The 144,179-nt window shown below is 41.6% G+C and overlaps 1 long non-coding RNA gene, 34 other non-coding genes and 5 pseudogenes across 36 annotated transcripts; all 40 read right to left on the bottom strand.

Annotated features, from left to right (window-relative positions):
- Positions 1-45,836: 45,836 nt before the first annotated feature.
- LOC138984331 (uncharacterized) lies at positions 45,837-70,355 on the bottom strand. Of its 2 annotated transcripts, XR_011461564.1 has the most exons (11): positions 70,232-70,355; positions 67,609-67,696; positions 66,647-66,752; positions 65,755-65,804; positions 64,664-64,731; positions 60,118-60,171; positions 59,399-59,484; positions 52,959-53,656; positions 51,597-51,989; positions 50,974-51,117; positions 45,837-50,189 (listed from the first exon to the last, which is right to left on the bottom strand). It is a non-coding gene; the product is annotated as an uncharacterized lncRNA (long non-coding RNA). The 2 variants fall into 2 exon arrangements; XR_011461563.1 differs by lacking the exon at positions 50,974-51,117 and having other exon boundaries at positions 51,597-53,656.
- LOC138984510 (small nucleolar RNA SNORD113/SNORD114 family) lies at positions 58,958-59,031 on the bottom strand. Its single transcript, XR_011461799.1, has one exon. It is a non-coding gene; the product is annotated as a small nucleolar RNA SNORD113/SNORD114 family (small nucleolar RNA).
- On the bottom strand, positions 59,890-60,034 carry LOC138984518 (small nucleolar RNA SNORA79). The gene has a single exon (XR_011461807.1). It is a non-coding gene; the product is annotated as a small nucleolar RNA SNORA79 (small nucleolar RNA).
- Positions 61,890-61,964, bottom strand: LOC138984491 (small nucleolar RNA SNORD113/SNORD114 family). The gene has a single exon (XR_011461783.1). It is a non-coding gene; the product is annotated as a small nucleolar RNA SNORD113/SNORD114 family (small nucleolar RNA).
- LOC138984477 (small nucleolar RNA SNORD113/SNORD114 family) lies at positions 62,724-62,795 on the bottom strand. The gene has a single exon (XR_011461771.1). It is a non-coding gene; the product is annotated as a small nucleolar RNA SNORD113/SNORD114 family (small nucleolar RNA).
- Positions 63,941-64,012, bottom strand: LOC138984505 (small nucleolar RNA SNORD113/SNORD114 family). The gene has a single exon (XR_011461794.1). It is a non-coding gene; the product is annotated as a small nucleolar RNA SNORD113/SNORD114 family (small nucleolar RNA).
- On the bottom strand, positions 65,348-65,423 carry LOC138984483 (small nucleolar RNA SNORD113/SNORD114 family; annotated as a pseudogene).
- On the bottom strand, positions 67,219-67,292 carry LOC138984476 (small nucleolar RNA SNORD113/SNORD114 family). The gene has a single exon (XR_011461770.1). It is a non-coding gene; the product is annotated as a small nucleolar RNA SNORD113/SNORD114 family (small nucleolar RNA).
- On the bottom strand, positions 68,477-68,549 carry LOC138984503 (small nucleolar RNA SNORD113/SNORD114 family). The gene has a single exon (XR_011461792.1). It is a non-coding gene; the product is annotated as a small nucleolar RNA SNORD113/SNORD114 family (small nucleolar RNA).
- Positions 69,111-69,186, bottom strand: LOC138984499 (small nucleolar RNA SNORD113/SNORD114 family; annotated as a pseudogene).
- Positions 70,356-71,423: 1,068 nt separating the features above from the next.
- On the bottom strand, positions 71,424-71,495 carry LOC138984494 (small nucleolar RNA SNORD113/SNORD114 family). Its single transcript, XR_011461786.1, has one exon. It is a non-coding gene; the product is annotated as a small nucleolar RNA SNORD113/SNORD114 family (small nucleolar RNA).
- A 213-nt stretch (positions 71,496-71,708) lies between these two features.
- On the bottom strand, positions 71,709-71,780 carry LOC138984492 (small nucleolar RNA SNORD113/SNORD114 family). The gene has a single exon (XR_011461784.1). It is a non-coding gene; the product is annotated as a small nucleolar RNA SNORD113/SNORD114 family (small nucleolar RNA).
- A 1,508-nt stretch (positions 71,781-73,288) lies between these two features.
- On the bottom strand, positions 73,289-73,363 carry LOC138984473 (small nucleolar RNA SNORD113/SNORD114 family). Its single transcript, XR_011461767.1, has one exon. It is a non-coding gene; the product is annotated as a small nucleolar RNA SNORD113/SNORD114 family (small nucleolar RNA).
- A 2,731-nt stretch (positions 73,364-76,094) lies between these two features.
- LOC138984508 (small nucleolar RNA SNORD113/SNORD114 family) lies at positions 76,095-76,164 on the bottom strand. The gene has a single exon (XR_011461797.1). It is a non-coding gene; the product is annotated as a small nucleolar RNA SNORD113/SNORD114 family (small nucleolar RNA).
- A 1,402-nt stretch (positions 76,165-77,566) lies between these two features.
- Positions 77,567-77,638, bottom strand: LOC138984504 (small nucleolar RNA SNORD113/SNORD114 family). Its single transcript, XR_011461793.1, has one exon. It is a non-coding gene; the product is annotated as a small nucleolar RNA SNORD113/SNORD114 family (small nucleolar RNA).
- An 849-nt stretch (positions 77,639-78,487) lies between these two features.
- On the bottom strand, positions 78,488-78,555 carry LOC138984502 (small nucleolar RNA SNORD113/SNORD114 family; annotated as a pseudogene).
- A 1,683-nt stretch (positions 78,556-80,238) lies between these two features.
- Positions 80,239-80,313, bottom strand: LOC138984470 (small nucleolar RNA SNORD113/SNORD114 family). Its single transcript, XR_011461764.1, has one exon. It is a non-coding gene; the product is annotated as a small nucleolar RNA SNORD113/SNORD114 family (small nucleolar RNA).
- A 1,485-nt stretch (positions 80,314-81,798) lies between these two features.
- Positions 81,799-81,870, bottom strand: LOC138984493 (small nucleolar RNA SNORD113/SNORD114 family). Its single transcript, XR_011461785.1, has one exon. It is a non-coding gene; the product is annotated as a small nucleolar RNA SNORD113/SNORD114 family (small nucleolar RNA).
- A 1,181-nt stretch (positions 81,871-83,051) lies between these two features.
- LOC138984469 (small nucleolar RNA SNORD113/SNORD114 family) lies at positions 83,052-83,123 on the bottom strand. Its single transcript, XR_011461763.1, has one exon. It is a non-coding gene; the product is annotated as a small nucleolar RNA SNORD113/SNORD114 family (small nucleolar RNA).
- Positions 83,124-85,606: 2,483 nt separating this feature from the next.
- On the bottom strand, positions 85,607-85,681 carry LOC138984480 (small nucleolar RNA SNORD113/SNORD114 family). The gene has a single exon (XR_011461774.1). It is a non-coding gene; the product is annotated as a small nucleolar RNA SNORD113/SNORD114 family (small nucleolar RNA).
- Positions 85,682-86,573: 892 nt separating this feature from the next.
- On the bottom strand, positions 86,574-86,645 carry LOC138984475 (small nucleolar RNA SNORD113/SNORD114 family). Its single transcript, XR_011461769.1, has one exon. It is a non-coding gene; the product is annotated as a small nucleolar RNA SNORD113/SNORD114 family (small nucleolar RNA).
- Positions 86,646-87,579: 934 nt separating this feature from the next.
- LOC138984496 (small nucleolar RNA SNORD113/SNORD114 family) lies at positions 87,580-87,654 on the bottom strand. Its single transcript, XR_011461787.1, has one exon. It is a non-coding gene; the product is annotated as a small nucleolar RNA SNORD113/SNORD114 family (small nucleolar RNA).
- Positions 87,655-88,142: 488 nt separating this feature from the next.
- Positions 88,143-88,214, bottom strand: LOC138984490 (small nucleolar RNA SNORD113/SNORD114 family). Its single transcript, XR_011461782.1, has one exon. It is a non-coding gene; the product is annotated as a small nucleolar RNA SNORD113/SNORD114 family (small nucleolar RNA).
- Positions 88,215-90,059: 1,845 nt separating this feature from the next.
- Positions 90,060-90,132, bottom strand: LOC138984481 (small nucleolar RNA SNORD113/SNORD114 family). The gene has a single exon (XR_011461775.1). It is a non-coding gene; the product is annotated as a small nucleolar RNA SNORD113/SNORD114 family (small nucleolar RNA).
- A 1,556-nt stretch (positions 90,133-91,688) lies between these two features.
- LOC138984479 (small nucleolar RNA SNORD113/SNORD114 family) lies at positions 91,689-91,762 on the bottom strand. The gene has a single exon (XR_011461773.1). It is a non-coding gene; the product is annotated as a small nucleolar RNA SNORD113/SNORD114 family (small nucleolar RNA).
- Positions 91,763-97,280: 5,518 nt separating this feature from the next.
- LOC138984482 (small nucleolar RNA SNORD113/SNORD114 family) lies at positions 97,281-97,358 on the bottom strand (annotated as a pseudogene).
- A 1,108-nt stretch (positions 97,359-98,466) lies between these two features.
- LOC138984471 (small nucleolar RNA SNORD113/SNORD114 family) lies at positions 98,467-98,541 on the bottom strand. The gene has a single exon (XR_011461765.1). It is a non-coding gene; the product is annotated as a small nucleolar RNA SNORD113/SNORD114 family (small nucleolar RNA).
- A 429-nt stretch (positions 98,542-98,970) lies between these two features.
- LOC138984472 (small nucleolar RNA SNORD113/SNORD114 family) lies at positions 98,971-99,045 on the bottom strand. Its single transcript, XR_011461766.1, has one exon. It is a non-coding gene; the product is annotated as a small nucleolar RNA SNORD113/SNORD114 family (small nucleolar RNA).
- A 1,593-nt stretch (positions 99,046-100,638) lies between these two features.
- On the bottom strand, positions 100,639-100,711 carry LOC138984484 (small nucleolar RNA SNORD113/SNORD114 family). Its single transcript, XR_011461776.1, has one exon. It is a non-coding gene; the product is annotated as a small nucleolar RNA SNORD113/SNORD114 family (small nucleolar RNA).
- Positions 100,712-101,598: 887 nt separating this feature from the next.
- LOC138984495 (small nucleolar RNA SNORD113/SNORD114 family) lies at positions 101,599-101,675 on the bottom strand (annotated as a pseudogene).
- A 1,262-nt stretch (positions 101,676-102,937) lies between these two features.
- Positions 102,938-103,011, bottom strand: LOC138984474 (small nucleolar RNA SNORD113/SNORD114 family). Its single transcript, XR_011461768.1, has one exon. It is a non-coding gene; the product is annotated as a small nucleolar RNA SNORD113/SNORD114 family (small nucleolar RNA).
- Positions 103,012-103,849: 838 nt separating this feature from the next.
- On the bottom strand, positions 103,850-103,923 carry LOC138984501 (small nucleolar RNA SNORD113/SNORD114 family). The gene has a single exon (XR_011461791.1). It is a non-coding gene; the product is annotated as a small nucleolar RNA SNORD113/SNORD114 family (small nucleolar RNA).
- Positions 103,924-107,604: 3,681 nt separating this feature from the next.
- On the bottom strand, positions 107,605-107,677 carry LOC138984487 (small nucleolar RNA SNORD113/SNORD114 family). Its single transcript, XR_011461779.1, has one exon. It is a non-coding gene; the product is annotated as a small nucleolar RNA SNORD113/SNORD114 family (small nucleolar RNA).
- A 1,984-nt stretch (positions 107,678-109,661) lies between these two features.
- LOC138984485 (small nucleolar RNA SNORD113/SNORD114 family) lies at positions 109,662-109,735 on the bottom strand. The gene has a single exon (XR_011461777.1). It is a non-coding gene; the product is annotated as a small nucleolar RNA SNORD113/SNORD114 family (small nucleolar RNA).
- A 2,876-nt stretch (positions 109,736-112,611) lies between these two features.
- Positions 112,612-112,686, bottom strand: LOC138984488 (small nucleolar RNA SNORD113/SNORD114 family). The gene has a single exon (XR_011461780.1). It is a non-coding gene; the product is annotated as a small nucleolar RNA SNORD113/SNORD114 family (small nucleolar RNA).
- A 2,383-nt stretch (positions 112,687-115,069) lies between these two features.
- Positions 115,070-115,144, bottom strand: LOC138984506 (small nucleolar RNA SNORD113/SNORD114 family). The gene has a single exon (XR_011461795.1). It is a non-coding gene; the product is annotated as a small nucleolar RNA SNORD113/SNORD114 family (small nucleolar RNA).
- Positions 115,145-117,828: 2,684 nt separating this feature from the next.
- On the bottom strand, positions 117,829-117,903 carry LOC138984498 (small nucleolar RNA SNORD113/SNORD114 family). Its single transcript, XR_011461789.1, has one exon. It is a non-coding gene; the product is annotated as a small nucleolar RNA SNORD113/SNORD114 family (small nucleolar RNA).
- Positions 117,904-129,571: 11,668 nt separating this feature from the next.
- On the bottom strand, positions 129,572-129,642 carry LOC138984507 (small nucleolar RNA SNORD113/SNORD114 family). Its single transcript, XR_011461796.1, has one exon. It is a non-coding gene; the product is annotated as a small nucleolar RNA SNORD113/SNORD114 family (small nucleolar RNA).
- Positions 129,643-135,533: 5,891 nt separating this feature from the next.
- On the bottom strand, positions 135,534-135,603 carry LOC138984497 (small nucleolar RNA SNORD113/SNORD114 family). Its single transcript, XR_011461788.1, has one exon. It is a non-coding gene; the product is annotated as a small nucleolar RNA SNORD113/SNORD114 family (small nucleolar RNA).
- Positions 135,604-137,948: 2,345 nt separating this feature from the next.
- Positions 137,949-138,020, bottom strand: LOC138984509 (small nucleolar RNA SNORD113/SNORD114 family). Its single transcript, XR_011461798.1, has one exon. It is a non-coding gene; the product is annotated as a small nucleolar RNA SNORD113/SNORD114 family (small nucleolar RNA).
- Positions 138,021-144,179: the final 6,159 nt, after the last annotated feature.

Here is a 144,179-nt window from a genome sequence, read left to right as displayed (position 1 = left end):
CCCAGCATCCTTCAGTGGGTGATTTAAAATGGAGAAACCAGTTGACCCTTTGATTAGCCTCATACACAAATCAAGTGAAACACCAAAGACAAAGGGGAGAAAGAGAGAGAACGGAAACAAGCAGATGAACCACAGATGACTGCTCTTCAAAACAAGGCAACTGTCATCAGAACTGCAGACTTTCCCAGAGTTGAATATGCTCGGAATCCGCCCCCCAGTCATGGGCTGGCCCCTGAGGGTTGGGGAGCAGACGACGTATGCCACAAGCAGAGGCCGGATTCTGTGCCCACCACCCATTTTTTGAACTTTGGAGTGGGACCGACAGCAGAATCCTTTCCCTGACGTTGGCACAATTTCAGAAAACCCCGTGGGTCTTGCTACGGTTGGAGCAAGAGGCCAGCCACACAAGGTCTGTCCTAAAGAGAGAAAACATATTACGGGCAGGTGCCCTTCAGGAGTCACGGATACTGACCTGCACTTCTGAGACTTTCCCAGGGCTGGCACCACCTCCCGGAAGGGCTCACGGGGACCGTCTGGACATTGATGGCTAGCGGGCCAGATGACATACATCAACAGTACCTCCGGGGCATGTCCTGGGGCCGCACCCCTGCACCTACCCGGGAGAGGGCTCCGGCTGCTGGCCACCTCCTGTGGGTAGCATAGCTTCTGCAAATACTCCGAGCTGGGGATTGTTCTGGAAAGAGACCCACCATGCCGTGTTGATCATCTGGGAGGCCTGCCCGCAAAGGACAATCTTTTCTTTCACGTCCCAGGCAGTGGTTTTGACCCCAGAAGCATCAACTCCAGAACCACCTCCCAAATAGGGCTCAGCCTTTGTGACCATGTGGCATTCAGCACCAATGCAGAGCATGTCTGTGGGGCCAGCACGGAGCCCTGAAAGGTGGCCACACCGGGACCCTAGGAAGCACCGCACCCGGGGATGTCGCAGCCCTCCTCTGTGTTCAGCAGTACTGGGTACAGTGGTCCTGAAGGACCAGACCCCACTGACCAAGGAACTTCTCACTTCTAGACTCAGCCTGTCACTCAGAGCCCCACAAGGGGATGGAAGGAGAGCACAAGGGTGACCAGGTGAGATGTGTCCCCACGATGGCACCTACTCTGGGGACAACATGCACCCACTTTACCAGCATGTCACCCCCAAGTCAGCACGTCACTCTGGAAAGCTTTCTGGGCAGATGTGAGAAAGAAAGAAAAGGTGCATAAAGGATGCTGAGATCTGACCCCGTCTTCCTACTGACCCCATTGATTCCCATCCAAATACATGTGAATTTAACCATCTTAATGAGAATTATACCAACATTGATTTCCATAAAAACTTGTTTTTCAGACTGAATTCCATTAAACTAATCCAATTCCCAGTTTAGCTTTCCTGGCTTCGCTGTTGAACTGTTTTCATTTCTTTTATTTCCCTTGTTACATTCTCCAAATCATTTTCATTAGGATCAATTCTTTTCCATTTAAAAATTTGAATGAAGATTTGATTTCCTCAACTTGCTTCTGTCAACGTCAAATCTCACCATCTAGCATGGCTGCCACTATCAATTCATCATGTGGCCGCTGTGTCTACAGGGTTCTGTTTCCCCAGGTCAAATGCGGTAGCTGACACGCGGTCAGGAAAATTGGATTCTGCCAATTTGTAGTCTGTTGAACACGTTCTGCTTTGCTGTGTGCTATTTTGGCTGTTTTTAATTTTATTTTGTGTTGATTACTTTTATTACTCGTTTAATGCAGATGAGATGAAACATTGATAGCCTCTATTAATTTCATAACCCAGGAGAAAATTGAGAACAGTGGTGAGGAGATGGAAAGAGAGAGAGGAAGAAACAGAGGATGAGGAGCTATGGCCTCTAAAATTTCCTGGGGCAAACTTGTGCCTAGTCACAAGATCAGAGTACCTGCAGAGAGGCAGAAGGTCTTTGGGGTCAGCGGTAAGATGTAAAGGAGATCAGAGAGGGTCCGAGGTAAGAACTGAAGCGGATTCAGCACTGACACCCTCCTTCGGGGCCCTGAGTGACCCACATCACCACTGTCTGTTCTTGATCAAGGGAGAGATGTAGACCCTGAGCTTGCCACTGGGTCCCAGAAGCCATGCCAAGCAGGATTTGATACTCAAACAAAAGTTGCCTTTGTGTGATTCAACATAAATAAAGCGAATTCACCAAGGGCAACCTCTGCTCAAGGATCAAACGTCAACAGGGCCAGAGCACCAAGATGCCTCTTCAGAAGAGGCAGCACTGTCTCCAGGGTCTAGCTGTGCATGTCCACCCGGGTGGGCATCTAGCGGGGTACTGATCCCAACTATTCTATCTCTGGAGGCTGGCCCTACATCCAGGGGACCCTTTGCATGTGATCGAAACATACTTGTTTTTGCTTTCTTCCCATATGGGAGGGTATCACGCACCAGCTCTAATGGCACTGTGGGGAGGGATGGGCCCCCGAGCTGGCTTAGGCCAGGCCTGAGTGGTGGATGAGGTCACGAGCTCACAGGTCACGAGTTTGGCCCAGGCTTGGGGCAGCATGTGGTCCCTTACCCTGGAGAGGCGCAGACAGCAAGGTCCTACCAAGGCCAGCATCTCCTCCAAGGGGTCCCTGAGCTGCAACTGAACAGAGAAGGGAGCAGCTGTTTAACATTCTCTGTAAGTGTTGTGACCAAGGCAGGGTCTGTCTAGCGCCAAGCTCACAGGATCCTGACCTAAAGACCAGCGACTTTCCTTCAAGGTGGGCAGGACTGCAAGGGCAAGGAGGCCTTGTCACCAGGAAGACACGGACTCACCACTGTCCTTCTTTCACTCTTCTGCGCAGGAGGCCTCCAGGAGGGCATTTCGTGGAGAAAATATGTCACCTGCCATTGATTCACTCACCCAACACCGCCTTCACTGAGTGCAGCTGGGGACACAGCAGTAGGTAAGCAAAGACTCTGCCTCCAGGAAGCACAGTCTAGTGGGTGAGGGGACAAGAAAGGAAGATCTAAGGTGTAATAACAATATCATAATGTCGGTGATCGTCACAAGAACCAGTGCTTTTTCAGCTTGACTATGTGCCAGACACCGTCTACACCCTTTGCACATGATTGAGTTTTTTACCTACCCTGTGAGTGGGCATTAACCCCATCTTACAGATGAATAAACTGAGGCACAGAGCGGTGACACATCAGGTAACCTCAAGATCACGTAGCTAGCAAACATAAGGTATTAATAAATGTGTTACTGACTCTTATCTTGTGCGAGGAATACATGAATCAAGCCATGGAAACGTATCTTCAGATTCCGTTGATTCTCCCTGTGGAGGAAACCCATCCAACCCCCACAAACACACCACCATCTCCCCATTGCTGGGTTTGATTCCCAGAGGTCACCCTGAGGATAAAGATACGTTAGGGGTAGTAACACATTGCATAAATAAAGTATGCGCCTTCTACTCATTCAGCCTCTTGGGATAATGCAGAAGGCCCTTTCCCTACAAGGTGCGTCATATCCAAGGTGACCTCATACCTAAAAAGAGGTTTATCAAAGATGTTTTATTCACCAGTGAGTCTTCAAGGAAGGCAGGACAACCAAGGTCTCACCTAGAAAGTCAGCATCATTCCTGGGAATTCTGGGCAAAGTGGCATGGGCCACATATCAAGCACTCATCATGGTTAAATGGTTGGCTTCCTTACCCTGGAGAGGCATTTGCTGAAACTTCCCCTTGTGATGTCTTCCCATGAAGAATTTAGTACTGAAAGGAGATTGGCCATGTAATACTCATCATAAATAAAATGAACACACCATGGACAACCTCCATTCGAGTACCCGACTCGGATGCTGGCTTCCGGCGTGTCCTGGACATCGGGCCTGAGGACGGATGGGATACCAACAGTGAAGATGCTGGCAACACACTGTCAAGGAAACAGGCATGGACCCTCCTGCCCCTTCCTTGGAATTAGCACCCTTTCTGGGGAGCCATTCAGGAAGGACACACTGCAACCGAGAGGAGCAAAGCATCATGTTGCACACAAAGACAGCGGCACGGGGATGACTTCCTGTCAGACAGGAAGTAGATCTGCAGTGGAAGTACTGCTTCCTTGGGGAAGTCGGCATTGTGGACCAGCAGTACCCCAGAGGTGGATGACACACGGGAGTGAGCAAACACGGGTGACCCACACGTGGGGCGACACGCACACATTCAGCTCAACCATCCATCCAGGTGTGCGGACATCGACTCTAGTTGCTGGGTGCTTTAGGGCCAGATTTGATACCTAAAAAAAGGTCAACCATGTATGATTCGTCAAAGAATAAAGCGAATGCACCATGGAAGACCTCTCTTCAAGTACCACCAAGCATCTCTGGTAAGAAAAGCCCACTTCTTGCTTCATGTTGGCACCACTTCCAGGCATCTTCCTGTGGATAGTCTCACACATGCACACGATGAGGACCAGGAGACCGCATGCGCTGCCATCCAGCTGTGATCAACAGTCCCTGCACTTACCATGGAGAGGCGCTGACTCCAAGGTCCTGCGCCCTGAAGTGGGGGGGGCTCGGCCCCCAGGAAGCTCTCCCAGGCGCGATTTGGTACTAAAAAATAGGTGAACCGTGTATGATTCGTCACAAGTAAAGCGAAGGCTACACGGATAACCTATCTTCAAGTTCCGCAGATTAGCACTAACCAGGTGCCAGGGTCTCATCTTCAAAGCTGGCCTCCTCCAGCAAGTCCTAAGGACAGAGGGAATACTGAGTGTTAACAAACTGGTAGAAAGGGTCATGAGTGAAACATACCCCCGAGTTCATTCAACCGTCCCATCCTAGACCCTGAAGTAGCCCAGACATCAACACCTTTGCCTGTTTGACAGGATATCTAAGAAGCACTTTCAAGGGTATTGCATGGTGGAGAGACCAAGGGATAAGAGTTCATTTTTTGTCATAGCACGGAACACAGCCTCATTTCACATTTGCATCCAGGCTGACAGCAGTGGTCCTTTTCTCACTTACACCTCGTGTCCAGGAAGCCCTCCAAAGCTGGAGTTCATTCCAAAGAAGCTGAGTTTGCAATACTGCTCATAAAGAAACCAACACCATGGAACACAAACTTTGTTATATACCAAGGTGTATGGCACTGACCTCAGAGTTGTGACCTCATCTCTAAAGGTGGGTTACTTCCAAGAAGTCTCCCTAAGGATAAAATGCATACTTAGGGTTACTAGACCAGCAGGAATATGATGAAAAAAATCCTCCACTGTTAAAATAAATTCACATACCTAGCAAATGGTACTGACTCCATGTACATCCCAGAAGGTGGCGCTACAATGAGGCATCCTGCCAAGGTGGAAGAGGATACTGAGAAGGGGGAATCTGGGTGTAATTCATGTTAAACAGATAAATGCAGAGTGCAAATGACAATAATGAGTCTTCCAAATGAAAAGTGGCAGCATGGGGCCAGATCATAGGTTTTTCCCTTCTCCAGCCGCCAATGAAATAATAAATGACCATTTAACCTAAGACAAGACCAACACACGGAACAGAAAAGTACTTCTAGAAATACTAGAAGAAGACATCCTTGAAATGAAAAAGGAGCTAACTTGACTCATCAAGAAGGGATATGATTCAGAAAAACTGATGAAGAAAGAGAGTGACTGAGTCAGATCCTACAAAAGAGCCAATAGAGAACCCTCTCCTCCACACACAAAAAGAAATGATGGATAAAATGAAATCAAGGCCAAAATCAATTGATAAATGCACAGCTGTAAAGAATAAAAGGGAAACCTGCTGTCAATGAAGAGAGAAATCTGGACCAAGGGATCTAAAGGATGCTGCACTAGAGGCTTAGCGGGTCTTTAGTCTTAATGTCCAAACAGGAACAGGCCATGCGACATAGGGATGGAAAGAGGTGGAGGGCTGGGATGGGAAAGAGAGTCAGAAAATGCTCTCCTGGCCTAGAGAGAGGACAAGAGAGTTTATTTCCAGGCAAGTTGTGGGTAGAATGTGCTCCCCTGTGAGAAGCCAAGCTCCTGGGCCAAGATGTGGCGAGGATTTATACCAGATATAAGGTATGGGGCTCCTGAGGCCAACAAATGAGTCCTGACTGTTGGAAGCCTGATGCCACACAAACCCAAATGCAGAACCACAGTGTTGTCAAGGGAACAACAAACCACACAAACATTAATCCCCCTGATGATAACCTCACAGAAAAGAGTTACAGAACCCGTGAAGGAAAGTATTATTCTGAGTCAACCAACTCACCAAAGACTAGCACTTACACCCTTAAACCTGAGAGAAATGAACTGTAAGTATTGTCAAAATGTCTAAGTGTAAAAAGAACTGAAAAGCATAGAAGAGTATGAAAAAAACAAGCAGATGAGTACAAGTGTAACAGTCATGGTTAGACATTCTCAGAGATGAAGACCTCACAGAAGACAGTGACCCAAAGCCTTTCTAACAAAGTGTATGAAGGTCCACAGGATGTGTATCTAGCTAAGCAAGAGGTGTGTAGAGAATTCATAGTTTAAAAGCTATCATGATACTAAGTGCAGAAGACAATGGAGCAGCATCTACAAAGTTCCGAGGGGAAAAAAAGTAGACTAGGAATGTTATGCCTAGCTAAGTTGTCCCTTGTGTATATAAACAAGAGGCAGGTATCCCCAGACGTGCAAGGACTGAGCAGTGTTAATGAGCCATTCTTGATGAAACAGTTATTCTGATATGAATTAAAATTAAAAGCAATTATTCTGAGATAGGAATTAAAACTTAGGAAGAAAGGTTTAGTTTAAGGGGGGAAAAACACTAATTGTCAGCAATGAATCCATTTAAATATAGAACAATGATTTAACATCTATAAGAATTGTGATTATAGAACACAATGCAAATATTTATAATGAGAAAATTATATTTTACAGTATAGCTTTAAAAAAAGCAGGAGGTAGAGCTGATTTCCTTATCTTTCAGAACCTCGAGTGAAATTAAAACAGTTAAAAAATATGTAATGATCCCAACTATTTCATGTTTTACACAATGATTTTTCTTAATCTTATAGGGATCTTTTAGGAATTAGTACTTCTTTCAGAAGAGCAAGAAATATTTATTAATTCTTCTAATTTTCTTAAGCATATTCTTTGTGTTAAAATGGTGGTTGACGTTTTTAACAAAAAACTTTAGTAAAACTACAGTTAACATTTTAACAAAAATTACATATTGGTAAAATATTTGTGTCTCACTTTGTCTATCTTTCTATTTGGATATATGCTCGGGCAAGTATTTAGAAATTTCTAAAGCCCTGATGGTTACTTCTGGGTTGCAGAGATTGGATATTATCTCCCTTTTTTACTTATATTTTCCCACACTGCTTGAATTTTTACTGTTAAGTATGTGTCATTTTTATGTCCAATTCTTTGCAACCCTTTTTTATATGTATGGTAACAATGTAAAATAATTAGTCATTCTTAAATGAAAAACAAGAAATTGAAACTAGCACTGCCCTCTGCCCTCAAATTTGGTAGGACTTCCAGGTCAACAGATACGATGATTTGTCCCTTCTTAGCCCAGAAAATATACTAATACTGGTTCCCCCGCCGTGACTTTGCCAGCATGGCTCAGAGGTCCTCCACTCCAGGACAAGATATAATACTAAAACAGAAGGGAACTATCCACTGGGTTTTGGTTTGTTTTTCTTTTAGAAAAGCCAGAATCCCCAGAAGCATCATGGACATCCCTATTGCCCCAATCACTTGGGTCTTAAACCTAAATCACATGGTCATCCATGGATTGACTGAATGATAGGGATGCTGGCGGCACCTGTCTGGTAGTTCCAGGGCCAACTGCATGTTCAGGTATACTGGCGTGGAACCCACATGAGTGTGTCTTCCCTGGAGTCCCCATGAACTCTGAGTAGATGCCCGGTGCAATGTGATACCGAAAAGAGATCGACCACGTATTGGGCATCATTAAATAATGCGAACTCACCACGGACAACCTCCCTCCAAGTACCGTGAGGCAGTGCTGCTGGTGGCGTTCCCGCATCCACACGGCCCGGGCAGCCTGGGGGTGGCCACTGGGGCGGACAGGATCCTGAGGGTGAGGATGAGCGGACCAGCTGGGTCAGTCCCAGGTCAAATCCATGCCCCTGCTTCACCAACCCAGGATTCCAGTGGACAGCAATGCCACTTCCCGCACTTGGGTGGCCATGCAAGCAACACGCAGCAGTGCAAAGAGGGCAGCCGCACACGAGACATCGCCAGGGAAGCCAAGAGCTCTCAAAAGACCACGCGTTTGCAAGGACAGGGAAACCACTGCCTCCTTGGTAAACCTGGCCTCACCCTAGAGGAGGTCCCTGGAGGGTGTGAGGCTATAGAGGATTAGGAAACCAGGGGCCACACAGTCTCCTGGTCTCACCTCTATTCTGAGAGCTGACTCATGAAAGATGCTTCTAGGCGCCCCTTCTAGGTTAGCCATGTGTATTGTAATATATATATATATATATATATAATATTTTAAATTAGGGCATTCCTGCAGCCTCGCTTGCTTGTCCTAAAGTTGACAGCACCCCAGGAAGTTGCCTCAGGGTGAGCAGGGGTTAGCGTCAGTAAAGCAGGCATCCTCAGGAAAGCACACGTGGACTCAGCCATCCAGGCACCTACCTTGGAAGCAGCACTGGCCTGGGAAGCCCTCCGAGGCAGAATTTGACACTAAAAGAGAGGAGAGCCGTGTATGACTCGCTTTGATGAATCGAATTCATCACGGCCAGCCTCTCTTCAAGTACCATAAGTGAACACTTGTGAGAAATCCATTGCCTGTCCTGCCAAGGTAGCTGCCTGTAAGGAAGTGGTGGAACAATCTTGGGTAGTGGGCCGAGTGACATGCGAGCACGTTCATTGCATGCTCACCCGAGACGCACTTACCCTAAGCAGGGGTGACTCCCGCTCGTCCTCCTGGACCAGGAGGGCTGCCGTCTCACTGCCGTCGTCACGTCAGCCCATCATGGTAGCCCCTCGAATCCTGTGACGGTTGCACCGTGGCTACTTCCCCACGTGAGCATCACCTCTGTGGACCCTTCTGTGGAGAGATGGGAGGCCAGGAGTTAGAGGATCAGGTACAAGATCTAATCAATAAGTATGTATTCAGGGAACAGTCACACACCCCCAACAGAAGCTGGCCACTGGCTTCTGGTCCCTCAGTGGAAAGCAATGCATTGTCCCAGGAGCACTTCAAGGAGGCTGTGGCAGTGACACGGATGCCACCACCACGACTCATCACTTTTAAGTCCATGTGCCCTCCCTGCCATGGGTGTCCGAATCCACAGAGCAGCCGCCAGCGCACGTCCACCGCTGTCCCCAAAGTCGGCAGGACCTCCTCCGCGTCTCCCAGGCAGGTGGGGCTGGTGCTGAGGGTTGGTGACTAGGTGGCCCAGAGGGTGAACCGAGTGCTGGCCGCTCTGGTCAACCAGTCACACACCCTGAGTGGCGCTGACACCAGGGTCTCCTCGGGAAGATGGCCTGGGGCCCAGGAAGCCGCTCCTCGACATCGCGTGAGGTGACACTGGTGAGAAAACCACAGCTGTTTCCCCAGAGGTGCAGCGGCCCTTGGGAAGGCCTCCTGCAGGAGGACACCCAGGCGAGGGGCCCAGAGGACTTACAGCTTGGACAAGCCCACGGCCCCGGCCAGCCGGCCAGCCAGTCGCGTCTTCCACGAAGAGCACGGAGTCTTCTCTTCCGGAGTGGCCGTCCCATCCGGGGTGGGCATCCTTAGAGGTAGTATTTGGTACTGAAAAAAGTGTTGTCCGTGAATGATTCGTCATAAGTAAAGCGAATCCACCACGAACAACTTCTCTTCAAGTACCACAGAAAGGCAGAGGCAAGACAGAGCAGGGGCCCCTTCCACTCCTCCGAGGGGCGCCGCCTCCGACCGCGGTCCTGCGGGCAGACGGGACACGGAGCGTTAGTGAGGTGGACGACGCGCATCCCGAAAACACACTGGGGTGCTGGCGGCTGGCCACTTACCTCCCCGGAGCGGGGCTGATGCCCTGCCTGCCCCATCCCTGGAGCGGTGATGGCATTCCCGAGTCTTCGGGGGCAGGGCTCAGAAACGAGGAGAGAGGGGCTTCGCAGTGCCAGCTTGTCCCAGCTCAGGACCCTCCGTGTGGGTGTGGACCCTGGGCTTTCAGAATAGGGACCTTGGACATCTCAGCACAGCACACTTGGTTCTCTATCAAGCAATTGAAGCACCAGCCAAGCTCCTTCATGGGACTTGTGGGGTCTACCAGATGAGGGGAGTTCCAGAAGAGCCACCATGGGGGGCTCCTGGAGAGTCTGCCCAGCCCTGGGCCCTGAGGTCCCCTCAGAAGACCCCAGGAGACCCCAACTCCCTTCCCACCCCGCCATCCCACTGCTTGTCTCATCCCGATGAACCACCCAGGAACACAATTCCCAGAAAGCTGGCATCAGAGGTCACCACCTTCCCCCCAACAACCTGAGGCCAGCAGGACTGGGTTCAGTTTCCCAGACTGACCACCCAGTGCCCACACCCCACAGCCCTTCCACATTTGGGACCGTGACTCATCACCAGGTCCTCACTTCTCCGGAGGGATTCACTGTCCACCACCGAGGGCTATCTGCACCCCGCCACCTCCTACACTGGAGGCTCGCAGTAGACAGATGGCCTCCCGGCTCAGCCTCACCTCCAGACCATTCTTCTCCTCTTTTCCTTTTAAAATCTCAGCTCACAGCATTTGCTTCAGACTTCACTGCCCACTACCTGGATCACAGCCACCCAGGTCCTCCTTCTGGTTCACCATCCTCCCCCCGGAACACCTCCCGACCTCCTTCCTGGCAGTGCCCACCCAGTGATGCTGTCCCCAGCTCTCTAGCATTGGCCTGGAGGCTGCCTCACCTCCAGTTACCTCTGCCAACATCCCACCTGACCCTCAAGCCCCATGGTCACTGCCTCCGCTTGGATCTTGGCAATACTGGTAATGATAACTTCTCCCAAAGCTCCTGGGAACCCGCTGACTCACTCCAGAGCCCCAATTCAGCAGTGGTCACATCTGTAGACCCTCGGGTTCATCCCCTGCCCCCACTTTGTCACTCCTGACCCTGGCTGGGCTCATCCAACCCATCCCTGGGTCTGCTGGCTCCACCTGTGGGACCTCCTATGTTCTTCATGTGGAGACTCCCGTTCTCTCCCTAGCTTCCATCAGCAACTCAGATCAATACAATAGCCATCCATGTGGGCTCTCTATCAGCACCCTTGTGGTCAGAGTGACCATTTCAATGCAGACCACACCTCCCTCCCCACTCAGAATCCACCCACAGTTTCCACCACACTCAGAATAAAGTCTGGAGGTGCCCGAGCCTCAGGGGCTGCCTCTTTCACCCACAGGCCAGGCCAGCCCCACCTTCCTTCTGCTGTTCCTCAAAGATGCTGGAGAGCTTTCATGTGCCACAAGCTTCTCCCGAAAATCTGACTCCCAAACCTACTTCATTTCCATTTCCCCTCCCCAGAGAGACTTTCCCAGACCCTGTATTTAACATAAATGTCTATTCTATCTGTGCCTCTTCCTCACAGCTTAGCCTGCTTTCCTTTCCTTCATAACTCTACAGTGGATAGAATGATATCGCTTGGCTTCTATCGTCCATCTCTCCCACCAGATTGTCAAGTTCATGGGAATAAGGACTTTATCGTGCTCACTGCTCTACCCCCAGCTGAGCAGACCCAACTAAGGTCTAGAATCATCTAGAAGATAGTATGCTCGCTCAGGATTTGTGGAATGACATTCCTCATTGATTGATCAACTGATGGAAAATTCATTGGCAAAGTGGTTACAGTCATTACAAGAGAATCTGACAATGCAGAGAAAGAGCCCTGTTGAAAAAGTATCACAGTCCAAGCAGACATCCCTTCCGCAAAGCAATTATCCAAAGGGCTGAGTCTTATGGGAAAGGAAGCCAAGTGCGACCCACCAGAGACAAAAATGAGACTCTGCTCAACTCACTCTCCATGTGTACAGGAAAGATGCCGTGCCAGCACGTCTTCCCGAGGTTGGCACTGCTTCCAGAACGCCTTCCTGGGCAAGAGTGGACCATCACAAAGTCTTTCCTGGAGCAAATACCATAAGGATGACCAGTTAGGTTTTCAGACGGTATCACCCCACATCGTCATAGAGCATGGTCTCCAGGAATTCATTTTATAAAAGGTCTGGTTCTCTTGGGAGAAGACAGTGGCACCCCACTCCAGTACTCTTGCCTGGGAAATCTCATGGATGGAGGAGCCTGGTGGGCTGCAGTCCATGGGGTCGCTAAGAGTTGGACACGACTGAGCAACTTCACTTTCACTTTTGACTTTCATGCACTGGAGAAGGAAATGGCAACCCACTCCAGTGTTCTTGCCTAGAGAATCCCAGGGACGGGAGCCTGGTGGGCTGCTGTCTCTGGGGTCACACAGGGTCGGACACGACTGACGCAACTTAGCAGCAGCAGCAGCTGGTTCTCTTGGGACAGGTGGCAGGTGTTCTGTGTGAACGAGATTCTCGGGTCAATCTTTCAGATGGGTTCGGAATCAATGACAACATGCCTTCCAGAAATCACAGCCCTACTAGGCAGCCACCTCCTGCCTAGGTTAGATTCCAGTCTCGGGGCCAACAGGTGACAAGCATCTTAAAGGATGCGCCTGCACTGTGATCCACCAGCCACGTACATACCTCGGGTGGGCACGAAAACCAAGACCTCCTCCTGGAAGGTGGGATGCTGTCGGGGAAGCCCTCCAGAGCAGTATTTGATACTGAAAAACTGGATGTCCCTGTATGATTCGTCATAAATACAGCGAACACAGCAGGGATAACCACTCTTCAAGTACCAAAGGCTAACGCTGATGAAGTACCTGCAGCTAATCCTCCTAAGGACGAATTGGGGACTGGGGGTTAGGAGGATTGGGTATGGCCCTTTGTAAATAAAGCCAATCGTGCATTCCTGTCCCCTGGGAAGGGGTGGAAGCCAGCAGCTCTTCATAGGAAGCGTTCCAGGCAAGATCAATACTGAGGAACAAACCTTCCCTTAGTGACTTAGCATAAAGAGAGGAGAAGCAAGGAGAAGGTCTTTTCAAGGGACAGGTACTAGCATGGAGGAGAAAGCAGCGCCTCTTCTTCAAGTCTGTCCTGAGAAGTGACTGGATAGGGAGGGACTGTGGATCAGTTGACATACATCATTGACAAAATGTATGTTCTCTGATCAACCATCCACTCCCCTATCACGGACCACGCCCTGCCCTCAGGTTGGAGTCCTGGTGGAGCACCTCTCCAGGTGGGAGCTCGTCCTGCAAAACAGCAGCTCGGATGTGATCAGCCACACAGGCTGTGATGACGTGACTATGAACCCCGCCGATGCTCAGCCCTGGGGGCTAAGCATTTAAGACCTCAAAGCTGGGGGACGGGGTCGGGGGGCTTCATTCTAACAAAGGCCCAGGGTTTGAGACGGGCCATTCTTTCAAGAGTCACGGGAGGTACTTCCTTCCTGAAGGTGGAATCAGGTCCAGGCAGGGTGTAACCAGGCTCTACATTTATGACCGAGCAAGCACTGAAGAGGGACCCTGCCATGGACCGCACCTGATCAGATGTGACGGAGTAGAAGCTCCCCCCCTCTGCCTCCTCCTGTACCCAGACTAAGATGCCAATGGTCAGGGGTCACATTAGTTCTCCCTAGACTCAGGATTGGTACCAAGAGCCATAACCTTTCGCTGGATCAGAAGTGGCCTCCAGGAACTCATCCTGGACAGAGTAGGGATAACCAGAGCTGAAGGAATGGCCAGCCATAAAGACCACACTCCCAGACCGAACTCTCTCTTCGAGGGAGATGGAGTGGACCTGAGTCCCGAAAAGGCCTGGCCCCCCCAAATCCCCTGTGGACGATTGTGTTCTGAGGGCCCAGGGGTCCTCACAGGCCACCTGCGGACCCAGTGAGGGGGCCACCATATATCCCTGCCTGAAGGTGGAGCCCCACAACTCAGTCTTCCGTGGTACCAGAACCTCCACCACAGACGACAGATGAGTGCCCAACAGACCCTGCGCTGACACTGGTGACAGCGTCGGCGTCTGTGTCCCAAGCTTGTGTCGCTCCTGGGCGTCACTGAGGGTGGAAGGCATTCTCGGGTTCATGGATGGGGGCCGTGTCCATCCTCCGGGCACACCCTGGGGGGCAGCTCTGCAGTCACGTACCTGAGGGGTGGACAGCCCTCTTACTGGGAAGCTGGGGTCACCAGTGGGTGCTGGACTGAAGCTGTGAAGGACTCCGCCAGGCTGGCCAGGAAAGCCGCAGAGACCGGAGCACAGGGCTTCTCGGGAGCCCCCAGAGGTCCACATGGTCAAGACTCTGGAGGCGGCGGATCACGGGGGCCCCCATCCTCCACCAAATGAGGGGTCCGGGTCAGCCTCCCGTCCCCATAAGCAGGGGGGATCCAGTCTCAGACAGAGCACTGCGTGCAGGCTGCAGAGGTGGAGAGATGTCGGCCGGGCTGTCCTCCTCCGGAGGGAAGGGGCTGCAGCCCCACCAGCCTCTTCGTGAGCCAAGCAGTAGGACGGGAACTCTGCAGGCTCTGCCAGCAGCGCCTCGGGGAAATCTGCCTGGACAGGAAGTGGACCTGGAGGGTCAGCGCGGCGAGCAGAGGTGGGCCTGCCTTTCACACACCTGGGGAGACAGATGCGACCATGTGTGTCTGGGGAGCCAGCCTGGGTGGGACCTGACCCTTGAAAACAGATGGCCCTCAGAGGAGTCTTCGTGAAGGGAGTGACCTCTCCTGGAAAGTCCCAGGGGAGCAGAAGGCACACAGTCTCCACAGGGGATGGTGTAGCCTCCAGGAAGCTGCCCTGCAAAGGGCCAGTCTGGTCTGGACTGGGGCAAGCTCTCGCTGTGGGCGAAGCTCAGCCGTCAGGCCCCCACCGACCGGCCCTGCAGGAACACGGACTCAGGGCACTGTCTCAGCCCCTCACCCCCAGGCAGGCTGGACTGAAAGCTGGGGCGACCTTGTCCAAATCAGAGAAACACACCAAGTGCACTGCAAACCACTGCAAAGCGAGCCTGGGCCCCTCCCCCAGCCAGCCTCCCTTCCAGGAAGCATGCCTTCCGCATCGCAGCTCGCCCCGGGGTCACAGCTCACACCAGGCACACGCTCTCACGTCTCCTGTGCGGGCAGCCCTCGAGGCAGAGTCTGATATTCAAAGAGAGGTTAACCATGTATTATTCATGATGAGCCAAGCGAACATAACACGGATAACCTCTCCTCAAATATCCCTGAACAGTTCTGAAATGAAAACCATGGCCTCTTCCCCATTGTTGGTTGTCTCTGGCTCCGGAAGGTTCTTCTTAGGAAGACCTGAATCCAAGGCTCAGAGAGCTGGGAACTCAGATCCTGTAAAGAAAGCCCACAGGTGGGCATCAATCATGTGTCCCCCATACCTGGGTCCCAGGGCTTGCACTTGGCCTCGATACCAGAGTCCAAACCCCAGAGCTGGAACCATGCTCAGAGACACTCCCAAAGCACGTTCGGTCCTAAAAACAGCAACAATGGCAACAAACACAGCGACAATGAAGGCCCTTCAGGGACTCCTGAGATGGAATTTGATGCCAAGAGAAACAATGACAACAAACACAATGACAATGAAAGCCCTTCAGGGACTCCTGAGACGGAATTTGATGCCAAGAGAAACCCAAGGAACGTGTGTGACAGGTGATGCGAAGCCGTCGTGATAATACCTTTTCAGATAAAACGAAGCATATCACGGGTCCCCAAGATAGGGGGTCCCCAAAAGATGGCCTCGGCCCCAGGAATGCTGCAATGGATGACTGCAGAAGTTCACAGTCCCAGTCATCAATACTGCTGATGGTCCAGTACCTGATGAGCCTCGACACTGGTGGCCTCTCCCCGGCGAGGGTCTTGTATCCAGGAAGCCCTGGGAGGTGGAATTTGACTCTAAGGGAGAGTCATCTCATGACATTTATGCATAAGAGAACCGGGGGCTGATAACCATTGCGCACGAACAGAAGAGCGGTGTGTTGGCCTGGGAAGTGCCCTCACGATACGGAAGGTGGACGCAGGGGACACACATCACAAAGAAACCACATCCTCTCCAGCCCCGAGCTGTTCCGAGTGTTGTCCACAGGCCAGAAGCATTAGCATCACTTGGGAACTTGCTAAAAATGCAGAATCTTGGTCCCTGAATCAGAATCTGCCTTTTAACAAGATCCCTAGGTGATGAAAATCTGAGAAGCATATTAGAGTTTGAGGAACACCCCTCTAACTGACAGTTCACAGACACACACACACACACACACACGTGCATGCACACATACCCCAGAGGTGCCATTGACCACAATGTCTTATCCCAGGGTCTGTGTTCCCTTGGACTGCAAAGAGATCAAACCAGTCAATCCTAAAGGAATCAACCCTGAATATTCATTGGAAGGACTGATGCTGAAGCGCCAATACTTTGGCCACCTGATGCAAAGGCGGACTCATTGGAAAAGCCCCTGATGCTGGGAAAGAATGAAGGCAAAAGGAGAAGGGGGTGACAGAGGATGAGATGGTTGGACAGCATTGAGCCAACACCAGGAGATAGTGGAAGACAGAGGAACCTGGTGTGCTGCAGTCCGTGGGGTCACAGAGTCAGACACGACTTAGCAACTGAACAGTAACATGTCTCACAGGAGAGTCTCTAAGATGAAGTGGCTCCAATAACAGGCACATAGCCATGCCGTGTCCACCGAGAATAAGATAGACATTCAATAGATAGCTCCTTAGTAGCAGTGGCAGGAAATGGACTGTGATTTCCTTAATTTTGCGTCTTCTCTAGGACATCTTCATGCTCAGATTTATGCCAAAGATCAGGGGGCAGGAGAACCAAATGACACAGTTCATCTTCCAGCTGCCTAGAGAGATGCTTGACAGTGGTCTCTCTTCCAGGAATTCCTCATGGCTAAGATTGAGTAACAAAAAGAGAAAGACAGATGAATAATTACCAGCATCGTCCAAATGGCCCTGAGCACCCGAACTGTATGTCCACCCCAAAACTGGTGTTAGTTCAAGGGGCATCACACTGCAGGCTTGCATTCCCAGGTCACTGAATTAGTTGTCAGAGATCATCAACAAAAACATGCTCCATGGTAAGTTAGGCCCCCGTGTCCTCTTGCTGAAGTCAGCACCATCCTCAAGAAGAACTGTGAAGCACATCTGGACATTTGAATACTATAACAATGGTTGTCCAATATTCAGTTCAGTTCAGTTCAGTCGCTCAGTCGTGTCCGACTCTTTGCGACCCCATGAATCGCAGCACACCAGGCCTCCCTGTCCATCACCAACTCCCAGAGTTCACTCAGACTCACGTCCATCGAGTCAGTGATGCCATCCAGCCATCTCATCCTCTGTCGTCCCCTTCTCCTCCTGCCCCCAATCCCTCCAGCATCAGAGTCTTTTCCAATGAGTCAACTCTTTGCATGAAGTGGCCAAAGTACTGGAGTTTCAGCTTTAGCATCATTCCTTTCAAAGAAATCCCAGGACTTATCTCCTTTAGGATGGACTGGTTGGATCTCCTTGCAGTCCAAGGGGCTCTCAAGAGTCTTCTCCAACACCACAGTTCAAAAGCTTCAATTCTTCCAGAGACCATACTATGGACAACCATTCTTTAAGCATCAATGAACTGTGCCATTCAGAAGAACTTGATGTCCTCTCCAAGGTCAGTGTCCTTTCCAGAAGGTTCTTCTTGGGTGGTCCAAACAATGAGGGTTAGTGGGTCAGTTTCACACAGAGTTGGCCACATGCTCAGCAATTGCTCATGTCCTCAGGCAGGGGACAGGGGAGCCGACAGCAATGACTTGATCCTAAAGTTGGCTTTGTGTCCAAGCAGAGCCTTCAAGAAGCAGGATCTGATGAGCCTTGAATGCTGGGTCACTCATGACACACACCCATGACGAAAGCAGGTCGAGACGGTACCAGGGAGCTTGGTGGCCCCTGGCCAATCTTGGCCCGGCCGCTAGGTTCCTGAAGGTTTGAGCAGTGGTCCCCCAGCATGAGTCCCTGCAAGCTCTCAGCCCCCAGCCAGGCAGGAGCCCCCCAGAGGGTTGACACATGCATCTCTATGGAACTCGTCATGGGGTTCAGCAAGTCCGCTGAGGCAGGATTTGATACTCAGAAAGAAATTGTCCTTGTATGATTCATCCCAAATAAAGCGAACACACCAAGGATAATTTCTCCTCAAGTATGAAATAGCGACGTGGACAGGAACACTGGCACCTCCAGGTCTTCGGTTCAAGAATGGACAGTGACTGCAGCTCAGCAAACCCAAGCGCACACACACACACACATATGTGTGTGCACACACCACACACACACACACACACACACGCGCACGCGCGCGTGCACATGCATCATGGACCATGTGTCTCCAGGTACCGGGGAGGCGGAACTGAACCGCTGCTCGCTCTGCTTGGTGACCATGCCCTGGTGTTCTGCGGAGGGCGGCTCAGGCAGATCGCCAAGGACTGTCCGCCTTCCCTGGGGCCAAGGTTCCGGGTGGCCCTTGGTCACGGCCGAGGGCCCCACTGTACCCTGCTTTTCCAAATGCCGTCAGGAGAAGGGCTTAGTGACTGCACTTCCAAAGCCTTGGCCACCCCCGCTGAACACAGTGGGCTCAAGCATCCACTCTCATACCTGAGGGTGATCTGCTGTCCACATCTCAACACCACTCCAAAATGCCAAGGAGAAATTTCGATAATCGCATCACCATTACCAAGCATTTCCTAGCACACAGTGCCCCAACTGTGACTCTGCTCTAAGCCATGTATGAGTCTTCACGCATCCAGCCCCCCACAGCCCTCCGGCCCCCCTTCCACACGAGACAGCAGGCACGGCATGATGAAATATCCTTGCCCAAGGTTGCCCGGTTAGTAAGTGTCAGAGGCGGGATCCAAACACAGGAAATCGAACTCTACGGTCTGCGCTCTTGATACTGAAAAAGTGGATGACCCTGTACGATTCGACATGAGTAAAACGAACAGGACAGGGATAACCACTCTCCAAGTACCAAAGGTTAGCACGGGAAAGAAAGCCACTGCCTTGGGAGGACGTGGAGCGTCTTCAAGGCACAGTCCTGGGGACAAATTAGACGCTGAGGGTTAGTGCATCAGTTCACAGGCGCCCAGCATACACGTGCAGTGCCGATGCAGCCACCACCCACACCGGGCCCGACCTGGCCGACTCAGGACCCGGGTCCTTCACACGCAGGGCATGCCTCCTGACCGCCCCCGCCCCCGCCCCACACAGAACCGGGAGGTGTCACTCCCCAGGGCCCATCAACTTCTCTAAAGGCAGCCGTGGGCCTGAGATGTCACCTCTGCCAAGTGGTGACCCTGAAGCCATTTGCCACACACCACTGGACACACGGCCATGCACACATACCGAATCCCTTGCTGCGTGTGGACTGGGTCCAAGGTTTGATACTCACAGAGAGCTTGCCCTTGTATATTCTACATCAAAAAACCGAATATACAAAGGGCAACCTCGCTCTGAGTACCAAACGGTAGTAGCATTGGGCAGGTCCATCGCTACTGTTCACAGAGCTGGCCTCGTCTCCCGGGGAACGGCCTAAGGAGGGCGGGGGATGCAGAATCGGCAGACCAGGGGGCAGACACCGCCTGCCAGGTGCATGCCCGCTGGACCGCTCTCCATCCCAGCTTGGGGATGGGCAGAAGCCAGTGCCCCTTCACTGACATCAATATCATTTTCAGGAATCACTCCAAATCAGGGCTTATTCCTGAAAAGATCAACCCCACGGCCTTCCAGAGCATGCCCAGAGCTCAGCTAGCTTCTTGCTTTCTGCAGAATGACGCTGGAGGTGGAACCAGCATGAACAACTCCTCCAGGATGTCCTCCTGACTACGCACCCAGGGTGAGGGGACTGGGTGAATTTACATCACGGATGAAGTCAAGGCCCCGTGGTCACTGTCACACCTCCCACAGGGGCCTCCTCCCCACACTCCCCATTCCCTTCCGGAGGTTGGCATCACACCGGGAAGCCATGCTAGGAGAGTCGACATTGAAAAGGAGTCTAACTCCACGTACCACAGAAAAATGGATTCAGCACAGCACGACCAGCTCCCCACGGCAGCCTCAACGCCAAGGAGGCCCTTCGGAAGGGGTAGAAACAGAAGGCCACGGGCGAGCAGGAAACCCAGCTCCTCCCCCAGGGGAAGGCACCCACCTCTCGCAGACGACACCTGCTCTCCTCGATGGGGCCACGGCAATACGTCTTCCCCGACGCTGGCCTCAGGGTCTGGGGACCCCCACGGTGGTCAGGCTGTCCACCAAGTGGATGGGTACACAGCCCAAGAAACGTCTCCACAAACACAGAGCCAGAGCCCTCGTCTTCTGGCCGTCATCCTAGAGATGAACGGGATGCAGGAAGGTCAGAGGACTGGAGAACACATGTGGAGACAGAAGCACTTCCCTCTGACCTTCAGCATCCACGTACCTGGCCCAGGGCGATGGCTCCCATGCTCCGCCCCAGAGCTGGGTGCTTCCTGTGGAGGACACTGTCTCCAGGCAGGACTGGAACCACGAATCACAAACAGAAAGAGTTCTTACAGATTCATCTTGGGGACCTTGAGCAGGAGGGTGCTGTCCTGAACATCAAAGAGGAGCCTTGGCCAGCAAACCTCAGCCTCTTCCCGTGAGCGAGTGCCACCTCTAGGAAGCCCTCTGGGATGGACTCGCAGGTGTTGGCCCATCCTGCTTGGAACTGTCATAAATAAAGCCTGTGGTCCACCATCACTCATGCGTCTCCTTCAAAAGGGGCTGCATCAAGGTCTCTCTTCTGAGTTAGACGTGGTACCGGGAAGCCTCCTGGGTGGGGCTTGGTAGTGACAAAGGGCAGGTCCACGTGCCTTTAAAAGAGCAAATCGCTGTTAGACTCAGGACAGACAGCCGACAGCATGCACAAAAGGCCACCGCTGTCCCCCACCAGCCTGGCGCGGCCTCTGGGGAGTCCCCCAGAGGAGGACTGGGGCTGACGTCATGGCCAGAACCCACATCTGGGCCTGGGAAGCGAGGACATACCTGTGAGGGGCCGACAACAGGGTCTCCATCCAGAAGGTGGAGCTGGGTCCAAGCGCCTTCCCGGTCAGAGTTTGATACGCAAATAAGAGTCTCCCTCTGTATATTCGCCATTAATAAAGTGAACATACAAAGGGTATCCTCTCTTCAAGTACCAAAGAGCAGCTCCAATGAGGACCACGCCGCAGCCTCCCCAGAGGGGGTTCACCTCCTGCAGGCCCCAAGACCAAGGGGGAGGAGCCGGTGGCGACCCCGCCCCTGCACACTGAGACCCGGCCCTGGGATGGCTGGGCTCCCCAGCATCTCTCCAGGACAGGACTGCCTCCCAAAGCCAGTGCTGTCCTGTAGAACTTGACAGCGAGCGTCAGATGACTGACAGTCCTTCAGAGCCTGCGAAACCGCCCTTCCACCCAAAGTCTTTCCCTCCAGGAATTTCCCCTGGTGACAGGTGGGCTGCTGGGGTTAGAAGACACAATCGCATGCATCACTAAAGAGCAAAAGCAAAAGAAGAAAGCAACACAGTCCATGACCTGCTCCTCACTCACAAATCGTGCAGCAGCGGTAAGGCCAGCATCCTCCCACCTGCAGCTGACACTGTGTCCAGAAAGTCACCCGAGCTGCCACTCAAAAGCACTCATCTACGGCAAGATTCAATAAAGGACAGAGGAATCCCCAGGGGCCAACTCTCCAATGAAACAGATAATGACATCAGACATCCCAGGATCCTCCCATCACAATTATGAGGCCAAGAGAAGGACTATGGACTAAGAGAACACTGGGCTTATGGTCCCAGGGCAAATACCATAAAATATGGCACTCAGGGCTACCCGGTTCCTTTCCTCTAGACTAGCAGCTACACCTACTCCCTTCCCTCAAAAGGACATTAAAGCCCAGAAGTCAGCCCAAGAATAGCCTGGGTGTGTAGAGTAGGTGGGGCTTCCGTGGTAGCTCAGACAGTAAAGAATCTGCCTGCAATGTGGGAGATACAGGAGCAGTGGGTTCAATTGCTGGGTCAGGAAGATCCCCTGGAGAAGAGAATGCAACCCACTCCAATCCTCTTGCCTGGAGAATTCCATGGACAGAAGAGCCTGGTGGGATACAGTCCATGGGGTAGACCAGATGAGTCAAGAATGAGCCAGACCCTGACTTGCTGTTGAGCCTTCTTTCCTCATACTGGGAGACACACTGACTTTGAGGTCTCCTTCCAGAGCCTGGCATCGTAGCTGGGGACACTGGACAGAGTGACAGCTCATGGCAGCTTCAGCATCACACTAAGCAGTCTTCCCAAACTGAACAGAAAACCACCGCATCCTCTACAAAGCCATCATCTCTTCCAGAAAGTTCTTGGGAGGATGCAGGGGATTAAGAGGAGGAGAAACCAGGTCACAGACAGCAAGATAGAGGCGCATACACCGTGGTCAGCATGCATTTGCCTACCCTGTGGTGGTCCTGACCTCTGATTCTCCAAGAAGCCCTCCCAGGCAGGCACTTGCTTCTCAGAGAGATTGCCCTATGCATGTTCATGACAATCAATGCAAACCCAAGAAGGATAATCTCTCTTTGAGCAGCAAACACCACTACTGGCAGGAAAGCCATTTGCATTGTGGCAGAGCTGGCCTCTGCTCCAGGAGTGAGTCTAAGACAGACAGATTGGACAGGCAGGGTTAGTAGGCAGGCAACACGGGGCTGTGGGCAGAGTTCCTGGCCGTGGGTGAATCCCGCATCCCAGAAGTGGTACCTCCACCACGGCCCCCTCCTAACGCTGACCCCCAGGTAATCTCTAAGATTCCTGCAGAAGAGGGGGCTCTGGAAAACGCTATATAAACATGGCAAACACACAGAGAACAAAATTCATTCAGACTCGAAATAATCCCGAGAGCAGTCTCAGGACCGCACGACCAGACCGAGGGCAAGTCAGCTGAACGGCACACCTCACACAGAGCATAGGAGACCCCTGACCACCCACTTCCTTCTTTGACGGCGATGTTGCATCCTCCGAGGTTTCCAAGCAGCATTTGATACTGAAAACGTGGATTTTCCTCTATGATTAATCGTAAATAATGTACTCATAGAAGGAGAATCTACCTTTTAAATACCAAAGAAGGATTCTGTCCAGGAGAACTCCAATCTGTGCTTCAGTCATCAAACATGAAAGTCACGTCGGGCAGACAAGCCTCCACGGATGGACGGACAAGAGACCCACAATGTGCATCTCACCGAGTGGGCTGCTCGGCCAGAGATGGTTCCCGAGTATGGATGAACCCCAGGCGTCCGTCCTTAACTAAGACACGGCATGCCACCCACCCACCAACCTTCCACCTGCCCAGGCCTCGGGGCCTGGCCCTCCAGTCTCTTCCAGAAACATTTCCAGAGTAGAATTTGATACTGAAAACATGGATTTTCCTCTATGATTATCTATGAATCACGTAAACATAGAAGGAATATCCACCTTTTAAATACCAAAGAAAGATGGAGTTCTGGATAAGACTTGCGTGCGTAATTTACCGAACATGGAAGCAAGACGGCCAGGGAAGCTGTGTCCAGTCCTGTGGCAGAGCTGCGGCCACACGCCATGGCCTCCTTGGCTGGTGGGCTCCTCAGCGAGAGGGGGCTTCTAAAGGTGATGGTCAGCAGACATATGACACGAAGGAAGCACATGTTCTGCAGCCCACCACCTTTCCACTAACCCAGGTTGGGGGCTCAGCCCTGCCTCCTGCCCCCACCCGCATGCCAGTCCCAATCACGTCTCCAAAGCAGCATTTGATACCGAAAATGTGGATTTTCCTCTATGATTAATCACCAAACCTGTAATCATAGAAGGAAAATCTACCTTTTAAATACCAAAGAGGATGGATCCCGGGAAGCGTCGCCCTGGGCACGATCCATCTGAAATGAAAGACACATAGCAAAAACTGCTGAGCTGCCCTGGAGAAACCGGGACCCCAGCCTCTCCCCCCGAGTTGGCCACTCGGCGGGAGGGTCTCCCCAAGACAAGCGGGTGGTCCGCAGACATGTGCCAGGAACGGATCACATGTGCTGGGGTCCACCAACTTCCACTTACCCTGGAGGGGCTTAGCCCCACCTGGCTCCCCTGATGGAGATTTCAGTCCGGGAAAGTTTCCAAGCAGCATTTGATACTGAAAACGTGGAATTTCCTCTATGTTTAACCACAAATAACATAAACATAGAAGGAATATCCACCTTTTAAATACCAAAGAAGGATTTAGTCCCGGAAAGCGTGAACCTGAGCACATCCGTCAGAAATAGAGAGAACACAGGACAAGCCCACTAGGCGCGAGCCTCTGGAGCTGGCGGCCGGGAAGGCGCCTGTCCCGTCACTAAGGGGGAAGGAGGCGGAGTACAGGTACTCCCTCCGCGTGTGTGTGTGTGTGTGCGTGTGTGCACGTGTGTGTGGTTGTGTTCCGGGCGACAGTTAACCTTCCTCTTTCTTCAATGAGGGGGCGGATTTTGTGTGCAGAAATGTCTCAAAAGCAACTTTAGATACTTAAAATGTGGATTTTCCTCTATGTTTAGCTGTCAATCCTGTAAACATAGAAGGAATATCCACCTTTTGAATATCAAACATTGAGCAGCCCTGGGAAGCACAAGCCAGAACATGATACAGCTAGAAAAGATGCAACTGCAGGCCATCAAGTCCTTTCTAAACTCCAGGATGGAACTATGACATCAGACCCTGGCCCCTTGGGGTCTGCCTTGCTGTCAGCCCCCCTGCTGAGGGAAACCCTGGTATCTCCACCCCAATCAGGTCTGGAAAAGCAGAATCTCATTCTGGAAAAGTGAACAGGCTTCAAAAAGTCACCATAAATAAAGCAAATACAGTAGGAATAACTATCCTTTCAGTAAGTCCTGAAAATATCATAGTGAAGTCGCTCAGTCGTGTCCGACTCTTTGTGACCCCACGGACTGTAGCCTACCAGGCTCCTCCCTCCGTGGGATTCTCCAGGCAATGTTCCTAAAGTCAAGGTCAATTCCGTGAAGCCCTCCTGAGGCATCCTACAACACCAAGTGCAGGAAAGTGTGCAGGGTCGTCAGGCATCCTTTCTCATACCTTGGAGGGATGAGGACATCAAAGAACCTTCTAGAAAGTGAGATTGTATTTGGAAGGTCCCAAAAGGCAGGACTGGGTAAATCAACAGGATAGGCTGTTGGGGTGCATTAGACAAATACAGTGTCACTTCAAACCCCACTGAGAGGCTTACCAGCCACCCTCCCTCCCAACCAAAAAATTTTACAACTTCCAGAAAAATCACTTTTTAGGTGGACCAGGGGGATACAGAGACTTACCAAAATAGGTGCTGTGAATTCCTGGTAAAGCGTGCTTCCTAAAGTGAAAGCACAAGTGTTACTCACTCAGTTGTGTCCAACTCTGTGTGATCCCATGGACGGTAGCCCACCAGGCTGCTCTGTCCATGGGATTGCCCAGGCAAGGATACTGGAGTGGGTAGCCATTTCCTTCTCCAGGGGGTCTTCCCGACCTAAAGCAAACAACACATCAGCAATAATCCCAGACTCAGTCCCTGTTCTGCACAGCTGCCATCACCTCTGGGAAGTCCTCCTAAACCCAGATTCGATATTGAAGACAAATGAGCCAAAAGGCAGTCTTCAGAAACAAAGCACGTATTCTGTGGTTGACCCTCCGTTCGTATTCCACAGAGAGGCACTGATACGGGTATTGCTTTTCTAAAGTTGGAATTGGTTCAAAAAAACCTTGACCTGGAAAACTAGGGCCTGTCACAAGGGTGGAGGCAGGCACTCTTTCTAGAGATGAATGGACCCCACGGGGAGGGGACCAGGTCACGCCCATCATCTACAGAGCCAGAGCCCCTCCCCTACAGCCTTGGCTTGCTGAGGAAGCAACCTTGAACCCCTGACGTCCCCCAAGCATCATTTATCATAAATGAGGCAAACATACACAGCCCAGCGCTTTCCACAGGCCATTGGGAGCTGTGCCACACCATCCAGGTTGGTGTTTCCTCCATGAAGCCTTGTCCAAAATAAGTGGGCCGTGGATGTTTAGGGGATCAGAGGGTCTAAGTTTGTGACCAACATCGCTCAAGTACCCAGGAGTGAGTCTTACAAGCATGGTCATGCATGAGGAGGACATGCTATTTAAGGAATAATTCCCAGCTGGGCTGTATTTTTTTAAAAATTGAAATGCAGGCAGCCAGTTGAGATTTGGAACAGATGTAGTGACTAGCCATGAAACTCCTCTGCAAGGGTCCTGGGGAATCTATGTCAACTCACCTGTTGTCTCTTCCAAGAAGCAGGCATCATGCCCTGAGTGTCCTGCTGAGGATAACATGCCAGGTGGGCTACCAGGGGTCCATGAGCTGATAACCATGTCTGCTCACTGTTGGGCTTAACCCCCTCCCTCTCCTGTTACCCAGACTTCCCTCTGGAATGGTCTTCCTGGAGAACTCTCCTTGAATAATCCACCTGCCTACAAGTCTTGAGGAACTCTTCTCCAAGTTTAGGATAAAAGTACGTATTAAAAACAGCACTCTCCTCCCCAGCAAAACTACAAAAAGATAAGTCAGAGACAATTAGATGAGATACAGCACAGGGGCCTTTGAGAAGTATGTAAAGACTTTGTAGTCTCTTTCTGTTAAGAACTTTAAAATTGTAACTTTCCCAAGAAGACTGGTATTTTGTCTTAAAAAAGTTATTATGAAAATAAAACAATCTGAAAAATAAGTTTTATACTAAAGCATCAGTACACCTGCCACACAGTCATAACAATTCCCAGGATCATCTCATCTTTATCATTATAATTTGTTCAGTGTATTTCTGGTGGCTCATCTGTTCTTTCAGAGGTTAAGCTTTGGAAACCAAAACACTGGAGGTTTTGGTTCAGGATTCTTCTAAAACTCCAAAAAAAAAAAAAAATGCTAAACAACTTTTTGTTCACATTTATTTGTCAACTGTTTAAAAAAAATTGGTGTTACACAGCCTAATTTTTCACATTGACAGATTTACTGTAAAAAACAGGATGATAGGGTATCATTTAATACATTCTTAATTTGCAAAAGAAGAAATGAAGAAAAACAGAGGAGAACACTAGCCATCTGGTCAACCATCTGTTCCCATGCCCTCAGAGTGGGGCTAACACCTCCCCACTCCCCATGCCAGAACTTGACCCCTCACTTGCAGCGAATCCTTCAAGAAGGCATTTGATGAAGAAAAGAGATCAACCGTGCAATATCTGCCACAAATAAAGCAAATACATCACGGACAACCTCCTTTCGAACATCTCAGACCAGCTTCTGTGACATGTTCCTCTTCTGTCTGCTGGACATCCTCCTGCAAAAGAAATGGATGGTGAGCTCTCACACGCAGAGAACAGATGCCATCAAAGACCTCACGCTCCCTCCGAGCCTTCCTTCGACTTACCTGGTACGCAGGTATAAGTGGCCCTCCCTGACATCAGCTGCAGGATGTGGACAGCCTCCCAGGTGGGAAGGAGGCTCAGTTCTGAAGGCTGTACCTTTCCTGTTTCCTTGGGCATAGGACAGAGGCATCACTGGGCGACTTCACATACCATGGGTGGCTCAGAACCAGAATCCCCCTCCAGGAGGTCCTCAGGGCTGCGGAGACTCTGGGGCTCTGGGGCCAGCTGCCCTCCATCTTGGTTCAGAAAGCCTGGCAGTGTTCCTGCATCTGAGCCTTCCCATCATCCAGGAGGGTGGCCCTTGACTTGGTCAATCAGGCAGGCTCTGTGAGCCACATCTTGGACAGCCTTTCTTGACGGACCTCTGGCGATAGCTGCTTCTTCTCCAAAGTTGTTTCTGTCCCCATGACAGTCTCTGACAGGAGGACAGGCCCCCAAGGATGGGTGGGGCAGGAGTCAACTGTTCCGCAGGCAGCCACTGAGCCCAGCATCACCCAAGTGCCACTAATGGGGTTCGTCATTAACGTCTCTTCCCGGAAGCTGGAGCTGGGCTTCCGTGATGAGGTATGATACTCAAATAGAAGTGTATCCATATTTTTCATCATAAACAAAGCTAAGAAACACAGACAACCTCTTTTCTAGTACCAAACAGAGCACTGAGAGGAACCAACCCTGCGGCCTCTGGTCCCAGTTGGCAGAGCTCCAGAAACTCCTCCTAAGGAAGACAGAAAGTGAGCGTCAGGGGACCGGCTGTCCAGGAATGCCACTCGAACTCTCTAGACAGCAACTGGCCACTTACCCTCCGGACCTGCCAACGCCAAGAGTCCCAGCTCTGATGGCCCTTCTTCCACGTCGGATTTGATACTGCAAAGAGGTTGGCCAAGACCGATTCGTAATAACTAAAACGAATTCACCTGGGAATACCTCTCTTCAAGGACCACAGAATAGAAGGGTCCACGGGGCCCTGTGGCGCCTCCTGCGGGAAGATGGCGGCAGCTGCATGGAGCCAGAGGCCGAAAGGCGTGACAGCACCAACTTTTAAGAGGCGCGTCCACTTGTTGGTCCCAACCAGGGGGCTGACACCAACGTTCCTGCTCTGCCAACGACATCTGGGAACATGTGCCTCCAGGGCAGGACTGGAACCTAGAAAGAGGGGCTGAGCAGAATTAGTCCCAGTGAAATGGCCGTCCTGGGAAAACCCCTCTTCCAGAACCCCAGGGACCGCCACCCTCCACAACATCAGGTGTCCCTGATCAGCCCTCCTAGGGGGTGTGGGGGACGGTCCCCCAGGGGACGATCACAGCTAACATCCATGCACCTGGGCACCATCCAGCTCTGCCTCCGGAGAGGGCTGGTGGATCGTTTGCATCGGCTCTGAGTTTTCGTAGTTGTCACTGCCACTATTTAGCTGTATTATTTTGGGAAGGGGGCCGCTTCTCATCCGAACCTCCCCCTCAAATCCTGGGTGAAATTCTTCACCTGGATGTGTTTACCCAGCCTCTCTTGCAGTGGGAAGTGGGAACATGACCGAGGGCTCTCACAGTCATGCCCGTTCTTAGAGGCAGGCATGACCTGTGATCAAACCAAGGATGGTCAGTGGATGAGGGGCCAGCCTCCACGTACGTGCCCAGAGAGGCAGGGGCGCCAGAGCCCTTCCCATGACGTGCCCTGGGGGCCAGGGGCTCCTCGAGCTGAGATGAGGGACCAGCCTCCACATACATACCCAGACAGCAGAGACGCTGGAGCCCCTTCCGTGAAGCGCCGTGGGGGCCGGGGCTCCTCCAGCTGAGATTTGATGCCGGAAAAGAAGTGCACCATGTTTGTTTCGTCACATATCAGCGAAAAGAACATGGGCAACTTCTTTCCAGGCACCAGTGGTCAGCCCCGACGGGCACGGACATACTCACAGCCCATGGTCCGCCTGTGTGGAAGGGACACTGCGTGTCAGGGTGCGGCGGCCGGGCCTCGGCCAGTACCATCCAGTCAGTGGGGGCTTGAAGGCGGTGGGGCGTCTGCTCACCTGGGAGGAGGCGGACGGCGCTCGTGTCTGCAGCGTCCAGGCAGCCCTCACAGGCGAGGCTGATGCGGGGCGGAGGTGGGTCACATGGCCGTCATGGATGAAGTCAATCAACCCCAGCCTCTCTCTTACTCATGATTCCAGGGAGAGCTCACGGGCAGAATCCAATAATCAGTATAGCCAGGTTCCGTATGTTTGTGATCAAGTCCGCAAATGGTCAAGCAGAGCATCATTTCAGAGGAAATGGGGTGGTCTGGGACCCTGAAATAAAATCTCCTCCGTGAGTCAGTGGTTCTGCAAGGCATCCTCTTGAGAAATGCGAAGCCAAGGACCTCAAATTAGGTGGGACAAGTGCCGAAGCAGCATCTGCTGTCCATGGACCACCCCTAGGGTGCCTGGCAAGCTCCTGATTCCAGCATCCCCTTCTTACAGACACTCCTGGTTCCTTTGAGAGATGGTCTAGTTCTACAAGACAGTCTGTTCAGGATGACTTGTGACAAATACAGAAAATCCATCACAGAGGCCACTGGACAATAGGGATGAAGAAATTATGTCTTTTGCAAAGTCAGCATCACTTCCAGGAAGTCCTCCTAGGGAGCGGGGAGCCTGCGGGCGAAGGAGGCAGGGGAGATGTTCTGGGGTCCAACCGTCCTTCAGGTCTCTGGGAGAGGGGCCCATGCCAATGGTGTTCCCTGGACACAAAGCACATGAATTGGGGATTACTAGTCATTCATAAATTAAACCAAGAGGACAACGTTTTTGAAGTGCAAACACAGTAAATCCGTAAGAAAAAGGCATTTTTCACCAAGACTTCACCTTGGGACATTGAAGATAGCTGAACTAAGAGACATATATCCTTGAAAGATAAATGCAGGGTTTTTGTTTGTGGATCACTGCAGCAGCATGGTATCATCTGTTTATATCCAAGTAAGATAAAACCCAACTCAAACTGGCCAAAAATAAAGGGAGAGAGAGGCTTCATACAACTGAAAACCGTCAAGGCAGGGCAAGCTTCAGGCAAGGTTTGATTCAGGGGCTCAAACATGAGAGAAATCAGGGGACACTGGGGAAGAAAAAAAGATTCGGCAGGCGGGGGGCAAAAATCTTGACCAGAGTCTACTACAAGTGCCCACATGCCTTCCATGAGGTCGGCACCGGAACCAAGAAGTCTTCGAGGCTGAATTGGATACTGAAAAAGAAGTGCACCGCGAATGTTTCGTCACATATAAAGCGAAAAAGACACGGGCAACTTCTCCTTAAGCACCACACGTCAGGATCGTTCAGCAGCTCAGCTTCTCCGCGTGGCATCACTTCTGAGAGCAAATGGGTCCCGCTGGCACATCAGGTGACATGTCATCATGAAACAGGTGCCAGAAGGGACGTTTCACAATTGTCAAAACACAGAAGACGGCTCAAGGGCAACACTGCCTCAAAGGAAGGGGAACGACCTTGGGCCTGGCAGTGTGGCCACTGCTGACTGCTTCAGCTCGCAGAAGTGCCCCCATGCAGACAGGACATGGGAGGTATGTGAATGAAACCCGAGTTTCTGGCGGCCCATGTGGATGACTGGCACACCCTTGCCTGTCTCCACATCCCACCCTCGTTGTAACCTCCTCGTGGTGCCGTGGACCTCCCATCACGTGTCTTTGGGCTTGGCTGTGTGACTTGCTTTGACCAGTGAGACGCGGACAGAGATGTGCCTGTTGCAAGTTTCAGTCTTCAGCAGCCTCTGAGTTTCCCCTCACTTTCTAGGGCCCTGTCATGGCTGCGAGACCCACACACCAGGCAGTGCAAGAGGAGAGTGACAGACGGTGAGTCCCACCTTCACCCCCTGGAGCAAGCCTCATGTCCAGAACGTGTTTTAGGTACGGAAAAAGTGAAAGCCTCTCAGTCCTGTCCGACTCTTTGCAACCTCATGGACTGTAGCCCGCCAGGCTCCTCTGTCCATGGAATTCTCCAGGCCAGAACACTGGAGTGGGTTGCTGTTCCCTTCTCCAGGGGATCTTTCCAACCCTGGAATTGAACCAGGGTCTCTTGCATTGCTGGTGGATTCTTTACCAGCTGAGCTACCAGGGAAGGACACTCAGAATTAGTGGACCAGGAGACACATGTGCTACGCTGAGCATATGGTCTTGAGTGAGATATCAACATCCATACCTTCACAGATGGTGAACTCCAAGGCGTGTTCTCTGCCATAGGTGTCATGTCCAGAATGCATCTGAAGCAGTATCTGACAATGACCAGTGTCCATCCTGGATGAGTCCTCCTAGGTCAAAAAAATGCTGAACAACAGACACAGAGATGAGTGACGACAGCAAAGCCTCCTCCCCAGGCGATGAACGTGGGTTTGAAATGCACTCAGGGAGAGGTTGGGTTCTACAGGTGGTAACGATCCAGGAGGCGCACATTGAAACCTGCCTGTGAGCACACACCGAGGCCGGTGCCTCAGCTACTCGCTCACTGGCAGCGGCACAGATACCAGTGGTGCTGCCTGGAGTCAGGCATCACATCCGGGAAATCCTCCAGGTGGTTTTACTACTGAAAAGAGATGGACCATGTGATATTCATCTCATACATGACAACCTCATCAAACAGCCTCTTTTCAGACCCCGCAAAAGAGAGCTGACGTCACGAAAGAAGGTGCTCCCAACATTAGCACTATCGGCCATAGACACACACACACACACACACACACACACACACACGCACAGGCACACACTCTGGACAGACAGGACCCTGAAGCAGGTAACACACAGGTCCTGTCTTCAACCTGTGCTGGGGGCTGGGCCTCCTCCCTAACGCTTGCAGTGCAGCTTAGCCATCCGCCTGGGAGAGGTTTGACTGGGAAGAGACGATTGACTGACGATCGCTTCTACTTATTTTTTAAAAGGCGGGAGAGGGAGCCCCTGAGAGGGCGACCCCTCTTCCCATACAGCAGACTCACAACGGTCCCCCATCCTCCTGTATCTTTTCCAAAGTCGCCAAGATGTCATCCCACAGATGGACTGGGTGCTGGTGGATAGTCAAACGGGTGACCTACATCGTAAATGAAGTGCACGTCACCGGCCTACCATCCCCTCAGCTACCCTGGAGAGCGGCTGGTGTGTCCAGAGAGCCATCCTGGCTGGATCCCACCCTGAGGCGCCACCACCCACCGTGAGTCACCCCGCAAGGGGCAGCCTCCCTCCAACACAGCAAGCTGGGCCCTTCTCCAAACGTGGCTTCCCTTCCAAGCAGCTGTCCCTGCGACACCCGACAGTCCGCCTTCCCCCGGCTACTCAGAGTGCAGCTGGCCACGTCCCTTCCCTGAAGGCTGCATCGGGAACAGGACGTGCCTCCAGGGTGGGATTTGATACTAAAAAAGAGGTTTCCCGTGTATGTTTCATCATAAATAAAGAGAAGACAACACGGATAACCTCTCCTTCAAGTATCGAAGATTAGCCCTGGTCAAAAACACACACCAAAAAAAAAGCAAAACATCGTGCAGCCTTCCGCTGATGCTGGAGAAGTTTTCCAGAGTCTGTGTGGCCCCGGATGGACCAGTTGACATGTGTCGTATACAAGCGAAGAGTCTGAATTGAGTGTCTTGGGGTTGCTTCCAGAGGTCAGCCAAGAAACCCTTTAAGACTTAACACTGCATAGAGGTCACTTGTGAAATATTTTCCACCAGTACAGAGAACATTTAGTTACAACTGCTTTCCAGGAATTGGAGCTTTCCTTGATGGGGACACTGTAACCTCCTTCTGGAAATATTGATATATCAGGCCTCAGGAAGTGTCCCAGCAACGGTTTGCATCCCAAGGTCAACGTTATCAGGAGCAAATTCACAGATAAATCCCACATTTTGTGGTCAAGGGGCCGGAGATGTGGTCTGCAGTGAACAGACACCCAGGCCCTGCAAGGAATCGGCTATGGGTCCAGGTAATCTTCCAGGTAAGCTGTGGTTCTAAAAACAGATGCATGATATCAAGTTAGTCCTAAGTAAAGTGAGCGCCAAGGCAGGGTAGGGACAGCTGGGAATAGAGCCAGGCCTCCATCTTCCACATGAAACACCACTTAACTACTTTCCACTGCCTTCCATTTAATTCAGCAGAATTAAGGAAGAAAAACAACTTTCATTTCTGGAAGTCAGTTGGCCAAATGTTTGTGCCACATCTGGGTTAGCTTTTCTGTTTTACTGCAAAACCCTTTTGACCATAATTCTTTGATGGGGGAATACTGATCTCTGCAGACTTTCATTTCACTAAGGAGGCAGGCCCACCCCAACAGGCTGGGAGAGCTAGGACTCAAAGTCACAGAAAAAGAAGCCCAGGCTTTCTGTTGTCAAGTGGTATAATGGTGCCCTCCCCTCTCTCTGTAGCTGGCCTTTAGAGCAGAGGACAAAGAGGGTCACCACTCAGGCTGCCCAACTCCACCCTGACAATCTGTCTCTGATCCCTGGTGAGCCACCAGAGTGCGCAGCCTGCAAGAACGCAGCAGCCGCTACCCTGGACACATCAGAGGTGATGGCCCCCGCCACGACCCCACTTCCTCACCTTTCTCTCTTTTTCCCCTCATGGCTCTTTTCTGGTGGAAGGAATAATGTTTGGGCATCAGCTAACAGGATATTAAAGACTAGTAGTCTTTCCTGGTGGCTCAGATGGTAAAGAAGCTGCCTGCAGTATAGGCAGCTAGGTTTGAACCCTGGATTGGGAAGATTCCCCTGGAGAAGGAAATGGCAACCCACGCCAGTATTCTTGCCTGGAAAATTGCATGGATGAAGGAGCCTGGTGCTGCAGTCCATGGGGTCGCAAAGAGTCAGGCACAACTGAGCACTAACACTTTCACTTTCTTCACTGCTGTTTATGGCTACCACCACAACTGTTCTGACACTCATCAAACCAAGTGGGGATGAGGTGGAAAGACCTGGGGCTTCTCAAGAACCCGTGTCCCTTCCCCAGCTGCCACGAAAAAGCCCAGAACTGAGACACGGCCTAGTGCCATTGAAACAAACACCATGCAGACAACCTACCTCTGAGTCCCGGCTCTAGAGCTGACCAAGAACCACTTTCTTCCCCAAAGGTTGGCGTCACCTCCATGGAGTCCTACTGGAAAGGATATGAAAGGAGCATCAGCATCAGATACACCACGCAGAGCAAGGGAAACAGACGTGTGGGCTCACTTACCCTGGACTTGAGCTGACAACTTCTGTCTCGTTCAGGAAATCTTTCAAGCTGGTATTTGACACTGAAGAGAGGTTGGTGTGGATGCCCCTGACGCGTGCATGCTCAGTCATGTCCAAGTCTTTGCGACCCCATGGCTGCAGCCTGCCAGGCTCCTCTGTCCATGGAATTCTCCAGGTAAGACTACTGGAGCAGGTTGCCACTCCCACCTCCAGGGATCTTCTTGACTCGGGCGTTGAACCTGTATCTCTGCTATCTCCTGCATTGGAAGGCGGGTTCATTATCAGCTGAGCCACTGGCGAAGCCCTTTGGTGTGAATAATTTGTCATAAAAGATGGAGTATACTGAAGGAAACCTCTCCTTGAGGACCGCAGAAAAGAGCCACCTCCAGACACACAGCTTCCTCCTCGACAGCAGCACTGCCCCCTAAGGATGAAGTAGATACAATGGTAAGTGAACCAGGTGTGTCCCGGGTAAAGCGCATGGCCTGCGGTCAGCTCTGTGCTCATTTCTCCTGGACCAGGGTTGATGATAAAGCCCCCTTCCCTGAACTGGTGTAACATCGAACATTCCTAAAGAGGTACATGCACTCCAGAATTCCTACTGGAAATAAACAGCTCCTATCCCAGACCAACTCTAGAGACTGCCAAGGCCTCGTCTTGATCTCAGAACTGGTTTTTCTCCCCAAAGATGTCATTATGTCTAGGACATCTTTTCGGAATAAACCAGAGATTGAGGGGCATGCTGGCCATGCAACAGGCATTCGCCAACATGGGTTTTTGGGCTAAGTCCAAGCTAAATGCAACCACAGATGACCTACCTGTGTGTTCCAGGCATGGAGCTATCTTGGGGACCATGGTCTTTCTCTACATGGGCATTCCTTTGGGAAGTACTCCTGAGAATGGATAAGATACTGATGGTTAGTGGAATAGGTAACTAAAATCAGAAATACGGGACAGGCTTGTGGGCAACAAGTTATTCGTATCTACAGCACCCCATCCCACAGGCTGAGGTCTGGACCAGAAGGCCTCCAAGGTGGGATCTGATACTGGAAAAAAGGTTAACCAGGTGTGTTTCATCCTCATGAAAGAAACAGAGACCTAGAAAACCTCTCCTCAAGTACCACCAATTACACTGACATGAGCTGGTTCTTCCTCAGACTTGACAGCCAATCCCAGAAGCCCTGTTAATACGGATTGCACACGAATGGTTAGTAGAACAGGTGACATGAGTCATACATACAAGGCACAGGCTTTGTGGTCAACCACTTATTTCTGTCCACTGGGCAGGAGCCGACAGTAAACGTCTTCCCCGGAAGCTGAGGTCTGGACCGGAAGGCCTTCAAGATGGGATTTGATACTGGAAAAGAGGTTAACCAGGTGTGTTTCATCCTCATTAAAGAAACAGAAACCCAGAAAACCTCTCTTCAGGTACCATGGATGAACACTGACCAGAACACCAGTGATTCTTCCCCAGACTTGACCTTCAATCCTGGGCGTCCTATGAGTACGGAACTGGACTCTGGCGGTTGAAGTGCCGGTTTAAGCCACTGGTTGAGCGCATGCTGTCCATCCAAGTACCCCAGTGGAGCACACCTGGTGGCAGCCTCAACATCCTGAAACTGGCATTGTGGCCAGAGGCTGCTGAGACTACAGAGATGCTGCTCAGAAGAGCTGTCACATTTTTGGTTCACCCCCGGGGCAAACTTTTCTCAGTTACCATAGAGACACATATGCCCCCAAGCCAAGGTGGGTTCCCCCCTCCAAATTTCCCCCCAAGGATTCCCTGGATACTGAGGTGTATGACCTGGGTCATCAATAAAGTCCACACACCCTGGTCAGCTGGTCGCTCCAGTACTTTGGGGTGGCGCAGACAGCATGCCCCTTCCCCTGAGTTTGGATGGCCTCACAGCTGGGAAGCCCTCCAAGACAAGATCCCCTACTGCAAACGAGTCCAAGTCCGCAGTATCTGGCACGTGGGTGGCAGACGCCTTGACGGTGTTCTCTTCCGAGTCTAGCGGAGGCCCGGCTGATCCCGCAAAGTCTCCTTCCCCCAGAGTGGACACTTCTTCCGGAAGTTCTCCAAGAGGGGATTAGATACTGAGGGTTAGTGGACCAGGTCACAAACGGCACAAATAAAGCGTGTGCTCTCTGGTCAACCATCTCATGTACCCAGGCACGTGGTGAAGCCATTCTCCTCGTCCGCAAGTTAGCCCTGCCCTCGAAGCCGCCAAGCCAGCAAGGTCTGCTGAGAAGAAGGCTGCCGCGCGACAGTCATCAGCACACACAAGACAAATGCATCACAAACAAACCCCACCGAGTGGCAAAGAGCGCAGAGCTAGTGTGCCCACCCGCCGCAGAGGTTAGCTCCAGGAAAGCTCGCAAGGCGGGATTAGATACTGCAAAGAGGTCGACCGTGTAATGTGCGCCATAAATAAAGCGAACGCGCCACGGACCACCTCTCTCCAAGTACCAAGCAGCGGCAGTGCTGACACCGGGGCAGCGGCTCTTCCTCAAAGCTGAGATCACCTCCGGGAAGGTCTTCCAAGGCGAAGATGTGATATCGAGAAGAAGTAGACCATGTGTCCTACGTCATAAATAAAGCGTACACACCATGGTCAACCGCGTCTTCAAATACCAGGAAGCCGACCTCGCCTCGCCTCCCTTCATCTGGGACCACCTCCCGGAAGCCCTGGCAACCTACATCATGAGTTACCAGCCATTAGCAAGGGTGGCCGTGACCACACACACCCACGCCCAAAGCCACTACTACCACCTCCAGGCTGCCGGTAAGGCTGGGACTGAGTGCTGAGTGCTGGCTGGGGGAATAAAGCCCGTGGTCTGTGCTGGATGCGCCTACCACCTACTTCCGAGCTGGCGTGGCCTCCAGGAAGTCCCCTCAGGCTGACTGATGCTGAGAATTAGTGGACCATGTGACATACGTCATAAAGCACACGTACGTTTTATGGTCGACCATCTCTCCACATACAGCGAAATGGTGCTGAAGCCAGACCAGCGCGTCTCCCACGAAGTTGGCTTGGCCTCGGGGAAGCCCTCTGCGACTGAATTTGATATTGAGAAGACGTGGACCACATTACATACGACATAGAGACAGCGCATGTTCTATGGTCAACCATCTTTTCAGGTACCGTGGGAAGGGCTGATGTCAGAACCGGCGTCTCTTTCCTCTCCTTAGCATCACCTTCCGGAAGCCCTCAGAGGCCAGATGCAGTACTGAGAAGAGGCCCCTATGCAATGTCTGCTAGAGGCGCAGTGGACGCGGCACAGAGAAACCCCTCAAGGACCCACAGTGGAGATGACGCCGGGACAAGCACTATGCCTGATACTCAGCACTGCCTACAGGAAGCCCCCCTAGGTGCAGTGGCTGTTACGAAAAGGCTGACTGAGTCACATGCTTTGTAAGTAAGACGTATGAAGCATGGTCAACTTCTTCTAAGTATCTCAAAGCAGTCCTGGAGCCAGAACCAATACCTCGTCTCGGAGGTGGACATGACCTCCCTGGAGACTTTTGAGGCTGAACGCGATACTGAAAAGAAGCAGACCACATTACATACGCTGTTAATCAAACACATGCAGTGTGGTGGAACCCTTTCCAGGTACCGTGAGGTCGGCGTGGGGGCCAGAACCAGGGCTCCAACTTGGCTCTCAGGCTGGCAGCATCTTCGGCAAGTTCCTCAAGGCTGGGTGGGAGATGGGGGAAGAAATGGGCCTGTGGACCGCACATCATCTGAAAACACTTGAGGCCAATCAGATCTTCGTGGGGGCTCAGTGTTGAATCCAGAGCCGAGGCGTCTTCCCCGAGAAGACTAAGCTTGATATGGAAAAAAGATAGACTGTACACGCATCGTCAATGAAAAATACGAGTCAGTGTGTCTCTTCAAGTACCTGGTGTGGCATCGTCTTGTGGGCGCCGTATCCGCCTCTACATGGGCACGTGGTCCTGAAGTCAGTGGAGCATAGCCTTGAGACTGATGGGACGCAGAAGGTGGCAGAGCCCTGCGTGAACATTCTCCGTGCTGGCCACGGTTTCTTCAAGGACCTGGGCGAGGGGTGTGCCACAGTGGAAACGGGATCACTCCCGAGAGGTGAGCATTGTCCTAGGGAAGCCCTTGAAGGCTGCATTTGACAGTGAGGAGGAGACGGCGTCGCAAGCATTAACAGATTAAGTACACATCTACCAGTCTACCATTCCGCCAAGTACCATGGAGCGGGGAGGGCGCGGAGACCAGCGTCGCCTCTCTTGACTTCAGGCTTTCTCCAGGAGGCTTTTGATGGCTGGGCTGGATACCAAGAAGCGGTTTACCGTCCCACATACATATTCAGAATGTATGTGGGACGGTAAACCATTTCTTCAAGTACCGCACGATGGCAGTGACGCTGGACGAAGGCTGGCATCTGCAAAGTTGTCTCTGGGGACCTCTTCACGGCTGTTTGATGCTGAGAAGAAGCAGGTCATGGTGTCATACTAAACAAGAGTTTCGAAGTCAATCATTGTCACTGAATGCCAGAGAGCAAGCAGCACTGATCCCGAAAGAGAAGCAAGATCCACTCCCCAGAGACGGTGAGATTTCCCGAGGCAGAACTTGATATAAGAAGAGCGAGAGTATGGAATTTCGCATCATGCAGAAAAGAACATGCCATACAGAAAACCATCTCTTCGAGTGTCATGGAGAGGCCTGATGCTGGGTCCGAGGGCGCCTCCCTGAAGATGGCGTCACTTCCAGGGGCCTCGAGGATGGATTTGATACTGAGGGTTAGTGGACCGTGTTACATACGTCACAGATAAAGCGTACGCTATACGGTCTACTATCTCTCCAAGTACCACACAGGGACGCCGAGGACAGAGGCTGGGACACGTCCAGAAAGTGTTCCAGAGCTGGAGAGAATCAGAGGGCAGGCCGACTACAACACACACATCATGCGACAAGCACACACGGCTAGGAGTCTTGTCTCCACAGTCAGGAGCCGGCGCGGGCGCTGGAACGGGACGCTTATCCCCAAAGCTGGCAACTCCTCCAGGAAGCCCTCCAAGGCTGCATGTCCCACCGAGCAGAAGTGGACGATGGTCTGTTTCATCATTCCAAAAATATCGATCAAATGCCCACTAGGTGTCAGGCACTGTGTTGGATCTGAGAGGATGGGTAGGTGGGTATGGCAGGAGGGTGGGCATGGCATGTGGCAGAGAGGAACATGTGAGGGGCTGGTCGTGAGCAAATTGATGAAAAGAAGACGGCATGTGCGCCATCACAAGGAACACCTGCCTAGTTCTCCTGAGCAGGCCAAGCAAGTAGTCTCCGGGCACATGAAGCCCAGGTTGTGAGCCCTAGTTCTGAGCATCAAAAAAAAAGAAAAAAAGAATATATATATATATATATGCCACAAGATTGTTCCAGGCCAGATGGGCTCTGAGCAGTAACCACTGTGCCATCTTCGGTAAACCAGGCAGATGTCATTTTGGTCAACAGACTCCCTAGGGTCAGAACCTCCATCTCATCCCCAGTCTCGGCATTGCCTCCAGAAAACCTTGGAGGAGGAATTTAATATGGATCAGAGGTGGACTTTCATACAAACATAGGAACTTCAACATAGGGGACTATCTCTCCAATACCGTGATGGAAGCTGGGCTGCTGGGTCTCCCTGAAGGTGGTGTCGGTTCCATGGAGCCCTCCAAAGTCTGGCTGGGCTACTGGGACGTGGTGGCCCATGTCACACCAGTCTTTCCTCATGCACAGGCCACAAAGCAAGCCATCTCTCTTCAAGGACCATGCCTGAGGCTGGAAGCAGGGTCTCTTCCCCAGGCAGCGTCACCTCCAGACAAGCCCCCAGAGGATGCACTTAAAAGGCCTTGTTGCAAGATTCGGACATCAGACACGGGCCCCAGGGGTGACCGCAGAGTAGGGCCACGGCTAAACCCAGTGTCCTCTTCCCTCACGTTGGCAACACCTCCGGGGTGCCCTCCGAGGACGGATTGGATACTGAGAGTTAGTGGACCATGTTACATAGGTCAAAAATCACAAAGCCTACGTTCCATAGTCTACCATCTCTGCAGGAACCATGGAGTGGTGCTGACCCCAGAATCAGGGCTTGTCCCTGAAGTTGGTGTCGCTTCCAGGCTTAAGGTTTCTGAGGCCCCATTTGGCATTAGGAAGCAGGCACGTGGGGAACACAAACTGCTCCCCTCAATTGTGGGGGAGCAGTTCTGATATGGAAGACGTGCCTCCCTCCTGAACTAGCATCTCCCATAGGAAGGCCACGCCAACTCGGAAAGACCGAGAAGAGGCAAACCACACAACGCTGACTGTGCTTTGGCCATGGCACGGTCAACGGTGTCTTAATCACAGGGATGGGCAGTGGTTTGCTCTGCATGGCAGAACGGGAAGCTCTAAGAGCAGAGCTCATGTGTGAAAGGGGGCCCTTGACTTCTGGGTAACGACCTACGCGAGCTCACCCAGGCTCTGACAGTCCTCACCACATGCCACACCACCCTTGTAGACTTGAGCTGCAGGGCTGGGTGTGAAATGGGCTCTTCGTTATCCTGCTCAACACCTCCACCTCCTCCCTGAGGTCTTCCCTGGGTCTCTCCATCCCTTCTCATAGCCCAACTGCCAATACAGCCACCTTGGATGAATGGGAGGCACAGCCGAGAGGTCGGGTAATCACCATGGAAAGGGTAGGGCCGGCTCCAGGCAGCACGGTGGGGCACGGCTGTCCCGTTAAGTCTTGATGCCCACTGCGTGGCACCCCCTGCTCACAGTCCAGCTGCTGAAGACCAAACTGCCTGGAACTGCATTCGAGGCATCAGCCTTTGTCCCCATCCTCATCCCTGGGCTCCCTGAGCCCTGACCCCACCCTCCAGCTCCAACCTTTGCTTCCCCTGGCCCTGCAGGGGGCAGGCTCCACAGCTCCCTGCCCACGTGGTCAAAGAAACAAGCTCATGTTTATCAAACACCCATGAGCTGCTGGAACTGTGAATAAAACATGATCTCTGTCCTCCTGGAGCTTCTAAGCTATCAGAGGAGACTCATGTGGAAATAATTAACGCAGAGCATTGATTTCAAAATTAAAAGGGGCCAAAATGTGAAAAACCAGGGACGTGTAAGAAGAAGGTCTGACCGTTTTAGAGAAAGCTTCTTAGAAGAAGGATAAAGTAAAAGATGAAGGATGAGGAAGCTAAGCCAGGAAGAGAAACAAGAGAGGACCGTGCAAGACTGAAGCAGAGGCGTGGATGCAGTGTGGACTAGAGAGGGGTCTCGTGGACCAGATGGAGCATGAGAGAGCCAGAAACGTGCCAGAGATCAAGCCAGGTGAGGTCTAGATCATTTAGAGCCTTACAGCAAAGTTTAAAGATTACGGATTTTATCCTCAAGCCAAGAAAAAGAACGGATAAAGAACTTGAGTTTGGCGTTTTTATACGATATCTCTTGCAAATGTGAAAAGAAATTGCTGGGGGCAGAAGTGGAAGCAGGGAGAAAGAATACAGGAGGCTCAAAGAACAGAGTGGTGCCCTGGACAGAGCAGGAGCCACGGACATGGGGGGAAGTGGGATGTTTGGGAAGCTAGGAAGACGAGTGGAAGAGACGTGGTAAGGTCCCAGGTGTGGGTGGGGAACGGGGAGCGGTAAGACCATGGCAAGCATCTGGGCGAGTGTTGGTCACAGAAGCCAGGAGAGGGCCTCTGGGCCGGGCAGCACACCTCTGGGCTGGGGAGCACGCCTACGAGCATGGGTCGGGGGCACGCGTTCACTGCTGAACACTCCGAGTTCAAAGCGCTGGTAAGAAATCCTAGTCCAGATGCTGAGTCGGCAATCGGATGCGGGTCACCGACGGTCCTAATGGAGGCACTTCTGGGGGAAAGGTAGGGTCAGAGAGCAAACAAAAATGAGACATGAAGGATCCACCAAGAAGATGGTGGCTCGAGATTTTTTAGACTCGAAGGATCACAGCCTGGTAGGAGCCCATGGGAAGGCTGTAGGAAGTGGGGGCTGGAAAGGGCAGTGGGAGACCCCTGAGAAGCTGAAGAATGGAGTCAGGCTTTGGGGCAGGTGCTGCTGGGCCAGAAGGAGGTCACCTCCTCCACTGGTCCTAGGGAAAGGGAAGCAAGGGGCCGGGGAGGATGTGGGGAAGCCACGGGGGTTCTCCTGGATGGCCTTGATGTTCTCTGTGTCCGGGATCGGGGAGGAAGCCAGTCACATCGCTCCTTGGTATGGGGGCTCCTCTGACGCAGGGAGGGGGTCACTGGCCCAGCATCAGATATTCCACTGAGTAGTGGGCGAGGAAAGAATGGACAACTCTGAGTAGCAAAGATGGACCCAGAAAGTACCCTTGTCCTGCATAAAGTGACATGCGACTCCACTGGCATCCTGGACCACTAGAGACACAAGGAAGCCCACCTTTCCCTCCCGCCTCCAGACCCCAGAGGGTGGCTCTTCTCACTTCCCCAGACCCCAGGCATCACTCCACTCCCTTGCACGTCTACTGGCTCACCCACTCTTTCAAGGGCACATCGACCCACCCATCCACTCGCGTATTCCGTCTCACAAACTCACCCCCTCACACACATCTACTCCCCCACTAATTCACCTGTTCATTGATGTCCTTGCAGACACACAGCCATGAACACACATGTGCCAACATCAGTCCCATGAGGAGCCCAAGGCGGCCCTGGAGCGATTTCTGTGTTCCTGCCTCCCGGGAGCTCACAGGATGGGAGAGAGACAGACACAATCCGCAGAGTGACGCGTGATGACGGATCAGCACTGCGGCGAGGATTTTGAGTCCAGAAACAGGACAGGGTTTCAGCTCCTGCAGGATGGCCCGGACACAGAAAGCACCGTGTTCCTCCCAAAGAGGAGGGCAAGCGGGCGGGGAAGGCAAGCAGAGGAGATGGTGAAAAGACCCACTCACCTCTTAGTATTTGGGAGGGGATACACAAGAGGAAGGGGAAGAAACAGATACATCCTCAACTTAATAATTACACAGAGGGCAGAGGGAGCACAAAATCATTTCACTTAAAAAAAAAAACTATTTCATTTTTACTGTAGAGAAACTTAGATGTAAGCTGTTTAAAAAACAAGCAAACAAACAAAACTGAGGGTGTAAGCACTAATAGACTTAGAAACTGATTGTATACTTTTTGAATCATCAAAAAACAATTTTAAGAAAAACGTTGTTGTTGTTGAGTCACTAGGTCATGTCTGACTCTTTTGTGACCCCATAGACTGTAGCCCTCCAGGCTCCTCTGTCCATGGGATTTTCCAGGAAAGATACTGGAGTGAGTTGCCATGCCCTCCTCCAGGGGATCTTCCTGACCCAGGGATCGAACCTGCCTCTCCTGCACTGCAGGTGGATTCTTTGCAACCGAGCGACCACTGAAGCCCAAGAAAAAAGTGGTGTATATAAGACAGCAGGAAAGAAACTCAGGGTGAAAAAAGAAAACAAGCCTTAAGTGCAATTTTCTGAAGTTAAAACAAGAAAATCCAGAAAACAAATGTGAGTTATACACCCTTAAAAGGAGTTTCCAACTCAAGTCAAAAATCCTCAAAGCCAACTCTATGTTGTCTATTTGAAGCACACATTCAACAAATTGAAAAAATAATCAAACCCAAGGAATGGGCATCCATTTTCATGCATTTGACTCTCAGGCAGCCCACACAATCATGCAATGACATCTGAAAAAACCACGGAATTCATACAGCAGCCGACAGCCAGCAATCAGCTTCCTGTCGGCAGCATCCTCAGTTTTGCATATACAGCAATTTGCTCAACTTATTTGTGCAATTCCTTAAATGATTCATTGTGCAGGTTTTCAAATGGTATTTTAGGGGTGCTTGAGACCCCCACCACTGTCAGGATGGTGCCCACAGCTCAAGGTCTCCATCCAGCTCCAAACAGGGCAGCTTTGATCTGATCTATTTTACTTATTGGGCTTCTGGGTAATATTTGGACTAAATAAAAGGCTTGGCTGCCGTTGAAAACCAGTATTTAGTTACATTTTGCTCTTATTGTTTTATAAAAATAAGTGGAAAATGGAAAAAAGAAAATCAGTGATATCAGTGGTAAGAGTACAGATCTCATATGTACTTAAGAAATTAAGACAAACACGGAAATCCTTAGCGAACCCAATATGGCCAGTCCTAAGTTTCAATAATTGAATTTAAGGCAGTCAACTATGTGTTTGGAAAGAATAAAATTAAAGAACATCCATGGAATGCTAGAAATTGCCTGGAAAGGTACAGAATGTTGAGCTCTCGAGGAGCAGAATTCTTTGGAACACACAAGTCTCTGATTCAACTTTCAAACAACACTTTGCCTTGAATACAGACTTTCAGAAACAATTATATGAGAAAGCAGGGTTACCAGACTCAGGAAAACAAATGAAAATGAAGCAGAAGTGCTTCTGAATTTCAAGTACCCAAGAGCACAGTCATTATATAGGTTGATGAAAAACACCTCTCAGAGACAGAAGGTACCATCCATAGCAATGACACTCACGAACATTTACATTAGGAATAAAATAGCATCCAAAGATGGGGAAATAGAAGCACAGTTTCCAAAAACCTCTCAGTCCAAAGTCATCAAGTGGGCAAAAAGAAAATGAGAAAAATACCTCGGATCCAGAGACAAGCAACATCATATTTAACAGAAAATGAGAAATAAAGAAAAAGGTTTACTTCTTCAATATTAGTTTATACTGTTCAAAAAGTTCTAATCAATATAACAAAGGCAAAAAAATAGATAAATGTTATAAACTCTTAGAGTGAGGTTTAAATTATGATTGTTTTATAGGTTACATAATTTTTTACTAAGAAAATCCAAAAGAATAAACTGAAAAGCCTGTAAAATGAAATGCCTTTACATCAAAACCTATAAACAAGATGTCACCTTACTTTTAAAGGCCCCTTGAGTCATTCAAAAAAGTGATAAAAGAAGGCACAAAGAAGACATCCATAAATTCTCAAAGTAGTTTGTGTGTCCACATTTTCTAACCACAATAAAATAAGATCACAATTTAATAAGAAAGTATAAGCAACAATACAACCCAAATAAAGTAGAAAATAATTTAAAAAGTAAGTTCCATTTTTGCACATTTTATTCAGATAATCATTTCTTCTAAGAACAAGAAGAAATGAAAAGCATTAATTACAAGAAATTGAAAGCATAATTACAAAGAGTTTAAAATTTTGAAAAGACTACATATTAAAACTCATCACATGCAGTCAAAATTGCAACTAGAGGCAAATTCATATTATGAAATGCTTTCATTATTAAAGAAGAATAACAGAAAGGACATATGAACAGGTCCACAAAATAAGGAAACCAGAAGGCAGGAGTCCATAAGGATAAAGGCAGATATTGGTGAATTTGAACACACACACAAAAAAGTTAAATTGACAACTTATTCCAAGAACTGATTCCTTGAAAAATCTCAAAATAGACACTCCTGTAGTTCATCTAGTAAAAAACAAAGTCCACACGTCCAAAATTAAGAATGATAAAGACGATATAGAAATAAATTTTATTATACAAATAGTACTTACAATTCTATACTAAGAAGTATTTACATCTCAAAACATAGATTATTTCCTAGGATTAATATTGGCTTTAAAAGAATCACAGCGCACTCACTATGTGCCAGACTCAAGGCAAGACACTTTATCTCTTTAATTCTCACAGCGGCCGTCTTGTTATCCATTTAACAAGTGCACAAACTAAGAATTAGGGAGAAGACATAGTTTTCCTGAGGTCACATGAGAAATGAGAGAGCAAGAATTTGAACCCAAGTTGTCTGATTCCAGTGCCTGCACACGTAAACACTAAGCTATATGAGAAAAAGAAGCAAACAATCTAAAGATTTAGGAAATCTAAAGTATCCAGTAAATACAGAAGAAATAGAAAAGGTTGCCAGAATTATCCCAGGAGAGTTATATAGCTATGTTTTTTCAAGTTTTCCATGAAATAGATCATTTAAATGATGTACATATGGTACAGAACACAGAAAAAGATGGAACACTCCCTAATTCATTTTACAAAGCTAGCATAACTTTGATATCAAATGACCAAAACTTTAATTCCAAATACTAGCAGACCAAATCATGAAGTATATTAAAAGAACAATAAACGAAAACCAGGTAGAATTTGACCCAAAAATGTTTCAAAGTTATGAAACATTATTATAATTCATTTCATCAATAGATCAATGGAGAAAAACAACACAAGTATCTCTACAGATATCAAAAAAGTATTTCAGGAAATTCTAATCCATTCCTGATTTTAATCAAACATGAAGTAGATACTTAATTAGCATTATAAAAAACATACAGCCTTAAAAAGTACCTGTTATCATAGTTAACATGAACCAGAAATGAGACAAAGATTTGTTATCAACAATTTAATGTTTTGGAAGATCCAGACAATACTATAAGACAAGAAAGAAAAGTAAAAGAGATAAAATATTTTCAAAATTTTTCTATAATTGTATATGACACTTTACCTAGAAATTCCAAAACATTCAACTGAAAACTTGTAGAACATATGAGAAAATTTAATGAGATAGACAATAATAATAGATACATAATCTCTTCCCTACATACCAGTAATAACCAGTTAGAAAATACAAGAAAAATTCACAACAGAAGCAATACGTAGTTCCTTGAAATAAACTCAATAACAAATTGTGAATTTGTCAAATTTGATGAATTGTGACTATATATTATAAACTATAAAAGATGTAAAGCCCAAGTGTCAAAACATACCAATTCTCTTTATAATTTTATAAAATTTCACAGAAAATCTATAAGGAATGTTTTTAACTTCACTATATCACTAAAATTCACCTGGAAAAATAACAAGTGAGACTAATCAAGAAAATCTTGAAAAATAAGAATGAAGGAAGACTATTTCTATCAAATAATAATACAAATTTTAACAATACGATCTATTAAAACAGCAATACTAGGATAAGAATAGACAGATTAATGTTAAATAGAAAGCCACAATGAGGAACAAAAACTATCTAACATGTAGCATGTGGAAATGGAGCAAAAAGTCGTTTCCTACAATAATTCAATTAAAGGAGTAAAGATTCAATATAGAGAAGAAATCATGAAGGAACTAGAAAAAAAAATGTGACTAAACATATAAGCTTGGGGTAGGAAATGTCTTTCTAAGTAAGTAACTATAAGAAAAAATTAGTGATAGATTTTTTAGAAAATAAAAATTGTAAATAAAAAGTTAAATGTTCCATGAACAAAATGGAATGGTAAATGAAAAATGGGGGCGGGGCAGGATATTGGTAACATAGGATGGAAAAACAGTTACTATTCTTACTTTGAAAGGTATTAATAAAATAAAAACAAAAGATACAGCAGTAGAGAGAGATGGGTAAATGACTTTCAGTTCAGCATAGTGAATACCATATATCTATATGCTATATCCACCAGCCTTTGCTCTTGAAACTGCGCTAAATGAAAGTGCAGAGATTTTGATCTTGAGCATGAGTACAGAGGACAAACACAAGACAACAGGAGATTTGGAATTGATTCAGAGCTGGGAACCCTGGACTGGCAGTGAGGAGAGCTGAAATAAAGGCCAGTGCAGTCAACAGAACCCACGGAAGTCTCAGGAACCTCCAGGAAAGCCTGGGCCTAAATAAGATCAATTGGCTAAAAGTCTGTTAAAGAAGAAGACAGAGCCCCCAGTCTTCACCTGTTAGGCAAAGCCTTCCCTAACCTGGAGAGAAGACTGAAAAGGCATTACATGCAGAGAGCAAGCAGAGGTGACTGGAGCAGAGATGCATGCACAGCTGAGGGCCAGAGCCCTACATCAAAAGAGAAAGAAGGCAAACTCTTCAAGCTGGATGTTCAGACCACTCAGTCTTCCTTCACAAACCTCACAGAGCACCAGCAATTAGTAAAATTCTAGATCAGAAACTCTTTGGATCATCCAATCAATCTAAAAGAAAAAGACATAAAAATGCTAAAACCTGGGGTTCCACAATACAAAGACCAGTTAGCTCTCTCTACAGTAAACTCCATAGTTTACAAGACCCAACCACATACTGAGAGCTTCCAAACAGTTCTGTAGTTTATCTGGATGTGTGCATTGTATATATATATCTGTCAATATCATCTATATCTATATATCTATCTATACAACCAGAGAGTTGAGAAAAGAACCTAAAATGAAAGTTAGACAATGACACACACTTGGAAGGAAAAAACAGGAAAAAAAAAAAAAGTTTGAAGATTCTTTCAGAGAAAGACAATTTCAAAAAACTAATATTAATATTTTTAGAAATGTCAAAGAAGCGATTGCATCCATGAAACAAAATTCAATAAAACAATATTTAGAGTGTAATAAAAAATTCTTGAAAATCAGAGACTGCAGAAATGAAAATAGATTAAAAGATGAAGACAGAGTAATTGCTCAGTAAGAGAACAAAGAGATTGAGATACAAAAATCAGAGGGAAAATACGTGAAAAGCAGAGAACCTGTCAAAGAGATCCTACATACAAACAATATAAGTTCAAGAGAAAACAGATGAGAGGCCATTGTCCGAGGAACTGAACAAGAGACGTCCATAACTGAAAGACATACGCTTTCAGATCAAAAGGGCCTGGCCAAACGGATGAATGTAGACCACATCGAAATATACACACATGAAACTCACAACACAGTGAGAAAAGGCCAGAAGTTCCGGAAAGGGAGGGTAACGGAAGACCACATACGAGGGATGGGAGTCAGAAGTCTTCAGACTTCCGATCAATATCACGGGAAGCCAGAAGACAGCTATTTACGCTTTTCAAATCTGAAGGGGAAAAAAGGTACCAACGAGAATTCTGTACCAAGCTAAACTACCACCGCCAGTGTGGACTAGACGTCACCCTTTTCTTACGTGAAAGATCTCCAAAAATGTACCTCCCATGAACCCTTTCCCAGGAAACTGCTAGAGGATGCACTCTAGCTAAACAAGCGAGTGAACAAAAAATGAGAATAACACAGGATTTACAAAACTAGGGATCCGACCAAGGAGAATTCCCAGGAAGAAATGAGGAAGTGATTCCACGGTAAGGGCAGAAAGCCCAAAGACGAACCCATCCTGAACAAAAGAGGGAAGGAGGCTCCAGGAAGAGAGGTCTTCAAAAAGATAAACACATTAGATAAAACGAAAAACACTAACGTGTTTGGATGTCATGAAAGGCTGGAGATGAATTTGGGATAAGTTCATTAATAACCAACCAAGGAGAGAAGGAAAAAAGAAAGACAAAACCAAAAAATTATCGACTCCAGAGAAAACAAAAGTTGCAAGGAAAAGTAAAAAATCACAGTGCTGTTGCTGAACTCTCAAGTATTTACACTGTTGTAATATATAAAGACGGAATACTGATCAAACCAAAACTGAGCTAAATAAATTAAAAGAAGGGGACAGACAGGTATTCTTGTGTGTGTTGAGGCCAAAGGTGAAAGATTTCAATCTTCATTTTCTGTGGTTGAAAAGTCAAGGTAATGCCTAAGTCAAAAAAAAAATTTTTTTTTTGAGAACTAGAAAAATCAGAATGTTACTTAGAAAAATTGTTGTAAATGTCAAAAGAACCATTTAAAAGAGTAAAAAGCTGTAGCTTAGGTGGATATGGAATTGGAGTGGAGAAGGATGCTTCTACATAATCTTGTAAAGCTATTTGACTCTTAAAATGAAGCATATGCATGACTTTGACAAAAATAAAACTTAATGAAAGCTGAATAAAGCAAAGAAACTGAACTGGCAATTCAGCTATAGAGAACCAATAAAGATATGGGGGAAATGCTCTTATCACAGATAATAAAAGAACTGAAAATGAGAAGAATGAAATTTGGCAAATTGATGAATGTTTAAAACCTTGATAATTCCCAGAGAAAGTCACTTGTTAAACTAATTCTGAGAATGTAAATTGGTACCAAGTTCAAGGGGGACAATTTGGCCATAAAATGCTCGCACCTTTTGACATGGCCACTCCACTCTTACGAGTACAAATAAGAGACATACGTGAAGATGGAAAAACAAAGCTGCTCACTCCAACTTCTATCATCCAACTTTTAAAAATCATGTAAATATCTGACAAGAGTGCGTCAATTAAATCAATTATGATATAGTCATTTGCTAGGATACTAGGTAAAAAAAAAATCATAAGATAGGAAATTACTTAATGGCATGGGACATGTTTAGGATGTCTACTTAGGTGAAAAATTAGGATGGCTATGATGAACCCAATTAAAAATGTGTGTACATATGTATACACACACACACACACACTCACTTTTGCAATTTACAGGTGAAACCAAAAGACCAGAAGCTGGTCTTCAAAGTGCTGGCAGTGGTCATCTTTGAGTGGTGAGACTAGGGTGAGTCCTGTTCTTCCTCTTGTTCTGTTCAGTGTTTTGCAATAAATGTGTTTCTTTTTCTAGAATTATTACATGTAATAAGTTTTAGTTATCAGCTTAGTATCTTTTCTAGGAAAAACTCACATGACTCCCCCTTCTTCATTCTCCACTACAGAAATGAAATTATCTGCATAATTTGTAAAAGAGATTCGGTGTGGGGCAAGGGTGTGAAGGTAACCCTGAGTCCTAAAAAGGACTCTGGTGTCCAGTCAGCTGCAAAGTGACCAGTTGGATCGGACCAGGGATGAAGGCCAGGTGTCTGGAGTCGGGCCCCAGCTGACCTCACCTCTTTGCCCTGGGTAACTTCTGAATGGCTTCACCCTCCACTCAGAGAAGCAGCTGCCAGAAATGGCCCCACCGCTACCTGCCCTCTGGGACCTGCATGTGTGCCCCAGCTCTCCTAGGATCCCCTCCGGCTTTATCTTTCCTAGGCCATGCCTGACGCTTAGTCACCGGCACACGTGCCTCTTAGAGTGTAACCCAGAAAAGCAGAACTCACCCAGCGAAGGAAGGGATACACCCATCGGAATCACCCAGGGGAAGTCCTGTGCTCCGCCAACCACACCTCCACGGGCTCCGTGTAAACAACCTTCCAAGACAAGAGGGCTGAGTCACAAAACCAAGTCCAACTGTGTGAGCGCGTGTCTAACCACAACCGCAGTGTCCAGCCCCAGCAGGGCTGTTGGGAATGGCGAGGCCAGCCCTGGGGACACGGAGCTGGAGCAGAGCCGCTCCCACCTTTGGGATGCTTCTAATCCAACGAGAAACGAACAGCCATGGCATGGAACTCAGGGGTGCTGCACGGGTCTAGGTGCGAATGGGCGAAGGACGAGAAACTCTGCTGGAGCACGGCAGAGGGGAGGATGGAGAGTTTCAGCCAGCCTGGATGTTCCTTAAGATAAACACGGGGGCCCGTGTGACTGGCTGAGCCGATCAGCGCCCTCAGCCTTCCACCCATCGAGGCAGCACTAGTATTAGCATCACTGCCATCATCCTTATATCCAGGGATACACGGAACTGGACTGATGACAGTCTTCAATCCCAATACCAGCCATCACTGGTCCACAGATGGCTTTTTCAGTTTATCCCCTTTAGGCGACATTTTAAGAAGGTACTGCTCATTCATAAACCCACCAGAGTGTCAACCCAGAGGTGGCCACTCTGTGCAGCCCCGGGGTCACAGGGCCCCCCTGCAGCCCTGCTGCTGGAGGTGGGCACCCCCCAATCCTGGATTTGGGAGCTGTGCTCCGGCTCTCCACCTCTCACTCTGATCAGTTCTCGCCTCGCCGTTCCTGACCTGGGGACCAGGCTCAGCCCGGCTCTCCCTGCTGGGAAGGAAATGGGCTGGTCTCAACAGCAGACCAGACCCAACTGATCTTCTCCCAGAGGTCCTGGCAGCCAGGGCTTGGGGGCAAGTGAGCACCAAGTGGGCTCTGGGGCAGGGGGCGAGTTCAGGCAGACCCAGGGTGGCCCTGCACCAGCTCCCCTGATGGGCAGGGCCCTGTGATCCTTGTATTTTGAAACGAGCTGTTTGGGGCAACTATTAGGAGCAGGAGGAGCATTTTCTAGATGCTTCTCTGCAGGGTTTTTATAACCCTTCTCTGCAGGTAACCAAAGTTACCAAACTGGTGGACCTGGCCAAGAGCACTGGTTCAGTTCTTTCATCCTGACACGCAAACCGCAAACCGTGCTGTGATGCTCTCAGGACCCAAACCCTGGCATGAATGGAGATATAGCCTCCGATCCCACAGGTGGAACAGCAGACACCAGGCTCCGTGCCCAGAGCACCTCCCCACTCCCCTCTCAGCAGAAGTGAGGGGACAGTCGGGGCCACAGCTGGGACACATCTAAGCGGGCCCACCTTCCTCCCCTCCGGGCAGCTGCCAGCAGCTCACGCTGACACCGGGGCCGTCTGCCGGGGACGCGGCCCAGACCCCGCCAAGCTAACGGACGCTCACTGTATCATGTTGAAAAAACACACGAGCTGGGAGATGCCTTAGATCTGCAGGAAAAGAAAATAAAACCTGGCCCCCAAATTACAAGTGAGGCTCAAGGGCCTGGAAGGATTTTCTCTTGCCCCAGTGGGCGCAAGGGGATGACAGAGCTTGGTGCTGTCATCCTTGCTTCAATCTGCAGATGGGGAAACTGAGGCCAGGCTAGGCAGCCTCTGGCTACAACTGCGAGACTCAGGTGATGAAAAGAAGGATGCAACACCCCTGAGAGGGTCCCTGGGGGAGACCAAGGTCCTGGGAGACCAGGGGAGGGAAGACATGAGGAGGAGGAGGCCAGTGGGGAGATTCTGCGTGGGAAGGAAAACCCACAGCACCGCTGAGGCTCAAGGGCAGGGACGGGAGAAGAACACGTGACACGGAGCTCACACGCTGCACAGGGCAGGGAGCTGCACGCAGGGGCCACGTGCTTCGGTCAGGGCACAGCTCTTCACACTTTCAAGATGCTGGCAGAATCAATGAATGAAATTTGACTTCCCTTTTACAGATGACGGGCATGGGACTTGGAGAGGCCTGGTGATGTCCCCAAAGGCACACCTTGCTGTCCTTCCTGGTAGAAAGAAGACGAAGAAGTCAGAAAAGAATGAGACACAACAGAATCGCCTGTCCTCGGGGGGCCAGGCTGGGGCCAGGCTGGGGCCAGCGTCCACTCAGCGAGGACTGTCGGCCCCTCCAGCACTCACACACGTGTCCCATTGATATCACGACCAGCTCAAAGTCCCCTCTGGCTTCTGGAGGGTCTAAGGCCTCCAACAAAAAGTTTCAAAGAAGGGCTGATGAGGCTGACCCAGCCCGCTCCAGTTTCATCAGAGAAGCAAAACCAAACCGCGGAATTCTGTCTTGCAAACCCTCAGCCTACTCAATGACAGCTGAAGGCTTGTTTTCAATCTTCCCTTCCCTTCTTGGGGAGGAGGCCTCAGCGACCCCCACAAACCAGACTCAGTTCTGGCCGGTGGCCACTGGGTTTCAAATTTTGAAATGGGCCTTTTGCAAAATGTTCAGTTTCAAGCCCTTGGTCCGACTGCTTACATTCTGTCCAAACTTCCTGGGGGAGTGAGATTTATTTAAGAAAGGAATAAAATCCCCATGTTCAACCCATCGAGTGAAAACACGTTCCATCCCAGGCAATTTCAAGGATTAAGGTTACATATCTCTTAATGAGTCGCAGGTGGAAGGCAAAATGGAGCTGGCTGGAAGAGTAGGACCAGCCTCAGTCATGAGGAGGTGCCAGTCCTTGGTGCCAAGGACCCCGATTCTCTGCCAGGGAGGTAATCTGCCCCCCAGCATGGCCTCACAATCATTCCTTTGTACATTCATTCATTCTTGAAGAGGGCACGTAATGCTGCCTGAAAGGTGAGTAGTCTGGTCTCATCCTAACTGGCATTCTGTAAAAACTCAGTTGAACTCCTCGTTCTTCTGGGACAGGGGAATATGGGTACCACATCCATTTGGGAGCTTTTAAATGAATGCAGGTGACACCATCTATTACAGTCCTTAGTAATTTCTAACGCATCTCTTCCCTCCCTGGTATCGCATTATGTACAGGACAGGTCTTATATTAGGTAAGAAGAGCCTCATAAGCTTTTGCTAGATAAGGTTGGGCTTCCCAGGTGTCTGCTAGTGGTAAAGAATCTGCCTACCAATGCGGGAGATGCAAGACACTTGGGTTCGATCCCTGGATCAGGAAGATCCCCTGGAGGAGGGCATGGCAACCCACTCCAGTATTCTTGCCTGGAGCATCCCATGGACAGAGGAGCCTGGCGGGTTACAGTCCATGGGGCCACAAAGAGCTGGACACAACTGTGTGACTGACCACACACACACACACACACACACAGACAAGGTTAATTCTCAGGACAATCCAGCCAGGGAGGTATCGTTATCCTTGTCTAAGAGGTGATGGGGAGGCTGGAGGTCCAGGGTGTTCCCCGTCTAACCCACTGTCCCACAGCTGGAAAGCAGGAGGAAGTGGAGGAGCAGCCCCCTCACTGGAGGCACAAAAACAAGACTGTTATTTTTGACCTCCTGTCTTGGCAGAGGCCGGGGCAGCTTTCGGGAAGACCCAGGGCCTCCATTCCACCAGTCCGAGCCAACGTTGCCCAAGGATGGGCCGAGGTCCAGGGCAGTCGGAACTGCCAGGATCCTGTCTCACTGTCTGGCACTGGATGCAGGAAACTGGACTCGAGGGAGAATTTGCACGCGGGTGGGAGAATGCCGTGGACCATCTGACACACCACCACCTCCCCGCAGAACAGCTCCTGGCCGTTCTCAGAAGGGCCATCCCAGTTCCACAAAAGCACATGTATTTTTAGCTCTTCGTTCATTCATTCAGCAGTAATTTACTGGGCGCCTCCTAGGCTCAGGCTGGGAAGGCCCTGTGGAGACAGAGAAGAATCTGACCCAGTTCTCGGCTGTGCAGGCAGGTCAGCTTGGTGGAGACATGTAAAGGAATGCTTGTGAGCGGAGGAGGATGGGTAGCCCCGGGGATTTAGTATGTGCCCTGAGGCTGGGGTGTGGCTGAGTGGTCAGGGAAGGAAGCCCAGTGGGACCTGCTCCACTCACTGCCTCACACACGGGTCACTGACTTGCTCACTCATTTACTAATGCGTTCACTTATTCACTCTTCCATTCACAGAGCGCTCCATTTATTCTTGGATGACATACTCATTCACTGAGTCATTGACTCACTCAATAATTATCCTTTCCCTCGATAACTCTAATATATGCATTCCCCCATCCATTTGCCTATTCACTCCCTCATTAATTTGTGCATGCATTGATTTACATACTCATTAGTTAAATTATTCAACTTGGTCTGCTTTTTACTGACTTTATTCCCTCACTCATTTTTTGACTTATTCATCAATTAATTCATTTGATTCCTCATCAACCCACTGGCTTATTCATCCCCTCATTACTAACTTCTACTAAAGCATTCATTGATAAACTCGTTCTGGAATCCATTTATTAATTCACTCAACTTTCACTTATTGGACTGTTGACCTACTAGTCTTTGGTCCATTCCCTCCTTGACCTATTTGGACCTCACCATCCACCTCTTGACAGTTTTACCCACACAGAGACTCATCCACTTAAGAATGTAACATACACACATTGATTTGCTCAATGCATTATTAATTTATTCCCTCATTCTTATACTCCACATGTTCACTCAATTTTCCATTCCATTGTTTACTCAAAGGCTCATTCATTCACTAACTCACTGCCTCATTCATTCACCATGTATACCATTTATTCAACAACTCATTCAACGAATATATTACAAGTGCTCCACATGCAGTGCATATGAGGAGTGCAATTCCTAACGTCCTGGATCTTACAAACCAGGGATTCGGTTACTGGCTCAAGCATCTTCTCTTTTATGTGATATGTAAGCATGTGATATGTAAGTGGGGTCTTGCCTTCTGTGCTTCTGGAAAACCCATGTATTTGCCCTTATACTGAATTATATTTATCAGTAATCCCACCTAATCCCAAAGAGTTACCTGATGGCTGGAACTAGATCTGATTTAGATATGAATGCCATGACTAATACAGAGCCTGACATGCATTTGGATCTATACTTGCTGAGCTGAAATTATTACCCTAGTATTGGTTATTTTTGCACTCTCTCAGATACCAAGTGCCAGAAAAATTTTTAAGATCTGGGGTATAGGGACCTCCTGCCATCACCTCCCATCAGATCACTGGTATTTGCCCTGAGATAGGGTAAAAAAATAATCCAAGTAATGAATTATGATCTCAGTATGCAAAATATCCAAATAATTTCAGTGCAACACGCAGAGCAGAACTGTACCCTGTGCTGCCCTGTGCTTAGGCGCTGTGTCGTGTCCGACTCTGCGACTCTGGACTGTCGCCTGCTAGGCTCCTCTGTCCGTGGGATTCTCCAGGCAAGAAAACTGGAGTGGGTTGCCATGCCCTCCTCCGGGGGATCTTCCCAACCCAGGGATCAAAGCCAGGTTTCCTGGACTGCAGGCAGATTCTTTACTATCTGAGCCACCAGGGAAGCCCAAGAATAGTGGAGTGAATAGCCTATCCCTCCTGCATTGCAGGCGGATTCTTTACCGTCTGAGCCACCAGGGAAGCCCAAGGATAGTGGAGTGAATAGCCTATCCCTCCTGCACTGCAAGTGGATTCTTTACCTGCTGAGTTACCCAGGAAGCCTGAACTACGGACTATGTACCATTACAACAAATATCTTTTAAAATGTTTTATTTCATACATTTCAGTAATGGAGACTTGCAATAATCATAATCCTTGTTTCAAAATACATTTTCACCACTGGTCCTCTTCTTTCTTAGTTTGTCATAGATTTAACTCACTAAAATATAAGAACGAACACAACGAATACTTTAACCTCTATGTCCTCACTATACACAGAATTAATATTGATGGATTAAATCTTCTTGGTTAAATGGATCTCAGAGAAGCAAAACTGGGTCGACCACAATTATTGTTTCACAAAATTTTATCATTGGAATAATCTTGGCATTTTAATTTTCTTTATATACGAATTTTACTTATTTATTAATGTAGTCAGGTACTCATTTTCAAAAATAAAATCAATAGCAAAGAATCTGCTTCTAAACAAGGGGGAAGTAGGCATTTGCTGTATGAGGCAGGGAGCTCAAGCTCGGTGCTCTGTGACAGCCTGGAGGGGTGGGATGGAGGGGAAGACGGGCGGGAGGGCAACGAGGAAAGGGTGCGTATGGCTGATTCGTGTTGACGAGTGGCAGAAACCAACACAATATTGTAAATCAATGATCCTCCAGTTAAAAGTAAATTAATAAAAACATAAACAAGAGGGTAAACTTTGCCTATTAAGTCTCTCTGTGTACCCCTTAAACAGAGGGGTAGACAGTTGAATTAAACAAATCTTTGTTTCATGAATAATCGCATCATTGGTCATGAGTGGCCACTGGGATTTTACTAGCCTGTTTATCTTTAATTTGTTTAATTATTAAAAACCCAAGGAAAACACAACCAACCCAAGAATAATATCTTTGACTAAGTCTAGAATTCATCTATGCCCTTTTTACTTTAAGAGGTAGCACTAAATCTATTTTCAAATGAAAATCTTTTTTTCCTTTTTCAACATGAATTAACTATGATGTTTCTCAGACAAATTCTTATCCTTGGTGCCAGCATAATCTTTGATTTGTTTTATAACTGCATGAAACCATCTATTTTTAAAGAATATACTCATTATCCATAAACAAAATGGCCAAACCAAGAATAAAAACTTAATCTCATACTTACTTTGATCTATATTCTCCTTGACCACATAGGTAACAGTTAAATAATAACTAATCATTAAATAATAGCTAAGATAACCAAGGGGCAGCCATTCTGGGGCACAAAACAGATGAAACATACACTGATCATCGGCTCATATTTTATACTCATTCACTTAGTTAACCATTTCTTTAATCCTAAATTTTTTCTTTCATGAATCAAACCCACTTCAAACTAAGAGAAGGACATATATTTAGCTTAGCTGTGTCTCACACAAACCAGTAACAACTTAATGTGCCTCTTCTTAATGGAGCCATGGAGTTCACATTGAGTGAGTGAAGTAATTATATTTCAGAACTGAAGTTTCAAACTGAACTGAAACTAATTTCAGAACTGAAGTAATTATATTCCTTGTTTTATAAATATCCTCAATGTTGGTCTGTGTTTTGACCTCTCTTTTCTTTTCAATATATTTATTGATCTATTCATTTATTTACAGATAGTATAAAGCCAGTATCTATGAACTCTCTCAACTAGATTCTCCAACATCCTGAGATGATTCCCCCAAGAGTCATACACTAATTGTCTTTTCACCATGGACCTCAGGGGTTCCAAACGTGATTGATCATAATTTTCATTCAGATGCATTCCATTCACATCATTGGTCCAGGTGTGGTCTTTCAGCATTTAATTTGAACAGTTTCTAGATGTTACAATGAACAGCCATGATCCACAGTCCTAACTCAACAAATGGAGTACTGACTTCCTAAATGAGTAACAGCCTAGATCATCATTAAGAGAGGAATGGGACAAACATGAAAGGGGACATATCAGTGTTGAAATGAATGGGAAAGCTCAGTTTTTTTTTCCTTTTATCTCATTTGTGCTAAATTGTGTTAATCACAAACTTTAGCTCATAACACATTCTCATCATAGGTCTATGCGTGGCATTTAATTTTAATCACATTTATTCTTTTTTAATGATACAGTGGAAACCCACAAGCTAACCACCCAAACCAAGAACTTTATTACTCACATGGCATGGTGTGCTCCTTCCCCAGAGGCATTAGGCAAAGCTCGTCATGGTTGGAGAGTAACTTAATGAGCTATAGTCGATCCACCCTGTGGAATGAAAAGATGTTGACAAATGAAAATGCCTGGATTCGGGTTTTAATTTAGTGAACACTAGGTAACCATGACAATAATTAATCGTAAACAATCATTTATACTACACTCTCATCTCTGGCTCTACGAATGAATGGACCTACATTTTATTAATTAATGTATTCAGTTCATTCTAATAGCATAATAAACACCCTTAAATGAACCACCCAACATAAGAACTATGAATCTTGCAGACAAGAACTCTGGGCCCTTTACTGACATTGATAAGAGGTTAGAACTTCATTTTGTAAAAGATTCCTGTTGTGTTGAATCAGATTCAACACGGACCTCGGTTGACAACACAGTCTTATCATTGGTCCTTTTATGACCTTCTTTGGTTATGTCCTGTCCTTCCTTTTTTTCAACTGTTCGACTTGCAAAAACCAGGAGTCACTATCAGATAGGCAAGCCATCCGCATGGTGCTCTGGGTGAAAACAAATCTGCTTGCTCTATGATGGACTAAAATCCCACTACCCAAGGTATAAGCAGTGAGAGGAACAGCCATCAAATGTATCCCATACTTTCAAACCATACACTGAATATCCTAAACAGGTTCCCCCAAAGAAGACAAGAACTTGGCTATTACTCACCTTCAACCATGAAGGTCTTGATCATTAGAGAATGATTAGTAGTTCACGTCCATTCTATGAAGGACAAAGAAAATAGCCAAAAAAAGGGGGGGGTGGGGAAGGAGAAATGAATAGGCATTCTTTTATAAATTAAAATGTTAAATGAAATGACAGAATATCTCTTGTCCTGAAAAAGAGAAATATAGAAAGGAAAAAAATTCTTTCCGTTGATCCATGTTTTCCCCCTTGATTGACTTGCTATTTAGGTTTTGACTAATTTACTTCATTATTTATTTCCATTTCTCTTAACAAACTAGAACTCACCACTGATCGAGAGCAAGAACACTGACTGTGACTCTTCTCTGTCTAAATGACCTTACTCCAAACAGGAAATTCCTCTGGTTTCCTGGTCCAGTGGTTAAGACTTCACCTTCCAATGCAAGGGGTGTGGTTCTAGGATGATATTTAAAAATGTGCAGCTCAACAGTTGTATTGACTGGTTACAGCCTAATCCTTCATGTGTAATTCATTCTTATCTCTGGTCTTTTAAAATTTTGTGTCCAGATGTAGCCTTTTATCCATTGTTCTGTAATCCAACAGACGGGTAGCCCAAGGATGAAAACTCTGTTTACCATTATACAGGCCTACAGGCTTCTTCTCCAGAGACTCCCTAGCCACGACATTTACCTACGAGGAGTCACTCTGGGGAGCACAAAACAAATATTAAAAAGAATGAAACAGCCTAGATTTCGACTTCGCTCTAATACAGTAATGGATGCAGAGTGAGAAAATTGAGACTAACCTGAAAACTTCGGGTGTGCCACTTGCTTCGGCTGGCAGAAAGTTAACCCCTCTTTTAATCTAATTAGTTCCATGATAAATTTTTTAAACTTTTTTTTTAAGATTCTTTTTAATGTGGACTATATTTTAAACTCTTTACTGAATTTGTTACAATATTGCTTCTGTTGTTTAGGTTCTGATTTTTTGACCATGAGGCATGAGGAATCTCAGCTCCTCAACCAGGGATCAAAACCACACGCCTTGCATTGGAAAGTGAAGTCTTAACCACTGAACCACCAGGGAAGTCCCTCAATATTCTTCTTACCCAAACCAGCAAGAGACAGAATTTCTGCTCTAAGAGGGACATCATTTAAGCGGCACTGGTTAAATCATAATTATTTCAAGACATGCTCATTACTGGCCCAGGCTTTGTCCCTTTGAGCGATTGATTGCTATTAACTTATTCATTTATGCACTCTAATGATAAAACTGCACACACTCAATGCCATAGCATGAATAATAGTAACACATGCGCAGTTCGCTGCTCATTACCAAACTGATAACAGACAGTGTACTCTGTAATGGAATTCTGTGAGCACAATAGCTCGTGCTGCCTAACAAACTTTTATCAGTGTCCTTCTTTAATTTAAACAGTGCTTAATCTTTTATTTAATTTTATAAACATGTTTCCTAATTAGTAATAAAACAAATAACCAGCAGACCAAAGACACCCGAGAATGTGAAACTGACAATTCACGCATCTGTTTCTGTGTGTTGCATTCTGAGAGATAAGCAATGTGAATACTAACTCCTCCAAAATAGGTTAATAACACGTGCTCCATTACCTATGCAATCACTGCTCTAGGCCTGGCCACATTTATGCATTAATTCACTTATACTAATACAATCATTACCCATGACCAAAAAAGCCCCCAAACAGGATAATCAAATATTTGTAACAATTGTCTATAGGATCATTTTCAACAGAGCCATAGATTAGATTTCTTCCCATGCTGGACCTCAGATATGCAAACAAGTATTATTCATCATCCTTGACTCCGACACCATCAGTCATTAGCAAAGGTTCAAGCACAGAATCTTTTTCTTCATAGTGCAAAGTCGCTTCAATTGTGTCCGACTCTGTGACCCCACGGACTTAGCCGTCCAGGCCTGTCTGATGGTGGGATTCTCCAGACAAGAAAACTGGAATAAGTTGCCATGCCCTCCCTTAGTGGATCTTCCGGACCCAGGGATCAAACCCATGTCTCTTATGTCTCCTGCATTGGCAGGGGGCTTCTATACCACTAGAGCCACATGGGAAGTCCCTTTTCTTCATTATATTCTGCCTATTGATTTATTAAGTTATGACTTATGACTAAAAAGAAATATACATGAATCAGAAAAAAAAAAAAACCAAAACAAGAACCTTGATATCCCTGAGATCTACCTATCAATCGTTTCCCAGAAACGAGGTCTGTTTCCTGAATTGACCTCAGTGCTTCATACATGGATGCCTTGACACAATTTGCCCTCTCAAGCCCTGTTATTGGACTAAGTTGCCCTGCTTTGATTCTATTTCCTACTTCTTACCAATGCACCGACCATGATAAACCAACCAAACCACGACATGAACTTTAACTGTGGCTCGCACTGGTCTCCCTGCTCCTGACACAACACTGAGTTGGGGCCATGGCAGAACACTAAAATCAGTGCAGGAGTGTTCATTCTGAACAGCACAAAAAAGAACAAAAAATAAAGTTTGAGATCTTCTATCTATTAGTTGTTTGCATTCCACCTTTCCTAGACTCAGTCATTCAATATTCATTAGTTTACAGTATTCTTTCCAGTTGAACCTCAGAGTTCGAGACACTTATTCATTGTACATGACTTATACATCACCAGTAGTTATCACTGATCCAGCATTCCTTTTTAGAGTCATAGATTATCAATAATTTGTTCCTTTTTTTGCTGAATAGTATTCCACTGCATAGATATACCACATTTTGCTGGTCTATTCACCAGTTGATGGACATTTAGATTATTTGTATGTGTGTGTGCCCAGTCATGTCCGACTCTTTGAAACCCCATAGGCTGTAGACCTCCAGGATTCTCTGTGCATGGAACTTTCCAGGCGAGAATACTGGAGTGGGTTGCCATTTTCTCCTCCAGAGGACATGGATTCAATATTGTCCCACTTTTGCTTCATTCATAACTGATCAAATCTCATATCTGCTGGTCATCATTAATGACCCATGTTAGACCCTCATTTTACTCATTTGTGTTACATTTGTATCAATTAAATCATTCATCATGGATATTAATAAAAATCACATTATTTAAGAAAATATACCCATGAAATCCTTAAATATTCCTGAACTCTGGCTAAAGAAGCTTTTCCCATATACACCGTGTGTGTGTGTGTGTGTGCGTGCGTGCGTGCTTCGTTGCTCAGCCATGTTCAATTCTTTGTGACCCCGTGGACTGTAGCCCACCAGGCTCATCTTTACTCAAACAATAACTGAAACCAAAATAAGATCTTTGACTACTACTACTCACCACGTTCTCTTTCCTAACATAGGCAACATAATCTTGACCAAGGCAGAACCCGAGATCAGCTTGGTGCTGAGATATTCTCCTCTCTCCGTTGATGCACAATTTCCAGTCTCCATGTATGGAGTCATTTAAGTGTTTATTAATTCATAGTAATTTTTATTTTTCTTTCAATACAATAAACATCAAACATGCAACTGACTCAGGGCAATTACTGGTTATTACTTATCACTGAAAATATGCGTAATTTAAGACATAATATATTTAGTCCATTTTATTATCTATTTCAATATATTAATATTCATTTTCCTGACTAAATATTTTATTAATGAACAATGTTTCACCCTCTTCATCTTTATTCATTTATACATTTGCTAATTTATTCTGCCATTGATTCATTTATAATTATATTTTTAAAATTCATGAGCACAAAGACCGAGAAAGAGATCACTGTATAATACTAAAATCTATCTACAGTAATTTAAAGTATGCTGAATAGATGAGTTCTTTTGCATTGAACCTCAGACTTCTGGACACACAGAATTCATTGTATGTGATTCACACACCAGACATCATCATTAGACAGTGACTGGTCAAATTTCTCTTCATTTGCATCTATATTTGTTTATTAATTCATTAATAAGGAAAGTGAACGTAAAAGTCACTCAGTTGTGTCCAACTTTTTGCGACCCCATGGATTATACAGTCCATGGAATTCTCCAGGTCAGAATACTGGAGTGGGTAGTCATGCCCGCCTCCAGGGGATCTTCCCAATAGTACTATGCGTCCTCATACATTCCTGACCTTAGTTGAAAGGGTCAAGTGAAGCAGAGACAATAAACTAGAATTTTTCATGTTGGACCATCTTCCAGGCACACATATATATGACTCATACGTCAACATTGGTCATAATTGATCTAATATTGCCCCCCTTTTTAAAACTCATTTCTATAGCTTTATTGATCCAATAATTATTTCCCTAATAATAATTTTTAAAGTTATGATTCACAAAATTTCAAGAATACTTTTTGTGCCCCTAATCTATATATAGAATTCTTCTCACAACGATACATCTCTTGTTAATTATCCTCAGTTTTTCTTATGTATATCAATATAATGTTAACTCTATCTCTATTTATCACTAAGTTAGAGCTGCATTCTCTAAATATATTTCACACTTTTAAATGAATAACTTAAAAAAAACAGAAACTGAGAAAGCAACTTCATGATTACTCACATTAATCTCTGTATTCCTATTAGACACAGGCAACCGGAGAGCTCATGACGGTGGAAGATGCATCTGTTCTGAGAAGCACAGCATAGAGCACACAGTAAAACAAATTAAGACACAATCACCATTTCTGAATAGGCATCAATGCTTTCAATTTCATTATCAATACCTTTTGCTACACAACATACATTCCTAATTGCATGACATTTCATCCCATTGTTTTTTTAATGAATTTATCCATATATGTCTAATGAAGTGAAAGTTGCTCAGTCGTGTCCAACTCTTTCTAATCCCATGGACTGTATAGTCCATGGAATTCTTCAGGCCAGAATACTGGAGTGGGTAGCCTTTCCCTTCTCCAGGGTATCTTCCTAACCCAGGGATCGAACCCAGGTCTCCCTCATTGAAAGTGGATTCTTTACCAGCTGAGCCACAAGGGAAGCCCAAGAATACTGGAGTGGGTAGCCTGTCCCTCCTCCAGCGGATCTCCCCAACCCAGGAATTGAACGGGGTCTCCTGCATTGCAGGAGGATTCTTTACCAACTGAACTGGGAGGGAAGCTAATTTCATTATTAAAAACAAATCTAAGGCTATACAAGAATATGACCAATATTGATCACAATCAATACAAGAATATGATCTTTGTACAGAAACAATTTCAACAGAGGAATAGATTAATTTTGTTCCATGTTGGACCTCAGAGTTTCAGACACATATTTTCTCATCGCCCATGACTCCATTATCATCAGTCATCATCACTGGTCCATGACTGGATCTATTCCTCTTCATTTGTATGTTTGTACTGATTAAATTATGAATGCATTGATACAAATAAAAATAATACATGGTTCATAAAATCTCTAGGACAAGATCAAGGATATATTTAACATCAGTTTGCAGAATCATTTTCCACATAGACTAAACCTTTTTAATTAATAGACCTCAATCATGTTCATTATTGATTAATCAACATAGTACTTCGTATTTATCATTAGGCCATGATAAACTTTTTAATGAATTTAATACTTTCTAATAATACTGTAAATACCCTTAAACAGATGATCCAGTTCAAGACAATAATGTTGACCATTACTCACCTTGGTCTCACAGTCTTGGTGACAACAGAGGCTAAAATCAGTTTCAGCATCTATTCTCAAAAGGATCAAGCAGACAAGACGATAAAAATGTTGAGACTTTCTCTCCATTGATTCAGAATTTTCACAATTCATTTGCATAGTCATTTAGGCATTTATTAATTTACAGTAATACTTATTTAATTTGCTCTTAATAAACCAAATATCAACGTTGTAACTTTATCAGTAAATGACGATCATCACTATTATTCCCACTCAAAGACATATACACTTGATTATTTTATTTTCCATTCCAATTTACGTCATCAGATTTCTTTATAATACTTATAATGAACAGTATTTCCTTGTTTCATATTTATTCACTTACATATTTGTTTATCCTGACATTGATTTCTTAATAATAATAATTTTAGATATTACTGTACACAAAGACTAAGAACATGATCCCCATATACGCCTGGCATCTCCCTATAGGATCACTTCAAAAGAGGGGAAAGTATTAGATTTTTTGTGTTGACCTGTGGTGTTCCTCATCAAAGACTCATACCACAAGTCATCATTGTTTGTCCATAATTCCTTCATGTCAACACTTTTTTACTGATCGTCCATTCACTATTAACTATATTTTTTAAAAAAGTGCTTCATCGTCACAAAAACTTAAAACAAGGAAGGTCCTTGGCTCTTTGATTTGTCTGTAGAAGGACTTCCCACAGAAACTGTCATCAATTGACCTCAAAGTGTCCTATCCAGATGCATTAATATAATGTTTCATGTTAACCCTGCTTCTACTATTTGGCCATGGTTCACAATCATCGATTATTTTTTTTTATAGAATTTAAAGAATGCAGTGAAAATGAAAACCACAAAACCAAGAAGAGGTTTGACTATGACTCACTTTGTTCTCCTAACCCTTAACACATCAAATGCAACCACAGAATTCATGACCACGAGGAAGCCTTACATTAGCCCACGGTGACAAGCCTAAGGAGGAGAAGATAAAACTAGAAGATAAAAAAGACATTAAGATATCAGTTTAATTAGTCTTTGAATTCCATGTTTCATTTAATCATTTAAGTAGGTAGTGAATTGGGATCATTTATACTTTAGTTTCTCCTAAGTAAATGAACAATATCAATCTTGACACTGACACAGATCATAGACACAAGACATAGAGAACATAAACAATTTACTTATCCATAACTATATCATTCTCAGCCAAAGAATAACATGCCTGTACCATAAATTTCCTAATTTACATTTGTTTTTAATGTATATTAATAGCATTTCTTGCCTAACCACTTTTCTATGGTTGAACAAAGTTTCACCAATTTCATCTTTATATATTATTTCATTGATCCAATTATAAACATAAAAAGAAAATATATGAACATAAAACAAGATACTTGTATATTCCTGACAGATGTCTGTAGGGTTACCTGGAACAGAGGCAGTGGGTCTCCATTTGCATTGGACCTCAGAGTTCCAGACACATATTCATCGTATACGACTCATACACGCACCGAAAAACCATCATTGATCCAATGTCGTACCTACTTTCTTCATTCACTTCTATGGTGTCTATTTCTGAGTTCATTAATTTACTACTAATAATTCAAAAACTCAATTATTTGCAAAAACCAAAAAGAAAACAAAACCCAAAACCACTATTCTATGTAGAGAATCATTTTCATAACAATGTATCTTTCTTTATACCCTTTGTTTTTCTGTTACATGTCAATTCAGTATTTATCACTGGGCTACTGCTGGCGATTCTTATTATATGTTACTTTTCAACAATACATTAGAATGCTCTCAAAAAAACCACAGAAAGGACACAAGATTTTGACTTTTACTCACACTGGTCTCTGTGCTCCTAACACAGAGATGCAAACACAGAGGTCAGTGCCACGGTGCCACTGCTTAAATCAGCTTGAGGGTGTAGGGTCTGCAAAGAACAAAACAGTCAATGATAAAAAAAAAAAGGTTTAAGTACAATACCCATCGAGCTTTGATTTGCACATTTCATTTACTCACATATTGAAGTATTTATAAATTATTCATAATGGATCTATTTTTCTCTTGACAGAATGAACAACAATGAGGCAAATCCATAAACTATAAGTGACTTAATTATCTATCTGTATTGATACAATATTTAGTCAAAGATATACTGGTGAGCCACTTTTTCCTGACTGAGTTTCAGTATTTTCAATTTTATTAATAGTATTTCTTGCCTCGTCACCTGTTTATAGTTAGACAAGGTTTCACCCTTTTTACTTATTATTTCTTTACCTTTTTCTTTACCTATTATTTACATTTCTTTATTGGTTCTAAAATTAATCTTTTAACAATAATAAATATAAATCGATGAATACAATAGCTGTACTGGGTATATTTCAACATCTATCTCTGCTGCTGCTAAGTCACTTCAATCGTGTCCAACTCTGTGCGACCCCATAGAGGGCAGCCCACTAGGCTCCCCCGACCCTGGGATTCTCCAGGCAAGAACACTGGAGTGGGCTGCCATTTCCTTCTCCAATGCATGAAAGTGAAAAGTGAAAGGGAAGTCGCTCAGTCGTGTCCGACTCTTAGCGACCCCATGGACTGCAGCCCACCAGGCTCTTCCGTCCATGCATTTTCCAGGCAAGAGTACTGGAGTGGGGTGCCATTGCCTTCTCCAACATCTATCTCTTGGATGAATGAAAAGAAATACACTAGGTTTTTGTTGGACCTCAGTATCAGGACATATATTATTCATTATATAGACTTATCTGCTACAAGTCATCATCACTAGCCCAAGAAAACCCTTTTATTTTTCATTCTCATAAATATTTGAGTTTATTTATAAATTTGCTACTAAATACACATAAATGAAAAATAAACTAAAATATCCGCAATGTCTATCTCAAAAATCTTTTCCAGAGACTAACTCTGTTTCCAAAACTGACCTCAAAGATACATTTATAGATTAATAAAGGAGATATTTCATGTCAATCTGATACTTAACATGGCATTTTCCCTTCTTTGATTGTTTGAGCAAGTTCCCGGAGTTGGTGACGGGCAGGGAAGCCTGGCAAGCTGCAGTGCATGGGGTCGTGAAGAGTGGAACACGACCGAGCGACTGAACTACCAACTATCCACTCAAACTAAAACACTGGCTATTACTCACATGGTCTTAACATACCTACAGCACAAATGAAACCAGAGAGTGTGTAACCGTGGAAGATGCTTCCACCCGCCTAAGTGCACCCATTCTGAGGAGAATAACGCAAAGGAGATGATAATAAAACGAGGCACTCTTTCCAACATCTGTCTACAGAATATCTTCTCTGCTGTGAATGGACAAGCTTAATCCAATATTGGACCTCTAGTTCCAGACACGCTTTCATTGTATATGATTCATATTGATGATGACCAGAAATCATCATAGATCCAACACCGGTCCCCCTTTTTCTGCACATATTTCTGTATCTTTATTGGTTAAATAAAAATCCACTAATAAATTTAGCAAGAACAATTCAAAAAATAAAGCAATACAGGTGTACACTGAAGTATTATTACTTTAATGTATCTTCCTCAATAATACACTGTTTTCCATATATACATTCATCAATACAATAGCTCATATATCCATATGCAACACTCTGATGCAGCTGCCTTCTTTACTTATATTCAACATTTCTTTACTTATATTCAACATTCAATAATAATACAGTAAATTACTTCAATAAAAAAAAAACAGAGAACTCCAACTACTACTCCCATTAATCTCCACCTTCCTATTATAGAGAGGTGACCCCAGAGCCTCTGTCCTTGAAGATGCTAAACCATTTGTGCTGGCTTCTTTCTGAGGAGTACAGAGCACAGATGATAATAAAAGTATTGACACCTAATAACCAACCAGTGGTTCTTGTTTTCTATACTTTGTTTGCTCAGTATTTAGGAATGTATTACTTTTCCTTTCTTCACATTCCTTTAATCTTGTTAAAACAAAAAACTCAATCTTTAGTTTGAAGCAAAACTCCTAAACTGTCTCTTGTGCATTTCTAGGTCTTCCCTGGTGGCTCAGTCGGTAAAGAGTCTGCCTGCAATGCAGGAGACCCAAGTTCAACCCTGGCTCAGGAAGATCCCCCGGGGAAGGAAGTGGCAACCCACTCCAGTAGTCTTGCCTGGAGAACCCCAAAGACAGAAAAGCCTGGTGGGCTACAGTCTCTGGGGTCACAAAGAGTCGGACATGACTGAGTGACTAATATTCTCACTTTCATGCATTTCTATCTAACCTTGGTCAAAGACGTGACCCTCACTCATTTACTGAATATGATTCAGTGTTTTCAGAGTTTATTATGGTACCTTTTGTCTCACTCAATATGCTCCTATGTGGACAGTGCTTCACTTTCTTACATTTGCTTAATGGTTCTTCAGAGATCCATTAATAGTAACAAATTTAAGTCTATGAAATCAAAAGAAGAATATAACTTACCTATGTTCCTGATATCTCTACAGAAACAATTTCACCAGAAGGAAGAGACTACTGACATTCTGGGTTGGACCTCAGAGTCTGAGACATGTTTTCATCATTTAGGACTCTTCCCATCACGATCATCATCTCTCTTTTCTTTGTTCATTTCTATATTTGTTTTCATTAAATCATTGAATAAGTGGTAATATATATTAATCATTGAATCAATAAGAATAATAAGTATATAATAATGGTTGTTGTGTTAGTCACTCATTCATGTCTGACTCTTTTCAACCCCATGGATTGCAGTCCACTAGGCTCCTCTGTCCATGGGATACTCCAGGCAAGAAAACTGGAGTGGGTTGCCATTTCCTTCTCCATTTAATAATGGTAATAGTTTAATAATAATAAAAATAATAATTGTGATAATAAAAATAAGTATCCCAAGAATGACACCCTTCAATACCCCTAACCTCAGTTTACAGGATCAGTCTTCTCAACCAATTTTCGACCTCTATTCCGCCCATTATCAATTATTTGAAATAATCATTCTTGATTATTTATCATTGAACTATGGTAATTTTTTGATTAATTTAATACTTTTTAACAACACCATGAGGACCCTCAGACAAATTGCCCAATCTAAGACGACAGCCCTGTCCATCGTTCACCTTATTCTCCTCCCTATCACAGTTGGTGTGACAACTGAGCACAGCAAAAGCTGAAGTATCAGGAACATCCGTCCTACAAAATAACGAACACACAAGGTGGTAAAACTACTTAGATATACTTCCCACTGATCCAAGAATCTGACTATTCATTTGCACAGTAGCTGAGGCATTAACTAAATTATGCTCGCATTTGTTTTTCCCCTTGGAAAATCAATTTCTAAGCCAGTGACTAATACCTGTCACTTTCTAGATCACCCTTAGCCAAAGAGGTAATACCCTCATAACATATCTTTCCTATTATCAGTCTTTTCAATATATATATAATAGTAATTTTTACCTAACCACATATTTTTATAATTGAAAAGGCTACATAGTCATCATTTTTATCTTATACATTTGTATATTGATTATTTCATTGATCCAATTATAAAAATAGAAAAAAAGTACATGTTGATAATAACCAAAATAAATATCTTTGTATATTCCTAACCACTGACTAAAAGGTCACTTCACACACGTCAGTGGACTTGATTTCATTTGCATCAAACCTCAGAGTTCCAGACTCACATTCATCGCACACAACTCTTACACCTCAGGGAGTCACCATCGATCCATTACTGTCCATCTCATTCAAATACATTTCTGTTTAATTTATGAATCACAAATTCACTAATAATTTTATCAGCACAATTTTTTTTAAAAAGAGATGATACATACAGAATTATTCTTACTTTAACACTTTAATATAAGAATATAATCTCTTTATATTCCTGAAATCTCACAAAAGAAACAGTTTCTCGTCAGAGGGAAAATAGTACTTATGTATCATGGACCTCAGAGTTCTAGCCATGTTTTCATCGTTTAGGACTCTTCCCGAAACGATCATCATCATTGGTCCACGACTGAGACTCCACTCTTTGTTCAATTCTGTTTATTGACTAATTCACTAATTCACTAGTAATAATTTAAAAATCCTATTATTCACAAAACTCTAGAAAAGTCATGATATTCCTATGGTGTAAATAGATCATTCTTACAACAATGTATCTCTTCTAAATTAGATGCTGTTTTTCACCTATGTAGTAATCAATTGATGTATCATAAATTTCAACAGTTATCACTGGGCTAGACTTGGCCTTTTGTTATTCTATGTGGAACATTCAGCCAACGCACTGAATACACACACATACACACACACACGCACAAACCAACAAAAAGAAATGAACAAAACCGAGACAAAAAAAACTCTTACTCACATTGGTCTCTGTGTACCTAACACAGAGGTGCAATCATAAGGCGCAGCCCCATGGGATAATGCTTAATCAGCCGAACTGACTCACTGGAAAAGACCCTGATGCTGGGAAAGACTGAAGGCGGGAGGAGAAGGGGACGACAGACCGTGAGATGGTTGGATGGCATCACCGAGTGAATGGACATGAGTTTGAGTAAGCTCTGGGAGTTGGTGATGGGCAGGGAGGCCTGGTGCTACAGTCCACGGGGTCACAAAGAGTCAGACATGCCTGAGTGAACTGAGCTGATCTGAATCTTAGCCAAAAGGGTGACATAATTCTTAATGGTCATTAGAATTGGGAATTTTTATTACTATTTCTTTCCTCACCATCTATGTTCACAGTTAGACACTAATATATCTGTTCTTCTTCATCTTTTATCTGTATCATTAATGGTACTCTCAATGATCTATTAATAATTTTAAAACTCAGTCTTAGAACTTGAACTTTAAACATTCCTAACATCTGCCTACAGGAAAAAATAAAGAAATGGAGTGAGGAATGGACTGGGCCTCAGGGTCCCAGACCTTTATCATTTGTTGTCCATGACTCACCTGCTAATCATCATTGGTACATCTGAGACCCAGTTTTAGTTCATTCATTTATCTATTTATTTCGATTAAATCCTTTCATTGAAAATAATACATGATTAGTAAAAAAAAAAACAAAGAAAAAGACACTTCAATACCCCTACTTCTAATTAACATCGAGATAGATTATACCTTTCATTAATAAATATCACTGCTATATATTATCAGTTAATCAATATAAGGTTATATATCATACACATTATTGGGCCACATTAATCTTTTGCTTCTATCTATTGCTTTTGAAAATACAACAAAAACACTGAAAACAAGTTCCCAAACCAGACCAGAACCCTGGCCATTACTCACCTGATCTCTGTCCCACAGCAATCTGAAGCTCATGACCTTGATCACCATGGAGGCTGAAGTCACCTTAAGCTTCTACTCTGAAAAGTAATAAGGAGAGAAGGTGATCCCAGATATGGAAACTTTCTCTCCATTGACCTGAAGGCATGTTTATTGATGTTTTTAATGGTTCACTTACCATAATCAATGAAAATGCATGAAGAGAAAGACTACATTTCTTTCATTTTGGACCTCAGAGTTCCAGACACATATTATTCATCATCCATGACTCATATACTGGTATTGATCATCACTGATCCACAAACGATAACTTCCTCTTCATTCGATATTGGCTCTTTGCTACTCCATGGACTGCAGCACAGAGCCTACTCAAACTCATGTCCATTGAGTCGGTGATGCCATCCAACCATCTCATCCTCTGTCATCCCCTTCTCCTGCCTTCAATCTTTTCCAGCATCAGGGTCTTTTCTAATGAGTCAGTTCTTTGCATCAGGCGGCCAAAGTATTGGAGCTTCAGCATCAGTCCTTCCAACGAATATTCAGGACTGATTTCCTTTAGGATGGACTGGATCTAGGTTGGATCTCTTTGCAGTCCAAGGGACTCACATCATTATAACTCTCTTAAATTTATTATCAGCTTTTAGCTTCCTTGGCTCAGACAGTAAAGCATCTGCCTACAATGCAGGAGACCTGGGTTCAATCCCTGGGTCAGGAAGATGCCCTGGAGAAGGAAATGGCAACCCATTCCAGTACTCTTGCCTGGAGAATCCCATGGATGGAGGAGCCTGGTGGGATACCGTCCATGGGGTTGCAAAGAGTTGGACACGACTGAGCGACTTCACTTTCACTTTCTTTCACTTTACCTTCCTATCAGCTCCTTGGCATCACCGCCTCAATGGACATGACTTTGAGCAAGCTCCAGGAATTGGGGATGGACAAGGAAGCCTGGCATGCTGCAGTCCATGGGGTCGCAAAAAGTCAGACATGACTGAGCGACTGAACTGAAGTAATCAGTTCTTTGGGATAAAAGTTACCTTCTTTCATTTTTTGTCACCCATGAGATTAGTGCAGTCATTAGTTTTAGAGAAATCATCCAACCCCAGACTAGGAATGAGATGATGCTCACATAGGTCTCCTGGCTCCTACAACAAAGATGCCATCATGGGCTGGTGCTCCAGAAAGAATCCTTCCTTCAGGTCCCATGCATCCACTCTGAGGGGTATAAAGCAAGATGGACCATCAATGTGGTAAAGACACTCTCCACTGCTTCTTGTTTCCACACTCACAGTGTTATTCAAGCTATCCTTAACTCAGGGTACATAGAGAACCTTTTGACGATGAACCATTTTGATATTACCACTGAGCCAGAACATAAAGGCTGACTAGGAGCTTCACAGGCTTCCCTTGTAGCTCAGCTGGTAAAGAATCCGTGTGCTATGCAGGAGACCTGGGTTCAGTCCCTGAGTTGGGAAGATCCCCTGGAGAAGGGAAAGGCTACCCACTCCAGCATTCTGGTCAGGAGAATTCCACGGACTGTATAGTCCATGGGGTCACAGAGTCGTACACGACTGAGTGATTTTCGCTAGTGACTAGGAGCTTCCCAGGTGACAAAGTGATAAAGAATCCACTTACTAGTGTGGGAGACGCAAGAGACATGGGTTCAATCCCTGGGGTCAGGAGGATCCCCTGGAGTAGGAAATGGCAACCCATTCCAGTATTCTTGCCTGGAAACTTCCATGCATACACCTCTTTGATCACTGATTCTGTCCCCCTCGACCTTAACCTTAGTGGTAACAGCCGTGTGCCGTTCATTAGTGATTGAAATTCAGGGTGTCCTTGGTATATTAATAGTATTTCATGGCTCACCACGTATTTCAGTAATTGGAAATTGCTTCATTTCATCCATCTTTATTTTTAATTATATATTTATGGATTCTCTCATTTTCCAATTATAATAATACAATGAAAATTCATGAACACAAAGACCACAGATAAGCCCCTCATTTATCCCTGACATCTCCCTATAGGATGCCTTCTCAAGTTGAGAATGGATTAGATTACTTGAATACTGCATCTCAGAATTCCAGATAAGTATTCACCATATATCACTCACAGATCCAACATTGTTCCTATTTTCCTACCTTTATTTCTACTTGTATTGATTAAATAAACATTCAATATTTTTAGCAGTACAATTTAAAAAAAGTCTTAACGTGTATAGAATAATTCTTACTTAAATATATCTCTCTCTAACAGATTGTTTTTCATACGTGCTTTAAACGGTTTGGATATATCAATGCTCAACACTGAAAAGCACGTGCCTTCTTAATTTTATACCATATTTCTTAATAATACAGTAAATTAATCTAATAAAAAAACAGAGATCCTCAACTATCACTCATATTAATCTCCATGCTCTTATTAAACAGAGCAAACGGCAGGCTCACTTGTCCATGGCAGATGCTAAATCACCTGAATTGCCTTCATTCTAAACAGGACAGGACACAGCTGATAAAAACACTGAGACCTAATAACCGCTGACCCTTGTTTTCTATGGTTTATTTTCTCAGTATTTAAGTATTTGTTACTTTTCCTTTTGCTATCTATTTTTTTATCTTGTTGAAAGGAAAAACTCAATCTTTAAGTCTGCGGCAAAACAATTAAACTGCCTCTTATGCATTTCTATCTAACCTTGGTCAAAGAGGTGACCCTCAACCATTTATTTAATGGGACTCAGGAACTTCAATGTTCATTATGGTATCTTTTGCCTCACTCAGTATGTTCATCTTTGACAAAGCTTTACCTTAGTTTTCCTTATATATAGTTATATTTGCTTAATGGCTCCATCGCAGATCTCTTAATTATAACAAATCAAAGTCTGTGAAATCAATGTAAGAATATAATCGACTCTCTTAATTATAACAAATCAAAGTCTATGAAATCAATGTAAGAATATAATCGACTTATATTCCTGGTATCTCTCTAGATAGAAACAATTTCACCCGAAGGAAGACACTACCAATGTTCTGGATTGGACCTCAGAGTTTCAAACACAGTTTTCACTGTTCAGGGCTCTTCCCATCACAAACATCACTGGTCCGACACTGAGTCTCTTTCTCCCTTATTTCTATATTTGTATTGATTAAATCATTGTTAATTGGCATTAATAAAAAGAATATATGATTCACTAAACATCCCAAGAATAAAACCCTTGAATATCCATAACCTTGGTTTACAGAATCATTTCCCAAGAAGGTCCTTTCTCTTCTAATTTTGGAGCTCAATCCTGGCCATTACCAATTATTCAAAATAATCCTTCTTATCGTATTTATCACTGAACTCTGAGTAACTTTTGATTAATTGAATACTTTTTAAATAATACCGTAAGTATCCTCAGACAAATCACCCAATCCACGACAACAGCCTTGAACACTGTTCACCTTAAGCTCCTTCCTGACGCAGAGGTGGTGTGACTACCACGCACAGCAGAAGCTGAGGCAGCAGCAACATCCACCTGCAGAATAACAAGCAGACAAGGCGATGAAAATACTGAGCTATTCTCTCCTGTGATCCAAATATCCCACTGTTCATTTGCTCAGTAACTGAGGCATTGACTGACATATAATTAGTAACTGAGGAACTTATTGTCAAAGTTGGAACTGACCCAGTCAGTACCTAACACCTGTCACTTTCTATATCATCCTTGGGCAAAGAGATGACACCCTAATACTACATCTTGATGGGTATCAGTATTTTCAATATATATTAATGTATTACTACATGATACTAATTTTTGCCTAACCACATTTTTGTAATTGAAAAAGGCTTCACATTCATCTTTTTTAATTTTACACATTTTTATATTGACTATTTCATGCATTCAATTATAAAAACAGAAATACATGGAAGAAAAGTTATGACCAACCTAGAGAGCATATTAAAAAGCAGAAACATTACATTGCTGATAAAGGTCCGTCTAGTCAAAGCTATGATTTTTCTGCAGCCATGTATGGATGTGAGAGTTGGACCATAAAGAAAGCTGAGTGCCGAAGAATTGATGCTTTTGAACTGTGGTGTTGAAGAAGACTCTTGAGAGTCCCTTGGACTGCAAGGAGATCCAACCAGTCCATCCTAAAGATCAGTCCTGAATATTCATTGGAAGGACTGATGCTGAAGCTGAAGCTCCAATACTTGGCCGCCTGATGCGAAGAACTGACTCACTGGAAAAGACTGATGCTGGGAAACATTGAAGGCAGGAGAAGGGGACAACAGAGGATGAGATGGCTGGATGGTATCACTGACGCAAAGGATATGAGTTTGAGTAGGCTCTGGGAGTTGGTGATGGACAGGGATGCCTGGCATGCTTCCACTGTCCATGTGGTCGCAAAGAGTCAGACATGCCTGAGCCACTGAACTGAACTGAACTGCCGTGATCATAAAAACCAAAACAAAGATCTTTGTATATTTCTAACCACTGCCTATAAGGTCATTTCAAATAGGACAACAAGCCTCAGGGTTTCAGACACATATTTACTGTACACGACTCATACACCACGGGTAATCTTCACTGATCCAATATTATCGCTTTTTTTCCTATGTGTACTTCTATCTCTTTATTGTATAAGCCACAAATTCACTAATAGTGTTAGCAGTACAATTAAAAACACAAAAACTGCCTGGATGAACCTAGAATTATTCTTACTTTAATATATATCTCATTAATACTCTCAACTTTCTATATGGTTCATATATCCATACTCAACACTGAAATGCGATGCCTTATTATATTCCACATTTATTAATAACACATTGCATTATGTTAATAAAATAACAAACCGAGAAAAATTTCAACTATCACTCGCGTTAACCTTCATCCTCCTCCTGTTCAGAGGCAACCATAGAGCTCATGCTCACGAAATACGCTAAATCATCTCTACTGGTTCATCCTCAGGAGTACAGAACAAAGATGAAAAAATATTCATACCTAATTGCCATTAATCCTTATTTTCCATATTTCATTTAGTCAGGTAGTTACTATTTTTTTCTTTCTCTCAGTATTTTTTATTTTGTTACAAGTGAAAGTTCAATCTTTAGTTGGAGGCAGAATAACTAAACTGACTCTTAGATATGCACTTCTAGCCAATCTGGGTCAAATAGGTAACTCTCACTCATTTATTTCGTGGGCATCAGTTTTTCCAATGTGTATTAATAGTATCTATTGTCTCACAAAATTCCAGTATGGACAATGCTTCATCCTATTTTTCCTTATATATTTATATTTGCTTAATGCTTCCACCATCACAGATCCGTTAGTAATAACAAATGTAAGTCTATGAAATCAATACACAAATATACATTTTTACATTTCTGACATGTGTCTATAGAAATAATTTCACACAGGGAACAGATTACTTATGTTCTGTGTTGGACCTCAGAGTTTCAGACATGTTTTCACTGTTCATGATCTTCTTTTCATGATCATCACTGGCCCAGTGACCGAGCCCTCGATTTGCTGTGTATCTCTATTTGCTCATTGACTAATCTATTTATTGACTAACCATTCTCACAGCAGTGTACTCATTTTAATTTTTTATAATTCACTAATACTTTTATATTGAATATATGTTGATTCACTGGAGTATAATTGGTCTACAATAGTGTGTTAGTTTCAGCTGTGTGGCAGCGTGAATCAACTGTATGCACACATATACCCCCTGTTTTTCATTTCCTTCCCATTTAGGCCATCACAGAGCACTGAGTAGAGTTCCCCGTGCTATACAGCAGGTTCTCATGCTTTAACTGTTTTATATCTAGCATCAGTGGTGCGCATGTGCTAATCCCAATAAATGATACGCTGTTATTCATCTATGAGTTAATCAATTCATGTTTCATAAAGTCCTATACTTATCACTGAGCTGCACTGCCCTTTGGTTATTGTACATGGAAATTCAAATCATACACTGTATACACAGAGGGAAAAAGTCACTGAAACTATGATGAGAAGTTTGACCATTATTCACACTGGACTCTGCGCTCCTAACATAGAGATACAACCGTAAGGTGCGTTACAAGAGACTCCAAGTGTGGATGTGTCCATTTTGAACAACAGAGAGCATGATCAATGAGAAGAAAAGAAAAAAATTTATGACCACTGACTCTTCATCTGCTTTTCGTTTAACCAGTCGTTTAGGAATTTATAACTTTTTTAGAATGCAGACATGGTTTTCTCTTAACGGAAAGAATAACTTTAAATGTGAGACTGACTCAGAATAATAAAGTCAGCTCTGAAGAGTTCAGGTCTGTCTGATACTTGGCCAGAGAGGTGACACCCTTGACCCACCCATTTCAAAATGGACATCAATGTTGGCAGTTTTTATTAATATCTCTTGTTTCATCATATATGTTCATAATTAGATAATAATTCACTGTTTTCATTCATCTATTATCTATATATCTTTAATAGTGCTTTCATTGATACAGTAATGATTTTTAAACTCAGTCCAGGAACTTGAACTTTGTACATTCTAAACACCTGTGCACAGGAAGAAATAAACAAAGAAAAAGAGTATGGGTTTTGTCCTCAGAGTACCAGACTCTTTTTTACATCATCCATAGTCAGGCTATCATCATCACTGGTCCATTTGGGCCCACTTTTAGTTCATTTATACTTATATTCATACCCATTAAATCATTACTTCACTGATAATAACAAAATAAATATTTGAATAAGAAAAACCAAAGAGCAAGCCATTAAACATCCCTGACTCTTCTTTAATTAACCCCAAAATAGACTGTACCTTTCATTAATAAATATCAATGTTATATATTATCAACTAATCAACATACGGTCTCAAGTCATATTTATCACTGGAACATAGTTAACCTTTAGCTTATATTTACTACTTTCAAAGAATATTATGAAAACACTTAAACAACACAAACCAAGAAGAAATTTTTGAGCATTACTCACCGTGCTCTTTCCTGAAAATGATATTGATCATAGTAGAGGCTGAAATCACCTTGAGCTTCTGTTCTGAAAAGTATCAAACAAAGAAGGTGAAAATAGAGATTGAAACCTTCTCTCCATTGATCTGCAGACTTGTTTATCAATGTTTTCATTGGCTCAATTATCACGACCAATAAAAATGCTTGAATAGAAAGACACTGCTTTTCTACTGGATCTCAGAGTTTCAGACACGTATTATTCATCATGAATGACTCATACGCCGGCATTTATCATCACTGATCCAGAAAAGAAGACTGGGTCCTCATTCTGTATTGTTAATTGATTAATTCATTGATTTGCTAATTATAATTTATAACTCTAGGATTCACAAAACCCAACAAAAGATTGACACAGCCAACACACATGTTTCTAGAAAAATACACCATTATGTCTTTCTTACCAATGATCAGTTTTTCACATAGGCAATAATCAATATAATGCGTCATACTAATCTCTTCATTCTCAACAGGATTAAAATGACCTTCTTTAACCATACTTCAAATATATTAATAATGCAGCATAAACATTAGACAAGCCATTCAACCCAAGACGACAAATTTGATTCTGCTCACACGGGTCTCCGGTTCCAACAACGAAGATGTCATCCTAAGCAGGTGCCCCATGAGGAATCCTTCCTTCAGGTCTCATGCTCGCCCTCGGAGGAATATAAAGCAAAGCGGACCATCAATGTGGCGGAGACAATCCCCACTCTTCCCAGCTTCCACATTCACATTATTATTCAGGCCACCCTTAACTTAGGACACACACAACATCTGTCAAAAACGAACCACTGGGATCTCACCTTTGTGCCAGAACCTGAAGAATGTCTTTCACTTAGATCCTATCACCCGTATCCTTTGCCTAAGTGGTATCGGTCATGCACCATTCATTATTAACTGAAATTCAGGGTTTCCATAATACAGTAATAGTTATTTCTTGTCTCACTACATATTTTGATAATTAGACAGTGTTTTACTCCATTCACCTTTATTTTTAATTAAATGTTCATTTATAGAATCTCATATTATCCAATTATATGGATTATATGCAGCCTGGCATGCTGCATATAATCCATATAATCCATGGGGTCGCAGAGTCAGACACGACTGAGCAACTGAACTGAACTGACTGAACTGATATTCATACTCAACACTGAGATACAGCTGCCTTCTTTACTATATCCCACATTCCTAATAATACTGTGAATCACCTTAATAACAAAACAAACTGGAAAAACCAACAACTATTGCTCACATTAATCTTCATCGTCCTATTATACAGAGGCAACTACAGAGCTTGCGTCCATGAAAGATGTTAAATCCTTCTACTGCATTCATTCTGGGGAGTACAGAAAACGCAATATAAGGAAAATATTGAGAACTAAGCTTACTCAGTATTTAGGTATTTATCATTTTTTCTTATTCTCTCAATTTTTTTGTCTTGTAAAGAAAAAAACACAATAATTAAACTGCCTCTTATTTCTGCATTTCTACCTAATCTTGGTCAAATAAGTAACCCTCAGAAAATGTGTTCAATTTTGACCATAGTTCATCCTATTTTTTCTTTATACATTAATTTATATTTACTTAATGGTTCTGTCACAGATCCATTAATATATAACAACAAATTTAAGTCCAGAAAATCAATACAAGAATACGGTCTTTGAATAATCCAGACCTCTCTCTAGAAAAGCAGTTTTGAAAAGGGAGGAGACTACAGGTGTTCTGGATTGGACCTCAGAGTTTCAGACATGTTTTCATCGTTCAGGACTCTACCCGAAACGATCATCATCATTGGTCCGTGACTTAGTCTCTTCTCTTCATTCATTTCTATATTTGTATTGATTAAATCATCAGTTGATTGATATTAATAAAAATTATATATGATTTAGTAAATGTCCCAGGAATAAGACCTTCATATTCATAATCTCAGTTTACAGAATATTTTCTCATTCAGAGGCTTTCTCTTACTTTGTTCAACCTCAATCCTGCACATTATTTATTAATCAAAACAATGTTTCTTATCATATTTACCACTGAACTATGGGCAACATTTTTATTAATTTCATACTTTCTAATAACATCATGCTGCTGCTGCTACTGCTAAGTCGCTTCAGTCATGTCCGACTCTGTGCGACCCCATAGACGGCAGCCCAGCAGGCTTCCCCATCCCTGGGATTCTCCAGGCAAGAACATTGGAGTGGGCTGCCATTTCCTTCTCCAGTGCATGAAAGTGAAAAGTGAAAGTGAAGTCGCTCATTCGTGTCTGACCCTCAGCGACCCCATGGACTGCAGCCTACGAGGCTCCTCTGCCCATGGGACTTGAGCACCCTCAAACAAATCACCCAGGCCAACAACCTGGCCCATTATTTGCCTTAGGGCTTTCCTGACACAGAGGCAGCCGATGATTGAACACAGTGAAGGCTGAAGCAGCAGGAACACCCCTTCTGAAGAATAACAAGCAGACAAGGTGATAAAAATATTCAGATATTCTCCCCATTGATCCAATAATCTGCGCTTCATTTGCACAATAACTTAGTCATTTACTAAATGATGATAATATTGACTTCTTTTTCCCTTAATGAATCTAATGTCAAATTGATTACTGACTCAGTCAGTAATTATTACCTATCATTTTCCAAATCATTCTTAACCAAAGAGATAACATCTTTCTAGGACATTTTTACCTAATGGATATCAGTCTTTTCAATACATATTAATGTATTAGTCTATGTTAGTATTATTTCCTAAAGCCACATATACTTATTATTGAAAAGTCTTTATAGTCATCATTGTTTATTTTATAAATTTGCAATTAACTATTTCATTGATCAAATCATAAAAACAGAATGATGCATGGTCATCTACCATGCATGGTCAAAAAATGCATGGTCATAATAACCAAAACAAAGATCTTTTTATATCCGTAACCTTTGACTATAGGATCACTTCAAATAACACAATGGAATAGATTCCATTTGCATAGGATCTCAGAGTTCCAGACATGTATTCATCATACATGACTCATACGCCACAGGTAGTCATCACTGATCCAATACTGACCCTCTTTTTCTACATATGTTTCTATTTCTTTACTGCATAAATCATAAATTCACTAATAATTTTAGCAGTGCAATTAAAAACAGAGGAGCTTTGGTGTATACAGAATTATTGCTAGTTTAATATATCTCACATTAATAGTCATTTTCCATTTAGAGTTAATCAGCATAATGGTTCATATAAACATAGTCAAGACAGAAATGCAGCTACCTTCTCTACTCACAATACCTTCTCTATTCCACATTCGTTAATGATTGAGTGAATTTGGAACTGAAAATGGAACTTCAACTATTACTCACATTAATCTCCATTCTCTTATTCTTCAGAGGCAACCGCAGGTCTGGTGCCCACGACAGATGCTAAATCATCGCTAGTGCATTCATCCTGCGGAGCACGAAACACAGAAGAGGGTGAAAATGTTGAGACCAAATCACCACTGACCCTTACTTGGGGCATTTCATTTATACCAGACTCAGTTATTCATTATTTATTCTTCCTATGTTTTTTTCTTAAACTGATTAAAAGAAAACTTCAATCTTTAGCCTGAAAAAGAATAAATACATGGCTATTATATAAGCATGTCTATAGCATTCTAGCCAAAGGGGTGACCCTCACCAGTTTAACGGGATTCAGAATTTTGAATTTGTATTCACAATACCTTGTCTAAAAAGAAGATACTCATATGAGAACAACTTCACGAGTTTTCCTTACATGTTTATTTATGTGTTTAATGATTTCATCATAGATTCATTGTTAATAACTACTATAACTATGAAATTAACAAGCATATGATCTTTTTGTATTCCAGACAACTCCTTATAGAAACAATTTCAACAAAGGACATAGACTACCTATGTTCTGTGTCGGATCTCAGAAAGACGCTTCAGAAATGTTTTCATCCTCCAGGACTCTTCCTGGAATGATAAGCATAATTGGTCCATATGTGTCTCTGTTCTTTCATTTCTATTTGTTTATTGACTAAACAAGTAATCCATTCATAAACATTTTAAAACTCTATTATTCAAAACACCTAACAAGCCCAGGACATCACTACTGTGTAAATAGTTCAATTTCACAGCAATGTGATTTCAGCATCTTTTTTAAAATTAGACGCTATTTTTGATTTATACATTAATCAACTAATATTTCATCAAATTCTCTATTTTTCACTGAGCTATAATTGACTTTTGTTATTCTGTATGAAGATTTCAAACTGTAACCTTAATACACACAGACACGCACAAATAACACAAATGCAGAAATCAACAAATCCGAGATAAACTTGACCAAATTTCTTTCAGGTAAAAATAAGCAAACAAACAGGACAAGAAGTTGGCTATTACTGACAACTGGGCTTTCTGTTTCTAACACAGAGATGCAATTGTAAGGCACAAAATCAGGGGGAAAGGCTTAATTAAAATTTTAACAGTACTTGGAAAATACTCAACAAAACCTTGTTATAGCTAATATATCTCTGCAGAAACTCTCATCTCAAATCTGTCTCATATTTATTGTAAGGTTTCACAATGCATTAATCAATAGAAAGCTTCATATTCATTACTTATTTATCAATGGGATTAAAATGGCCTTATTTGATTATCTGTAGAAGGGAATGGCAACCCACTCCAGTATCTTGCCTGCAAAATCGCATGGATAGAGGAGCCTGGTGGGCTACAGACCACGGGGTCACAAAGAGTTAGACACAATTGAGTGACTAACATTATTTGATTATATTTCAAACATCTTATTGGAAAAATAATAACCAATGCTGCTGCTGCTGCTAAGTCACTTCAGTCATGTCTGACTCTGTGTGACCCCATAGATGACAGCCCACCAGGCTCCCCCGTCCCTGGGATTCTCCAGACAAGAACACTGGAGTGGGTTGCCGTTTCCTTCTCCAATGCATCAAAGTGAAAAGTGAAAGTGAAGTCGCTCAGTCGTGCCCAACTCTAGCGACCCCATGGACTGCAGGCTGCCAGGCTCCTCCATCCATGGGATTCTCCAGGCAAGAGTACTGGAGTGGGGTGCCATTGCCTTTAGAAAACAGCAAAAAGAGTTAAAGAGCAGGTAATGCTCAAAATGGTCTCCTGCCTCCTAAAAAAAGCATTCTGACACAAATGCCTGCCCCCAGATTCTTAGGTTCCCTTTACATAATACCTCAGACTCCACAAAACGTATTTATCACACACAGCTCACATGAAACGAGTAGGCATCAATCACCCAGTGCTATCTCCTTTCACCCCATTTATTTCTATATTACTTGCTGTCTCAGAGCAACCGGAAGCTCACAACCTTGATCACCATGGAGGCTGAAACCACCATGAGCTTCTATTCTGACAAGTACCGAGCAGAGAAGGAGCGCACAGAGAGAGACATTTGCCCTTCGTGGATGTGTATTCATGCTTTTTGATAACTTCATTGGCTCAATTACTGAAACCAATGAAAATCCATGAAGTGAAAGACCACATTTCTTTTCTATTGGACCTCAGAGTTCCAGACACCTATTATTCATCATCGATGACTTATACGTTGGCATGGATCATCACTGATTCAGAAACCATGACTTTTCATTCGACACTGGTAACTCATTCATGCCTTAATTCACTTAATGAATCGTCACTTAATGACGATTTTAACACTATGGGGTTAAAAGGAGGCCAATGAGGTGTCATACGGCTCATAGGTCTCTAGAAATTTTTCACATCATTCCATCTCTGTCTTACCTTTGCTATCATCTTACCCCTACATCACTTCCTTGTTCATCAAGAAACTGATAAAAAAAAAATGGCCTTCTTTGATTTTCTGTCACCTAAGTTAACAGTGTAATCTTTACTTTTAGAGAAACCACCTTAGAACAGATGAGGAATGAGAGGATTCTCACGTGGGTCTAGGTTCTATGGTTCCAACAGCAAAGATGGCATCCTAGGTTGGTGCTCCATGAGGAATCCCTCCATCAGATCCCATGCATTCACTCTGAGAAGTATAAAACAAAGCAGATCACCAGGATCGTCAAGACACTCTCTACAGCTCCCTGCTTCCATTCAGGCTTTCCTTAACCTAGGGTATGTGGGAAATCTCTTGAAAACAAACCACTTGTATCTTACTGTACAGCCATAAGACAAAGGCTGACTATTCCTTACCCTGTCCCTGCCATCTTCCCTAAGTGCTAACATTTATGGCCCATGGCTTCCTCATTGAAATTTGAGGTGTCCTTGCCATATTCATAGTCTCCCTTGTCTCAACCCATGCTTCCAGGACTGGCAACTGTCTTCCACCTCTCACCTTACATCTCCTCCTGTGTTTGGGAAGACCTGCTCTATTTGTCCATTCTACTCAACACAAAGTTCCAGCATCAAAACAGGGCCCATGAGACCCTGATGCATTCTTGACCTCTGCTATAGTGTCACTCCCATCAGGATAATGGATGGACTTGATTCTATTTGCATAGGACCTCAGCGTTCCAATCACGCATTCATCATTCACAATTCATACGCCACCAGCAGTCATCATCGATCCAGTGTTGTCTCTTCTTCTCTTCACTGATTTCTACGTTCTTTAACCATTAATTCCACACATCTCTCCTGGATACACCCCCTTAAATGTGATCATTACTCACCCGGGTTTCTACAATCATAAGGTTCATGACCACGGACTACTGACGGTTTATTCAGCTCAAAGGTGTCAATTCTCATGAATAGAGTCCAGTCCATGAAAACCAAAGAAAAAGAGAGAGAAAAAAAAATTTAGGGTCATTGATTTTTCCACTCCAAATTTCATGTTCTGAATCATGAGGCATTAATACCTATTTCACAAGGCAAAGAGATTGCTTTCTAGAAATAAAACTATACTCAAATTTGAGAGGATACAAACAATACAAGTGACTCTTCCTGTGCTACATCTACAGGACACTTTGCCAAGTAGTTGACCTCTTAGGTGCATTGTTGCTAAATGTGTATCCACAGAGGCAATTTTTATCATTATTTCTTGCTGGACCGCAAGTGTCCAGAGGAGACACTAACTGACCTTTTCTACTCAATCTAGTAGGTATATCCTTTCAAGGGACCTGTCTTTTGATAACAAGAAATCTAAATTCACTAAGCCAACCTAAGAGTATGACTTTATAGATTCCCAATATCTGTCCACATGAAGAGAGAAAAGTAGACTACAGGGGATGTGCTGTCATGGCCCTCAGGCTTCCAGACACTCTGGGTTACTTGCCCACCCCTCGTCCTCTACCCAAGTTCATCGTTGGGCCCTAAGGCCCAGCTGTAGGTCTTTCATTCATTCATTTGGATCATATAAATCATCATGTCATCAATACTGATGAAATAAAAGCAAGATGACCCCAAACAGCAAAAAGACCCTTGACTATCTCAAACTTCTCTCCAATCACTGCCACCATCGAGGAACCAATGAAAATTCATGAAGAGAAAGACCACATTTCATTTCTATTGGGCCTCAGAGTTCCAGACACGTGTTACTCGTCATTGAGGACTCAGACGCTGGCATGGATCGTCATCGATTCAGAAACCATGACTTTGTTTTTTAAGATTTTTTGATGCGGACCATTTTTAGAGTCTTTATTAAATTGGTTACAGTATTACTTTTCTTTTCATGTTTTGGTAGTTTGGTCATGAGGCATTTGGGATCTTAGCTCTCCAACCAGGTATCAAACCTGCACCCCTGCCTTGGAAGGTGAACTTAACTACTAACTAGGGGACCACCAAGGAAGTCCTTGGTTGAACTTATTACAGCGAAAACACTTCAGCCAATCTCCCAAACCAGGATGGAAGTCTTGGCCACTACGCCCCTGGGTCTCTGTCCCACAGCAACATGAAAGTGATAACTCTGATCACAATAAAGGCTTGAACTTTGATTCTGAAAAGTGTTAAAGAGAGAATATGATAAAATACGGACACTTTCTCTTCATTGATTGACATATTTATTGATTCTTTCATTGGTTCAATTATAAATAAGAATGAAAATGTAAGAGAAAAAAGACATTTCTTTTGCATTAGACCTCAGAGGTCTAGACTTGTAGTTATCAGACACAACTCATAATCCACCAGTAGTTATCATCGATTCAATGTCATACCTCTTTTAATTCATTATTTCTATATTGTTTATTGCTCAATTCATAATTCAGTAATAATTTTTAAATGGTTTTATTGGAACCACCAAAAAGCTTAGAAATCTCATATATAGAACCACTTTCATGTCAATATTTCTTTAATTATTCTGTTTTCATTATATGAATTAATCATGTAATGCTTCATATTAATCCCATATTTCACACTGGGCTATTTGGATTTCATTGATTGTATGTCACAGTTTGCAATAATAAAGTCAATACCTTTAAACAAAACATTGAAACTAAGACCAAAATTTCTCTACTACTCATACGGCCTCGACAGCCCTAACACATGAATACAATCAGAGATCTCAGGACTGTGGAAGAATGCTTGTACCAGTTTAAGAGTGCCCATTCCAAGGAGCACAGAGCAGGAACATGATAAAATGGAGACCTTATTGCCACTGATCCTTGTTTTCCACCTTTCATTGACTCATTTAGGCATTTATTAATTTTTCATAGTGTAGCATTTTTTTCTCTTAACAAAAGAAACACTGGAAACTGACCCAGAACAATAATGTTGACTCTTCCATATCAGTGTCTTTACGACCTTTTCAGTAAGAAGGCAAAGTGCTTAGCTTAATGGGCATGAATGTTTTCAATTTTATTAATAATATTTCTTACCTCACCACATATGTTCCTAGTGGACAATGCTTCCCTTTCTTCTTTTTATGTGCTCTTTTACATTTTTAATGGTTTGCTTATTGATTATCATTAATACACCTAAATTTGTAAACTCCAAAATGAAATAAGATGTTTGTGCTTTCCTAACATCCATCTCCGGGGTCATTTAAAATCAAAGATTGACCAGATTTTGCTTTGTGAGGAATCAGGGTTACAGATACGCAGTATTTCCCATAGACTCCCATGCTTCCCGTCATATGGTCCAGGAAGGGCTCTATTCCCTACTAACATCTACATTTATTAATTCATTATTATTTAAGTGAGCATAAGGTACACAAATAAATCATGAGTAAGACCCTTGAGTATCTTTGACATCCACCTAAACAATCATTTCCGCTGACGCTCAACTCTTTCATTAACTGATCTCAGGGCTTCATATATGGATTAATTGTCGTATTGCTTTGTATCAATGGTATTTGACATAAGATTTTTGGAATTTTTTTACGATATTTAATTTTTAATAATATCTTTTTAAAATACGGCTTAATCCAAGACAAGTACATTGACTAGTACTCACATTGTTCTCCACTGTCCTAACATACAGATGCAACCACAGGGCTCCAGACCGTGGAAGATACTTAAGTCAGCTCAAGGGCATCCATTCTGCGGAGTACATGGCAGAGCAAATGATAAAAAAATGAGAACTAATCACTGATCCTTGCTTTTGCATTTCATTTTTAGTGATTTAGACAATCATTAATTTATTTATTTATTTTTTTTGACAATCATTAATTTAGAATACTCTAAATTATTTCATTTTCTCTTAAGAAAATGAAACTTAAAACTTGTCCCTAACAAGAAAATGAGCAGTGACTATGACTATCGTCTATGTTATTCTTATCCCAAAACTTAACAGTCACGCACTGTTTGTTTCTCTTTGGACTTCTTTTCAAATTTATTAACAGTATTTCTTGCATGACCACACAGTTTTTCAACTGGATAAGGATGTACTCATCCAGCTTTATTTACATATTTATAGATTATTTCATTTCTCCAATTATAACAATAAAGTGAAAATGCATGAATGAACACAGAAAAAAATAAGATCCCTGTATATTCCTGATTTCTATCTATAGGATCTTTACAAGAAGAGATAACGTATTGGATTTCCTTCTCCCAGACCTCAGAGTTTCAGGCACACATTATTTATCATCTATGATTCAAACCACCAGTCATCATCATTGATCCAGGATTGGCACAATTTCTCTTTGTTTATTAACTCATTAATTCACATTAATCATATAGTAAATTCTCTTAAGTAAATAATCAAACACAAGAACTTTTACTGTTACTTACACTGGCCTCCATACTTCTAATGAATGTATAGAGGCAACCAAAGGGCTTGGGATCATGGAAGATGGTTAAATCATCTCAAGTATGTCCAGTCTGTGGAGTACAGAGCATACTAGTTTATTAAAAAAGATTAGGATCTTATCTACATTGATCCTTCCTTTCCACATCACTTACTCCATTTTTTATGTACCTATTAATTTTTCATTACACATACACATTTTTTCTATTAACAAAGAGAACAAACTCAACCTTGGAACTGATCTAGAATAGAACTGACTCTTACTTAGCCATGTCTACATGATCCTTAGCCAAAGAAGTAACATACTTGATCCATTTATTTCTCAATGGGCTTCAGTGTTTTCAAAATTTATTAGTAATATATTTTGCCTCACCTCATGGTTGAATAATGCTTCATTTTCTCCTTCCTCCTTCTCTAATGATTCTATCTATGATCCATTAATAATAAACCTAAATCTATAAACCTAAGAACATGATGTTTGTGTATTTCTGACAGTTGTCTATAAAATCCTTTCCAAATTAAAGTTTGAACACGTTATTTTGGGTGTCGGATCTCACTTTTCATCATCTACAACTCATATACCACCAGTCATCATGACTGTTATGTGGTTCATTTCTACTGTTTTGGTCTCGTTTTCTTCCTGGGTGTCTATATTTGTATTGATCAAATTATTAATTATTAAATTATTATTTTTTATAATAATGAAAAAATAATTCATTATGAAAAAGCCAAGAGTAAGAATCTACAGTTTGTCTATACAATCATTTCCCACATGGACCATACCTCTTCTGTTATTCAATCTCAATGTTGCTGCTGCTGCTGCTAAGTCGCTTCAGTCGTGTCTGACTTTGTGCGACCCCACGGACTGCAGCCTGCCCATGGGATTCTCCAGGCAAGAACACTGGAGTGGGTTGCCATTTCCTTCTCCAAATCTCAATGTTGCATGCTATCAATTAATCAACATGTTTCATAGGTATTTATTATTGATAATAGCTAACTTTTTAATTTAAGAATTTTTAATAATACCAAACACACCCTTAAATGAAGACTCGTACCAAGACAAGGTTTTTGATCATGACCTACCTTGGTCTCTTTCCTGACAGAGACATTATGATAATCTTCACTGTGGCAGAAGCTGAAGTCCACTCCAGTATCTGTTCTGAAGAGTACCAAGCATAGAAGGTGATAAAAAAAGATTGAGACACTCTCACCATTAATCCATACTTTCTACCATTCATATACATCATAATTTAGGTATTTATTCATTTATAGTAATATTTATTATTTTTCTCTTAATCACATATTAACTTTATTCTCTTATTGATTATGTTACAAAAATATTTTTTAAATCTGTGACCATAAGTCGAAAAACAGGTCCTTGCATATACGTGAGAAATGTCTAAAGCAACATTTTCTAGCAGATTCATTCACTGCTGGACCTCAGAGCTCCTGACACGTAGCATTCACTATACATGACTCATATGCGCCAGTCATCATCATTGGTCCAGATTTTACCCTTAGTCTTCATTTTTTGTTTAATACAATCATTCACAAATAATGACAAAATTAATTTGTGTAAATCACAAAGACCTAAGTGGTTTCTGGAAAATTCCTAACAGACTCAATGTTTAATATACCAATTAATCAATATCATGCTTCATACCAATACCACCTTCATGGTCAGGCTACGGTTGGCCTTCCATCATTACATTTCATATTTTTTTTTTTTTTTTGGCTGCATAGCATGTGGGATCATAGTTCCCTGAAAAGGGATTGAACCCACAGCCCTTGCAGCGGAAGCATGGAATTTCAACCACGGGACTGCCAGGGAAGTTCCAAGTCCTTATAGTGAATACCATTAGCTACCTCAATAAGAAATATAACTATTACTTACACTGGTTCCTACACATAGATGCAGCCATAAATTTTTTGATCACAGGAATCATGGTTGAAACTTGAACAGCATTGAGAACCCACCCTGAGGAGTGCAAAGCATAGCAGATGATAAAATAATTCAGGCCTTATGTCCATTGATCACTGCTTCCACATTTCATTTCCTTAGTCATTTAAATATATACTAATTGATGTTAATAATTCTGTCTCATGTCCTAAAAAACAACAACTCTTAACTCACTACTGACACAGAGCATTAACAGGGACTATATATTATCTCTGCCTATGCATGAGATAGTTAGCTAAAGAGGTAATACCCTTGATCCAATTATTTTTTTAAAAATACTCATACTTTCAAATTAAATTAATAGTATTTGTTGTCTCGTCTTCCATAATTGAACAACACTTTACCCTCTTCCTCTTTACTCAAGTAATTGAATAGATTGGTTATTCATTTTTTTTGTAGTAATAATGCCATCAAAATTCACGAACCACTAAGGTCCAAGAACTTTGCCCAGGACTAAATTCTAGGACTAGCATTCCTCGCCTGCCTCAGGATCACATCCACCAGACAGCAGACCAGATCTCTTTCTGTACAGGACAACTCAGTGCCAGATACAGGCCATCCATCAGCCCTGATTCATACCCTACTAGCTATCCTTTGCTGGTCCACGATTTGCCCTCTTTTTCCTCATTCATTTGCACACTTGTTGATTTTTAATTTTTAATTGACTAATATTAATTCAAAAATTTACAAGAAGCAAGGAACCTCCAGAACAAGAGCCTCAAGTATCCTTAACATGTGTACATACAATAGTTTCCCTCAGCAATTCTCAGCCAAGGTTTGCACCTACTCATTAAGGAACATGGGTGAGATATGGGTTCCACAATGGGCAACAGCCACCTTCTTAGATTATACTTAACCCATGTTTTTAACAAAACAGCGAGCATTCTTCAACAAGACACCCCCACCAGGATGAGAGCTTGGCCTGTTACTCACATTTGTCTCTTTGCTCCTAATACAGCATTCACTGCCATGGCAGAAGGGCTACATTAGTTCAGTTCATTCTGAGTATAAGCAATGCAGATAAGAAAATCTTGAGACATTCATCCCACGAATACCTGCTTTTCTCATGGCATTTTCTCATTTATGTATTTATTATTTTATAGTGATTTATTTCTTTTTTTCTAAAGTAAACAAACTACTTGAACTCAGACTCAGACTCAAACAAGAACAGACTAACATGTTCCCCTGCCTCTATCGTCGTTCCCCAAACTGTGACCTCCTGATCCATTTACTGCTTAATGAGGACCTCCTTAATGAGGGTCTAAGTTATAGTAATCGTAATTCATGCCTCACCACATATTTTCATACCCAGATATGCTTCACCCTTTTCATTTTATACACTGACATATTTGTTTATTCTTCCATTTAATTATTTAAGATAATAAAATCAGAATTCATGCAGCACCAAAGACTGACAATACAACCCTTGAACATTACTGAAGTCTCTCCCTTTCCACAGATGTAAACATAATTTTTTTGTCATGGACCTCAGTAGTTTTTAGGTGTTTTGATCATAAAAAAATATTTCAAAATGCATTCCATTCCCATCATTGGTCCATGGTAGGCCTTTTTTTCATAATGTGAACGCATTGTGCGGGTCTGACTCTTTGTGACCGTATGGACTGTAGCCTGCCAGGCTCCTCTGCCCATGGGATTCTCCAGGCAAGAATACTGGAGTGGGCTGCCATGCCCTCTTCCAGGGGATCTTTCTTACCCAGGGATCAAACCCACATCTCCTGCGTCTCCTACATAGCAGAGAGACTCTTTACCGCTGAGCCAACGAGGAAGCCCATGAACCCAATATCAGAACTAAACTATTGACTAGTATTATACTTACATCTCCAGTGTGCTCTTCCTCATGATGAAAATAGCTTACACTGCTATCAACTAAGGAATCTTTAGGGAAAACCTAAAACAAAAATTTAGAGAGCTGTAAAAATGGATGACTGGGGCTCAAACTGTTTTCAAAATCATCCAAAGTGATCCAATTAATCATAATCAAATCAGTCATAAATTTTCACTTCTCATCATTTATACAGATCTGTGCTTGTTTTTGTTCCTCTATGTGGTCATGTACTCATTTCTTAAACATACTGGCAGCCTCGAGATCGTGGTCTTTTCAGTCCAGGTGCACCCATTTAGTGGTCTGTAAAGATAACGTTAAACGGATGAGGCATTTTCTCCACGTGCACGCATGCTCAGTTATACCCGACTCTTTGCCCCACTGAGAGTAGCCCGCCAGGCACCTCTGTCCATGGGATTTTCCAGGCAAGAACACTGGAGTGGTTGCCATTTCCTACTCCAGGGGATCTTCCCCACCCAGGGATTGAACTCACATCTCCTGTGTCTCCTGTCGGTGGATTCTTTACCGTCTGAGCTAACTGGAGAGCCCCCTTTCTCCATTAAATATTTAGATATTTATTAATTACTGTATTTGTTATCTCTTGAAAAACATGCAACCTGAAACTCAGCACTGATACACAGCAAGACCACTAACTATTATGATATATATTTGACTTTATCAATGATGCTCTAGAAACACTGCTTCCTGATAGGCAGCATTAGCAGAACTTGGGAACATATTAGGAAGGCAGATTAGTGGAACCCACACTAATTGTATTGAGTCAGAAATGCTGACTCTGGGACCAGCAATCTGTCATCTAATAAGCCCTTTGGGTGATTCTGATCAAATGTGAGAACACTGCTGTACATTAACCGAACCAGAGAGGTAATACCCTTGATCTACTGGTTTCTTAACATAATGCTGCACTTCAGAACTATATGAACAAAAATTTCTATCTATCCATCTACCTACTGATTCTTTAGTTTATTCCCGTGGACTACTGTAACAAGTTCCCAGGATCCATCTAAACCCCAGAATTAGATTCTTGAAAATTACAGAAATCTAACTAAAGACTTACTCCCATGGATAATAATATCAAATCTCCTTTTGAAATGAACTTCAATGATGCAGAAATGAATTAATCACAAGACACATTCACATCATGGGTTCCTGCTTGACTCTTTCTCATTTAAATTCTACATTCTTTAAAGATGTAAAAACGAACCACCATGGACTCACTATCCTCCACATTCAAACCCTGCAAATGTCTTACATTTTCCCTCAGGTTGCTTCACTAAATTAATAGCTTAGATCTTTTCGACAAAGGAATGTTTGTAAACTGTGGTGCAAACCTAATCTAGAATAATTAGTAGCTGTGAAAGAGAATGTAAAAGCCTCAAACTTTTAGAAAATTATATTGAATTCAATGAGTTCATAAAATTTGCCACACTGCATATCTTCAGCATATATCCGTATTTGGTCTTCTCTGACTTTATTTGTTGGTAGCTATTTATTGGAGAAGGCAATGGCACCCCACTCCAGTACTTTTGCCTAGAAAATCCCGTGGACGGAGGAGCCTGGTAGGCTGCAGTCCGTGGGGTCGCTAGTCGGACAAGACTGAGAGTGACTTCACTTTCATTTTTCACTTTTCACTTTCATGCATTGGAGAAGGAAATGGCAACCCACTCCAGTGTTCTTGCCTGGAGAATCCCAGGGACGGGAAGCCTGGTTGGCTGCCGTCTGTAGGGTTGCACAGAGTTGGACACGACTGAAGTGACACAGCAGCAGCAGCAGCTATTTATTAGTAATTTTAATTTTTATCTGTCCATTCTTTAATTCATGAATTTCACAAACTATTCATATTTTTAAGTAAAATGAAAAGTGTCATTAGTGTGGGTGCATGCCAAGTTGCTTCATCTGTGTCCAACTCTTTTCAGCTCATTGCAACCCTATGGATCATCCCCTGCCAGACAACTCTGTCCGTGGGATTCTCCTGGCAGGAGTACTGGAGTGCATTGCTGTGCCCTCGTCCAGGTGATCTTCCTGAGCAAAGGATCGACACAGTGTCTCTTATGTCTCCTGTATTGGCAGATGAGTTGGGCATTCCTCTTTATCTATTTACTTCTATTTTATTCTACCATGAGTCCATTAGTAATAATAAATCTTAATCGAGGATGTCAAAAAAAGAACATGATTCTTGATATATTTCTAACATCCATCTACCAGATCATTTCCAAAAGAGAGATTCAACGAATTATCTTTTGTGCTGGGAGTAACAGACACCCAGTATTCATTGTCTCTAATTCATTTGCCACCAGTTGACATCATGGGCCTATGTTTGAGTCTCTTTTCCTTCATTCATTTCTACTTCTGATCAACTAAATTCAATTAATTCATTGATAATGATATAATGAATACATGATTCCACAATCCCAGAAAAAGATATTTGAATATCCTAAACGTACTGTAGAGAATCCTATCCCATGTAGACTTTATCTCTTTGATAAATGAACTTCAATTTTTGTTTATCAACATAATATTTCATTATCAATTAACTGATATAACGTTTCAAATGATTTTTGTATTTGGACATAGTCCACTTTCATTATGTTTATTATTTTTTAATATTACTGTGAAATCCTTACACAAATAAACAAAGACAAGAACTTTAACCTTTACTCACCTTTGTCGCCCTCCTGACAGAGGCACCATGATGATCTCAATCAGAGCAGAAGCTGAAATCAGCTTGTAGGATCCATTCTGGATAGTACCAAGCAGAGAAGATGAGAAAAAATGGAGACATTCTCTCCATGTATTCACTTTTTCCACCAAAGAGTCATTTATGTATTTACTGATTAATGGTAATATTTATTTATTTTTCACTTAACATATGAAGCATCAAAGTTGTACCAGATTCAGAGTAGAAACTCTTACATATTGTCTACATCATCCTTGGATAAAGATACAATATACTCGATCCATCTAATATCGGCTTCAATTTATATTAGTATTCTTTTCACGACTATACATTCTAAGAATGAACAATATTTCAGCCTCTTCATCTTTACTTAAACATTTGTTTATTTTTTCTTTTAGAGTAAGATTTGGTAAAAATTCATGAACACAAAGACCAAGAACAATATCTTTGTATTGAAAATATTCCTGATATCTGTCAATAGAATCAGTAGAATCAATAGAGGGATTGGGCTAGATTCCTTGGTGCTGGACCTCAGAGTTTCAGACACATGAGTACTCATCGCATATGTGACTCATACTCCATTGGTCTTCATCATTGGTCCAAGTAAGGAACTCATTCTTCATTCTCATATATATTTGCTGATCAATTCATCAATTCACTAATAATAGTAAAATAAATATCTGTGAATCACAAGTACTCAAGGAAAAGATCCTTAATATCTCTAATATCTATCTATACAGTCATTTGCCATATGGAATATACTCATTTCATTGATCATCTTCATTGATAACAACACCAATTAAGCAACATAACATTTCATGTCACTTCCATATTCATCTATAAACCATGGCTACTCTTCTTTGAATACATATAATGCTATTTTTATTATCACAATGAATAAACAAACACCCAAACCAAGAGAAGATTTTGACAACTACTTACATGATCCACATGTATTTATACACAGGAAAACCAGCAGAGGCCCTGATCACAGTCGAATGCTTAATAAATTCAGGTGCATCCATTCTGAGGAATACAAATCAGAGCAGATGATAACAAAATTGAAGGACACTACACTAATTTTAATTTTTACATAGTTGCTTTGGAATATAGTACATTGGGATCATATTTATTAATTTATTCTTAACAAACAAAACAAGGTCAAGCTTGACACAGACCAAGAATAAGAACAATTACTGTTATTTACTGTCTGCATCATTCTTAGCCACAGAGGTCAAGGACCTGAACTTAATGAACTTCAGTATTATCAATCAATATTAAGAGTTTTTATTGACTCACCACATATATTAAGAGTGAATATACTTCAACATCTTCAATGTAATTTATTTACACTTGTACATTGATTTTTTTATTTGGGCAATTTTTCATAGTAAGATAAAAAATTGATAAACTCAAGCCAAGAAAATTATTCTTTTGTTTTCCTAATATTTGTCTGTAATAGTATGCCAAATAGAAGCAACAGATTATATTTCGTTTTTATTGGACCTCGGGCTTCCCTTGTGGCTCAGCTGGTAAAGAATCTGCCTGCAATACCGAAGACCTGGTTTCAATCCCTGGGTTGGGAAGATCCCGTAGAGAAGGGAAAGGCTACCCACACCAGTATTCTGGCCTGGAGAATACCATGGACTATACATTTCACGGGGTTGCAAAGAGTTGGACACAACTGAGTGACTTTCATTTTCACGTTGTTTGGACCTCAGAGTTTCAGGCACATAGTATTCACCATCCGTGACTCATACGCCATCAGTCATCATCACTGGTCCATGAATGGGCCTCTATTTCCTCATTCTTATCGGCATAAGTCTGTTGATTGATTCATTAATTGACCAATATTAATTATGTTTCACACTTTTATAATACAGTGAATACATGAGAAAAAAGTTCTCAAAGACATAAATTTTAATTACTGTGTTACTCACATCAGTCTGTAGAGCCAAAGACCACGGAAGATCCTTAAACCCACTGCTGTGTGTCCATTCTGAGGAGTACAGAGCAGAGAAGACAAAAAAAACTGAGACTTTCTCTGAATTGGTCTTTGTTTTCTTCATTTTGTTTCCTCAGTTATGAGAGTATTATTTTTCATAATTTATACTTATATATAAGCTTACATATAAAGATAATAATATGATCCTCAGAAACACGATTCTAACATCTTTCCATAAGATCGCTTCGAATAGAGGCAGCAGGCTTTGACTGGACCTCAGAGTTTCAGACACAAAGTGGTCATCGTCCATGACTCATACTCCACCAACGGTCATCACTGGTCCAGATCTGAGCCCGCTTCTTCATTCTCACTGACATTTTTCATGATTGGTGCTTTGAATTATATTTTAAAGAAACCCATTAAATACAAGAACTTGAACTTTTACTCACGTTCTTCTCTAGGCTCTCAATACACAAAGGAAATCATGGAAAACGCATGCATCCGCTTGAGTGCATTGATTCTGGGGGGCACAAGGAAAAACAAATAATGAAAAATCGAAATCTTTCTTTTCTCCCTCAGCCTTTGTTTTCATCATTTTTTCATTGACTCAGGTAACTATTAATCCTCTAAACATATGTCCATATGATCTATATATACATTTATCATATTACAAAGTTGACATTCTCTACTTGAGGCAGACCCAGGCTTATCAAACTGGGTCCTACTTATCAACGTCACCCTCGGCATGATCCTTAGAAAGGGGGTAACATCACTGGCCCGTTTATTTCTCAACACGCATCACTTTTCTCAGTTTATATTATTTCTCGCCTCACCACGTACATTCATGGGTGGACAAGGCATCAGTATCACCATTATTTTTTTGCATGTCATCTATTAGTTCTGTCACTGATTCATTTATGTTAATAATACAGAAATCCATGAATTCAAAATTATAAGAATATAATTATATATTCCTAACATCAATCCATAGGCTCACTGATGAGAAAGGAAACAGATTAGATTTTGTGTGTTGGACTGCAGACCTCCAGACATGTGGCGTGTGAGGGACTCCTGTGCCACTCTGACCTGAAGTCAGGCTTCTTTCTCTCATTCTCCTCTGCGTTTCTGTACACACTAATTCATCGATATACTAATTGAAATGAACTAAATATACATGAATCACAGAAACACAAGGACAAGAGCCTTCAGTATCATTCTTCAGCATCACGGCCTAACTGAATATAGCTCTTCCGTTAACCACTACTGTAAAAACAGATTAAACGTCATCCTGTTTCACACATTTCCAGTTTAATTGCTGGACCGTAGTTGGTCTCTTTTCTTATACTTAATACATTTTAAATTATTACAGGGAAACCCTCAACACATCACCCAAGCCAAGCACAAGCTTTGATTAGTACTCACAGTGGGCTTAAGGCTGCTACAGTGAGGCCACCATGAACTTCCGGGTTCTCTTTCTGAGAAGGACAAAGCAGAACATATACCAACATCAAGACACTAAATCACTATTGCATGCACTCTGCCTTACGTTTAGTCTATCAATTACTAATACACTAATCTGGAACGATACTTACAAATTTCCTTTTTGAAAAATGAGTAATACTGAACTGACTATGGACCCAGAATAAGAACATTTCTATTGACATGAGCCAAAGAAGGAAAGGCACTCAAACCACTTATTTTTTCTTAATGGAATTCAGTATTCTCAATATATTTTAGTAGTTTATATTGCCTTACCACATATCTTCATGCTATTAATCTTCACTTTTTAATATTTATATATTGATTCTTAATTAATTGATCCACTTATAAGAAGAATCAAAATCCATGAAAATAATCTAAGAAAACAGTCCATTTAGATTCCTAAAATCAGCCTATAGGATCATTTCAAAAAGAGGCAATAGATTCTATGTCCTTTAGTAGACCTCAGATTCCAGAATGAAGTTGTCATCGTCCATGACTCGTACTCCACCAACGGTCATCATCGATCCACTTTTCAGCCTCTTTTGTTCACTCTCCTGTACGTGAATTCCTTATTCATAAATAATAGTTTCTAAAACCCTACAATTCATACAAAACCAAAGAATAAGAAACTTGAGTATTCTACATCTGTCCTTAGAATCATTTATCACATGATCTGTTTCATTAATTATTCTTACTCTACCCTAAATTTTAATTTTAAAAAACGCTTGGGAATAATCTCATATTTATCGTTGGCCAATAAATATACTTTTTAAAAACCTATCAAAAGAAGACATGAACTTTACTACTCACGTGGGCCTCTATACACCAGAGGCATGGAGGCAACCAGAGAGCGCGTCCGTGAAAGAGCTTTTCAACCAGCTCCACCGGTCCATTCTGAGAGATACGAAGCAGAGTAGATGAGTCAATAACAATGAGACCTTGTCTGAACTGATTTTTCCTTCCGTATTTTATTTATTTAAACCACTTTGGTAGTCATTAATTTTTCATACTTTAATTTTTTCTTAACAAAAGGAATAACCTCAAATTTAAGACTGACATAGAAAATAAAACTGACTCTAACGATCAGAAAATAAAAACTGACTCTTTGTGATCCTTGATCAATTGATACCTAAGAGGCATCAGTGTTTTCAATTTCTATTAAAAATAATTCTTGCCTCACCACATATCTTCACAGTTAGACAACGCCTCACTCTCTTTTTATTTATCTATTCCTTTATTACTTAATGGTCCTTCATCTATATATTTATACTTCTTTAATAGTTACATTATTGATCCATTAACAATAATAAATTTAATCAAAGAACCCAAGGTAAGAATACGATCTCTGTATACTTCTAGTATCTGTCTCTACAAGATCATTTCCAACAAAGGGATTTGATTAATTATGTTTTCTGTTAGACCTCAAAGTTCCAGACACACATATTATTCACCATCTACAATTCATGTGGCATCAATTATCTTCATTGCTTCATGTTGACTCTCTTTTTCTTCATTCATTTCTACATTTGTATAAAATCAATCATTAATTCATTAGGAATAATAAAATGAAAAAAAAGTCACACCATCCAAGAATAAGATCCCTAAATATCTCCAATATCTGTCTATAGAATTATTTCACACATGAACTGATGATCTTTCATTAACCAATGTCAATGGGGCACAATACTAATTAAAAAATATGTTTCACAGCATATTTATCAATGGCCATAACTTCTTTAATACTTCAAATAATTCAAGGAATACATTTAAACACATGACCCAATCTAAGGTGACAAACTTGACCATCATTCAACTTTTTCTCCTTTTAATCCAGAGGCAATAGGACAATCTTGGTCACAGCAAAAGCTGAAATCAGCTGGAGCATCATTTCTGCATAGTGCCAAGCAGATGCCAGTGACAAAAATTTGAGATATTCCATCCATTGAGGCCTACTTTCCACAGTTCATATACATAGTCATTTAGGTATTTATTAATTTATGGTAATATTTAATTGTGTTTCCCTTAACAAAACAAACATCAAACTCGCAACAGACTCAGATCAATAATGGGCTGCTGCCGCTGCTGCTGCTAAGTCGCTTCAGTCGTGTCCGACTCTGTGTGACCCCACAGACGGCAGCCAACCAGGATCCTCCGTCCCTGGGATTCTCCAGGCAAGAACACTGGAGTGGGTTGCCATTTCCTTCTCCAATGCACGAAAGTGGAAAGTGAAAGTGAAGTCGCTCAGTCGTGTCCGACTCTTCGTGACCCAGTGGACTGCAGCCTACCAGGCTCCTCTGCCCATGGGATTTTCCAGGCAAGAGTACTGGAGTGGGGTGCCATTGCCTTCTCCTAATAATGGGCTACTACTTATCAATGGATAACTGATGAATCAAGTATATTATGCATTTCTGAGTTAGGATGATATAGACGTTAATAATGGGCTACTACTTATCAATGTCTATATCATCCTTACTCAAATATGCATAATATACTTGATTCATCAGTTATCCATTTTAATTCATATTAATGTCATTTCTCTTTACTACACATTTAAGTAGAGAACAATACTTACCCATTTTTAGTCATTCAATCATTTTTATTCATTTATATACTTTTTGATTCTGTCAGTAATATTGTTATAATAATTTTTTTAAAACTTCATGAACCACGAAGAATAAAACAAGGTCCCTACATATTCCTGACATCTGTCTATAGAGATACTCCCGACTAAGGAAATGAACTATATTTCTTGTGTTGGACCTCAGAGTTTCAGACACACAGTATTCATTGTATACAACTCATATGCCATCATCATCATCATTGGTCCAACCTTCAGACCCTTTTTCTTCATTCTGATCTACCTTTGTTTACTGATCACTTTATTAATTCATTAATAATAATAAAATAAGTATCTATGAATCAAAAAACTGAAGGACAACTCCTTCAATATGACTAACTTGTACCTATAGAATATTTTGGCTCATGGAATATATTTATTTCAATAATCATCTTCATTGCAGCAAATATTGACTAATCAACTTTATTCTCATCTGTGTAAGTTCATTAATTAACGGATTATTACTAATGCTAGTTATATTTCAAACTTTTCATAATACAGTGAACACAGAGAAAAAAGCTTGCAAAGACACAAATTTGCTTACTGCATTACTCACCTTGGTCTGCAGAGCACATGACCATGGGAGATGGTGAAATCTGCTAATAGGCATCCATTCTGAGGAGTAAAAAGCAGAGGAGGTGATAGGAAAAAATGAGACTTTCTGTATATTGGTTCTTATTTTCTTCATTTCATTTACTCAGTCACAAAGGTACTTACATTTTCCATGGTTTACATATCTATGAGCATAAATAGAAATATAATGATACGATCCTTAGACAAAGAGCTAATACCTTGGGTCCATATATTTCTTTATGTGCAGCAGTTTCTCTAATTTAGATTAGTAGTATTTCTGGCCCCACAAAATACACTATGGTTGATAAGGCTTCATTCTTGTTCTTAGTTATATTTTGTTTATTGGTTCTATCATTGATCAATTTATATTAATAATACAGAAATTCATGAATCCAAAATTAGAATAATATTGTTGTTTGCTCCTAACATTGATCCATAGAATCATTTGCAACAGAGGAGACAGATTTTGTTTTATTTTGAGCCTCTGACTTCCAGTCACTAAGCAGTTACAGTATATAATTCACACGCCATCAGACATCATCATTATCCAGGTTTGAACCTCTTTTTCTCCCTCCCGTCTACTTCTGTTTAGTGATTAGTTCATTAATTTACTAATCATAATTAAATAAATATCTGAGTCACAAAAGCTCAGCCTTCAGCAGCTGCCTTACTTTTCTTTACAATCAGTGCTTAATTGAGTACAGTTCTTTCATTAATCACCCTCATTATTCTAAAAATAGATTAATCAACCCAGTGTTTCATACATTTCCAATTTAATCACTGGACCATGGTCAGTATTTTTTTTTTTTTTTGGTCAGTATTTTTTTATCCTGAATATATTTTTAAATATTTCAAAGAATAAACTAAACAAACCACCCAAAGTAAAATAAGAACACTATTATGTTGGTTTCCACATACAGGCAAATTTAGAGACTGTTGACCAAGGCATATGCTTAAATCAGTCGGAATGTGTCCATTCCAAAACACAGAAAGCAGAGTAGACACATGATTGAAATGCTTTCTCTTTTAATCTTTGGATCTACATTTCATGATTCAGTGATTATGCTATATATTACCAGGGTTAATATGTAACTCTTTCCTAAGAAAGCAAACCACAATGAACATTCTACTAATGCAGAATAAATACTGGCCATTATTTATATTATCTATAACATCTAGTAGAGGAAACGTGCTTGAACCATTTATTTTTTAACTAACTTACTGTTTATTTATTAATATTATCTCTAGCTTTACATGCTCAGTTGCTCAGTTGTGTCCGATTCTTTGCGACCCCATGAACTTTCGCCCACCAGGCTTCTCTGTCCATGGAATTTTCCAGGCAAGAATACTGGATCGGATTGCCATTTCCTGAGTGGGTTGTCATTTACTACTCCAGGGGATCTTCCCGAGCCAGGGATCAAACTCGCATCTCTTGTGTCTCCTCCATTGGCAGGCAGATTCTGTTTCACTACACCACCCAGACAGGCCCTCTACCTCTAGCCTTACATTTATAATAAAGCAGTTGTTATAAAATACATATCTATGAGTCAAAACTGGAAAACAAAACCTTCAAGTATCTCTAACATCTTTCCATAGAATCATTTGGTTTTTTTCTGAATTTACCTTTTGCTGATTATCTACACTGTTGTAAATATTGATAAATCAATTTAATGGTTCATGCCAATTCCAAATGTATTAGGGGGCCATGGTTGGCCTTTTTAAATTATACCGTTATTTTTTAATATTATAGTTAACATCCTAAACAAATCACCACAAGAAACAAGACAATAACTTTGACCCTTACCTAGAGCTCCTGACCAGGAAAGATCCTTAAATTAGCTTGGCACACCCACTCCAAGTACAAAGCAGAGAAAATGAAAAGAACAAAGGTATCATGTTCATTAATCCATGAATTTTACCTTTCATTACATCAGTAGTTTAGGTATTTTTTTATTAGGGTTAATATTTACTGATGTTTCCCTCAAGAAAGTGAACATCAAGCTTAACACTGAGCCAGAATAGGAAGAGTAATTATTACTTGTACTTTCTATAGCATCATTAGCCAAAGACATAACATAAAACCATGTCTTTCTGAGCTGAACCAGTTTTTTTAACATTTATTTACAGATTCTCTTACTTCCTGAGACATTACCAGAGTTGGACAATGCTTCACACTCTTCATTTATTTGTATACAGTTGACCCTTGAACAACACAAGTTTAAACTGTCTGGGTCCATTTATACACAAATTTTTTTCAATAAATACAGGGATCTTGAAATTGACTAAGTGTGGGGAAACTTTGTGTTTGATTAGAGACCACAATGTGTGATATGAAAAGAATCAGGGTTTGATCCTATCTAAACTGTTTCAGATCCCTGTCCTTGAGTGAGTCATTTCACAGTTCCTTTGATTTTCAACCACAGATAGTCTTATGTGACAAAACTACGTCTTTATAGAGGGAGGCTTAAATCAACTGTGATTCAAATTAAAATTGATAATACATTGTACATTAATTAATTGAGTAATTAACTGTGAAAATAAATAAAATGGTCTTCCTTTTTCCTCCTTAATTGACCACAGATGTACTGAATTGGCCTACGTAAGACCTCCATTCATTTAATTTGTACTTGTAGCCATTTATCCCTTCCAATAATAGAGTTAACACCCATGACAAACCACCAAACCAGAAGCAATTACTTTGACTGTTACTTACAAAAGTTTCTACAGTCCTTAATTGAATCATTGAGCATCCGTTCTGTAGGGTACAAAGCAAATATTAAAATAGACAGATAAGACAGGCAGGTAGACAAATAAGGCGACCTAGATTCAGATTTTTTTAGTTGAATTCAAGTCAACTAAACAAGTGATGAGGAATAAACGCTAGTACTTATTGTTTATTAAAACTCTGAATGACATAATGATTGATTGAACCAAGTATTAAATTTAATGAATATAATGAACACCTCCGAAACCAACATCAGACAGAAGAATAAGAACTACGACTTTTACAAACGTCTGCTTGCGTGTCCTCTATCCAGTCAGTGAGAGCTATAGCTGTTCAGTCGCTAAATCGTGCCGCAACCCCATGGACTGGAGCCCACCAGGCTCCTCTGTCCATGGAATTCTCCAGACAAGAATCCTGGAGTGGGGTGCCATTTCCTTTTCCAGGGGATCTTCCCGATGCAGGGACTGAACCCAGGTCTCCTGCATTGCAGGCAGATTCTTTACAGTCTAACCAACAGGGGAAGCCCATGAGCTGTAACACCTTTCCAAATGAAACTTGTGTGGAAAGAACTCAGGCAACCTCAGTCTTAGATTCGAGCACGTTCTCAGCGATTGTCCATGCCTTTTCCACCTTCATATATGTATGTATGTATATAACCACACGTGCAGCCATTTTATCTTACATTTTTTAAAGAAACTACACCAACAACCAGGAAGAGAAATACTCTCTAAATATAATGACCATTCCAAAACTTAAGAGCCTAGCTCTAATTCCTTTATCTAGATAGCAATTGTTAGAAGTGGATTAATGACTCTCCTTGTTTCATAATAAATGGCCCTCATTGGACCATGTATTACTTTCAAGTAACTGATTAAAATATTAACTTATTACTTGATACATTTATAATAGTAACATTAATATTTGTGACACAAAAGAATCAGGACAGTATTAATGCCTGTCCATATGCTCATCAGGCACAGGAAAAAGATTAGATAATTTTTTTTAATTAAAAAGTAGCAAAGATCATTGGATTAATCATAATTGGTCATGTGACTTATTCTTAATATAGATCCATGTATAAAGTCTTCTCTCTATTAGGTAGGTAGTTAATCAATAATTAAGTAAAAGCTTTGCCCTTCTCTTAATAAAACAAAAACCAACAAACCAGGCCAGAAAAATAGCATGAGCTCTTCCATCCACTTACGGAAATGTTCTTTACCCAAAATGGTAAGCTTTAGTCAGTTTATTTTACTGGAACCCAGTGCTTCAGAAATGTATTAATAATGATTTTTATATTACATATATTATATTACACTGTCATATTTGAACCAGGAATAAACCATTTTGTCCTTATTCACTTATACTTTCTTGATTTATTCATGCATTGATTTACTAAAAATACAATATTAAGAAGCCCAAACACAAGAACAAACTCTTAAATATTTTTAAACCCTTGAGCAAGCTCATTTCCTATAGAGATAACAAAGAGGAATGAATCTTTTTACAATGGACCTCAGAGTTATAGGGTTTAATCAAAGTCCTTGACTTCAGACACCCCAGGGTACTCATCATCGATCCAGGCTAAATAATCTTTTACTTCCTTTATTTATTGATCCATTCACTGATCCACCAACAGAAATAACATCAATGTCCATGAACAGAAAAAAAGCCAAGAACAAGATCCTTATATATGACCAAGATCTGTATGCAGGCTCTTTTCCCATACACTAGATCTTTCTCAACAGATGAAGCCTCTTTTCTAGTGGCCCTCATTGAGCTATGTATGGATCAGTGAACACCCCTGCTTCATATGCATCTTACTCCAGCTCTCTTGCACCTTCCTAATCTAAATAATTCGATAAACTCTAATGAAAAATTCACTCCAAAATCTTATGACAAGATCTTTTGACTATTACTATTATATTTGAGTCATTAGGATCCTTACCCACAAAGGTAACAGCCAAGATCTTCCTCAGAGAAGACTGATTGAAGCAGCCACAGTCTTCATTCTGTGGGGTCAAATGCCAATGTTCAAAAGAAGGAACAGTCCAGATGTAGACTGATTGAAAGGATACTAGCCGTGTGATACTAGGTTAATTATGAAGTCGACTCAAGTCTCATTTCTATTTTTGAGCCATGAAGAGCACTTATCCTTATTACTTGGTTTAACTAATACTTTCAAATACTCCAATGAAGACAGTCAAGTTCATCACTCAAAAAGAAAAACTGTTACTACCGCTCATACCTGTCTATAGACCCCTACCCACATAAGTAAAAGCCTAGAAAATCCTTTCAATGGACTCAATTTGCAGAGAAATGGGTGAATTTAAAATTTATCATCCATGGCATATTCTTACCAAAGTCTATGCTTGACCCTGCTGCTGCTGCTGCTGCTGCTGCTAAGTCACTTCAGTCGTGTCTGACTCTGTGCAACCCCATAGATGGCAGCCCACCAGGCTCCCCCGTCCATGGGATTTTCCAGGCAGGAGTACTGGAGTGGGGTGCCATCGCCTTCTCTGATGTTTGACCCTACTCACATTAATTCAACTGTTCACTGTTGTATTTATTCAGGTATGGAATTATTCATGGAATATGTGATATGTTCAAATATACAAACACACAAAGAAAATGACAGAAATCCAGAATAGAAAGAACCCAAAATAGAAATGATCTTCATGTACCTGTCTACATGTTCATATCTAAACTAAGAAGAGAGAATTAGTGGTATACATACAGATGAGTCATTATTCTTCTTTCTTACTGAGCCACATTTGCCTCCTTTTAAACTATTGCCTGTGATTAAAACTTCATCTATTTATATGTAAGAACACATCAATATCTAGGAAATAACTAACATTAGATAAGAAACATGAATAATATTTATTATCTCCATATGTCTATTTCAATACCCACAGAGATTTAAAAACTACGTGGTTTTGTTGTTTTTAATAAAACTCAGTGAAAAGACTTGGATTAACAATAACCATTTTCATAAGGCACATTCTGAAGATGAGCTATGTTCATCCTTTTCTCAATTAAATAATTACTCAATCAGCATTTATTTACATAATTTTCCCCTTCTCTAAACAAAAACAACCAACTAGGAAACCACCTACATCAAGCAATACTACTGAATCTTATATACATCTGCATACATACTCCTTTGAAAAAAGAGTCATATTTTATGAACATATTTCACTAAAATTCAGTGCTGTGTGCTTAGGCACTCAGTCGTGTCTGACTCTCTGTGACCACCAGGCTCCTCTGCCCCTGGGATTCTCTAGGCAAGAATACTGGAGTGGGTTGCCATGTCCCTCTCCATTCAGTGTGATAGTAATGTATAATAATAATCCATGTTTGTTACATACTCACAGAACTGGTCCATGCCCAGCTTTCTTTATATTTACCCATCTTTACATTTCTTCATTTACTCATGCATTGATTTACTTGTAAAAATTAATCTATCTCCAGAAGACGTCTGTGATCCAGGTATCTGAAAATTCTGAACTTCTGCTGTATACTCATTTCCATAAAGGGAAAAAAAAAAAGGCCACTTGTAAATGATGGACCTCAGAGTTAGATATCACTTTAACCAAAATGTTTGATTCAGACACCCTCCAATCTCATCACTGGTCCAGGCTTAGTACTCTTTTCCTTTGTTAATTTATACCTCCATTATCCCATGAGTCACAAACTCCCGGAACAGGATCCTTGACGTAACTCTGATAATTGCCTCTAGGCTGATTTCCGACAGAGTTTGCAGACTAGATTTAAGTGTAACCTTGCATCATATCAGGACCATCACAAAAAATGAGCCATAACTGGATCATACACATTTAATTCAATCAATTTTAAACATGATGTAATGACCATCCAAAAACCACAATGGTACCCTACATCTAGAACACACACAGTAAGTTGCCCCATCTAAGAGCTTCCTCTAAACAATTAATAGGCTGGGTCTCTAATAATACTGAAATATTAAACCAACTGTGGTGCAGAAATAATATGGAATAGATAACAGTTTTGAAAATGTTAATTGAATGCCTTCCATCTCTTTTTAAGAGGAATCTCAGAGGTACTGAAACGTGTTAATTCTGCTCCTCCTTGGCCCTTAACACTTTCTCACTACTGGCCATACTTGCTGTTCTTAGATTTGGTTTTATGCATACAGCCTTTTATCCTGTTGAACTACTTCAGTGATCACACATGAGTAAACCATACAAACCAAGAAAAGAAACTTTCGTTACTTACATTGCTCCTTACTCACAGAAGTAATAGCCAACATCCTCATCATTGGACAATAACTGAATTCAATGTGGAGTGTTCAAATCAGACAGAAAAAACAGATTTTTTTAAAGAACGAAAAGCGTAAACTTGGATTTTTAAAATAGAAGTTAGTTCTACATTACTAGTTTAATCAGAAACATTGGTTTCTGTCACATTTTCACCAGTCAATCCTACAGAGGTATCCTTTTCATCTACTGACTTACTTTTTAGTGTGACATAAACTGGTGAAGACTTTTACAATGTTTTTATGAAGACTTTTTAATCCATCACCCAATATATGACTTATATTATTAAAATTTGTCTATATATCCCTACCAAAAAAAAGGCCGGTTAACTTTTTAATGGGGGAGATTTTGATGAATTTAAATTCTTGCTCTAAAAAACAATCTGACTATGTCATACACTTTGACTCATTATTAATTAATTAATTTATTTATTAAATAGCTCTAATAAATGGATGGAAAATCTATAGACCATGGAGTCACAAAGAGTCGGACACAACTGAGTGGCTAAACACCACCCAATAGCTCTAAAGATAATTTAACTACCTAGACCTTTTTTAAAAAATAAAATACATACAGTGATCTGCTACTCAACACTAAATGTTATTACATTCAAGTTTCCTCACTGATGACATTTTCTCCAACAATGGAAATATTCTCTATTAGCACTGCCCATTATGCTATATACATTATGCATTATATATACATATATACATGTATATACATGTATATATATACATATATACATTATGCATTATACTGTTATATATAGTAGTAACTATATATAAAAGAGATAACTAACAAATACGTACTATATAGCATAGGGAACTCTACTCAGTATTATTTAATAACCTGTATAGGAAACGAATCTTAAAAAACTGAAATATATACACATAAAATTAATTTTCTTTGCTCTACACTTGAAACTAACAGCATTGTAAATCAACTGTAAGTGAAAGTGAAAGTCACTCAGTTGTGTCCGACTCTTTGAGACCCCAAGGTCTATACAGTCCATGAAATTCTCCAGGCCAGAATACTCGCATGTGTAGCCTTTCCCTTCTCCAGGGCATCTTCCCAGCCTAGGGATCGAACCCAGGTCTCCTGAATTGCAGGCGGATTCTTTACCAGCTGAACCACAAGGGAAGCCCAAGAATACTCGAGTGGGTAGCCTGTCCCTTCTCCAGGGGATCTTCCCAACCCAGGAGTCAAACCGGGGTGTCCGGCATTGCAGGCAGATTCTTTATCAACTGAGCTATCAGGGAAGCCCTCATAAATCAACTATACTCCAGTTTTTAAAAATGGCAGGCACCGGCCACATAGTGTTACTAAGAAACTAAATTTTTGTTTTTGAGTATTTGAATATAAAAGTTAATAGCAAGATATCTTCTTCCCTGAAGAAGGAGGGGCTTGGATCTTTTTTTTAAGTGGACTTCCAGGCAGTAAAACAAGATTAACTGGGCTTCTTCGCATATTACATATGCTCCTCACTGGCCCACGGCTTTTACTCTTTTAAATAATACAGATATGAAATCATGCTTTGACTCTCTTGTAATAATGGCACCAATACTAGTGAAACCTAAAGACGCTTAACAAACATACTGAGAGACACTAAATCTATATCCATCTGCTTACCACAAAAATCGTCAACATGCATCTACTTGATTAAAAATAAATATCAGTGAACACAAGAGGATTCATAATTTTACATTCACAAATCTCATGCGGAAACATTTTCCATGTTTCAATAACTATCTAATCATTTGTATCTTATTTTTCACTATTGATTATATTAAACTACTATTTATCAAAATATTTTATACTGTGTTTATCATGATTTGTTATATTATTATTGATCGTATCTATTAAGTATTATTATAATAAATTATATGAATATTTTAAAAATAAGACATATGACCAGAAACTCACCACCAAGAACAACACTGATATTCACATATATCTATCTATACTTTCTCAAAGGAGGAACACCCTTAGTCTATCTTACTGAACTCAACTTTTCAGAAATGTATTAACAATAATTCTTGGTTCATAAGCTCCTTTCACAGCTGGATAAGGGGTAGCTCTCTTCTTTGTTGCTACTTCATTTATTCATGCATCGATTTACTTTTAATAATACCATCCATATTCATGAACAACAAAAGGTCAAGAACACAGTCCTTGAATATTTCTGACTTCCTTTGTAAGCACATTTCCCAAAGACACAGTGGACCTCAGAGTTGCAAACTGGGTTTAATCAAAATAGTATTCAGATGCCCCACGCATACTCATCATCGATCCAGACTTGGTATTCTGTGCCTTTGTTTGATATGTTGTTCTTGACATATTCATTGATTCACTGATAATAATACAATGTTCATGAATTAGGAAAATAAAGCCAAGATGCTTGAAGATATGAATATGTCTGTGAAAGTTCACTTCCCACAGAGCTAGAGAAATAGCTCCTTGTGCAATGCAGCCCAGCATTGAAAATATGAATTAATCCATTTCCTTGTATCATATCAGTTCCATATTAGCCATTGGTCCATGCTTAGACTTCTTGCAGCCATATTTTAAAGATAGGACAATGAACTTTCATTTTCTACCATGATTAAGAAAAAGGCAAAATTTTTCATTTTCGTATATTCCCCTCCTTGATGGGTTCATAGTCTATAACAATATCAGTACAGTGTTTATATCCCCTGTGGTATGAAAGTTAAAATTGAAAAAAAAAATTAAATTTAAATTTGAGTTAGAAAAATTAAGTGGAACACTAAGATTCTTCAAAGTCCCTTGGACAGCAAGGAGATCAAACCAGTCAATTCTAAAGGAAATCAGTCCAGAATTTTCATTGGAAGGACTGATGCTGAAGCTGAAACTCTAATACTTTGGCCGCCTGATGCAAAGAGCTGACTCACTGGAGAAGACCCTGATGCTGGGAAAGATTGAAGTCAGGAGGAGAAGGGGACAACAAAGGATGAGATGGTTGGATGGCATCACCAACTCAATGGACATGAGTTTGAGCAAGCTGGGGAGACAGTGATGGATAGGGAAGCCTGGCCTTATGCAGTCCATGGGATCTCAAAGAGTCGAACACAACTGAAGGACTGAAGTGAACTGAAACTTTTCAGAAAATGAGTGAAATGCTTTTTATCCTTTTGTCCTGATAAATTCAGTCATGCTGAAATGGATTAATCATAACTCAAATTCCTAACAAAGTTTAATCATTGACCAATGCATGTCCACCTTAGAATTGTTCATGTATGTAGACATTTATTCCTTCAAAATATCTCAGTAGATACCCATGACCAAGGCCCCAACAGAACATGAATTTTATTACTTACATTGATCTCTTCTCTCTTTATCTAAGAGGTAAAAGTCAAGATCTTTGCCATGAGTGAATAATCAAATCTGGCAAAATGCTTGCTCTGGGCAGTTAAAAGCAAATTTTAAAAAGAATCAATCTACAATTATCCACTTTAAATGATCCATAATTAGGTAACCATAATCCTTGACTTGCATCCTATTTTCAACATTTGGAAAGAGCTCTACTTTATATATATTAACTTGTGCAATCTTTTATTTTATAAAATATGATGGATACCACTGAATCTGGCAGGAAACACCAGAAAAATAACTATAACTATTAAGAATATGTCTCTCTACATATTACCCATGAAGGGCTAAATCATCTTTTTCACTGAACTTTAACTGTGTGGAACTGGATCCATGGGAGAGGCAACTCATGGCACAATCTCACCGAGGGTCCAAGCTTGACCCTACTTAACAAATTTATTAACTTACTCACTAATTCCTTTATTTAATTACTCATGGAATAATAAGACCATCCCTTTATTTTTCTAAAAGAATTCCAAAAAGTTGAAGTAACCATCAAAACAGAACTGAAACACTATTATTTATAAAGGTCTGTGTGCACCATTGGAAAAGCCTGGAATGTTTTATCTTCCCATGGACAACAGCTGTGCAAAACACGATGAATTAGGATCTTTCCATCCAATTGCATGCCTTCCACTGATGTACTATTGGCTGACTTTTTGAAAAAGTGACTGAGATACAGATGTATACATTTGATTACTTATAATTATACTTCAGTATCTGTGACCCACGCACATGGATAAGGACCTTAGATAATATTTACATTTGTCCTCATGTCATCAGCCAAAAGAATAGCAAACTGGTTCTTTTAATGTTTGTTTGTATGCAACATAAAATTGCATAAAAAGACTGAATTAAACACAAATGTGGTTGAATAAAACAGTCTCATCATTGTTCCATGCTCTCCCTCCCAATTACCCAGTTTATTCAATCAACTATTTATGTAAATTATTTCTCTTTCCTTAGAAAAATGATTGATTGGCAACATGCCTCCACACAAAACAAAAACATTCAGTTTTGTGTGCAAATGACCATCTGCTCCTTACATAAATGACAAGAGCCTTGAGTATTAAGAATCTAGAAAAACTGTTTTCAGAATTACCGATGTTTCATTACATACCTTACAAAGTTGGACGCATATATCTCTTATTCCTCAATCACTGCCATATTTTTAATTCATAGGTTATATTTATTTTAATAAAGCTATTCACACCCTAAACCAAAAAGCCTGAGAAGAAGGTGTTGTAGGTTCATTTCCCACACAGAGAATAATGGGATGCCGCTCTGTTATAGACCTCAGAGTTGCAGATGGGCTTAATCACAGTTCTTGCTTGAGAAACCCCATGAGATTCATCACTGATCCCTGCTAGGAAATTTCTTTTTGTTTATTAATTTTCTGAGACACACACACACATGAAACACAATCACAAAATTCCAAAAAATCAGATTCTTAAACTTTAGGCTCTCGCCCTATAGAGCTAATAAAACAACATTTCTTCTGTAATGGAACTGAAAGCTACACATGTGGATGGTTCAGAAATCCCTGCTTTCTATCAAACCCACATTCAGCATTCCTTACTATGTGGCCCTCTCTGATTTAATTCATTCGTATGTCAAAGATGGTTCCATGAAAACGTAATGAAACTGCCATCAGCAATCATCTCCAGGCTGCCGGCAAAGCTATCAGCCCCTCGACCCACATGCAGATGGTGAAAGCAACCGTGACAGAAAAGAGAAGATGATACGAAATGAAATCACTACTATCCTCTTCTAAAGTGACCTCTGTTGTGCTGATTTAGCTTAAACATCATTTGGGGTTTGTGACACATTCCCGTCACTGGTCCATACTGGAAGGGTTTTATGTATTTCATGTATGTAGTACATAATTATTACTTTGGAATTCTTCAGCTGACCCTCATGAATAGACTATTCAAACAAAGAATGTGAACCAAGGGACTTACTTATATTAGACTTTATGCTGCTTGCTCACGATAAAAATTCTTTATTAAGTGATTAAATCAGCTGTCCTGTGTTCACTCTGGGGAGGAAAAAAGCTGATTTAGACTAGATTTTGATTTTTTTTTTTTAATGATTGTTAGTCAGGCAGAACTAGATAACCATAAACTTTGGCTCAAATGCAATTTTTTACTAATCCAGTATTGAATTTTTAGTTATGAATAATATAATAAACATTATTAAGTCCACCACCAAGCCCCGATTAGGATCTATAGGTGATGGACAGGGAAGCCTGGCATGCTGCAGTCTTAATCCACTTATCCCTTCCTGAACTGATTCATTCGTTCACAGATTCACGAATAATAATCACACAATCAATGAGCTGCACTGACATAAAACTAAGAACAAAGGCTTGAACACAACCAAGATCTCTTCGTGGCCCTGTTAATGTAGCATGAATAGACTCAATCACTTTTCACAATAAGGCTCTGTTTTAGCACACAGGGGTTAATCAGCACACTTACTTCCTATCAGTCCCTTCCTTGAGATCAGTGCCCACCTGCTCCTTTTCCACTTAATTTGTCATTATATTAAAGCTGGTGATCAACAGAAACAGCGCTATGATCTTAGCCCACAACAGACAAAAAAGACATCTGCCATCCTCCACAGCACTCCAGCCTCAAAGAGTTAACAACTGAATCTTAATCAATGAAGAAATGGATTTAGCAAATGTGGCCAGAATATTAAGTAGGAAGTTAATATAATACTGCTCTGAAAATATGTGAAATTCCTTGCATCCCTTTAGTAATGAATGATCCCTAGTGGGGCTGAGTTGAATTAATCATAAATGTTAATTTATGACACATTCCAATCATGGGCTCATAATTGGCATTCCTTAATTTCATGTGCTATTTGACTATTTATTTTATTGAAATAATTCAGTGAGATCCCATTAATAATCCCCATCGGAGCTGAGAACACCAACATTGATATTTCCTTATTTCAGTCTTTAAGCTCCTTAGTCCCAGAAGTAATAGCCAGGGTCTTCACCATTAAAGCTGATTAAGTCAGCTGTGTGGTGTTCATTTTATAAAGGGAAAAAAAAAGTCTATTATTAAAAACTCTAAAAATAGAGTTAGCTTTTTTAAAATTGATATTTGCAGGGAAGACTAGATTAATCATAAACTCTACTTTATATCATATTCTCATCATTTTCCTAAGAAGGGTACTTTTTCATTTACTTAAGTTTGGCTGTTAAATAATATGAATACCACCGAATTCACTGCTCAACAAACTACAATCAGAGATATCTTACTTTACCTGCTACTTACACAGGAAGAGCCAAGGATCACCTTATTGGACTTACTTCTATGGAACTGGACATATTTTTTTCACGAGACAATCTCACCTGTTCACCACTATGTGGATTTAGGGATTCATTCACGTACTGATTTATTGTGTTATTCAGGGAATAATATTATCATACCCTTATTTTTCTAAAGAGAGCTCAAAATGGATTATTATTAAAATCTAACTGAGACTGTTTACTGTACACTAACAGTAAAGGATCTTACTATTCTGGAAAGAAGTGTGTATATATATGGTCATTTGTATATAACAGTTTTTGCTCCGTGTTGGTGCTACATTTCTGGGTGGTTGTGGTATTAAGGAAATGAAAATGCATTAACTTTTTATTACATTCCTTAATAATAGGTAGGACTTCCCCAGTGGCTCAGACGGTAAAGCGTCTGTCTACAATGCAGGAGACCTGGGTTCGATCCCTGGGTCAGGAAGATTCCCTGGAGAAGGAAATGGCAACCCACTCCACTACTCTTGCCTAGAAAATCCCATGGATGGAGGAGCCTGTAGCAGGCTACTGCCCATGGGGTTGCAAAGAGTCGGACACGACTGAGCAACTTCACTTTAATAATAGGTACATGATATATTTTTTATATTTATTGATACATTTTTTATCTATGGGTCAATATTATAATAAAAATGCAATCCATCCCCCAAAACCACAAAAGTACAAACACAAGGAACCAAGCACTCTTGTCCCACAGAGGGAATAATTCAGCCACGTGTCTTTACGATGGACCTCAGAATCACTTATGGGTTTAATCAAAACTCCTGTTTCAGATACCCCATGGAACTCATCATCGATCCAGACACATTTTTCTTTCTGTATTTACTTATTAATTGATCCATGAATAACAACTCAATCATGAAATTCCAGGAACAAAACCTCCTTTTATAATGGACCTCGGAGAACATGCGTGATCAGTTCACATCCATAATTCATACAAAATTCATATTCAACTTCGATCATTTTGGGTGCTTCTTCTATTTAATTGCCCTTGCTCTAAAGAGGGTTCAACGAAAGGGGTTGTGAAATCAGCATCTTTAATCACTTCTCAAACACAGAGTTTTCCATGGGCTTGTGGAGCATCACACGTTATTAGCCATGCTACCAGCGTGGTTTGTGGATGAACATACAATGTAATACTGCACGCACATGTGCTCAGCCACTAAGCAGGCTGCCATTTCGTCCTCCAGGGGATCTTCCAGACCCAGGGATCAACCCACCTCTCATGCACCTCCTGAGTTGGCAGGTGGATTCACCACTGAGCCACCTGGGAAGCCCCCAAATGTAATATAAAATATTCTACAAATGAATGAAATGACTGCTCTCTTTTTTCATTGTGCTCTCAGTTGTGCTGAATTAGACTAAACCTGATTTTGGATTCATACCATATTCCCATCACTGGTCCCTATTTGAGATTTCTATTTCCTGTATACACACGTTGACGCTTTTGAAATACCACTGAATGTTTGTGAACAAATCATCCTATACAAGGATAGGAAATTCAAGTCTTACTTACTTATTTCTAGGTTCTTAACGCACAAAGCTAACTGCCTAGATTTTGCTTCTTAGAAAATGAATGTGTGCTGTCCTATGTTCATTCCGTGGAGGAAACGGGAGAATTAAACTAGAATTTAAATGTAATTTAGTTATGTGCAACTAGGTAGTTATAAACTTCAAACCTTTATAATTAATCCAATATTTGACTTTCAGATAATGTTATAACCACTGTTAAAACCACCACATAAGAATAATAAAGACACTTATCAAAACTATCTTTATATTTTAACAGTTTAACAGGATAAAAGATAATTTTAATGGATGCTACTTTTGCAGAACTGGGTACATTTAAATCTTTATTTGGGTACATTTAAATACATCCAATAAGGGGTATATATTCAACACATACAAACAGCTCGTATAGCTCAATATTAAAAAAAAATTTTAATGGGCAGAAAAACTTGATTTTTTTCCAAAGAGGAAATGCCAGGTACCCAACAGGCACAAGAAAAACCACTCAGCCTCACAAATGCAAATCAAAACTACATGAGGTATCACCTCACACTTGTCAGATGACCATCATCAAAAAGAACACAAATGACAAGTATTGGCAAGGATGGGAGAAAAGGGAGCCTTCAGATACTATGGGTAGGAATGTAGAATGTGGAAAAGAGTGTGGAGGTTTCTCAAAAACACAAAAATATGATTATATGACCCAACAATTCCACTTCTGGGTTTATATTAGAAAAAAAAACACTAATTCAAAAAGATGCACATTCATTGATATTAACAGCAGTATCATTTACAATTGTCAAGATATGGAAGCAATATACAGTCCCTCGGATTCTCCAGGTCAGAATACTGGAGTGAGTAGCCTTTCGCTTTTCCAGGGGATCTTCCCAACCCAGGGATCAAACTCAGGTCTCCTGCATTGTGGGCAGACTCTTTACCAGCTGAGCCACCAGGGAAGCCCAAGAATATTGGAGTGGGTAGCCTATCCCATCTCCATTGGATCTTCCCAACCCAGGAATCGAACCAGGGTCTCCTGCGTTGCAGGTGGCTTCTTTACCAGCTGAGCTACCAAGGAAGCCCATATATTAACTGTATGTCAATTTAAATTAAAAAAAAAAAAAACAGAAAAAGAAAATACCCACAATCTCGTAAAATATCCTTATTTCACATTCTCAGTGGTGACTCTGCTTAATTCAATTTTATATGTTCATTTATTTATGTAACTACTCAAGGAATGATTAAACCATATGTCCATCATATGAAGAAAGTCAAAATGGCAAGCCAGCTAGTACTCCGGAACAGAAATATTATTATATGCAATGTACTATATGTTGCTTATCAAAAATGTAAGTAGGTTAGGAATTTTTTCTTTCTATAACATCAGTAGCAACAGCTCAAACTAATAAGATAACATTTGTTATTCATTCAATTATAACAATACATCAGTATCTATGAAGACAAAGAAAATAAATTCTGAATGACACAAGCATCTATCCATCCAGTTATTAGTCATAAACATAACTGACTAGATTATGTTTGAGTTGTTAATAAAATTTGGAGAATACAATCTGGTCAATCCTAATGCTTCTTACATGATCTGTCCTCAACATGTGCCCACAACTGTATATTGTCACCCTGTTTATTTAACTTATATACAGAGTATATCATGCAAAATGCTGGGCTGGATGAAGCAAAAGCTGGAATCAAGACTGCCCCCAAAAATGTCAATAACCTCAGATATGCAGATGACACCGTCCTTATGGCAGAAAGTGAAGAGGAACTAAAGAGCCTCTTGATAAGGGTGAAAGAGGAGAGTGAGAAAGCTGGCTTGAAACTCAACATTCAAAAAACTAAGATCATGGCATCCAGCCCCACCACTTCATGGCAAACAGATGGGGAAATGATGAAAACAGTGACAGACTTTATTTTCTTGGGCTCCAAAATCACTGCGGACAGTGACTGCAGCCATGAAATTAAAACATGCTTGCTCCTTGAAAGAAAAGCTATGACAAACCTAGACAGCACATTAAAAACCAGAGACACTACTTTGCCAGCAAAGGTCTGACTAGTCCAAGCTATGGTTTTTCCAGTAGTCTGTACGAGAGTTTGACTATAAGGAAGGCTGAGTGCCGAAGAATTGATGCTTTTAAACTGTGGTGTTGGAGAAGCCTCTTGTGAGTCCCTTGGACAGCAAGGAGACCAAATCAGCCAATCCTAAAGGAAATCAGCCCTGAATATTCATTGGAAGGACTGATGCTGAAGCTGAAGCTCCAATCCTGTGGCCACCTGATGCAAAGAACTAACTGATTGGAAAAGACCCTGATGCTGGGAAAGATTGAAGGCAGGAGGAGAAGGGGACGACAGAGGACAAGATGGTTGGATGCATCACCAACTCAATGGACGTGAGTTTGAGCAAGCTCTGGGAGTTGGTGATGGACCGTGAGGCCTGGTGTGCTGCAGTCCATGGGGTCACAAAGAGTCAGACACGAGTGAGCAACCAAACAACAACTACAATCTTCCCAATCAGAAAGCACCACACCTAGGTGGGGTCTCTGGTGAATTCTACCAGAATATTTAATGGAAAACAATTATACCAATTCTCTTAAAATTTCTTTTAGAAGATAAAAGTTGAGAAAAATTTCCTAACCCATTCTATGAAGCCAGCATTACTGCAATATTAATAAAAAGAAAACCTATAGAACAGTATCTCTAATGAACATAGGTGCAAAAATCCTCAACAAAATATGAACAAATGAATCCAATAACGTATAAAAAGAAATACAGTATGATCCACTGGATATTATCCCATTATGCATATGACATCAAAAGGGTATGTGATCAAAAGGAGAATACACACATGATTATATCCATAGAAGCAGGAAAAGCATCTGCTAAAACACAATATTCATGAGGGGAAAAAAACTCTCAACGAACTAGAAATAGAAAGGAACTTTCTCAATTTGGCAATGAATATCTATAAAAAATACCTAAAGCTAGGCCTTACTCACCCTCTGCAATGGCCCACACTCTGTCTGTGGAGTGTGCTTCTCTCTGAATCTGAATAAATCCACTTTTTACCTATCAAAAAAAAATACCTATAGCTAATATCATAACTAATGAGAAATTTGAAGCTTTCCCACTAATATCAGTATCAAAGCAAGGATGTTCTCTCTCAACACTTCTTTTCAATATTGTACAAGAAGTTATAGCAAACATAGCAAGAGAAGAAGAAGAAACAATAAGTATACTATTAGTGAAAGAAGAAATAAAACTGTCTTTGTTAACAGATGACATGGGCATCTACGCAGAAAATACAAAACAACGAACAAGAACTCGCAAGCAATCATAGCATGGCTGCAGGATACAAGGTAAATAAGTGTCAATCACTTTCCTATATAATAGCAATGAACAAGTGGAATTTAAAATTAAATTGACAAGCAAAAAATGAAATCCGTATAAATCTAAGAAAATATGAACAAAAACCATATGAAGAAATCTACAAAACTCAGATGAAAATAACCAGAGAACTAAAATGTAGAGGTATTCCGTGCTCATGGATAGGCAGAGTTAATACTATCTGAACGTCAGCTCTTTCCAACTCGATCTATAGATTCAAGGCAGTTCCAGTTAAAGTTCCAGCAGGTGCTCTGTGGTTGTAAACACCATGATCCCACAGTTTATATGAACAGGCCAAAAAACCAGAACAGTGAACACAATATTGAAGAACAAAGTTGGAGGACTGACATCACCTGACTTCAAGATTTACTACAAAGCTACAGTAATCAAGACAGTGTGGTAATGGTCAAAGAACATATAAAGTGATCCATGGAACAGAAGAGAGCCCAGAAATAAGGCCCACAAAAATATAGACAACTGATCCTTGACAAAGGATCAAAGGAAATACAATGGAACAAAGATAATCTTTTCAATAAGTGGTGCTGGAACAACTGGATGTCAACATTAAAAAAAAAAAAAAAAGAAACATAGACACAGATATTACACCCTTCCTGAAAATTATCTCAAAATGGATTATAGACCTAAATGAAAAATAAAAAACAATAAAACCCCGAGAACAAAAACATAAGAAAATCTAGCTGATCTTGTGTTTGACAATGACTTTTTAAATACAATACCAAAGATATATTATGTGAATAACTGATAAGCTGCAATTCATTTTCTTTTCTGCAAAGAAACTTTCAAAAGAACAAAACATAAGCCATAGACTGGGGGAAAACTATTTGCAAAAGATATGTCTAATAAATGACTCTTTCCAAAACTTACAAAGAATCCTTAGAATCAACAGTAAGAAAATAAACAACTTGCTTAAAAAATGAATCAAAGACCTGAACAGACATCTCACAAAGATGATAAACAGATGAAAAATAAGCATACGAAAAGACAGTCCACATTATATGTCATGCTATTGAGGCTGCTGCTAAGTCGCTTCAGTCGTGTCCAACTCTGTGCGACCCCATAGACGGCAGCCCACTAGGCTCCTCTGTCCCTGGGATTCTCCGTGCAAGAATACTGGAGTGGGTTGCCATTTCCTTCTCCAGTGCATGAAAGTGTAAAGTGAAAGTGAAGTCGCTCAATGAAGGAAATGCAAATTAAAACAATGAAGTACCACTACACACCTATTAGAGCAGATACTTTGCAGTTTATTATGAAACTAAACATATTCTTACCATATTATCTAGAAATCACACTCCTTGGTATTTACCCCAAGGAGCTGAAATTTTATGTCCATACAGGAACCTCCACATGGATATTTATACCAGCTTTATTCATAATTGGCAAAACTTGGAAGCAGCCAACACATCCTTCAGTGGGTAAATGGATAAACAAACTGTTTTACATCAAAATAATGGAAGGTCATTCGCACGAAAAAGAAATGAGCTATCAAAGCCAAACAGGCGTGAAGGAGCCTCAAATTTAGTATGACTACATTTAAAAAGACAATATGAAATGGCTATGTACAGTATAATTCCAACATTACTACATGCTGAAGTTGCCAGGGGTTAAAGGGAGAGAAAAATGAAGCGACACAGAGGATTTTTAGGGCAGCGAAATATTCTGTATGATACCACAATGGCAGATACATGTCATTATATTGGGTTGGCCAAAAAGTTCCTTTAGGTTTTTCCATAAAATGGTACAGAGAAACAGAAGCTTTTTCACCAACCCAATATATTTGTCCAAAGCCACTGAATTTACAACCAAGAGTGAACCCTGAAGTTGACTATGGACTTTGGGTGAAAATGATGTGTCGGTGAAGCTTCACAAGTTGTAATAAATGTACCCTTCTGGTGTGGGATGTTGATAATAGGAGAGGCGATACGCATGTAGAACCAGGGCGCCTATGGGAAATCCCTGTACATTTTGCGTAATTATGCCATGAACCTAAAACTGCTCTTAAAAAAATAAAGCCTTTCGGAAAAGGGAGCAACATGTAAAAAATAACAGCAGTGAAAAAATCTGCTCTTCATCAAATGCAACATTGACTCTTACATGAAATTGTCTTGTCTGTTTCTTACTCAAAAGTACAAGAGCTTTGATCTATTTAATTTTATTGGAACTCAGCACTTCCAAATGGTATTAGTCTTGTTCCTTATTTAATTATGTACTCTCATAATTGGTCCTCTCAGCGCCTTCCTTGTCTTCATTCATTTACATATTTTATTCACACACTGATTTACTTAAAATAAAATCTATACTCGAGAACCTCAACAGACCAAGAATAAGAACTGACACTTCACTTCTGCTATATGATCATGTCCCACAGAGTTAATGGGGTATTTTCTTTTTCTAATAGATCTTGGAGCTATAAAGCTTAGTAAAGTAAAATTCTCGATTCAGATACCCCAGGATACTCATCATTGGCCTAGGCTTGGCATTATACTCCTTCATTCATTTGCACCTGTATTGACTGAATCATTCATTGATTCACTAACAATAAGAAAGTCAACACAGAAAAATCTCAAAATTAAGATTTCTGAAACTTCTAAGATCAACATACAAATCTCAGTGTCACACATGCATTTATTAGCTTCCTCATTTCTTGGAAATTCTGTAGTCATGGCTGATCCATGCCTGCTCCCTTTCGTTTAATTTGTCCCATGTTAAATACAGTAGACTGAATGACCATGAACCACCCCACAACTTGAACCCTGACAATCCCAACCATCTTCCTGTGTGCTCTCACTGAAGACTCAGTAGCCAAAGTCACCTGAGGAAATTTAAATTAGCTATGGTACAAAAGTAAAGTGGAATAGTTATCTACTCTAAAGAGGATGAAAATGTCCTCCATCTTCTTTTCTTTCACAGCCTAACTTAGGTTGAATTGGAGAAATCTAATTTATTTTTGTTCATAATATATTCCTATTACTGGCTGAGGCATTATTTTATTTTTCTGAAATAAGCATGAACCAAATCTAGAACTTCTACTATTACTTAGATCTGTTTTAGCACTCTGACCCACAGAAATGATGCCAAGATTTGCACCAATGGAGAATAATTAAGTCAAGTGTGGTGGATCCATTGTGTGGAGTTAATAGTGGATTTTAGAAAGAATCTGAGTCTATAATTTATATTTTTCAAGGAATATTAGTAAGCCTATATTGCTGCTGCTGCTGCTAAGTCACTTCAATCATGTCCAACTCTGTGTGACCCCATAGACAGCAGCCACCAGGCTCCCCTGTCCCTGGGATTCTCCAGGCAAGAACACTGGAGTGGGTTGCCATTTCCTTCTCCAATGCATGAAAGCCTATACTAGATCAATCATAAACTTTGATTCATGACACATTTTAATCAAAGGGCCCAGAATGGCTAGCATATTATTTATTGACTTATCTAGAACTCAACAGAAGAATATGAAATGGTGATTAAAAGAATCCCACAGTACACTCTCTCCCAACATGGTAAGAATCTATCAATGTATAAACTATAATGGAAAAGAATATATATGTGTATATATGTATATAGATAGATAGATATGTAACTGAATCACTGTGATGTACAGCAGAAATTAACACAATATTGTAAATCACCTATACCTTAATAAAATGCTTTTTAAAAAAGAATCTAGAGCATTCTTCCTAATAGTACATGTCACTTGTGCAGGATGGGATTCATTTAAACACTTCTTACATGGCACATTTTTACCAATAGTGTATGCTAGACCCTCTATTATATATTTTTTTATCCAGTCATTCTTTACTTATTCATTTACTCTTGTATGCATGAATAATTTAAACTTCAATTTACTTTTCCACAGAAAACACAGTATGATCTGTCCATGAACAGCTCAAATTGTAATACGATTAGATGCAACTATACACGTGAATCGGAGATAAAGTGGGAAGAGCCTAGCTGCTTTTTTTCTTCATCTGAATATCAATAAGGAACAAGAGGACAAGTGAGCCGCATGGTTTTGTAACACACCTTCCTCAGTGGCCCCTGTTTTACCTTGCTACTGCTACTGCTAAGTCGCTTCAGTCGTGTCCCACTCTGTGCGACCCCATAGACGGCAGCCCACCAGGCTCCCCCGTCCCTGGGATTCTCCAGGCAAGAACACTGGAGTGGGTTGCCGTTTCCTTCTCCAATGCATGAAACTGAAAAGTGAAAGTGAAGTCACTCAGTTGTGTCCGACTCTTAGCGACCCCCTGGACTGCAGCCTACCAGGCTCCTCCGTCCATGGGATTTTCAAGGCAAGAGTACTGGAGTGGGTTACCATTGCCTTCTCCATCATTACTCCCAGACATAACCAATTAGATCATATCCTCTTATTTTCAATAAACAGTCAGCACTTCTCAAATAATGCAGAACATTGATTTCCAGGTATTTATCTCTGTATGCTATTTATCCAAATAGATTTACATTGGAATTGAGCACTTTAGAAATGTATTAATAACAAAAATATATTAAACACTCATAATTGGACCACATATGGCTTTCCTTGTCTTCTATATAGATATACTTACTCATTCATTAATTCACTTATAGTAATACCATCCAGACCTATGAATATTAATAGCCTGAGAACAAAATCCTGAGCATTAACTTCTGTTCTACAGGCATTAACTAGGTCGTTGACCTCAGAGTTACAGGGTTTAACCAAATCATTTATTCACACACACCTCAGATATGCATTGGTTCAAACTTTGCACCTTTCCATTCATGCGTACCTTTGTTTACTGATTCCCTAATTAAGTCACTAGTAATAATAAAGTCAACGTGTAAAATTCAAAAAACCCTAAAAACAACATCCTAGAATATTACTAAGGTCTACCTATAGGCTTATTTTTCATAAAACTAAGATGTTATGTCTTTTTTACAGCAGATCACAACATTATACAAAGAGATGACCAGTTTACTTGCTTCGTGTCAATCCCATATTTATACTTTATCTACTATGCCTGTCCTTCATTCCCTTAATTTTCCCATGTTTTAAAGATGGTACACATGGTAGCCAGCCTCCAAGACGGCGCCCAAGGATTCCTGGCTCCTAGTACTCGGAGCCTTGCAGTCTCCTCCCATATTAAATCATGCCTGGCCTCTATACCCAACAGAATACTTGACAGGCTGGCAGTGTATGACCTCTGAATCTTAATTACACATACACTGAGCTTTCTGCCTCCCTTTCTCTTGTATTGATTGCTCTTGGGGAACTCAGTTGTCATGTTGTAAGGACACTCAACCAGTCCTGATGAGAGGTCCCTGTATAAAGAAACTGTGGTCTCCCTGCCAAGGACCAGCACGAACTCTATAGCCTTCCGAGTGACTCATGGAGGCAGATCCTCTCGCCCAAGCTTTCACATATCTGCAATCCTACCTGACATCTTGACTGCAACCTCACAGACCCTAAACCAAAACTGCCCACTAATCCTCTCTAGATTCCTGCCCCATAGAAAATGTGATGCATAACAAATATTTACTGTTGTTTTCAGTTGCTCAGTTGTAGGGTAATTTGTAACACAATAAAAAAACTGATACAATACAATGATCAACCACCAAGTGTCATATCTCACAATGAGGACATTGATACTATATTCTCTCATCCTATCTACTCTCCTTTCAAGGAGTTATGACCTAGCTCTTTATCACTGATGCAAGGTTTAAATTAACCATGGTATAAAATAAAATAAAATACTAAAAACACTGAAGATGAATAAAAGTTCTCCATCATTTCTAATGGACCTCAGGTTACTCATAAAACTTGGTTAATTACCACTTTTGGCGTTGCATGGCATCCTTTGGTCTTCCCCAGTGGCTCTGCAGTAAAGAATCTACCTATGATGCAGGAGACACAGGTTCAATCTCTGGTTCAGGAAGAGCCCCTGGAGGAGGAAATGGCAGCCACTCCAGTATTCTTGCTGGGAAAATCCCATGACAGAGGAGCTATAGTCCATAGGGTCACAGAGAGTCGGACACGTGGTCTTCTTTGATTTTATGTATTTAGCTCTTTTTCCTTCGACATAATGTCAGGATGAATGAATCTTCTTACCCAAGGACATGAATTTTGACCACTGTCGTCTACCAAAGGCTCTTGATAACTTGTGTGTGCTCAGTCACTTAGTCATGTCCGACTCTTTGCGACCCCTCGAACTGTAGCCTGCCAGGCTCCTCTGCCCATGGGAATTCCCAAGCAAGAATACTGGAGTGGGTTGCCATTCCCTTCTCCAGCAGATCTACCCGACCTGGGGATCAAACCCAGGTATCCTGCATTGCAAGCAGATTCTTTTCCATATGAGCTACAGGGAAGTTCCTCAATCCTCTACCCAAAGGTAAAAATTAAACTCTTAAGACTATTGAACAATTAAATCAGCTAGAGAGCTTTCTTTCTGTGATATAAGATGCACATTTTTATAAAGAATGGAATAGGATAAATTTAACTTTTTAAAACAAGCTGGAGTCACGAGGTACTAGATTAATCATAAACCTTGGATCCTATCACATTCTTATTATAGATTTTGTATATATTGACTTGTTTACTGCTTAATTTTTAATTAATACAGCAAATGCTGTTAAATCCAGCACCTAACACAAGAATAATTAATGTAACTGGTATTCTATCGATCTATGTACTCCCTAACCACACAGTTCACAGCCTCATTCATCTTTTTCAAAGGACCACATTCATGCATTGCTTAGAGTAGGCTGTGAAATATTGGTGTAATATTTACCTTAATTTTTCAATGACTTTTATTTTTTTCTTATCTAAATACTCCAAGAATAACTTGATAAGACAAGAATCCTTTTTTCATTGAAAATGGTTTATCATTACCTCTGTTTCATGACACCTGCTCCTCACAGACTCACATACTACCTTCTTTTAAATCATTGACCAAAATATGAACTCATTCATTCATTTACTTTTAACAACACATTCAAAACGAATTCAAGCCAGGACCCTGAAAGAGAACACTGACTAACACCAGTATCTTTCCATACACTCATTCTCCACAGACAACTGGTTAGATCCTTTCTTGTTTCATTTTAAACAATAGACAGTAAACAGAGTGATTTGATCATATACACTAACATGTTCAATACTTATCTATGTTTGGCCTTTTTTCAATTAGGCACTTATTTAAACAATTCTTTTTAATGTGAATGGTTTGTTCCTTTTCTAAATAACCTAACAACTAACTACCCAACAGCAATCCAAAAGCAACACGGATTCTTGTAATAGCATATCTCCTCTATGGAAAACTGTTACATAAGACCTGATCTATTTAGGTTAGATTAGTACTTCAGGAAATAATATATTAATAATCCTTGCTCACTGCTGACTTGAATCATTGATCATCATTCATTTACACTTCATTTATTCTTGCATTGCTTTACTTAGGATACATTTCACAGACACTAAGAAATAAAGCTCAAAAAATGCATCTTTGATTACTCCTGACTTTTGCTGTAAGTCCCTTTTCCACTAAGGAAATAAGATTTCTTTTTTCTAATGAATCTCAAAGTTACAAAGCTTCATCAAAATCCTTGACTCACACATCTCAGATACTCATCATTAGTCTATATTGAACATCTTTTTCTTCCTTTTTTATGTATTGTTTATTCTTTTATATAATGATTCACTAATAATAATATAATCCATCCTCATGAATCAAAAACCCCAAGAACAACATCTTTGACTATCACTAATAACCATCTATATATGCCCACTTCCCACTGTGCCAAAAGACAACATTTTTTCAATATTCTTATATATTTGCTTTTTGCACATATAAATTAATCAGCACCCTTGCATCATATGAGTCCCGTTAGTCCATTAGCTTGGCCTTTTTCATTTAAAGACAACGCAATGAACGACTTAGGGATGCATAATCTCACTCCACAACTAGACAATTTTGTCCATCTTCCAGTGTGCTCCTCTGTCAAAAAATGAACAGCCTAAATCTTTACCAATTGAGCAGTACTTGAAATGCACTGCCAAACTAAAACGCAAGGTAAAGCAGCCCTAGAAATGAAGAAAACACCTGCATCTTTTTTATTGAATTTTAAGAGACCTAAAAAATTAATCAATCATAATCCCCAATTCTGGCCCACGTTGGTGTTACTTGGTTTTATTTATTAATATATCCATTTATTACTTTGAAAAATTTAAGTGACGCCCATAAACTAACCTCTCAACCCAAGAACATAAACTCTGTCACTTACATCACTGTTCTGTCCTTACCCACCAAGTGTGTAAAAGCCAAGATCTTCAGCACTAGATAATGGTTAAATCATCTGTAGTATGCTCACCTGGTGAAAATGTAGACTTTCAAACAGTTTTCTTTAATGGAAGTTAGTTTTTCAGTGTTGATTATTAATATAAACTTTGGTCATTTAATAATCTCATCATTGCCCAAGAATGGCACTCTTTATTGACTCACTTAATTTTTATTTTTAAATAATACAGTGAATACCAATGTGAGACTACAAACCTTTATCAATTATAAATATGTGTCTGCTGCTGCTGCTAAGTCGCTTCAGTCGTGTCCGACTCTGTGCGACCCCATAGACGGCAGCCCACCAGGCTCCCCCATCCCTGGGATTCTCCAGGCAAGAACACTGGAGTGGGTTGCCATTTCCTTCTCCAATGCATGAAAGTGAAAAGTCAAAGGGAAGTCGCTCAGTCATGTCCGACTCTTAGCGACCCCATGGACTGCAGCCTACCAGGCTCCTCCATCCATGGGATTTTCCAGGCAAGAGTACTGGAGTGGGGTGCCATTGCCTTCTCCGAGTATGTGTCTACATACTCCCTATCCATAAATCTAACAACTTGGTGATTGCTTATAATGGACCTCACCTGTGCAGCATTGGATAAGTGTAGATCTTTATTTTACAGCATATTCTCACCAGTTCACATGATTTTTTCTGAGTTATAATGTCTAGTGATTCATTTATTGATTTCTGTATATAACTAGGCATGAAATAGATTATTTACAAATTTGTCTAAAGAATTTCTCCATGTAAATTTTGTATGTGTTCTTAGCCAAAGTGGGGAGGAACCCAGAGTTCTCCTTCTTTATCTTGACAGTATTTGGATATATCCGGAGTACACATTAGATCTGGTTCCAGACACATGTTCCTCCCTGGCCCCTCTTTGGTCTTCTTTTGAATAACTAGTCTATATATAAAATGCATTCCTTTCTTCTCTTGTAACAATATATCAAGATCAATGAAAAAACACCAAAGTACTGCATAAGAGCACTGGATATCCTTCTTAATGCTCATAGCCTATTGACGTAACTGACTAAATCCTCTTTTGATGTTTTTTAAATAAAACTCAGTGAATAGAGATAGATTAATCTTAACTCTGATCATATGATGAAGTCATTTTGCTTTATGTTTGGCCTTCTCGCAATAAAACAACTATGTAAGCAACTCTTGATGTAAACTTTTTTTGTTGTTCTCTTATCATTAAACCAGCAAAACCAGCAATGAAAGCAGCCACCTGGACTCTTCGTTATCTCTGGATTGTCCCCGTGGATGAGTTCAGAGCTTTTATCTGGTCATCTACAGAACCCCATGTTTCAAACATGCACTAATGATAATCTTTGCTTTATTGCATAATTCCATAATTGGTCTCTGCATGGCCCTCCTTATCTTCATTTATATACTTATTTATCCATTTCTGATTTCATTTCCCAAAGAGTTTACCTTCCGCCTTTTTCTCAAAAGGCCACCGATTTCAAGATAGGAATTAATTACAATTTTGGATTCAGACCTAACCCTCACTCTAGGAGTCCTCATTGATGGGTCCAAGCTCAGCACTCATTTTCCTCAACCATTTACCCCTTTGTGTATTGATTCATTCACTAGTCCAGTAATAACACAATCACTACACATACAACATAAAATCTTCAAAGTATGATTCTTGAATGCTACTAAGATCTATCTACATGCTCATTTCCTATAGAACTACTAACATGAGACCTCCTTTTCCAATGACCCTCAATGTGGACATACGTGCTCCCTCCCATGGAGATCTTTTGAAGGGAAAATGTTGAAATCAACTGTCATGTAAATATAAAAGAATAGCAAACATCCTCAAAATATGTGAAGCATTTTCCAAATTTTTGGAGGACTCATCAGTTGTACAAAATTGAATTAAACATTATCACCTATGGTTCATTAGCTAGTCTGTCATTGGTACTGTACAGCATTCTTTAATTTTATACTTTTATGTAGCTATCTAATATTTTTTGAAATATTTCAGTGAACAATGAACAAATTCTCCTAACCAAGAACATAAACTTGGAATGTTACCCAACTTGGTATATATGCTTCTTAAACAAAGTAATATCACCCAAATGCTTCTTCATTAGATACGATTAAGTCAGTTACGGTGTATTAATTCTGAAGTGAAATGGAAGCTTTAAAAATAATGAAAAATCATGAATTTAGGTATGTTTAGAGGATACTAATTGCAGAGTTCTAGATGAGACCTAAAGCCTGTTTCATGTCTTTGACCCAGGAACATCACTATTTTTTATTTACTCAATTATTTAATTTTCATTTTAAGCTATATACTGAACACCACTGAATCCACAATCTAACCCACAGGTCAGAACTTTAAAGTCAGATTTTCTTCTTAATGAATCTTTCTTGTGCAAATCAGATAAATTTTAATCTTTGTTTTTCATGGCCCAAGCTTGACTTGTCTTTATGTATTCATTCACTCACTCATTCATTCATTCATTTAATTACTGGTGGAATAAGTTCACCAGCTGCTCATTTTATAAAGAAAACAGAAAATGCTAAAATGGGCAGCAACCCAGAAACAAAATACTATTATGTGCATCTGTCTATGTGCACATTATGCAAAACAGGAAAAGCCTGGATTTTTTTTTTAAGTATGAAAGTCAACTGTGGAAAACAGGATAATCACTATGTTTATTCCATAATAGAGCGCCTCATTGGTGTGCGATTTGCATCTTTCCAGTAAAATATGAATCTATTCATTCATTCACTAACAGCAATATATAATTATAACATGTCACTATTACAATTATAACTCACTGGACAAAAACTTTCCAGTAATATTAGCATGTGATCATATACTCACAATCAACCATCTTAAATTAGCCATAACTCTTGTTATAGGACTTATTCGCATCACTGGTCCATGATTTTCTTTCTATTTGATATTTAATTATTTGTGCAAACATTTCGCCCTTTTCTTAACAAAATAAACAATCAGCAACCAACCATCAACCCATCAATCCATCATAACAGTATTCAATCTTGGACATACTTGTCTATTTGCTCCCTGCCAAAAGAGGTAAAATCTTGATATATTTATTTTCCTAGACCTCAGTGCTTCAGAAATATTTGAAAACATATTCTCATAAATGAACAATGTATGGCTTTCCTGTCTTCATTCCTTCCTTCCTGACTTTCTCTACTCATGCATTACTTCACTTATAATAAAGAAAATCCATACCCAAGGAACACAGAGCCTAAGAACAAAATCCTGAATACTCCTTTCTTATGCCACAAGCACCTTTATCTAGAGGGAATAACTAGATCTCCTCTGATAACGACCTCAGAGCTACAGAGTTTAATCAGAACTCTCAAGTCAGACAGTCCAAGACACTCATCATGGATCCAGACTTGGCATTTTTATCTTCTTCATTCACATCATTCCTTCAAGATCATTTTTACATGAATAAATTATAATACAAGCAATATCCATGAATTATAAATGCCAAGAACAAGATGAGTGATAGTTACTAAGTTGAGTCTACTTATTATTTGTCACACAGAACTAATACATTTACTGTCTTCTTTCAATGCACCTCCATGTTGCACAAACAGATCCTCAACAGGTGTGTTTCAAAGCAAAACCATATTGATAATAGGCTTCTGCTTATCTCTTTACCCAATCTGTCCATATTTTAAAGGTAGTAGAATAAAAAACTATGAACCGCCATCTTCCCTTACAACTATAACAATGTAATTTTCTTCCTGAGTTCTCCATCCTCAGCAAATAAACGATCTTGATCTTCCTCAAGGACTGGATGTCTAAATATACTTCGGGGTCCTACTAAAATGGGACATTATGTGGCCCTAAAAATTATTAATCATGAACCTTAGTGCATAACATCCCCCTCTTGATCAACATTTGGTGTTCTTTAATTTTATTTATATAAGTGAAACCAGTTTTTTTAAAAAATAATTCCTTGAAAATCCATGAACAAACTTCCCAAATTGAGGACATGAACTTCAACAGTTATTTATATTGATCTTTGTGCTTTTTACTGACAATGGCAACTGCTAAGAGACTGGCCATTAGAGAATACTTGAGTTGGCTGTGGTATGTTCATGCAGTAGAGGAAAAGCCAATTCCACACAGTCTACAGTAGATGTTTTTAAAGGGATGTGAGCTTTGCACTGCCAGATTAATCATAAACTTGAATCATATCACATTCTCATAATTGGTAGAAAAGCTGCAATCCTTTTTATTTATCAACTTATTTGATTTTTCATTTTAAGCTATGTAGTAATAAGCATCACTGAATCCAATACCCAAGTCAAGAACAGAGGTTTTAGATATCACAGGTGCATAGTTGTATATTCTCTGCTCTTAAGTTAATGGCCTACTAATTATTTTCATGAATTTTGTGCAGAATTGGATAGCTTTTTAAAACTAGTGTTATGGCACATTCTCACAAATAATCCTAGCTTTATCTTACTCTATGCCTTTACAAAGCCTTTCATTTATATATTTAGTTTGTGATGGAATAATCTGACCATCGATTTATTTTCCTAAAAAATATATCACTTATAGTAAGATATAAAATATATTGTATAAATATCAAATATGTAATAAAACATATACTGTGAATATAAACTATAATAAAATTATATATATATGTGTATATATATATGAAGTATTAAACTCTCCAACTGAAACCCAGAACTGAAACACCATTTTCACATGCATAAGTCTCCATGTGACTTAGAAGGAAGAAACTAGGTCCTATTTTATTCATATGAACATCAGTAGGATAGATCAGTATTAGCGATAAACCTTAGTTCAGAACACGTACTCTGTCTTTGTTCATAGTTTGCCTTTTTAAAATAATCATTCAAGATAAATCATATTATCTCAATTACCTGAGAATCTACACACTGTATACTTGAATACCAAAAATGCTAACAATTTCCACCAGGCTTATTACCCACAGAAATATATGACTATATCATCCTCCCACCAACTTTGAATGCCAACATGGATACCCACGTGTGACCCTTTTTGTCTTCATTCACTTACATATTTATTTATTCATTCATGCGTTCACTGATTCATTTACATCAATAAACACCATAATGAGGAACCACTAAGACTCAAGAACAGATCCCCAATTTTCCCTAAACTCTATCCCCTAAAAGGGAAAAAACCAACTCTTTATCTAATGGACCTCAGAGTTAGGGTTTAATCAAAACTCTTGATTCATATACCCCAGAACTCTCATCACTGATCCAAGCTCAATATTCTTTTTTTATTTACTTCAATACTCTTTATTTATCTACTTATACATTGCTTATGGATTATTTATGCATTCATTATTTATCATTTCATTCATGGTTTCATTGATTTTTTAAAAGAATTGTTTTCTGTGAATCACAAAAACCTAAGAGCAAGATCTTTGAATATTGCACAGAGCTGTTTACAACTATTTATTTCGCACAGAGTTAACAAATGAGGTCTATTTTTAATTGAATCTCAGTGTTTCAATATAATCAATAACCTTGCTTCATACCCTTCCCATGTGTTTTATGACTCTCTACTTGCTCAGCTTTCATGTAATTTCTTTGTATTTTAGAAGTAGTACAATGAACTTACTATCTTACCCCACAACTAGAGGATCAACAGTACTTTCTATCTGGCTAGGTGCTCCCTCCTCCAGGATTTAACAACCTAGACTGTCATCAACTGAGAAATACTCCTACAATGTGGTACAAAAGTAAAATGGAATACGAAGCAACTGCAAAAATGATGCAAAACCTCAAACTTCGTTTTTCACGGACCTCTGCTGCACTAATAGGGATCGCTCTTAACCCCTGGTTCATGACCATCCTCAGCACTGGTCCGTATGTGGCTTCCTCTGACTTTGCAGTAGCCACTCATTCCTCTGAAACAGTTCCATGGACCACATGAATTACCTTCAAACCAAGAACACAAACGTGGTTACTTACATGAGTCCCGTTGCTTTCTATCCACAGAAGTGACAGACAAGATCGTCATCACTGGTGATGAGTAAATCAGATTAGGTATGTTGAATCTGTGGAGTAAAACACGGGTTTTAGAAAACTGAAGATGCAGTGTAAATTATTTTAAGAGACCTTAGTCTTGCTGAAACAAATCTGTTATAAAATCTCCTTCTAATCACATTCAATTATCCCAAGAATGGCTCTCTTTTATTTTTTAAATTATTAATGTACGAAATGATGACAACTGCTACATCTATATTCTAGTATAATAAAGAACTATGTCTGTTCCTAATTCTATCAAACCCTACCCACATAGTTAAGAGCCTACATGATCATCTTTATAGGTCTTCCTTGATTTGAGTGTGGTAAATTTACATCATTCTTTCTTCACATTTTCTCTCACCATGCTCGACCTTACTTTATGACTTCATTCATGTATTTATTTTTTATTTGTTTACTTGTGGAATAACTTGTCCATTTTTTTTCAAAACAAATGCAAAGTGTTCTCAAACACTATTGTAGTGTTTTAGATATATATCTGTATAGATATATATAACTGTCTCTACAGTTCTTTACCTAAAGTGGGCATAGCCCAATCGCCTTTTATTTATATAACATCAGAAAAGTATAGTTAGATTAATATATGATTTTTAATGATACAATATCCGCACTGGTATATGTCTGCCCTCTTTTAAATAACCTCTTCCTTCACTGGGGCTTCCCTGATAGCTCAGTTGGTAAAGAATCTGCCTGGAATGCAGGAGATCACGGTTTGATTCCTGGGTTGGGAAGATCCTCTGGAGAAGGGAGAGGCTACCCACTCCAGTATTCTTAGGCTTCCCTTGCACCTCAGCTGGTAAAGAATCCACCTGCAGTGTGGGAGACCTGGGCGAGATCCCTGGGTTAGGAAGATCCCCTGAAGAAGGGAAAGGCTACCCACTCCAGTATTCTGGCCTGGAAAATTCTATGGACTGGATAGTCCATGGGGTTGCAAAGAGCTGGACACAACTGAGTGACTTTCACTCACTCACTCCTTCATTAGCTAACAATAATATCACCTACGTACCACAGGAAACAGTCCAAAATAACACTAACATCTGCCCATAAACTCAACACCCAAAGAATAACAACTAAACATATTTTTAAAAAATGATATTGGTTGAGACAATCTGATTAAATACTATCTCTTCTCATATCATCAATTCTTAATATTGGCCCATGCTTGATCCTCTTTAGTTAAGTAGTTCTGTGATCAATTATTGTATTTCAATTTTTCCCCTTTCTTAATAAAATTAACAACCACCAACCCAGAACAACACTGACTCTTACATAAAGCTGCCCATAGGCTCTTGATCAACATGTTAAACACCCTGATCCCTTTATTCATTGGAATTCAACTTTACAGAAATGTTTCAAGAATAATTGATATCTCATTATGCACTCTCATTGTTGTGGTTATCTCACTCTATCTCTTTGTCTTCACTAAATAATGTGTTTATTTACTCATTATTGATTCACTAATAAAAGGATCTACCCCTAAGATCTATCAATGCCTGTATTCCTAACTACAGTGATAATCTCATATCCCACCAAAGCTGTAAATTAGGTTTGTTTCTAAAAACCTCAGAGTTATAGGGGTTAGTCAAAATCCTTGGTTTGGACACCTCAGAGTACTCATCAATGATCTAGGCCTGGGACATTCTTCTTTATTCATTTATACATTTATTAGTTAATTCATTGATTGATTAATAATGAATCAATATCCTTCAATAACCATAGAGCAAGACTTTAAGAACATTACTAACTTCTGGTTTTTGCTCATTTCTCTCAGAACTAAAACATTGTATCTATAAGGGACCTCACTGTGGGATTTCATGCAAATCCACACTCATAATGGCAATTCTTGGTTCTTTAATGTTTCTTGAATTTGTTCAGATTTTAAATGTGCAACAAAACAATCCAGGAACACCTTATTTTACTTCACTAACAATTTTCCAACTCAATAGTCTCAACAGATTAAAAGTCTAAATCTTTATTCCCAGCAGAATGTGTAAATCAACCATGGTAAAATAAATAAATAAAGGGAAATAGAAACAACTGTAAAATGAATGAAACATTTCCTTTTATCTTGTCTTTTAATGGACCTCAATCATTCAAAGTTGGGCTAATGTGGGACTTCCCCAGTGGTCCAGTGATGAGACTGTGAACTTCCACAAAGGGGCCCATAGGTTCAATCTCTGGTTAGAGAACTAAGACCCCACAAGCCTCGAGGCACAGCCAATAAATAAATAAATACAATTGAAAGAAAAACAAAGTCAAGTGTATCTAAAAGTTTGTTCCATGTACATTTCACCAGTATTCATTCTTGATCCTTTTTATGTATTTATCTATTTGTCTATCTATTATTTAATTCGGTTAGTTATGCATTAAGTTAACCCTATGTCTATTGTTCAAAAGATAATTAACAAGAGTAAATCATATACCTGTTAGCCTCTCCCTTCTGTGCCATTGAAAGTGAAAGCAATTCTCTCAGTCATGTCCAACTTTTTGAGACCCTATGGATAGTCCATGGAATTCTCCAGGCCAGAATACTGGAGTGGGTAGCCTCTCCCTTCTCCAGAGGATCTTCCTAACCCAGGGATCGAACCTAGGTCTTCTACATTGCAGGTGGATTCTCTACCAGCTGAGGCACAAGGGAAGTCCAAGAATATCCCTTCTCCAGCAGATCCTTCCAAACCAGGAATTGAACTGGGGTCTCCTGTATTGCAGGCAGATTCTTTACCAACTGAGCTATCAGGGAAGGCCCACTACTCAGTCATAAAAAAGAATGAATTTCTGCCATTTAAAGCCATGTAGATGAGCCTAAAGAATAGTATGCTTAGTGAAATATGTCAGGCAGAGAAAGACAAAAACTGTATGATAAAACTTATGTGTGGAGATAAAGAATAATATACGTAAATATATATGCAAAACAGAAACAGATAATAGAGAGCAAACGTATGGATATATATATAGCGTTGTATTCCTAGCTGGCAAAGTAGTAAAGAATCTGCCTATGAATGTAGAAGACACAAGAGACACATGTTCAAGCCGTTGGTCAGGAAGATCCCCTGGAGAAGGAAATGGCAACCCACCCCGTGTCCTTGCCAGGAAAATTTCATGGACAGAGGAGCCTGGTGGTTACAGTCAATAGGACTGCAGAGTCGGACACAGCCGAGCACACGTGCAACGTCCGAGCAGAGGCTTTAAAAGGTACGGAGGTGGTTTTGCTTGGCCTCTGGAGTTTCAAGTTTTCACTACGAGACAAGCATGACCCAGACACTACAACTCCTTTATCGAAGGACTTCGAATAAGAAGGCAAGAAGTGAAGTCAACCCACTGCCTAGAACACAAACGCTGCGAGACAGCTGTGTTAGAAGTAAACACTACTGTGGTTGTAACGATGGTCATTCTGTAAGCCAGTGAAACTGTGGGCTACTTGTTATGTAGCGCTATCACAACAATGACTAACTCACACATTTCCTCCCTCTTATTTTTAAGAATTTATTCATTTATTGGTTTTTTATAACATAGTCAATGAAATCACCATGAGGGTACCATCAAACCTAACAAAAACTATAATGTCTGTCCGTCTCAGCAATTTGTTGTCGCTGCGGACTCAGCCGTGTTTGACTCTTTTGTAACCCCACGGACTCTAGCCTGCCAGGTTCCTCTGTCCATGGGATTTCTCAGTAATGTATGTATATATACTAGGCATGGATAAAAGGTAGCTAAATCTTTGTAATTCTTACCCATAAGCTCTTACTTTATGAAATTAGTCTCAGCTGTGCAGAAAGGTATTAACACAAATATTTGCTTCATGATATACTCTCTTCTTTGGCCATTAGGAACACCTGTCTGCACGTTTCTCACCAACAAATGTAAAGGAGACCTTTTATTTATGGACAACAGGTACTATTGATATGTTAACTACAAATGTTGGTACATGGCATATTCTCTTCCTTGCATCATACATGGAGTCTCTATTATTCATTACTCATTTTTTTGAAATAAACAATATTATTACAATGAGTATCTGCAAAACGACTCTTCAACCTATCAACTACAACCTTAAAAATAACTGCTTGATACTCTCTTACCAAAATACACAAACCTTCAACATTAGAGAAATGTTCACACAAACTTTGGGGCATGCATTCAAAATATACTTAATACTTGATAAAAGAAATGAATAAGCCTACGTCTATTTTTCATGAACCAAAGACTTTTGTGCCAGTGAATCTCAGCCATGCAGAACTGGATTAATTATCATGTTTTTTACATGGTACATTTTCATCTCTGGCCCATAATTAACCCTCTTTTATTAATTTATGTATTTAATTATTCATACCTAATATTCAAGAAATTCTCATTAACCACCCAATGCAACTAATAGAGTAGCCATTATCCATATATGACTATTTAAATTTAAATTAATAAAAATAATGTAAAATTAAAAATTCAGTTCCCCATCTTCATTAACCACATTTCAAGTGCTCACTAGTCACATGTGGCTAGTGGCTATCATATTGAACAGAACAAATTACAGATCATGTCCATCAGTGCAGAAATTTCTATTGGACATAAAATACATTCTTTACCTGTAGCTAATAGGCTAGAACTGTTTCTAATGAAGCTAAATGGGACTGATCATACTCCTTTATCATTGGTCTATGCGGATTCTCCTTGGTTTGATTTGATCATTTCTAAAGGAGTTTTAATTGACATCCATAAATCCAGTCTCTGACTCCACAGGTAGAACACCAACGCTGTCTCTCATCTCCATTTGTGGGCCTTGCTCAATGAGTTAATAGCCTACATCTTTATCCATGGAGGGCTGTTTAAATCAGCTAAGCACATACACACCATCAAATACAAAAGAGCAGATAAGAGGAATGAAACATGCGAGGTTATGGTAGTCAAAAGCATAGAACTAAGTTAGCCATAATCCTTTCATCTTTGGGTCGGTCCCATCACCAGTCTACACTTTGGATATTCTGTATCTTATGTGTTTATTATGGGTTTCCCTCGTGGTTCAGATGGTAAAGAATCTGCCTGAAATTCAGGAAATCTGGTAAATAAGTCATTTGTTAATTTTTTAGCACTGAAATTAACATCCACACACCATCATGCAAAAACAGGAACTCTGAACACCTACCCCTGACCCGCACTCTAAAGGGACCGGGATGCACAGAAGTGTTGTTTCAGTTGCTAAGTCTTTCTGACTCTTTTGCAACCCCATGCGCTATAGCCACTTAGGTTCCTCTGTCCACGGGACTTCCCAGGCAAGAACATTTGAGTGGATTGCCATTTCCTTTTCCAGGGAATCTTCCCAACCCAGGGATGGAACCCGCGTATATTGGCAAGCAGCATCTTTACCACATGAGCCACCAGGGAAGCCCCATGTGCAGAATCAGAAAAATTTTAATTCTGGAATAATTAAATATTATTAGTGACTCATGTTTGCCCTCTCATTTTATTCATTAATTTGTTCATTCATTCATTTACTTACTTATGAACACCCTTGAACCACTGTCTAGCTGAAGATTTAAGAACATCAACTATTACTTATATTTTCTTTGCCTTATCCGTATCACCCAAATAAGAGTCAAAATTCTCATAAAAACTGCATGATTAAATAAACTATGCTGTGTCTATTTCATGCAACAGGAAGCAACTTTTTAAAAGAATGAACAGCCTGGATCATTTTTAATGAGTCTCACTTGTGTAGAACTGAATTAATCAGCCTTAGTTTATGAAACATTATCCTCTCTGCTCTGTGCTTTGTCCTTTTAAATTTTATGTATCCCTTTAAAAAAAAAAAAACAATAAAAGGACACTCATGAATCTTACCCAAAATATAATAAGCTACCAATTCTTTTCATTTCTATGTGCATCTCTCACTGAGTTAACAGTCTAAACTTCACCAATAGGAAAATGTTGCTAAAATCATAGTGCATAATAGTAGAATGCTACTAAAATAAATGAAATAGCATATTTTTGTCTCAATGTCCTTCAAATTTGCAGAACTGTGTAGTCCTAAATCTTGGGTCATGCTATATCATCTTCTTTAGTCCATGATTTTACTAATTTTGATTTTACTAATATAAACACCCATTTCTTTATAATAAATCAATAAACATATAAGGACACACTATTCATCCCAAGGCTAAGGGAAAGTAACAATTATATTTATATAAACATATATATTATTAATGTATAATATAATCACACATATATACATATAATTAACATAATGATCCACATATATAATTACTTTTTTATTTGCTCATTTCTTACAGAGAGAACAGCCCAGTTATATTATTTTTTAATTCAGCGACAGGCCAAATGAGATTCCTCATCCTGAGTTCAAGACAGTGTCTCATCACTGGTCTATGCTTGGCCATCTTTGATTTTATTTGTGCCCATTCATGTTCAACAGCGCATATGCACCCATCAACCAACCACCCAACTGTAAAACACCACCACTACCCATCACTCACATTGGTTGGTCCATGGCTCATTTCCCACAGAGGTCACAGCCAAGATCTTCATCAACAGTGTCGTCAGACCCACTCTGGGGCCTCCACGCTGTGGAACACAAGGCAGATATTCAAAACGGTGAAACAACCCAGGTCTTCTCTAACGGTCGTCGGGTGAGCAGCACAGAATTAATCACCATCTTCAGTTCCTCACACATTCTCATCACTGGCCCAATATAACTCTCATTGTACATATTTTCCATCTAATAATTGTATTTATTACAATAAACGTGCATGAATTCACCACCCTAATCAAAAACAAGCCCAATGACTGTGACAAACATCTGTCTCTATGCTTCTTCCTTACAGAAAACCCAGCCCTGCTCTTCTTCCTACTGGACTCAGCTAGGCTGAATTGTGATAATGATGATCTCTGATCCAGACATATTCTCATCCTTGTTTCCTGGTTGTCCTTTTTCTTGTTTTTACTTAGTTTTTTGAAATACAAGCACACATGAACTCAGCACTAATCCACAACAAAAATATCGATTAGTCCTTACACACCAATGCTTCTGATCTACAGAGGCAAGAGTTTCTGTACTGCTGTTTTAAATAGTCCACAATTGTATGTAAATGGGTTAATCTTAAGCCAAAATCCATAGAATGTGATCTTTGGTGGCCCAGTCTTGCCTCTCCTGGCGTGTATTTTATTTACTGATCTAATTCACGCCTAATAATATATCAAAAACACCTGAAGCCACCATTCTGCCCAAGACCAGTGACTCTTCTGCTGCTGCTGCTGCTGCTGCTACGTTGCTTCAGTCGTGTCCGACTCTGTGAGACCCCACTGACGGCAGCCCACCAGGCTCCACCATCCCTGGGATTATTCTAGCTACCTGTAAATACACCTCCTACCCACAGTCCCAACAGCCTAAAACCTACTGGGTATTTGTTTTGTTATTTTTAATAACTACTGTCGGGTAGAACTAAATTAGTCATAACGCTTGTTTGAAAACACAGCCATCAGTGGCGCTTGCTTGGCTCTCTTTAATGCGATTTGTGCATTCATTCATCTGTGCAATAATGCAATAACTAAGCAGCAAACACTCACTAACGCCTGCTTTTATCTGTCTACACTTCCCTTCCCACAGCCAAGATCTCTTCTGGCGCACAAACCCCAGTGTGCCCATTCTATGCAACACAAACCCCCATGAAAAAGAAGAAGACAGCCCAGACCTTTCTGCGTGTTAATGCCAGACCTGGATTAACCATCACCTTTTCTGCAGACCCATTTTCACACCTGTGCTACTCAAGGCCATTATTTCT

Source organism: Bos mutus, chromosome 21, assembly GCF_027580195.1.
Source record: "Bos mutus isolate GX-2022 chromosome 21, NWIPB_WYAK_1.1, whole genome shotgun sequence".
NCBI lineage: Eukaryota > Metazoa > Chordata > Mammalia > Artiodactyla > Bovidae > Bos > Bos mutus.
Note: the sequence above shows the minus strand (reverse complement) of the source record. Positions and strands in the feature narration are given on the sequence as shown.